The 121,896-nt window shown below is 43.4% G+C and overlaps 1 protein-coding gene and 2 non-coding genes across 3 annotated transcripts; all 3 read right to left on the bottom strand.

Annotated features, from left to right (window-relative positions):
• Positions 1–230: 230 nt before the first annotated feature.
• Positions 231–102,826, bottom strand: SGPP2 (sphingosine-1-phosphate phosphatase 2). Its single transcript, XM_038749129.1, has 4 exons — positions 102,674–102,826; positions 44,106–44,285; positions 35,253–35,342; positions 231–855 (listed from the first exon to the last, which is right to left on the bottom strand). Exons 1-4 carry the CDS (start codon positions 102,764–102,766, stop codon positions 310–312), a joined length of 909 nt encoding a protein of 302 aa, XP_038605057.1. The 5' UTR covers positions 102,767–102,826; the 3' UTR covers positions 231–309.
• Positions 21,683–21,820, bottom strand: LOC119934368. Its single transcript, XR_005452920.1, has one exon. It is a non-coding gene; the product is annotated as a small nucleolar RNA SNORA7 (small nucleolar RNA).
• Positions 89,624–89,761, bottom strand: LOC119935738. The gene has a single exon (XR_005453426.1). It is a non-coding gene; the product is annotated as a small nucleolar RNA SNORA7 (small nucleolar RNA).
• Positions 102,827–121,896: the final 19,070 nt, after the last annotated feature.

The raw sequence follows: 121,896 nt of genomic DNA, 5'->3' as shown, positions 1-121,896 counted from the left end.
CTCACAGTTTCAATCCCCATTTTCCAGAGGAGGTCACCGAGGCCCAGAGAAGTGAAGTGACTTGCCCAAGTTGACACAGCAGACAGGTGGCAGTGGCAGGATTAGATCCCAGCTCCTTCTCACTCCCAGGCCCGTGTGCTATCCACTACGCCACGCTGCTTCTCTCCCTTAACTCCTTAATGACACAAATCTTAGATACCAAAAGGGAAAGGGCACAAGTCATAGAAGGGTTTTTATTTTCAAGCTTTTTTCCATCTCTGACCAATTTCATCCCCGTCTCTCCTGAGCTGCCTTTAAAGCGTGTCTTTTTCAAAGTAATCCCAGGAGCCGATGGAGTATCGGAACGAACGTCGTCGCGCAAAGGCCGACCGAAGTGTACGTCACAAACTTGTAGGGCACCTCGATTTCCAGTCTCCTCCTGGCTTCTTTGTTCCCGGTCGCCACCCGGAACCACGAGTAGAGGACTTGCAGCGAGAGGCTGCGGACAAGCTGACGAACCAGAAGAACCGTCACGATCCCCACCGTGAATCTGGTCAGTCCCAAGAGGAGCAGGTCCCCGGTGATGGGCGGGATTGTCCGGAGAACGTGCTGGGTGGGCTCCGACGCCAGCTTGAAAAAGTGATTTATCCATAAGCCTAGAGTCCCTCCAGCTCCCGCCGCCAGAATGGTAGTTGTGTCTGCTCTGGTCGGGCTGTAGGATTCAGATGCCGGGTAGTTATAGCATAAGAAGAAAGGCACGACCAGGACAAATATTGGGAAGAGCAGATTGGCTGAATGAAAGTGATCAATCAGGTTCCACGCAGGGTAGGTGACGGCAATTAACAGCCCGGTGATCAGAGCTCCGCAGACCACGTCCTGCCAAAATGAGAAAATAAATAGAATCAAAAAGTATACATACAGGATTTTTATTTAGATGGCTTAATGTTAGTCTCATCTCCCCCGGCTCATAGCTCCATGGGGATAATAATAATAACAATAATAATAATAATGATGATGATGATAGTGATAGCATTTATAAAGCACTTACTATGTGCAAAACACTGTTCTAAGCACTGGGGAGGTTACAAGCTGTGTGACATTGGGCAAGTCACTTAACTTCTCTATGCCTCAGTTACCGCATCTGTAAAATGGGGATTAAGACTGTGAGCCCCCGGTGGGACAACCTGATCACCTTGTATCCCCCCAGCACTTAGAACAGTGCTTTGCACATAGTAAGTGCTTAATAAATGCCATCATTATTATTATTATTATCAGGCTGTCCCACAAGGGGCTCACAGTCTTCCCCATTTTACAGATGAGGTAACTGAGGCACAGAGAAGTTAAGTGACTTGCCCAAAGTCAAACAGCTGACAATTGGTGGAGCTGGGATTTGAACCCATGACCTCTGGCTTCAAAGCCAGTGCTCTTTCCACTGAGCCACACAAAAGATTTGCAAAAACACCAATTATGGTATTAAGCACTTTACTACGTGGCCAGGACTGTACAAAGGACTTGGGTAGACCAATCGAACAATAGATCAGTGGTATTTATCATCATCATCATCAATCGTATTTATTGAGCGCTTACTGTGTGCAGAGCACTGTACTAAGCACTTGGGAAGTACAAGTTGGCAACATATAGAGACAGTCCCTACCCAACAGTGGGCTCACAGTCTAAAAAGTGGGCTCACTGACTGTGGGCAGGGCACTGTACTAAGTGCTTGGGAAAATTCAAGACAACAGAGTTGATAGAAATGTTCCCTGCCCACAGGAAGCTAGAGGGGGAGACAGACATTAGGATAAATAACAGGGATGTTCATAAATGCTGTGGGCCTGAGGGTGACATGACTATCAGGTGCTTAAAGGGTTCAGACTCAAGTGCATAGGCAACACAGAAGGCAGAGGGATACGGGGAAATGAGGGCTTAGTTGGGGAAGGCCTTCTGGAGGAGATGTGATTTTAATAAGGCTTCGAAGGTGGGGAGAATGGCGGTCGGTCATATATGAAAGGGAAGGAAATTCCAGGCCAGAAGTAATAATAATAATTATGATGATGATGGCATTTATTAAGTGCTTACTATGTGCAAGGCACTGTTCTAAGCACTGGGGAGGTTACAAGGTGATCAGGTTGTCCCACTGGGGGCTCACAGTCTTATCCACATTTTACAGATGAGGTAACTGAGGCCCAGAGAAGTTAAGTGACTTGCCCAAAGTCGCACAGCTGACAATTGGCAGAGCCAGGATTTGAACCCATGATCTCTGACTCCAAAGCCCGTGCTCTTCCCACTGAGCCACGCTGCTTCCTGGACAAGGGGTTGGCAGTGATTCAGTTGACGGTGATGTTCTGTGAGTAAGTTAGTGTTAAAGGAGTGAAGCCGGAGGGTTGTTTTGAAGAAGGATATCATCGTGGGCAGGGAATGTTTGTTATTTTGTTATAGCGTACTCTCCCAAGTGCTTAGTACAGTGCTCTGCACATGGTAAGTGCTCAATAAATGCGATTGCTTGATTGATTGATATCGACTAGGTTAGGTAGGAGGGGGCGAGCTGACTGAACGCCTTAAAGGTGATGGAAAGGAGTTTCTGTTTAATGCAGAGTTGGATGGACAACTAATGGAGGAAAAGGAGGATTTTAGCAATGCTGTGAAGAAAGAGCTGACAGGATTTGGAGACCGATTGAATGTGTGGGTTGAAGGAGAGAGATGAGTCAAAGATAATGCCAAGATTGTGAATTTGTGATACAGGAAGGATGGTTATGTTGTCTACAGCGAGGGAAAAGTCAGGGGAGGACAGGGTTTGGGTTTGAAGATGAGGCATTCCGTTTTGGACATGTTAAGTCTGCGGTGTCAGTGGGACATCCAATTAGAGATTTCCTGAAAGGAGGTGGGCAGGGAATGTGTTTGTTGTTATATTGTACTCTCCCAAGCACTTAGAACAGTGCTCTGCCCAGTGATTCAATTGTATTTATCAAGAGTTTACTGTGTGCAGAGCACTGTACTACATTAAGCACTGAATAAATGCAATTGAATGAATGAATGAATGACAAAATATAAAACTGCAGGGAAGGAGTTGGCAGTGATTCAGTTGACGGAGATGTTCTGTGAGTGTTAGTGTTAAAGGAGTGAAGCCGGAGGGTTGTTTTGAAGAAGGATATCATCGTGGGCAGGGAATGTTTGTTATTTTGTTTTATCGTCCTCTCCCAAGTGCTTAGTACAGTGCTCTGCACATGGTAAGTGCTCAATAAATGTGACTGCTTGATTGATATCGACGAGGTTAGGTAGGAGGCTAGGACTAGAGCGGTAGATTATTATTATTATTATTATTATTATTATTACATTTGACAAGCACTGTTCTAAATGCTGGAGTATGTATAAGATAGTCAGGTTGGACTCAGTCCTTGTCCACATGGGCCTCACAGTCTAAGTAGGAAGGAGAACAGGTTTGAAAACCCCATTTTACAGGTGAGGAAACTGATGCACAGAGAAGTTAAGTGATCTGCCCAAGGTTACACAGCAGGCAACTGGCAGATCTGGGATTCAAACCTGGGTCTTTTGATTCCCAGGTCTGGGCTCTATCCATCAGGCCACACCGCTCCTCTATGACTGGGAATCATCCCATAGAGAGGATTAGATACAAGATAAGCAGGTCGGGCACAGTTCCTGTCCCACTTGGGGCTCTGTATCTTAAAGATGACACGCCAGTGAATGGCTAATAATCCTGATCATTTATTCAATCGTATTTATTGAGCGCTTAGGAAGACTGTGAAACTAGTGATTTTATTTGACACTGCAGAGAACTAGAAACTTGAAATTTATGTTTCGTTTTGAAACTCAAAATTACTGCAAAGCTCAGAGTCAGGTAAAGGTCAAATGTTGACGCTCTGCTGAAGGTGAAAGAGGTGCAGTAATTCACAGACAACTCCTCTGAAGACATATGTACCCATGGCGCTTGGCTTCCTAAAGTTCCTGGGGAAAGTTCACTGTCCTGTTCATAATACTGTTAATAATATGTATTTATTTATTTATTTTACTTGTACATATCTATTCTATTTTATTTATTTTATTTTGTTAATATGTTTTGTTTTGTTCTCTGTCTCCCCCTTCTAGACTGTGAGCCCACTGTTGGGTAGGGACTGTCTCTACATGTTGCCAACTTGTACCTCCCAAGCACTTAGTACAGTGCTGTGCACACAGTAAGTGCTCAATAAATATGATTGATTTGATTGATTGTGGTGTCACTATGGGTCGGAAACTTGACTTGAAGGCATAAGACAGAGAGGACAAGCATCGTTCTTTCCTCCTTTCGCTCCTCTGAGCCTACCCACCCCACCCCCCAACACACAATGTTATTTTTGCTAAATTTTACTTCTTTATTTTACTTGTTCACTTCTTGCAAAATTTTTTCTTCCTTGGTTTTGAGAAACAGCATGGCTTAGTGGAAAGAGCACGGGCCCAGAAGCCAGAGGACCTGGGTTCTAATTCTGACTCTGCCACTTGTCTGTTGTTTGACCTTGGGAAAAGTCACTTCACTTCTCTGTATCTCAGTTTCCTAATCTGTAAAATGGGAATTAAATCCTACTCCCTGCTATTTAGACTGTGAGCCCCAGCCCGCTGTTGGGTAGGGACCGTCTCTATATGTTGCCAACTTGTACTTCCCAAGCGCTTAGTACAGTGCTCTGCACACAGTAAGCGCTCAATAAATATGATTGAATGAATGAATGTGGGACAGGCATGGAGTCCAACCTAATTATCTGGTATCCACCCTGGTGCTTAGTACAACAGTTGGCACACAGTAAGCACTTAACAAATACTATTATTATTATTATTTGCATTCTTTTTCATGAGTTCAATTTTTAAAATAGTCCCTTCTCCAAAACTGTGTTGGGGTGTAAGTACAAATCAAAAAACATGTCAAAAGAGCTGAGCAAAGAAAAATTACATCAGATTTAGAAAGCCTGGAATATGCTGAGACATGTTCCCAGTGATATCAAAATATCAGATATAACAAAAATAAAAATATGCAGCCTCTCACAGTCCCTATATCCTAGTAACCTTGGCATTGTCCTCATTCATTCAATCGTATTTATTGAGCACTTACTGTGTGCAGAGCACTGTACTAAGCACTTGGGAAGTACAAGTTGGCAACATATAGAGACGGTCCCTACCCAATAGTGGGCTCACAGTCTAGAAGGGGGAGACAGACAACAAAACAAAACATATTAACAAAATGAAATAAATAGAATAGTAAATATGTACAAGTAAAATAAATAGAGTAATAAATATGTACAAACATATATACAGGTGCTGTGGGGAGGGGAAGGAGGTAAGGCGGGGTGGATGGGGAGGGGGAGGAGGAGGAAAGGAAGGAGGGGGCTCAGTCTGAGAAGACCTCCTTGAGAAGCAGCATGGCTCAGTGGAAAGAGCCCGGGCTTTGGAGTCAAAGGTCATGGGTTCAAATCCTGATTCCGCCACTTGTCAGCTGTGTGACTTTGGGCAAGTCATTTAACTTCTCTGTGCCTCAGTTACCTCATCTGTAAAATGTTGATTAAGACTGTGAGCCCCCCGTGGGACAACCTGATCACCTTGTAACCTCCCCAGCGCTTAGAACAGTGCTTTGCACATAGTAAGCGCTTAATAAATGCCATTATTATTATTATTATTATTATTATTATTATTATTATTATTATTCCACCCACATATTCAATGTCACCAAATCTTGTCAGCTTGACCTTCACAACATTGCTAAAATCCTCTCCATCCAGAGTGCTACTACTTTGATAATAATACTAATGATAGTATTTATTGAGCACTTACTATGTGTCAAGCACTGTTCTATCCCCCTTAACTGCTGCATCAGCCTCCTCACTAACCTCCCTGCCTCCTCTCTCTCCCGACTCCAGTCATATTTCAGTCCGCTGCACAGATCATTTATAAATGATGTAAGTTTATCCTACATAAATTACATACAATTTTGATTTAAAAAAATTCAATCCATGTCTCCCCACTCCTCAAGAACCTCCAGCAGTTGACCATCCACCTCAGCATCAAACAGAAATTTCTTACTGTCGGCTTTAAAGCTCTCAGCTAGCTTGTCCCCTCCTATTTTACCTCATTGATCTCCTGCATGGTTTGCTCCTCTAGCACCAACTTGGTCACTGTACCCCAAACTCATCTACCTCAACGCCGACCCCTTCCCCACATCTTCCCTTTGGCCTGGAATTCTGTCCCCCTTCATATACACCAGACCACCACCCTCTCCATCTTCGAAGCATTATTAAGGTCACATCTTTGTGTGTGACTTTGGGCAAGTCACTTCACTTCTCTGGGCCTCAGTTACCTCACCTGTAAAATGGGGATTAAGACTGTGAGCCCCACGTGGGACAACCTGATCACCTTGTATCCCCCCAGTGCTTAGAACAGTGCTTTGCGCATAGTAAACGCTTAATAAATGCCATTATTATCATTATTATCTTCTCCAAGAGGCCTTCCCTGATTAAGCTCTCTTTTGTTGGGGTCCCTTTCCCTTCTGTGCTGTCTATGTACGTGGATCTGTGACCTTTGGGCATTTGATATTCGCCCCACGGCCCTTATATACATATACGCCTGTCCCGCCATTGACCCCCGGCCCACGTCATCCCCCGGGCCTGGAATGCCCTCCCTCTGCCCATCAGCCAAGCTAGCTCTCTTCCTCCCTTCAAGGCCCTAATGAGAGCTCACCTCCTCCAGGAGGCCTTCCCAGACTGAGCCCCCTCCTTCCTCTCCCCTTCGTCCCCCTCTCCATCCCCCCCATCTTACCTCCTTCCCTTCCCCACAGCACCTGTATATATGTATATATGTTTGTACATATTTATTACTCTATTAATTAATTTATTTATTTTACTTGTACATATCTATTCTATTTATTTTATTTTGTTAGTATGTTTGGTTTTGTTCTCTGTCTCCCCCTTTTAGACTGTGAGCCCACTGTTGGGTAGGGACTGTCTCTATATGTTGCCAATTTGTACTTCCCAAGCGCTTAGTACAGTGCTCTGCACATAGTAAGCGCTCAATAAATACGATTGATGATGATGATGATGATCTACAAATTATAGATCATAAATTATTTATTTATATCATGGGAGCACCAGTGGTCTAGGCCTGCACTAGCCACCGTTTCTTCTGAGCTGTTTTGTCCCCAGGCCTCCTTGACTGTCTCTTAACCATGTTGTTTAAGTAAACAAGAGTAACTCTGGTGACTAAACTCTGGTCTCCAGGCGTGGTAGACTCCCAAAGGATGGAACGTGATGGGCCTTTTAGACCCAGACTCCATTTTGTCTTGCCAAGCTGCCATTTACTCAGAGTGGGCATATCACATAGCCTCTCCTCCTTTGTTTCCCCTGTCCAGATACCTGCCTTATCGGGCAGCTTGGTATGCCAAGGTCTTGAGACAGGATGGAAATGCCCCTCCCTTAGCAAGATCAAGAACTCTGGTCGGCTTATCGGTGGCATTTGCCCACTGGACTCTATAACGAGGAGCACCAGGCAGGGCCGAGTAATCAGCCGAGTAGAAATTGACTGCTGTTTGTCTTGAGGTATATAATGATAATAATAATAATAATAATAATAATACTGGCATTTATTAAGCGCTTACTATGTGCAAAGCACTGTTCTAAGCACTGGGGAGGTTACAAGGTGATCAGGTTGTCCCACATGGGGCTCACAGTCTCAATCCCCATTTTACAGATGAGGTAACTGAGGCACAGAGAAGTTAAGTGACTTGCCCAAAGTCACACAGCTGACAATTGGCGGAATGGGGGCTTGAACCTATGACCTCTGACTCCAAAACCCGTGCTCTTCTCCACTGAGCCACGCTGCTTCTCTAAGCAGCTCTAAGCTTCTCTAAGAGGTAACTGAGGCACAGAGAAGTTAGGTTAAGAGAAGCAGCGCGGCTCAGTGGAAAAGAGCACGGGCTTTGGAGTCAGAGGTCATGGGTTCAAATCCCGGCTCCGCCAATTGTCAGCTGTGCGACTTTAGGCAAGTCACTTCACTTCTCTGGGCCTCAGTTACCTCATCTGGAATATGGGGATTAAGACTGTGAGCCCCACGTGGGACAATCTGATCACCTTGTAACCTCCCCAGTGCTTAGAACAGTGCTTTGCACGTAGTAAGCGCTTAATAAATGCCATCATTATTATTATTAGCTTGCCCAACGTCACACAGCTGACAACTGGTGGAGCTGAGATTTGAACCCATGACCTCTGACTCCAAAGCCCGTACTCCTTCCATTGAGCCATGCTGCTTCGCACATCGATTGCATATGAAGCTAGGATGCTGTAGTCAGACAGTCGATTATATTTATTGAGTGCTTACTGTGTGCAGAGCTATATACTAAGCACTTGGGAGAGTACAACAGAACAATAAACAGACACATTCTCTGCCCACAACAAGCTTACAGTCTGTACCAACTGTATATTAAGAAATTCTGTATTCCTTGAAGTTGAGCTGGCCTTGACTAGTAGAGGAAACTCTACCCGTCAATCACCATTCCCTACTAGTGCTAGAAGAAGCGCTCGTAGTAATGAACTCATCTCTGACATACCCGCTCAAACACACAATGCAGAGTCTGTGAAGTTTTCTTCGACAATCAATCAATCGTATTTATTGAGAGCTTACTGTGTGCAGAGCACTGTACTAAGCGCTTGGGAAGTACAAGTTGGCAACATATAGAGGCAGTCCCCACCCAAGAGTGGGCTCACAGTCTAAAAGACAACATTAGTGTCTGTCTCCTCCTCTAGGCTGTAATCACATTGTGGGCAGGAAACATGTCTGCAAACTCTGTTGTATTACACTCAATACAAAGCAGTGTGGCTCAGTGGAAAGAGCCCGGGCTTTGGAGTTAGAGGTCAGGGGTTCAAATCCCGGCTCCGCCAACTGTCAGCTGTGTCACTTTGGGCAAGTCAGTTAACTTCTCTGTGCCTCAGTTACCTCATCTGTAAAATGGGGATGAAGACTGTGAGCCCCCGTGGGACAATCTGATTACCTTGTATCCCCCCAGTGCTTAGAACAGTGCTTTGCACATAGTAAGTGCTTAATAAATACCATTATTATTATTATTATACTCTCCCAAGTGCTTAGTACAGTGATTTGCACACAGTAAGAGCTCAATAAATAACACTGATGATGTTGATAGTTAAAAAAAAAATAGGACCCTACAAGATTTTTTCTTTTCTTATGGTACTTGTTAAATGCTTACTTTGTACCAGAGGCAGAATTGCCTAGTAGATAGAGCATGGAACTGGGAGTCAGAAGGTCCTGGGTTCCAATCCCGGCTCCTCCACTGGACTGCAGTGTGACCTTGGGCAAGTCACTTCGCTTCTCTGTGCCTCAGTTCCCTCATCTGTAAAATGGGGATTAAGATTGTGAGTCCTAGGTGGGACAGGACCCAGTTATCTTGTACCTGCCCCAGTGCTTAGAACAGTGCTTTGCACACAGTAAGCACTTAACAAATACCACAATTATTATTATTATTATTACCAAGCACTGTACTAAGCTCTGGGGTCGATACAAGCTAATCAGGATGGACACAGTCCATGTCCCACATGGGGCTCAGAGACTTAATCTCCATTTTACAGAAGAGGTAACTGAGGCCCAGAGAAGTGAAGCGACTTGCCCCAGGTTACACAGCAGACAAGTAGCAGATTTGGGATTAGAAGCCAGGTCCTTCTGACTCCCAAGCCGGAGCTCAACCCACTTGGCCATGCTGCGTCTCTATTTCAGCATGATTAACACAGGTGTTATTCTCTGAGGGTGCCTAGATTTCAGTGAGTCCTTCCCAAAATTCAAGGATCCATCCCATTGAATGCCATTAGGGGTATTAGTCCATTTTTTTTAAAAAAATAGGGCATTAAGTCCTTTTAAAAAAAAAGTCAGCATTTTCATTTAATTCATTCAACTGTATTTATTGAGCACTTACTGTATGCAGAACAATGTTCTAAGCCCTTGAGAGAGTACAATATAACAATAAACAGACACATTCCCTGCCCACAGTGAGCTGACAGTCGCTCCCCCGCCCCGTAGACTGAGCTCCCTTTTTCGTCTCCTGCTCCCCATCCCCCTGCCGTACCTCCTTCCCCTCCCCACAGCATTTGCATATATGTGTACAGATTTATCACTCTATTTTACTTGTACATATTTACTATTCTATTTATTTTGTTAATGATGTGCATATAGCTATAATTCTATTTGTTCTGACGATTTTGACACCTGTCTCCGTGTTTTGTTTTGTTCTGTCTCCCCCTTCTAGACTATGAGCCCGTGGTTGGGTACGGGCCGTCTCTATATGTTGCCGACTTGTACTTCCAAAGCGTTTAGTACAGTGCTCTGCACACAGTAAGCGCTCAATAAATATGATTGAATGAATGAAGACAGACATAACTCTGCCAATGGGAAGGGTGATATGGTGAAGACTATTTGGCACACTTCTCCCCTCCTCAGGTAAGGCATCTGTGTGTTGGCGGGGGTGGAGGGGATGGAGAAGCAGAGGGGAGAAAGAGGGGAAGGAGGCCAGGAAAGGAAGATTGAGGAGGGGAAGTTGCCCAGTGAAGGACCCTCTGCAAGATGGGCCTTGTGGAGTTTGGTACGGAGGAGGCACGTGCTTAGTACAGTGCTCTGCACACAGTAAGCGCTCAATAAATACAATTGAATGAATCCTCAGTCACTCAGTCAATTGTATTTATTGAGCATTTATTGGGTACAGTGCACTGTACTAAGCTCTTGGGAGAGTACAATACAATAAACAGACATATTCCCTGCCCATAACAAGCTTAGAATCTAGAGGGGGAGACAGACATTAATTTAACAAAAATACAAAATAACAGGTACATAAATGCTGTGGGGCTGGGAGGGAGGATGAATAAAGAGAGCAAGTCAGGGTGACACAGAAGGGAGCGGGAGAAAAGGAAAGGAGGGTTTAGTCAGGGAAAGCCTCTTGGTGGAGATGTGCCTTCAGTAAGGCTTTGAAGCCAGGGAGAGTCATGGGTTTGGGCACCAGAGCCCCTGAATCTATTAATCCATCAATGGTATATATTGAGCAAGTATGAGCCAAGCACTGTACTAAGCAGGTGGGAGTACAAGAGAATTAGTAGGCATTAATCCCGGCCCTCGGGAAGCATAGACTCTAGCCAGAGAGAACCTTCAGTCATCATGATGTGAATGGCAGAACACAGCAGAGAACGCTTTTCACCCCCTTCCCACTTTTTCCCCCAGGAAATCCAGTATTGTGATTCGGCCTGAAAAACAAGTGCTGAACAGGAAATCCTGGAAGATCTATGATCACCAAATTCTTTCCCAGCGAGTGCAGACATGTAAATATTTAAATCGGCCCAGGCCAAGCTGCATTTCCATCCCCATTTCATTGTTCTAATTCAAAAGGCATTATTACCATTTAGGTTCCAACTGAAGGTTCAATATTTACAATCACAGATTAAATTTTCTCTGATGGGGTCAGACTTCCCTTACTTAGAAAGTAAGAGAAACCAAACCAAAAATATCCCATTTTTCCCTGATAGACTCTATTGCCTTCTGGAAATCTTGGTCTTTATTATTCATTCTACCGGGATGACAAATGGAACCTAAGGGGCTGAGAATACAAGGATGCCAAAGAAATTGAAGTTTCCAAGTGTCCCCAAAGTTTTGGTGAGTGAATACATCTGTAGCCTCTAAATGAATATTTGTATTCCAGCTGAACAGAATTTCGGGGATTGAGCCATAATCCTCTTTCTAAACTATTAAATTTTGGCCAGTGCATATTTCCATTTGTGGATATACAGATTTACATTCTACCCCGATCATCTTCACTGGAGTATGCTATTGTGCCTAACAGACGGTTAGCTAGCTAGAGAGGGCAGAGTGAGAAGACCTATTCATTCAATTGTTAAGAAAGAATGCATTCAGATTGTTGAACTATTTATACCAAGGACTCCACAATTCTTGCATCCCTCAGTTTCCAGATCCCCTGCTGAGAATGTGAAGGGTCTTATCTGCCCTTGGCTGCCTCCTCAGAGTCAGCTGACACCAACTGTTTTACTTCATGCACAGTCCGCCTTTGTGGTGCTTTTCAGGTATTTACATTTTTACTCTCCCAGCATAATGCTGGGGAAGATTTTGATGATTATAGATTTCTGAGGATGCCCTATTGAGCACTTATTTCACAGGCTGTTAAAAGACATTCCATTTCTGTTTATTATTTCAATGAAAACTGATAGCTGTTAAATGAAAAAAACCCAAAACAAAACAAAAAGAAATCCAAAACTCTAATCCCGTAACTAACTATTGGGAGCACTATTAAGAGTGGGTGGACATTCGGAAATGCCCGGTCAGAAAATGTAATCCGAAAGAACGTAAGAGTTTGCCTTCAGGGGTTTGACTTGAGAAAATAATTATCAAGGTTGTCAACACAAACTGCTACCAATCTGAAAATCTTGTATCCACCCCAGCGCTTGGTATGGTGCTTGGCATACAGTAAGTGCTTAAATACCACGATTATCATTATTTATTAATCTAAGATTTAAATTGGAAGTGATAAAAAAGACTAAGAAAATGTCACCACGGTTTTGTATTGATTTTGTGGGGCATATTTTACAAACAATATACTGTGAAATATTTTAGAATAGAAGCAGTACAGCCTAGTGGATAAAGCACGGGCCTGGGAATCAGGAGGACTTGGGTTCTAATCGCGGCTCTGCCAACTGTTTGTTGTGTGACCTTGGGCAAGTCACTCAACTTCTCTGTGCCTCAGTTTCTTCAACTGTAAAATGGGGACACCTGTTCTCCCTCCTACTTAAACTGTGAGCCCCATGCGGGACAGAGGCTGTGTCTGACCTAATTAACTTGTACGTACCCCAGGCCTTAGAATAGTGTCTGACACATGGTAAGCGCTTAATAAACACCATAGGAGGCCTTCCCAGACTGAGCCCCCTCCTTCCTCTCCCCCTCCTCTCCCTCTCCATCCCCCCTACCTTACCTCCTTCCCTTCCCACAGCACCTGTATATATGTATATAGGTTTGTACGTATTTATTACTCGATTTATTTTACTTGTACATATTTATTCTATTTACTTTATTCTGTTAATATGTTTGGTTTTGTTCTCTGTCTCCCCCTTCTAGACTGTGAGCCCACTGTTGGGTAGGGACCGTCTCTATATGTTGCCAAATTGTACTTCCCAAGCGCTTAGTACAGTGCTCTGCACACAATAAGAGCTCAATAAATATGATCGAATGAATGAATGAATGAATAAAAAAGTGCCATCTGCATTGAGGTTACTGAGGACTCAGAGTATGTAGACTTAGGCCTCAAGCAGAAATTATATTGACTTTTTGAGCACCAAAGTGGTGATCAACTTTTAATAAGCATATCTGGCCAAGATTACTTCAGTCTGAACTCAGATCACATGGACTTTTTAATCATTAAACAATAAAACTGCAATAGTAGCACCTAATATGTTGAGAGCAGCGTATTAGTCACTTGAGAGAATACAATAAAAGTTAAAAACACAGTCCTTGCCCTAAGCAGCCTGGGCCATGAGAAAGAGCACAGACCTGGGCGGTAAGGGACCTGGGTTCTAATTCTAGTTCCACCTCTTGCCTGCTGTAGGGTAAATCACTTGGCTTCCCCATTTCTGTTTCCTCATAGGTAAAATAGGGACCAGATACCTGTCCTTTTCAATCAATCAATCAATCAATCGTATTTATTGAGCGCTTACTGTGTGTAGAGCACTGTATTAAGCGCTTGGGAAGTACAAGTTTTCCTGCTTAGACCGTGAGAGCTCCATGTGGGACAGGGACTGTGTCCGATCAGATTATCTCATATCTACCCCAGCGCTTGGTACAGTGCTCGGTACATGGTAAGTGCTTAATAAGTACCACGATTATTATTTTTAATTATCTTCATTATATAAAAAACAATTATCTTGAATGGTTATAGCATTCCGCTTTGTTCCGACCCGTGGAAAGATCGACCATTTTTACTTCAATATTAAAAAAAAAAATAGACTTTTAAAGTTACCATCAAAGCTTTGTCAGTTAGGGGCTGCTAAGTTCCATGATGTTGCCTACTGTTTCCTTCATTAGACTCTAAACTCCTTGGAATGGTTACTTCATCTTTTTCTTTGTACGTTCCTCAACCTTAGTTCGATGCTCTGCGTGGAGCAGGCCCTCAATTCTGTTGATTCTGACACTAGCACAGGACAAAATTTTGTGTTTTAATATTTTCAACTTACAATGATGCCAGAAGATGCTCACATAACTTTAAGGAAAGCAATCGTCTTGTTTTCTGCTCTAGTGCGTACTGTCAAACATTATTTCCCAAAAAGCACTAAAACAACTGTTTTCTTGACTAGGTTGCACTGGAATGACACTGAGACAAGCAAGTCTAAACAGCAGGTTTTCATGAAACAAAGTTTTTCCCCACCCATGATTTTCATTAATACCAACAGGTCGTAACTTTATTTAATCTTCGTGCTTGTCAAGTCAATAGGATTATGTCTTCAGATCAAATAAGCTGTCAGGTAGGTTATAGACATCATCTTTAACAAAAGGAGCTACAAGTTTGACAAGTTCAGAGAAAAGACTCTACAAATGCAAAAAATAATAATAATACTCAATCTTTTAACAAGTTCTGTTGTTGGGTAATTCCAAGCCATTGAAGTTCATCCTGACTGTTACTGGAGTGCTTAGGCAAGTCTTTCTGGGTTGAAATAGTTTAAGAGAACATAAGGACAGCTTACATTTTTTAAAATTATTATTATTATTATTAGTAGTAGTAGTACAAATGTGGTCAATAATCCTGGGATGAGAGAGAGAGATGGAGGCGAACTGGGGAGGGGTAAAAAAACGAGCTTTATGAGAGCTTTAGAGATTTTTGATAAAGCAGGATTATTGGACATCTATATTCAAGATTGTCCCTAATTTTGTTATCTTGTCTCACCCTTCTGGAAAGGTTGGAATGGGGTACATACAATTGTACTGTTTTTCACTAATTCATTCATTCAAATGTATTTATTGAGGACTTACTGTGTGCAGAGCATTGTACTAAGCACTTGGGAAAGTACAATACTGAAGTAACACATGACCCATCTCCCTCTAGGCATGGAGGGCAGGGAAGACAACCTGTAGTTTGAATCCTTTGCTCTCAAACCTGTTATACAGCTGATTGGCATTTAAATGAGAAGTAGATCAGTTTTGATCTTCCGCAAGGTTAAAGTCGCATCTCCTCTAATAAATCTCCCCTAATTAATCAGAAGCCAGATTCTTATCAACCCTTCACCGTCTCTTGCACTTGTGTATTTGCTTATAGACATTTGGAACTTGTGTGTGCTTAAATAAATATAATATTTGAGCATATAATATAATAAATGACATAAAATATACATATATATAAATCTACATAGATACATTGAATACTTCTATGTCTGTCACCCCTATCATCCTCATTGATCTATCAATGGTATTTAGTATTTACTGTGTGCAGAGCACTGTACTAAACTTTTGGGAGAGTGCAATATGATACATTGAATACTTCTGTCACCCCTATCATCATCGATCTATCAATCGTATTTATTTAGTATTTACTGTGTGCAGAGCACTGTACTAAACTTTTGGGAGAGTACAATATAACAGTAAAGAGACACATTCCCTGCCCACAGTGAGCTTACACTCTATGGGGCAAGGGGGCGGAGGGCAATTAGGTGCTCAATAAATACAATTCCTTGTACTACTACTACTAATAATAATGGCATTTATTAAGCGCTTACTATGTGCAAAGCACTGTTCTAAGCGCTGGGGAAGTTACCAAGTGATCAGGTTGTCCCACAGGGGGCTCACAGCCTTAATCCCCATTTTACAGATGAGATAACTGAGGCATGGAGAAGTTACGTGACTTGCCCAAAGTCACACAGCTGACAATTGGCGGAGCTGGAATTTGAACTCATGAACTCTGACTCCAAAGCCCGGGCTCTTTCCACTGAGCCACACTACTACTACTTAAAGATGTGCACCCGTCATTAAAATCTCAGAGTTGCCATAGGAGAAAGGGAAAAAAATATTAAGTTGTTAAACTGCAGTACAGCTATGGATACCTAGAGAGGCTTTCATGCTTGGATAACACTTCCCTTTTTAAATTGTACTTTGAGGCCAATTAATTTAATATTTGAAAGAAACCTGTGTTTCCCAAGTTTTCCATTTTTGATGAGAAAATTCTGTAGATTTGAATCTAGAAGCTCCAAACTCAAGTAGAAAAGTTGTGCAGTCGTTCATCAAAAATCATGCCACAGAAACCAAGTGTTCTGCTGATTTCTCCGGGCTCGCCACCCAATCAAAACTTTTCTCCAGTCCTGTGCCTCTGCTGTTTTTTTTCCAACTATAAATATTAACATTTCAAAAGTGTTCTTACTTTGCTGCTGGAGTCAGAGCCTCCTTCCATCTGCACGACTGAAGAATCCCCACTGAATGAGGGATTCTCCATCTCTGACACATTTGAGCTTCATGAATCCCTTCCCCAGGTTGGGGCTGGGCCAGAAGTGGGGGAGAAATTCATGGCATAGTGGACAGAGCACAGGACTGGGAGTCAGAAGGTCCTGGGTTCTAATCCCGGTTCCACCACTTGTCTGCTGGGTGACCTTGGGCAAATCACTTCACTTCTCTGGGCCTCAGTTACCGCCTCTGGAAAATGGGGATTGAGAGCGGGGGCCCCATGTGGGACAGGCACTGTGTCCAACCCAATTTGCTTATATCCACCCCAGCGCTTAGTACAGTGCCTGGCACACAGTAAGCACTTAACAAATACAATTATTATTATTATTATTATTATTATGTGTCATCAGCCTCATCTCTCCTTCTTAGTGCTGGGGGCCTGAGGCTTGGCCCTTTCCCTCCCAGAGCCAGGGGGAAGAGGAGGAGAGTATATTTCACCTCCTCCAGGAGGCCTTCCCAGACTGAGCCCCCTCCTTCCTCTCCCCCTCACCCCCCTGCCTTACCTCCTTCCCCTCCCCACAGCACCTGTATATATGTATATATGTTTGTACGTATTTATTACTCTATTTATTTTACTTGTACATATTTATTCTATTTATTTTATTTTGTTAATATGTTTTGTTTTGTTGTCTGTCTCCCCCTTCTAAGGGTAGGGACCGTCTCTATATATAGACTGTCTCTATATACTTCCCAAGCGCTTAGTACAGTGCTCTGCACACAGTAAGCACTCAATAAATACGATCGAATGAATGAATGAATGAATATATGTGCTGGACCAATGTTAGAATAACAATAATAATAATGTTAATTGTGGTATTTGTTAAGCGCTTACTACGCCAAGCACTGTACTAAGTGCTGGGGTGGTTATAAGCAAATTGGGTTGGACACAGTCTCTGTCTACTTAGCGTTCACAGTTTTAATCAATCAATCAATCAGTCATATTTATTGAGCGCTTACTGTGTGCAGAGCACTGTATTAAGCACTTGGGAAGTACAAGTTGGCAACATATAGAGACAGTCCCTACCCAACAGTGGGCTCACAGTCTAGAAGGGGGAGACAGAGAACAAAACAAAACATATTAACAAAATAAAATAAATAGAATAGATATGTACAAGTAAAATAAATAAATAAATAGAGTAATAAATATGTACAGACATATATACATATATACAGGTGCTGTGGGGAAGGGAAGGAGGTAAGACGGGGGGAATGGAGAGGGGGGCGAGGGGGAGAGGAAGGAGGGGGCTCAGTCTGGGAAGGCCTCCTGGAGGAGGTGAGCTCTCAGTAGGGCCTTGAAGGGAGGAAGACAGCTAGCTTGGCGGATGTTGGGAGGGAGGTAATTCCAGGCCAGGGGGATGACATGGGCCGGGGGTCGACGGTGGGACAGGCCAGAACGAGGCACGGTGAGGAGATTAGCGGCAGAGGAGCAGAGGGTGCGGGGTGGGCTGTAGAAGGAGAGAAGGGAGGTGAGGTAGGAGTGGGCGAGGGGATGGACAGCCTTGAAGCCCAGGGTGAGGAGTTTCTGCCTGATGCGCAGATTGATTGGTAGCCACTGGAGATTTTTGAGGAGGGGAGTAACATGCCCAGAGCGTTTCTGGACAAAGACAATCCGGGCAGCGGCATGAAGTATGGATTGAAGTGGGGAGAGACACGAGGATGGGAGATTGGAGAGGAGGCTGATGCAGTAGTCCAGATGGGATAGGATGAGAGCTTGAATGAGCAGGGTAGCGGTTTGGATGGAGAGAAAAGGGCAGATCTCATTTTATAGATGCGGTTATCACAGAGAAGTCAAGTGACTTGCCCAAGGCCACACAGCAGACAAGTGGTAGAGCTGGGATGAGAACTCATGACCTTCTGATTCCCAGGCTTATGCTCTATGCCATACTGATATCAAACTGAGTGTAGCCTAATGGAAAGAGCACAGGCCAGGAGGTCAGAGGACCAGGGTTCGAATCCCAGTTCTGCCAATTGCTTTCTGTTTGACTAGCGTGGCTCAGTGGTAAGAGCACAGGTTTGGGAGTCAGAAGTCATGGGTTCTAATCCCAGCTCCACCACATGTCTACTGTGTGACCTCGGGCAAGTCACTTAACTTCTCTGAGCCTCAGTTACCACATCTGTAAAATGTGGATGAAGACTGTGAGCCTCACGTGGGACAACCTGATCACCCCAACGCTTAGAACAGTGCTTTGCATATAGTAAGCACTTAACAAATGCCATTATTATTATTATTATTATTTTAGGCAAGTCATTTAACTTCTCTGTGCCTCAATTCTCCTGTTCTCCTTCCTACTTAAACTGTAAGCTTGTTGTGGGCAGAGACTCCTTAGTACAGTGCTAAATGCTTAGTACAGTGCTCTGCACACACTAAGTGCTCAATAAATAAAATTGAATGAATGAATGTGTCTGTTTATTGTCCTATTGTACTCTCCCAAGTGCTTAACACAGTGCTCTGCACACAGTAAATGCTCAATAAATATGATTGACTGACTGACTACTTAGAGAGTGAACCCCATAAGGGATAGGGATTGTGTCCAACCTAATTAACTTGTACCTATCCTAGGACTTGGCACAGCGTTTGACACATAGTAAGTGCTTAACAAATATCATAAAAATCCCCACCTCTGAGGCAGGTTCAGGCCCTGCCTTTATGAAGATATATACTTGAACACACACGTATGTAAATTAAAGGCACACTACTAATTTCCACAACTTTCAGGGTTGCAACTGGAGAGTTTCCAGTATTCTACCAGTCTTGACTTCAGGAGGGAGAGTCCAGGAGAGGCCTACCCTCTCCATTCCTAGCTTGGCCAGTGGCTAACAAGTGGAACGTAATCTGCTACAAGTCAATATTCACCTATGCTGGGCAGCAGCGGCATGGAAGAGAATCGAGGGCAGAGACACAGGTTTACTGCATGACAGCAGGCAATGGTAAACCACTTCCATATTTTCATCAAGAAAACTCTATGGGTACACTACCAGAACGATTGCAGATGGAGACGGGGCATTCTGGGAGAGAGGTGTCCATAGCATCGCTATAGGTCGGACACAACTCAACAGCATAAGACAAAAACAACTAATTTCCAAACCCAAATGGAACATTACTCTTCAGATGGTCCTATCATAGTGCAGATTCAATTTCAACCTCAGACATTTCGTTTGGCACCATCGATTTTACCAAGGAACATGTTTTTCTACCAATTCTGGTTGAAGGTCATCAACCAGTTCAGCTTGTTTCCTCGGTCAGCCAAACAATAATATTTATTGAATAATTACTGTGTGTTGAGGACTGTACTGACAGCTTGAGAGGGTCCAATACAATTAGTTGCCAAGATCACAGCCCTCAGGGACCTACCAGTCTAAAGCGAGTGGGAGAAGGCGGGGAGGGAGATACTAAAATATTCAATCAGTCAATAGTATTTGACTACTTCCTGAGTGCAGAGTCTGTACGACTAAGTGCTTGGGAAAGTACAATACAATAGAATTGGTGGACACGATCCTTGTCCACAAGTCTTGTCCACAGTCTTTTAGACTGTGAGCCCACTGTTGGGTAGGGACTGTCTCTATATGTTGCCAACTTGTACTTCCCAAGTGCTTAGTACAGTGCTCTGCACACAGTAAGCGCTCAATAAATATGATTGATTGATTGAACTTACAGTCTACAGGGGGAGACAGACATAACAATCAATTATGGATGGGGAAATAGTAGAGGATAAAATAAATGATAGATAAGAGGAAGAAGGAGAAGGGGATATGTACGTGAGTTAGCGCTTAAAGAATAGGGTAGGTATGATATGTACAGAGCCTTACAGGGGTTATAATACTTAAGTGACACAGAAGTGGCAGTTGTTGGGCTGTAAGCCGGGAACTGACTTGCAGCTAAGAATTACATTTTTTCTGATGTCAATATTCCAAAATCTCCCTCTTAAGCAACATCAGAATCCAGAATCAGATACTAGAAAGAATTTACTAATTTAGTGTAGAGGGAAAACTAGGGGGTTAAGATGATGCAATTTGTGGGAATGTGTACACACACACTCACACACACCTCCCCTTCCCTCCCAACAAATGCATAGGCAATGCAGAATCATTTTCAAATGGGAATTACATCCTACTGTAACAGACTGTGAGTCCCAGGTGGGACAGGGATTGTGTCCAGCTTGATTATTTTGCATGTACTCCAGTGCTTGGCACATAATTGGAACTTCTTCTTCTTATTATTATTATTATTATTAGTAGTAGTAGCAGTATATTCAGTCTAGGGAATCTGCTCAATTTAATTAATATGGCATTTATTAGGCATAAATAGAGCATACTAAATGCCAAAATACTATGCCAATTGCTGAAATAAATACATGATAATCAGATTTAACCCTGTCCCTGTCCCGCCTATTCAAATGTGGGTCTTTTCCTCATTGAGAAACAGCCTGGTCTAGTGGATACAGCACTGGCCTGGAAGTCTGAAGTACCTGAGTTCTAATCCCGGCTCCGCCACTTGTCGGCTGTGTGACCTTGGGCAAGTCAACTTAACTCCTCTGTGCCTCAGTTCCCTCATCTGTAAGGTGGGGAGTAGGACAGTGAGCCCCATGTGCGACATGGACCGTGTCCACCCTGAGTTATTTATGCCTGCCCCAGCACATAGTAACCACTTAAATACCATAAAAATATTCCAAAACCTGGAATTCAAATTCACTTCCTTTGAGTCAGTCAATCAATCAGTAACTAGAATTTACTGCTTGCAAAGTTTTGTCCCGAGGGCTGTTACTCCCCAGTATTTCCTAGATATAGCTGCTCCACAGAACTCCCTTTCCTATCAGCTTTTTCATCAGGTTTCGGGCAATGCCCATCTTCTGCAAGCAATATGCACCAAACCTCATGGGGAGAAGGGGGAAGTGCCAGAAACTGAGATAATCCTTTACATTTAAAGACTGATATGATTCCTAGATTCCCAACTATTATTTTAATAGGCCAGATACTCCACCAATTGTCTTATGCCGTCAAGTCATTTCCAGCCCATAGTGACTTCACGGACACATCTCTCCTAGGATGCCCCGCTCTCCATCTGCAATCATTCTGGTAGTGGATCCAGAGAGTTTTCTTGATAAAAATACGGAAGCGGTTTATCACTGTCTCCTTCCACACAGTAAACTTGAGTTTCTGCCCTCTACTCTCCCACGCCACTGCTGCCCAGCACGGGTGAGTTTTGACTTGTAGCAGATTGCCTTCCACTCGCTAGTCACTGGCCAAGCTAGGAATGGAATGGGTAGGCCTCTGCTTGACTCTCCTTCCCATAGCAAAGACTTGTAGAGTACTGGAAACTCTCCAGGTTTGACCCTGAGAGGGGACCGCACCAATACAACACCTATTTCTACTAAAGGTGATGGAAGGAGCCCTTTTGGGATCTCCTCCCATACTATCATTTTATGAATGTAAATTAAGGACTTTCAAAACCCAGAATCAACTAGCGTAAGTGCATAACGTGCTGCTTCCTTGCAATATACCTCTTCGGACTCTTCCTTCCTGCTCTCTCTTCTGGCTCCTCCGCAGGTAGTTCTGGATTCCCTCCCACTCCACCGGGATCCCAGACAATTTGTCCTTCGGGAAGTGTTGACTGATATCCCTTCACTCTTGAGGAAGGCGCAGTGAAGAGGAGACTCACTTCCTATGCTTTGTCATCAAGGATAAAGTGAATTCTACAGAAGTTTCCCCCATGGACTAGGCTCCCCTGGGAAACATCTGCAGGAGAAATTCCAAGAAGCAACTTCAGTGCTTCACAAGTGACTCAGGAATCCCCATTCCTCCTTCTCACCCCTTGATTTCACCACTAGTGGGGCCTAGTGGAAAGAGCCCAGGCCTGGGAGCCGGATGACCTGGGTTCTAATCCTTCTTCCTCCACTTGCCTGCTGTGTGACCTTAGTCAAGTCATTTCACTTCTCTTCAATCCTTGTTCTCCCTCCTACTTAGACTGTGAGCCCCATGTGGGACAGGGACTGCGTCCAACCTGATAAACTCATATGAACCCCAGCGATTAGAACAGTGCTTGACATAGAGTAAGCACTTAATAAATACCATAAAACAAAAATAAATAAATGAAAATAAACCATCAGAGGACGACAGAGCACAGGTCGCCACATCTCGGGGGACGAGGGGTTATAGGCCCTGTCTACTCTGCTCCTCCACAATCCCTTCCTGAACAATCAATCAGTAGTATTTACTGAGCACTTACCAGTGCAGAGCACCGTACTAAGTGCTTGAGAGAATACAACAGAGTTGGTAGTCAAATTCCCTAATGATAAACAGAATACAACAAAACTTCTGACAAATTCCAGGTGAGAAAAAACGCTTGAAGTTTATGCCCAGCTTTGACCCAACTGCTTAGGTCTGCTTTGTTGACACTTTTAAGCACTTAGTACGGTGCTCTGCACACAGTAAGTGCTCAATAAATACGATTGATTGATTTGGAAAGTAAAAATGTCTAAAATTTTCATTAGAAAATAAAGTTGAAAAATCTGAGAGGTGAAACTGAATGGCAATGGGTAGCGAGTAATGTCTTCTAAGTCACTGACTCTGGTCTGTAGCTTTACCGCCTGCTACTATGGGCAAAATGAACATAGCATTCAGCACTTAGAACAGTGCTTGGCACATAGTAAGCACTTAACAAGTACCATAACTATTATTATAATCCAGCCTCTCCAGCTGGATGTACCAAATACATTCTGAATAAGTGTAACACAAAAAGGGCAGGGGGAAAAAAAGGAAAACTATATAAGGCTTCAATTCACTTGGTAAATACCAAGATGAAATATTGTTAATAAATAAATGATGTTCGAAATGCAAATTAGAAGACACTGAAAATACCTGACGTATAAGCACTTGACTATAACCATAGCTTTTTCATTATTAGGAAAAACAGAAAGCTGAAATCTTCCCTTTTTTCTAAGATCAATTTTAAACTGATTCTCCATCTCTTTTTACCACTGTTTACAAAGAAATCTAAAATTGGATATGAACTGGACTTTTTTTTTCTTTTAGAAGACCGTAATCAAATGGACCCTTCTCAGGGTCGCACCTGAAGAGTTTCCAGTATTTTACCAGTCTCGACTATGGGAAGAAAAGTCAAGCAGAGGCATTTACATTCCATCCCTAGCTTGGGCAGTGGCTAGCCAGTGGAAGGCATCCTGCTATAAGTCAAAAGACACCTGTGTTGGGCAACAACAGCACGGGAGAGAGACAGGGGCGGAGACTCAGGTTTACTGAGGTGAAAAAGGCAACAGTAAACAAGTTCTGTATTTATACCAAGAAAACTCTATGGATACACTACCAGAACGATTGCAGATGGAGACGGGGCGTTCTGGGAGAGACGTGTCCGTGATGTCGCTATGGGTCGGAGATGATTTGGCATAAGGCAAGACAAGAATCAAATGGAAATGGCAATGAGATGACACATCTTTAGTTTTACTTAACTTTTGTATTTGCATTTTGTATTTGGGATTCGATCTCCCACAGGAAAGGGATATATTTGGCCTTCAGTAGGCAGCACTGACTACCATAAAAAGTATTTGACAAAAAGTTGGGGAAGGAGAACTGGATTCAATTTCAACTAATAGGAGAAGCAGCATAGCCTAGAGGATAGGCCCGGGAGTGAGAAGGACCTGGGTTCCAGTCCAGGCTCTGCCACTTGCCTGCTCTTTGACCTTGGGCAAGTCACTTTACTTCTCTGGGCCTCGGTTACCTCATCTGTAAAATGGAGATTAAGACTGTGAGCCCCATGAGTGACAGGGATCGTGTCCAACCCGATCACCTTGTATCTACCCCAAAGCTTAGAACAGGGCCTGGACCATAGTAAGCACTTAACACATACTATTTAAATAAAAAATTAAAAAGAAACTGCTTGGCACAGACCAGTTTGGCCTTGCCAGGCCTCTGATTCCTCATAATAATAATAATAGTAACGATGGAATTTGTTAAGTGCTTACTATGTGTGAAGCACCGTTCTAAGCACTGGGGAGGTTACAAGGTGATCAGGTTGTCCCATGGGGGACTCACAGTCTTAATCCCCATTTTACAGATGAGGTAACTGAGGCACAGAGAAGTTAAGTGACTTGCCCAAAGTCACACAGCTGACAGTTGCCAGAGCTGGGATTTGAACCCATGACCTCTGACTCCAAAGCTTCATCAGAGATAAAACCATAAAGCCATTAATGTGAGTGAAATGGCTTGATGCATTCCAAAACAAGGGGTCCATTTAACTATAAGATTAAGCATTATTCAGAAGGCAGATGGATGGGAAAGAAGAGAAGGTCAGTAATCCAGGGCATTGGCTTTGGTGGGCTATTTACTGCATGATGGGCTACTTAAGGCATTTATTGTTGCTGAGAGCTCAAAGTCACAGAAGGGATCTGATTAAAATATACTGCCACTACCAGGATAGGAGATGATATATGCAATAGATGGTAAATATCCAAATCACTAAAATTCTCACTCGGTAGAAAATCTAAGGGCTGCCTGAAATACCTATATCCAGAGGTCCACTGTGGTGAGTTGGGTTGTTGAGTAACTTACTTCCTTTTAGTATCTAGATGAAATACCTGGGAAAGCGAGCAAGAAAGGTAGAGAGAATGGACAGTGGGAAGGAAGTAGGGGAGGGGAGAGCTTAACTGATAAAGAACTTCCCCTTAATATCCAGGTAAAATCTCTGGGTCAGTGAGGAAGGTAGGAAAGGAGAAAGAACAGTGGGAAGGAAGGAGGGAAGAGCTTCATTGATAAAGTACTTCTCCATTATTCATTCAATTCATTCAATCATATTTATTGAGCGCTTACTATGTACAGAGCACTGCATTAAATGCTTGGTAAGTACAAGTTGGCAACATATAGAGACAGTCCCTACGCAACAACAGGCTCACAGTCTAGAAGACTGTGAAACCATTAGGTTTATATTTCTGCTTTCAAACATGCTCATGTGTCCCCTGTCCTAAAAAAAATTCCTCCCTTGACCCCACAGCTTCCTCCGGTTATTGCTCCATCTCTCTCTTACCATTCCTCTCCAAACTCCTTGAGTGAGTCGTCTATACTCACTGTTTGAAGTTCCTCTCCTCCAATTCTCTCCTGGACCCCCTCCAATCTGGCTTCCATCCTCTTCACTCCACAGGAACTTCCCCCTCAAAGGTCACAAATGAGCTTCTTCTTGCCAGATCCAACAGCCTCCATCCTAATCCTTCTCAACCTCTCAGCCTCCTTGGACGCTGTCGACCAGCCCGTGCTCCTGAAAATATTATCCAACCTTAGCTTCACTGACACTGTCCTCTACTGGTTCTTCTCCTATCTCTCTGGCCACTCATTCTCAGTCTCTTTCACATGCTCCTCCTCTGCTTCCCATCCCCTAACTGTGGGAGTCCCTCAAAACTCAGTTTTGGGTCCCCTTTTATTCCCCATCTACACTCACTCCCTTGGGGAACTCAATTGCTCCCATGACTTCAACTACACCTCCGTGTAGATGACTGATTCCCAAACCTACATTTCTAGCCCTTCTCTCTCTTCCTCTCTGCACTCTTGCATTTCCTCCTCCCTTCAAAGACATCTCTTCTTGGATGTCCTGCTTACACCTCAAACTTAACCTGTCCAAAACAGAACTCCTTATCTTCCCACCCAAAACCTGTTCTCCCCTTGATTTTCCCACCATGACAGAGCGCCACCATCGTTCTTGTGTTTCAAGCCCATAACCTTGGTGATATCCTTGACTCCTCTCTCTCATTCAACCCACACATTCAATCTATCTCTAAATCCTGTCAGTTCAGCCTTCACAACATCGCTGAAATCCATCTTTTCCAATCCATCCAAATTGCTACCACTTAAATCCAAGCAATTATTCTATCCCACTTTGATCAGCCTCCTTGCTGATCTCCCTGACTCTTGCCTCTCCCCACTCTAGGCCATATGTCACTCTGCTGCCCAGATCATTTTTCTACAAAAATGTTTACTCCATGTTTCTCCACAGCCTCAAGAGCCTCCAGGGGCTGCCCGTCTGCCTCTGCATCCAACAGACACTCCTTACCATAGACTTTAAAGCACACAATCACCTTGCCCTCTCCTACCTCACTTTGTTGCTCTCCTATTACAACCCAGCCCACACGCTTTGCTTCTCTAATGCCTATTTACTCACTGTATGTCAATCTCATCTATCTCACAGCTGACCTCTGACTTAAATCATGCCTTTGGCCTGGGACAACTTCCCTCTTCATATCATACAATCACTCTACCCACTTCTAAAGCATTATTGAAGGCACATCTTCTCCGAGAGGCCTTCCCTAAGTCCTCTTTTCCCATTCCCTTCTGCATCACCCTGATTTTCTCCCTTTATTCACTCCTCCCTCAGCCTCACAGCATTTATGTACATATCCTTATTTATTTATATTAATGTTTGTCTCCCCCTCTAAACTATGAGTTTGTTGTCGGCAGGGAATGTATCTTCCAATTCTGTTACACTGTACTTTCCCAAGTGCTTAGTATATAATAATGACATTTATGACATTTATTAAGCGCTTCCTATGTGATAAGCGCTGGGGGAGATACAGGTTGTCCCACACGGGGCTCACGGTCTTAATTCTCAATTTACAGATGATGTAACTGAGGCCCAGAGAAGTGAAGTGACTTGCCCAAAGTCACACAGCTGACAAGTGGCAGAGCCGGGATTTGAACCCATGACCTCTGACTCCAAAGCCCATGCTCTTTCCACTGAGCCACGCTGCTTCTCTGGTGCTCTGCACATAGTAAGTGCTTAATAAAAACAATTGATTGATTGACTGATTACCAACTCTGTTCGATTGTACTCTTGCAAGTGCTGAATAGTGTTCCACACACCCTGAGCACTCAATACGACTTATTGATCAGTTGACCGATTGCTTAGGTGAATCAGAATTGACCCATGGGACTATTTGCAGGTGTGGCTGGGAGGGTGACCATAGGCAAATGATACTGGTGGTAGTTGCTCTTTCTCTCTCTCTCCCTGGCTATCACTGCCTTACTCTCCTCTCCAAAACTCTTCAAAGGGCCTGAAAACAAGGAGAAAAGGAGCTGTCCACAAATTAGACCTCTGCGGCTCAAAATGGGATCTCTATTAGGGGAAGCTGTCTTCTGCTTCTACTGAAGAGTAGGAGTGCAGAATAGGGTTGTTCACCGCTTTCCAGTACCCGAGGAAGCAAATGAACTCAGCTGGTGATTTACGCTGTGAAACAGCATTAACTTCTTTTTGTTAATCCACATAGGAGTAGGGCAAAAGTTGGAACATTAAACAATCTGAGGGGAAAATGTACACTGCCACCCTCTTTCCACCCTCACAACGTTAGCCAAGAGATTGATGTAGGGGATTTTAAACGTCTAGGAAAGGACAACAAAAACGTTACACTCTTTCGACCAAAGAATTCCGTACAGATGGCAGATATTTTGGCATCTGAAAAGCTATTTCAATGTTCTCCAATTCCAACCAAAACGAAAGCAAAGCTTATAAAAAAAGCAAGTGATTAATCTAAATAACTGTATAATTATCTACAGACGCAATAAAAATTTTTTGTGGTCGTCATAAAACATCAGGACAACTTTTCAACCAATTCAAGATTTAAACAACAGGGTGAATTATTCACTAAATTAATAAAATCTAGCAGAAAAACAAAAGTGCTGCCCTATTTTAATGTTGATACCGTAGGATATTTTTTTGCAAAGTATTCATAAATTACTAGAGGTCCTGCACCCAGTGATCTACTTAAATAATAATGATCTTATTGCTAACTTTTAGGGGGTGGGTAGGAAGAGTAAGCGCATAAAAAATGGAAGGAAGGAACATAATAAAAACTAGGAAAGAACCACTTAAAAATGTTGACTTGTGCCCTTTTTCCACTGTGGATAAACCAAGACTCAGTTGCTTCTGTCCACTGCAGCCTAAATCCTATCCATTAGCGACTAGTCAGGGGCCTCAGTTGTCTTTCCCCAGGCTGTCTGCTGGCACAGAACGTCTATTGTTTTAAAATCAGGAAGGAAGGTAGAGTCATGGGGAGAAAAATCCATTAGTGCAGTGGATTAGAAAATTCCTGCCTGCTGTCAGTCCCTCAAGGGTTAAAGAAGAAAGGGCCCTCCCTAATGTGTCCTTGGAGGACTGTGGTCAATTGTGGAGGTTCTAAACTTTCACCTTCCTCGGGATCTCTCAAAAAAGAAACCTTGGGGCATTTTGCCGGGTGCTCACCCCTCTAGGATTAGGGGTGAGGATGGGAAAGGGTCAGGGCCACAGCCACTGCAGTGAGCAGAGGGGAGGTGGAACAGTATTCGCAGGTTGCCTCCTTGGGAGTGAGTAATAAGAATAATAATATTTAAGGTATTTGGTAAGCACTTACTATGTGCCAAGCGCTGCTGTAAGTGCTGGGACAGATACAAGGTAATCTGGTTGTCCCACGTGGGACTCACAGTCTTAATCCCCATTTTAGAGATGAGGTAACTGAGGCACAGAGATGTTAAGTGGTTTGCCCAAGGTTACACAGCAGTGAAGTGGTGTAGAGGGGAGCCAGCTAGGAACCCACACCCCAGATTGACACCCCTGGATGGAGTGAGCAGGGAGGAACAGGCCGAGAACCCAACCCCTGCCCCAGCAGCTGGGGGGAGAGCGGCAGGAAACAGGACAGGGGGGCTGCACCTGACTGTGGGGAGTAGCAGAATGGAGAGGGAGTATACTGCTGAAGCAGCCTGGCTTAGTGGAAAGAGCACAGGCTTGGGAGTCAGAGGTTGTGGGTTCTAATCCCGACTCAGCCACTTGTCAGCTGTGTGACTTTGGGCAAGTCACTTGACTTCTCTGTGCCCCAGTTACCTCACCTGTAAAATGGGGATGAAGACTGTGAGCCCCACGTGGGACAACCTGATAACCTTGTATCTACCCCAGTGCTTAGAACTGTGTTCTGCACATAATAAGCTCGGCACATAACAAATGCTATCATTATTACTATTATTACTGAGACGAAGGTGCAGAAAGAAAGGGACCGAGGCTTCTCAAGGGCAGAGTCCATGGCTTCTATACTCCCTGAAGCGCTTCTGGCAATGTCTGCTGTTGACTGGAGCAAAGAACTTCTAGCCAGTCGGCTCCAGCTCCCAGGTGTGTTGAGGGGAAGGCGGCATTGGGCTCAAATCGGAGTGTCCCATTCTGGTCTGGTCCCCTCTGGCCGCCGAGCACCTCGCTGGGCCCAGGAGCTGGATTTGGGCTCCCTCCTGGCAGCTGGCCATGCCTGTGGCAGCTCTTGCCCATGGAGTCAGGAATGCGGGGAGCACAGGCCCAAGGTGGCCACTCCTCACCCTCGGCTTCAAGGCTGTCCATCACCTCGCCCCCTCCTACCTCACCTCCCTTCTCTCCTTCTCCAGCCCAGCCCGCACCCTCCGCTCCTCTGCTGCTAATCTCCTCACCGTGCCTCGTTCTCGCCTGTCCCACTGTCGACCCCCAGCCCACGTCCTCCCCCGGCCTGGAATGCCCTCCCTCCCCACATCTGCCAAGCTAGCTCTCTTCCTCCCTTCAAGGCCCTACTGAGAGCTCACCTCCTCAGGCCTTCCCAGACTGAGCCACCTCCTTCCTCCTCCCCCTCTCCATTCCCCCGGCCTTACCTCCTTCCCTTCCCCACAGCACCTGTATATATGTTTGTACGTATTTATTACTCTATTTATTTATTTATTTTACTTGTACATATCTATTCTATTTATTTTATTTTGTTAATATGGTTTTTTTTGTTCTCTTTCTCCCCCTTCTAGACTGTGAGCCCACTGTTGGGTAGAGACCGGCTCTATATGTTGCCAACTTGTACTTCCCAAGTGCTTAGTACAGTGCTCTGCACACAGTAAGTGCTCAATAAATACAATTGATTGATTGATTAATCAACCATGCCCACGGCCAGCTCGGAGGCTGAAGGGAGCCCGGGGGCGACAGGGGGGCATAGGCGGCCACTCTTCCACAGTTCTTCCATCATGTCGTCCTCTCCCCTTGTCCCATCCACAGCCCCTCAAGAATCCCACCAACGGGATTCAGTGGAGCGAATCCCGCTCCCACTGTCTACTGTCCCCAACCCTCCTCCCCGATTCAAAATAGAGCAAGGTGAGGAATTGGGATGTGCACCCTCACATACAAATGCTACACATATGTTAAATTAGTCCTGTGGCAGCCATATAGCACACTTTGGGAAAGTGGGGATTTTGCAGTCTTGGGCAATCGGGTGGGGGTTGAGGGAGAAGGAATGAAGCCTAGATTTGTGCGGTCTTCCCCATGTCTCCTGGATACAGCCCTGGCATGCAACAAGTGTTTAATATTATTTTAAAATGTAATGCTATTTATCTAGATTTATAAAGGGAAATATCGGTTAGGAGTTACTTAATTCACCTAGAACTCAGTAGAATAAAACCGCTCATAAAACCGCTGTTTCGTTTTGTTTTGCTGTCTGTTTTGTTTTGCTGTCTGTCTCCCCCTTCTAGACTGTGAGCCCGTTGTTGGGTAGGGACCATCTCTATATGTTGCCAACTTGTTCTTCCCAAGTGCTTAGTACAGTGCTCTGCACACAGTAAGCGCTCAATAAATACGATTGAATGAATAATAACAGATCATGGACATGGCCCAGTCATCCTCCCTGAAACACCCCTTCACTGAGCACAGGCCAGCATTCATTGCCCAGGCTTCAGCTTTCCATGTGGGATAGTGAACAGGAGTTCTGTGTTTCGGTACAGCCGACTTCTCACCCACAAAGAGCATCGGGATTGTCCTCTCTGAGACGCAAGGAGAATGGACCCACCAGTAAGCTGTGAGCAGGAAAAGTTGGACCTTTGTGTCTCGGAGTAATAATAATTGTAATTGTGGTATTTGTTAAGCGCTTACTGTGTTCCAGGCACTGAGCTGGGGTCTTGTCTTATGCTGTGGAGTTGTCTCCGACCCGTAGAGATTCCACGGACACATCTCTCCCAGAACACCCCACTCTCCATCTACAATTGTTCTGGTAATGTATGGCTACAAGCAAATTGGGTTGGACACAATCCCTGTCCCAGGTGGGGCTCAGTCTCAATCCCCATTTTAGAGATGGGGTAACAGAAGCCCAGAGAAGTGAAGTGACCTATCCATGGTCACACAGCAGATAAGTGGCAGAGACGGGATTAGAACCCGTGATCTTCAGATGCCCAGCCCAGTGCTCTATCCACTATCATCATCATCATCAATCATATTTATTGAGCGCTTACTGTGTGCAGAGCACTGTACTAAGCGCTTGGGAAGTACAAGTTGGCAACATATAGAGACAGTCCCTACCCAACAGTGGGCTCACAGTCTAAAAGAATCTATGCCACGCTGCTTCTGGCACGGGCTCACTCTCCTTTGACTGACAGTGGTTTTCCCTGGGCACTAGAACCCAGCATAGGTTGGCTCTCAGAAACACAGGTCACAAGTGGGCCAATCCACCCGATCCCACTTCCAACCTACCTATTCCAGCTGAGAGTGGTAGGTAAGGGAGGAGAAAAGCACTTGGGTGAGTCTTGGCGCAGTCGGGGACTTCAAGTCTCCGGACAGCACCACATATGAGCCACCCTACCCCCTTCCCCACAAACATGGCACTACTTTCTGGTACAAGTCGGTCGCCCTGGGCCTCAGCCTGAGCACAACCCAAATCTAGCCAAGCCGGGCTGCGTAGGGGCCTACAGGGCTCATTTCCAGTTCTCACTCGGCACCTTCCTCAGCTCACAGACATCATGATGATACAGGGCATCGTGAAGTGATCTGCCCGCACAAGGTATTCACATGTATCAACACTGTCAGTGTTAAGTGATAAAAATCTTACAGGGCAGGATCATGTTAGCATAACAGGTTTGGCACAGCAGCCAGTTTGGTGTCATATAAATAAGGGAGAATTTATCTGAAAAATCTTTGGGTAGCGATGAAGGACTTCCCACAGTATTTATTCTTTAGCTCTCCAGAATGAAATGAAAGATCATAAATGGACACAAGTGATAATGATAAAAATAATATTAATGATAATAATAACTGTGGTGTTTGTTAAGTGCTTGCTATGTGTCAGGCACTGTACTAAGCATGGGGATGGATGCAAGCAAGTCAGATTGGACAGAGTCCCTGTCCCACCTGGGGCTCACAGTCTTAATCTCCAGGTGAGGGGACTGAGGCACAGAGAGGTTAAGTGACTTGCCCAGGGTCACACAGCAAACAAGTAGCAGAGTCAGGATTAGAGCCCAGGTCCTTTCGACTCCAACAAGGCCAGGCTGCTTCTCTATGAAATTCTACCTAATTTGTAGTGCCCATTATAAACTGCCTCTAAGATTTACCCTTGGCCACTCTAGATACAGGACAGTAGCATCCAACTTGTACTTCCCAAGCGCTTAGTAAGGTGCTCTGCACACAGTAAGCGCTCAATAAATACGATTGAATGAATGAATAAATATGTTTATGCCAGATTTCATCAGGTAACGTCACCTAATTCCATGCTTAAACTCAATATGGCCACTTGAAGGTCACCTCTTCCTTTCTAATAGCAGGAGTGTAACAAAACCCCTCTTGTCTTATCTACTCTTCTAAGCTGTGTCTCCCCATCTAGACTCTCAGCTCGTTGTGGACAGGGAACATGACTGCCAACTCTATTGTGTTGTACTCTCCCAAGCACTTAGTACAGTGCTCTGCACTCAGTAAGTACTCAATAAATACCATTGAAACTGTGAACACGTCTTTCCTGTGGTTTGGCCAAGTGGACCCCCCCCCCCCCCGCCCCCATCCTTATCCCAGACGAGGAGTGAGAGGAGGGAGGTCTGTGATAATATTCATTCACTCAATCATATTTATTGAGCGCTTACTGTGTGCAGAGCACTGTACTAAGCGCTTGGGAAGTACAAGTCAACAACATATAGAGACGGTAAATCAATCAATCAATCAATCGTACTTACTGAGCACTTACTGTGTGCAGAGCACTGTACTAAGCGCTTGGGAAGTACAAGTTGGCAACATATAGAGACAGTCCCTACCCAACAACGGGCTCACAGTCCAGAATACCATTATTATTATTATTTAGACTTTTAGACTGTGAGCCCACTGTTGGGTAGGGACTGTCTCTATATGTTGCCAATTTGTACTTCCCAAGCGCTTAGAACAGTGCTCTGCACATAGTAAGTGCTCAATAAATACGATTGATGATGATTGATGATTATTACCACTATTATTACTATTATTGTATTTGTCAAGTGCTTACCCCATGTCTAGCACTGTTCTAAGCGCTGGGGTAGATTCAAGTTGTTCAAGTTCATCATCATCATCACCAATTGTATTTATTGAGCGCTTACTGTGTGCAGAGCACTGTACTAAGTGCTTGGGAAGTACAAGTTGGCAAAATATAGAGACAGCCCCTACCCAACAGTGGGCTCACAGTCTAGAAGGGGGAGACAGAGAACAAAACCAAACATATTAACAAACTAAAATAGTTTTTATTTATTAAAATAGAATAAAATAATAGTCTGGGTTGGACCCAGACCCTGCTACATGGGATTTATAGTTAAATAGCCTCCAGTCTAGAAGGGGGAGACAGAGAACAAAATCAAACATATTAACAAAATAAAATAAATAGTTTTTATTTATTAAAATAGAATAAAATAATAGTCTGGGTTGGACCCAGACCCTGCTACATGGGATTTATAGTTAAATAGCCTCCAAGCAGTGTGGCCTAATGAATAGAACATGGGCCGGAGAGTTAGAAGGGCCTTGGTTCTAATTCCTGCTCTGCCACTTGCCCTCTGTGTGACCTTGGGCAAGCCACTTCACTTCTCTGTGGCTCAATTCCTTCATCTGTTAAATGGGGATTAGAACTGGGAGCCCCATGTGGGCCATGGACTGCGTCCAACCTGATTAGCTTGTATCGATCCCAGGGCTTAGTACAGTTCCTGGCACAGAGTAAGCACTTAACAAATGCCATAAAAAAATTAAGAGGGATGACAAAATTTGTCCTCCCTGAGACCAACACTCATATCTGTGAGCCCACTGTTGGGTAGGGATTGTCTCTATATGTCACCAACTTGTACTTCCCAAGTGCTTAGTACAGTGCTCTGCACACAGTAAGCGCTCAATAAATATGATTGATTGATCGATTGATCTGTGTTCTCTGGATCGGTGGGTTGGAGGAGACCTCTTGAGCTCAGAGGTGCTCTCAGGCCTGCAAGTGTCATGGCTGGCAGTGCTCCCATGGAAGTGCCACAAAGTGGCTTTTACAGGTATGGTAAGAAGTTCCAGCAGACGCCACTCTTTTTATTTTACATCTTATAAATCAGGTGCTAAGTGTTCTCTCTTAATTGCCACATCTGAAGCTCCCAAGACCCAGAAGCCACCTGCTCTGCCCTTGAGGATATGGCTCGTTCCTACGCTTTCCAGCTCTGCCACTTGCCTGCTGTGCGACGTTGGGCAAGTCGCTTCACTTCTCTGTGCCTCAGTTCCCTCATCTGTAAAATGGGGGATCAAGACGGTGAGCCTCGTGTGGGACGTTGTGGGCAGAGAATGTGTCTGTTTATTCCGCTGTAGTGTACACAGTGCACACAGTAAGCTCTCAATAAATACGATTGAATGAATGACAGAATGAATGACAGAATTTGTGAAAGATGGCAAATCATCATCATCATCATCAATCGTATTTATTGAGTGCTTACTATGTGCAGAGCACTGTACTAAGCACTTGGGAAGTACAAATTGGCAACATATAAGGTATAATCCTTATAATATAAGGTATAATCCTTACCAGGACCGTATGCATTCCAGTATAAAGTCGGCTGAGAGATACCAGCGTAGAAAACAAGACTGCTGCCATTACTCCCACCTCAAAGGGGTACTGCGGAGGAAAAAGAAGAAGAAAATGAACATAACATGGCATTCTATGCTTTCGATTCTATATTGCTTCCATTCATTAGTGGCTGGACCCAGTGGGAGGGAAGGTCCCCAAATCCCCAGGCCTTTTTTTTCCTGCCACCAATGTTGGAAACGATCATTCATTCATTCAATCGTATTTATTGAGTGCTTACTGTGTGCAGAGCACTGTACTAAGTGCTTGGGAAGTACAAGTTGGCAATATATAGAGATGGTCACAGCAGTGGGCTCACATTCTAGATCAAATGGTAGGGAGGGGAAGGACTGTGGGGCTGGGGGATAGAGGTCATACTGAGAGCTCACCTCCTCCAGGAGGCCTTCCCAGACTGAGCCCCCTCCTTCCTCTCTCCCTCTTACAGTGCTCTGCACACAGTAAGCGCTCAATAAATATGACTGAGTGAATGAATGAATGAACAATAATTCCCCCTCCTCCCCCTCACCTCCTTCCCCTCCCCACAGCACCTGTATATATGTATATATGTTTGTACGCATTTATTTATTTATTTTATTTGTACATATTTATTCTATTTATTTTATTTTGTTAATATGTTTTGTCTTGTTGTCTGTCTCCCCCTTCTAGACTGTGAGCCCGCTGTTGGGTAGGGACCGTCTCTATATGTTGCCAACTTGGACTTCCCAAGTGCTGAGTCCAGTGCTCTGCACACAGTAAGCGCCCAATAAATACGATTCAATGAATGAATAAATGAACAAGGAATGAACTTGTTTTCCACCAGTGGGCAAAATAGGGCAGACAAGAGAATGAGCTCCATGGCCCAAGACCCTCCAGTCGCTACGGTGGTCGAGGTTTTGGGAAACAAACGTAATTTCCACTTCCACTGTTACTGGAAACGTTTCTAGACCGTGAGCCCACTGTTGGGTAGGGACTGTCTCTATATGTTGTCAACTTGCACTTCCCAAGCGCTTAGTACATTGCTCTGCACACAGTAAGCGCTCAATAAATACGATTGATTGATTGATTGATTATGGGGTGAACGTGGGGTCGGATGGCAATGGCTACATGGCCAATAGTAGCTTCCTGGAATTTTATGATGCGTATGTGTGTGCACACACACACACACACAGACACACACACACAAACACACACACACAACATTGTTATGTGGCATCTTGGGGAATGGTGGGGTTGGGAAAGCCAACTGCAGCTTCCTGGAATTTTATGACGCGTATGTGCGTGCATACACACACAGACAGACAGACAGACACACACACACACACACACACACACACACACACACAACGTTGTTATGTGGCATCTTGGGGAATGGTGGGGTTGGGAAAGCCAACAGTAGCTTCCTGGAATTTTATGATGCGTATGTGCGTGCATACACACACACACACACACACACACACACACACACAACGTTGTTATGTGGCATCTTGGGGAATGGTGGTGTTGGGAAAGCCAACAGTAGCTTCCTGGAATTTTATGATGTGTATGTGCGTGCATACACACACACACACACACACACACACACACAACGTTGTTATGTGGCATCTTGGGGAATGGTGGGGATGGGAAAGCCAACAGCAGCTTCCTGGAATTTTATGATGCGTATGAGCGAGCAGACACACACAGACACACACAGACACACACACACACACACACACACAAAACGTTGTTATGGGGCATCTTGGGGAATGGTGGTGTTGGGAAAGCCAACAGTAGCTTCCTGGAATTTTATGGCGTGTATGTGCGTGCATACACACAGACAGACAGACAGACAGACACACACACACACACACACACACACACACACACACACACACAACAACGTTGTTGTGTGGCATCTTGGGGAATCTTTGGGCTAGCTGAGGAGCCGGGCTGCCCAGCAGGGGGCACCGCCGAATCAGCCAAAAAGGGCCCAGAAAAAACTCTTAACCAGAAGCTCGGAAAGTCTACAAAAGCAGAGAGGCCTTCCTTCTGCTGAGCGGATTAGGACATCACCCGTAGCAGGCACTCACCACTTCCCCGGGGTGAACCGAAGCCGTTTGCTAATTACAACGGCAGACCGTTTATGCAAATACCCCCGGGAACTGGCAACCTCCGGCGGGGCTCGGGCAGGGAATTGTGTCTGTCTGTTGTTCCCTGAGCTTGGTCCAGTGCTTTGTACGCAGTAAGCGTTCAGTAAATACGATTGGAAGGATTGAATGAATTCCTTTAGGACCAAACGGGGAAGGGGTTTCTAGTTTTCTGGGTTGTAAGATGCGAGATGACACAAGTACACACGTATATATACACACACACCCGAATTGCAGCATCTATCAATTAATAGTATGTTCAGTCGATACTTCACACTGCTGCCCAGATCATCTTTGTCCAGAAACGCTCTGGGCATGTTACTCCCCTCCTCAAAAATCTCCAGTGGCTTCCAGTCAACCTACGCATCAAGCAAAAACTCCTCACTCTCGGCTTCAAGGCTGTCCATCACCTCGCCCCCTCCTACCTCACCTCCCTTCTCTTCTTCTCCAGCCCAACCCACACCCTCCGCTCCTCTGCTGCTAACCTCCTCACTGTGCCTCATTCTCCCCTGTCCCACCATCGACCCCCAGCCCACCTCATCCCCCGGGCCTGGAATGCCCTCCCTCTGCCCATCCGCCAAGCTAGCTCTCTTCCTCCTTTCAAGGCCCTGCTGAGAGCTCACCTCCTCCAGGAGGTCTTCCCAGACTGAGCCCCTTCCTTCCTCTCCCCCTCATCCCCCTCTCCATCCCCCCATCTTACCTCCTTCCCTTCCCCACAGCACCTGTATATATGTATATATGTTTGTACATATTTCTCTATTTATTTATTTATTTATTTTACTTGTACATATCTATCCTATTTATTTTATTTGGTTAGTATGTTTGGTTTTGTTCTCTGTCCTCCAGGAGGCCTTCCCAGACTGAGCCCCCTTTTTCCTCTCCTCCTCCCCCACCACCCTACCTCCTTCCCCTCCCCACTGCACCTGTATATTTTTGTATAGATTTATTACTCTATTTATTTTACTTGTACATATTTACTATTCTATTTATTTTGTTAATAATGTGCATCTAGCTTTACTTCTATTTATTCTAATGACTTGACACCTGTCCAAATGTTTTGTACTGTTGTCTGTCTCCCCCTTCTAGACTGTGAGCCCATTATTGGGTAGGGACCATCTCTATATGTTGCCAACTTGTACTTCCAAAGTGCTTAGTACAGTGCTCTGCACACAGTAAGCGCTCAATAAATATGATTGAATGAATGGATGGATGAATGAATGAATACTGTGTGCAGAGCACTGTCCCAAGCACTTAGGCCAATATAGTTATGCTATTGCCCCATATCTCGAGTGGCCAAGGGTAGAACTCAAGAACACCAGAAACAGAAACACATGTGATGTCCCATATGTTATGCCAAGCATGTGGTACATGGTGATGTTATCGTGGCAGTTGGGGAATATGCCAAATTTGCCTGAAACTAAAGCATTTGTTTGATGGGATTCCTACTCCTCCTACCCCTGCTACTTGATCCAGAGCTAGCGAATTTCCCTCCCAGAGCTGTGTGAACATATTCATGCCTTCCAAGCTACAGAACTTGGTGACAGGATGTCGCTGAGGAGGGAGGATGGGTGCTGAAGAGAAATGTCAGTTACAAAGTCATCTGATATTATAACTACATCAGACAGGGGATTAGATTGTAAGCTCGTTGTGGGCAGAGAACATGTCTGCTAAGTCTCCTGTACTGTAATAATAATAATGATAATATTTGTTAAGCGCTTACTATGTGCCGAGCACTGTTCTAAGTGCTGGGGTAGATCCAAGGTAATCAGGTTGTCCCATGTGGGGCTCACAGTCTTAATCCCCATTTTACAGATGAGGTAACTGAGGCACAGAGAAGTGAAGTGACTTGCCCAAAGTCAGACAGTTGATAAGTGGCATAGCCGGGATTAGAACCCACAACCTCTGACTCTCAAGCCCAGGCTCTTTCCACTAAGCCATGCTGCATACTCTTCCAAGCGCTTACTACAGTGCTCTGCACATAGTAAGCACTCAAGAAACACCACTGATTGATTGATTAGGACAGGCCAGATGGAAGCTGGATGAATGCCCCCCTTATGAAAGAGATCAATGCTAAATACTTATACTTGGAGCTCCCTGTGGGACAGGGACTGTGTCCAACTTGATTAAATTGTATCTAACCCAGTGCTTAGAACAGTATTTGACACATAGTATTTAGTATAGTGCTCTGCACACAGTAAGTGCTCAATAAATGCAATTGACTGACATAGTAAGCATTTAAGTACAATAACACGGGTTTGGGAGTCAGAGGACATGGGTTCTAATCCTGGCCCTGCCACTTGTCTGCTGTGTGACCTTAGGCATGTCACTTCACTTCTCCATGCCCGTTACCTCATCTGTAAAATGGGGATTAAGACTGTGAGTCCCACGCAGGACAACCTGATTACCTTGTATCTACCCCAGTGCTTAGAAAAGTGCTTGGCACATAGTAAGCACTAAACAAATACTATAATAATAATAACAGTGACAACAATAATAATAATAATAAGTACCAGGTTGGGAGCTGCAAGTAGAGCCCGAAAACTTCAGTGCAAATGGACATAAAGAGGGATTCATTCGTCCATTCATTCAATCGTATTTATTGAGCGCTGTGTGTAGAGCACTGTACTAAGCATTTGGAAAGCACAATACAGCAATAGAGAGAGACAATCCCTGCCCACAACGGGCTCACAGTCTAGAGTTCCATTATTATTATTATTAAATGCCATTATTAGAGTGATCAGAGGGATCAAAGCAATCACAATCTACTCCTCTGAGGTGGTTTCCATAGTGTAGTGGTTATCACGTTCACCTCACACGCAAAAGGTCCCCGGTTCGAAACCGGGCAGAAACAAGTCCAATTTTCCCCTTTTAGACTGTGAGCCCACTGTTGGGTAGGGACTGTCTCTATATGTTGCCAATTTGTACTTCCCAAGCGCTTAGTACAGTGCTCTGCACACAGTAAGCGCTCAATAAATACGATTGATGATGATGATGATTATTTTGAGATTCTTTATAAAAGGAGTCGTCTTGTATCAAATAACTCAGTTCCACTTCAACTAAGAGTTGGAGTCTGCAACACTTGAGGGAGAGGTCCACCTATGTCCTCATTCTCAAATCTTCCCTCTCCCTCTGACTTCCAGCCTTGGAGCTAGGAAACAGTTAAGTAGGGAAGAGAATAGGAAAGGTGCTAATATTTAGCAACTCACTACCTCTCCCTGGACCAGGCTAGCAGTCTTTGTCTTACTCCATTGAGTCGCTTCTGACCCAAAGCGACACCACGGACACATCTCTTCCAGAACGTCCCGCTCTCCATCTGCAATCGTTCTGGTAGTGGATCCAGAGAGTTTTCTTGGTAAAAATACGGAAGTAAACTCAAGTCTCCCCCTCGACTCTCTCCCATGCTGCTGCTACCCAGCACGGGTGAGTTTTGACTTGTAGCAAATTGTCTTCCACTTGCTAGCCACTGGCCAAGCCAGGAATGGAAAGGATAGGCCTCTGCTTGACTCTCTCTCCCATAGCCAAGACGGGTAGAGTATTGGAAACTCTCCAGTGTGACCCTGAGAGTGGAAAACTAGCAGTAGGAAGCCTAAATTTGATATGGGAACATACTTGGGTCTTCTTCTTGAAAGACTGAATGCGGTTCTATACATAATTGACATTAGAAGATAAACGTTATCTGAGCAAGGAGTCTAATAGCTATTCTGGGCACTATTGTATTCTTAAAATAGGGCTGCCTTACATCATTCATTTCTAAATGCAATCCGTTTTAAACCATTCATTTCGAGATTCCCCCCCCTTTTAGACTCCCCCTTTTAGACTGTGAGCCCACTGTTGGGTAGGGACTGTCTCTATATGTTGCCAATTTGTACTTCCCAAGCGCTTAGTACAGTGCTCTGCACATAGTAAGCGCTCAATAAATACGATTGATGATGATGATGATGATGATGAGATTTAGTGTAGGTCCTGGAATGCCCTCAAATTTAGGGAATAGCACAGGATTATAACAGAGATTATATAATTCAGAGGTGCTAATGATGATGATGATGGTATTTGTTAAGCGCTTACTATGTGCTAGGCAATGTTCTAAGCGCTGGAATAGATATATGATAAATCGGGCTGGACACAGTCCCTATCCCACATAGGGCTCACAGCCTTAATCCCCATTTTACGGATGAGGGAACCAAGGCACAGAGAAGTTAAGCGACTTGTCCAAGGTTATACAGCAGACAAGTGGTGGATCTGGGATTAGAACCCATGACCTTCTGAGTCCCAGGCCCAGGATCTATCCACTAGGCCATGCTGCTTCTAATGGTCCCACCTCTTTAAGAGGTCCTGAACGTTAGACAAATATTCTTTCGAAGAGAAGACTTTCAGCGGGGCTTTGTTTTGTCCTTCCCAATATCCTTCCCAAGTCCACAGAGGGGACTTGAAAAATTCAAGTGTGCCAGAAGAAGAGCTGAGATGGAAAAGTCCTTCTGCCACTCCACAGCTGTTCAAAGCCTTACAACTCTCATGTACGGCTTTCAGGGAAGCAACATGGTCTAGTGGAAAGAAAACAGGCTTGGGAGTCAGAGGACCTGGATTCTAAACCCAACTCCATCACTTGTTTTCTGTGTGACCTTGAACTAGTCACTTAACTTATCTTTGCCTCAGTTACCCCATCTGTGAATTGGTGATTAAGACTGTGAGCCTCATGTGGGACAGGGACTGTGTCCAACCTGATTACCTTGTATCTACCCCAGTGTTTAGAACAGTGCTTGGCACATAGAGGGCATTAAACAAATACCATAATTACTATTCTTCTTCTTACTATTATTATTATTATGTGGGGACCATCAATTTTATAGAATTTGAGTTTCCGTTCCTGCACCAGCAACAAGATTACAATCAGGTGATAATAATAAAAATAATAGTAATGGTATTAGTTAAGTGCTTATTATATGCCAGGCACTGTTCTAAGCACCGAGGTAGATACAAGATAATCAGGTCCCACACGGGGCTCACAGGTATGAGGGAGAAGAGGTACAGAGTTCTCATTTTACAGTTGCAGTAACTGAGACACAGAGAAGTTAAGTGACTGCCCCAAGGTCACACAATCGGTATGTGGAAGAGCGGGGATTACAAACCAGTTCCTTCTTATCCCCAGGCCTATGCTCCTCATATTTCCATGAGTTTATATTTATATTATATTCATAAAAACATCCAAAACAGAGCTGTACAACAAAAGCACTGCCCATGAGCATTATGATTAAAATATAGGAGGCTGGCGACCCAGGCCAGGAGAGACATGAGGCCCCTGAGGGGGCAGGGACTACATCTGATACCCACTTGTATATTCTCTCCCAGCGCTTAGTACAGCACTCCGCACTGCAGTAAGTACTTAATAAGTACTATTACTCCAAGTGCTGAAGAAGGTGAAAGACAGAACCCAATATTTGGTTCAACCAACATTCAAACCCCTTTACTGTCATTAGATCTCACTGCAAGTGACTCAAACATCCTCAGTGACTCTGCTACAGTGTAGTAATAATAATAATAATAATAATTTATCTCCCCCTTTTAGACTGTGAGCCCACTGTTGGGTAGGGACTGTCTCTATATGTTGCCAATTTGTACTTCCCAAGCGCTTAGTACAGTACTCTGCACACAGTAAGCACTCAATAAATATGATTGATGATGATGATGATGATAATAATAGTATTTGATAGGAGCTTACTATGTGCCAAGCACTGTTCCTGGGGTAGATCCAAGGTAATCAGGTTCTCCCATGTGGGGCTCACAGTCTAAATCTCCATTTTACAGATGAGGTAACTGAGGCACAGAGAAGTGAAGTGACTTGCCCAAAGTCACAAAGCTGACAAGTTAGCAGAGCCGGGATTAGAACCACGACCTCCCAAGCTCGTGCTCTTTCCAATAAGCCACACTGCTTCCCTAAGCTCCTTGTGGGTGGAGAATTCATTCATTCTTTCAGTCGTATTTATTGAGCGCTTACTGTGTGCAGAGCACTGTCCTAAGCGCTTGAGAAGTACAAGTTGGCAACATATAGAGAAGGTCCCTACCCAACAACGGGCTCACAGTCTAGAAGGGGGAGACAGACAACAAAACAAAACATGTGGACAGGTGTCAAGTCATCAGAATAAATAGAAATAAAGCTAGATGCACACCATTAACAAAATATATAGAATAGTAAATATGTACAATTATGAGAAGCAGCGTGGCTCAATGGAAAGAGCCCGGGCTCTGGAGTCAGAGGTTATGGGTTCAAATCCCAGCTCCGCCAACTGTCAGCTGTGTGACTTTGGGCAAGTCACTTAACATCTCTAGGCCTCAGTTTCCTCAACTGTAAAATGGGGATTAAGACTGTGAGCCCCCCGAGGGACAACCTGATCACCTTGTAACCTTCCCAGTGCTTAGAACAGTGCTTTGCACATAGTAAGCGCTTAATAAAAATGTTATTATTATTATTATTATTACAAGTAAAATAGAGTCATTTCATTACTCTGTACCCTCTAAGCACTTAATACAGTGTGCATAATTCCAAGTGCATACTCAAAAAATGTTTCTACTACAACTATTGAAGGGAATAAGAGGAAAATCTTGAACAAAAGTAATCATTCCAACTTCGACCTCCCACCAATTCCCTAGTTGGGGTTGGGGATGAGGGAGTGTCCAGAGGGTGTCTTCTTACCTTGTATCGGTTCATAGTGGAAATGAGTAATGTGAAAGATAAGGCTGTTGCAGCCATAGTATGAGTAGATGGCATTCCATACTCAGAAATTACTCTCTTTTCTAGCTGCACGACCGGCGGAGAGAAGGGACGAGGCCACTTCAGGATATCCTTAGAGATCTGGCCGATATACATAACCACCTGCAAAAATAAAACATTGAAATAAAGTGAAATAAAATGAATACACCTTCTGATCAAAGGTTTTTATCGCCTTTGCCTCTATAGCAGGGAGAGAAAAGGAGGGAGAGTGGAAGAAAGAGTGAGAGAGGGAGAGAAATCAATCATACTGATTGAGTGCTTACCGTGTGCAGAGCACTGTACTGAGCACATGGAAGAGTACAATACAACAGAATTGGTGGACTTGTTCCCTGCCCACCATGAAGAAGTGAGAAAAAAAGTGTGTGTGTGAGAGAGAGAGAGAGAATATTCTCCCTGCCAACTTCTCACCCATGCCCTAACTCTGGCCTGGAAAGCTCTCCCTCTTCATGTCTGACAGACAATTACTCTCCCCACTTTCAAAATCTTATTGAAGATATATCTCTTTCAAGAGGCCTTTCCTAAACCCTCATTTCCTCTTCTCTTAGCCCCTTCCACATCGCCCTGATCTTCTTCTTTTGTCCACCCCTCCCTTAGCTCCACAGCGCTTATGTACATATATGTAATTTATTCATTTATATCAGTATCTGCCTCCCCTCTAGACTGTAAGCCCGTTGTGGGCAGGGTATGTGTCTACCAATTCTGTTGTACGCTTATATTGTACTTTCCTAAGTATTTAGTACGGTGTTCTGCACGAAGCAAGTGCTCAATAAATACAACGGATTGATTGATTAGAGTTGGCTTATATGACTTGTCTTCCATCTACTTCATTGCTCCTGATCATTTGCAGATCAGGAGAGAGGTATTCTGCCGCCAATTTGAAACCACAATTCCATGTACAGTTTTGAAATAGTTGCTCTAGTTCCAATCCTTACAGAAGCGTAGCTCCAACTTTCTGTTCCACAGAATATAAAATATTTGTGTTTTCCCTGAGGAAAGACAGGGAGGAAGGAAATAATGATTGGGGCTCTGAATAATAAAACTGTCCCCCTGTTATGATTTAGCAAACGATATTTTTGACTCCCTGAAATTTAATGGGATAGGGACTGTGTCCAATCTGCATATGCTGTATCTCCCTCAGTATGTACTACAGTATTCAACACATATTATCCGTGTTCTTTTCTGTGAAAGGCAAGAGAGAACTAAGGATAGCATTTTTACAACTGCCGTTTCCTCTATTCAGGTACTTTTACAAATCTATGAAATGAGAGTGACTGGAGCAGTTGCTCAAATCAATTAATCAATCAATGGTATTTATTGAGCCCTTTCTATATGCACGGCACTGTACTATAAGCACTTGGGAGAGTACGAAACAGAGTTGGTAGACATGCTCCCCACCCAGAAGGCGCTTACAGTGCCCATTCGTTCAATCGTATTTATTGAGCGCTTACTGTGTGCAGAGCACTGTACTAAGCGCTTGGGAAGTACAGGTCGGCAACATATAGAGACAGTCCCTTCCCAACTATGGGCTCAAAGTCTAGAAGGGAGCCCAGAGGGGGAGACAGGCGTTAAAATAAATTACAGCTACATACATAAATCTTGTGGGGCTGAGGGTGGGGTGAATATCATGTGCTTCCCTCAGAGAGGGAAGAATTCTGTTTACTTCTATTCCTTTAGGGTTGAAGTAGGTGTTCCTTAGCAGTGCTTGGCACATAGTAAGCGCTTTACAAATACCATAATAAAAATAGGTATCATTTTCTGGAAAGGTTTCATTTTCTAGACTGGAAGCTCATTGTGGGCAGGGAACGTGTCTGCCAATTCTGTTGTACTGTACTCTCGAGTGCTTAGTACAGTGCTGTACACATAGTAAGTGCTCAATAAATACTGTTGATGATAATAGGCCCTTAACAGGCACTTACTTCTCTTAGGTTATTTCCATTGGCTTTTCCTCTTCAAAACCATTTTTGGTCTTATTGCAGGGTGTACTGTTTTCGCAAACTACCCGCAACTGGTATTTTGAAATCAGCCTGGTCAGTCCCTAATTCTTGAGGATGTTCTGTGCATTTAGTGGCCTGAACCATTTAACCTATTTAATCCCCCATGAGCTTAGGGAATGCTTCCAGGTCCCAGAGAGGCTGCATAACAAGCACCACATGTTCCTTGGAAGTTTACATTGGGGTTATAAAACCACATCACCCTTGACTATGTACAGCAGGAGATGCCTTGGAGAGTACAAAACCTCAGTGAAAATTCTACAGCGTTCCACAGCGACAGTTCTCCCAGGTCATTGAAGCTTTCCCATGTACTTTCTTTATGTCCACCACCGCTTCTGAGTAGCATACAGCAATTTTTTCAAATGATAATCCTACCTTCTCCCAGAAACCAGAAGGGAAAAATCAGGTATAATCTACTATTGTCAGAGTTGACACAATTACAGATTTCATTAGTATATTACTAGCCATCCCCCCCATCTTACCTCCTTCCCTTCCCCACAGCACCTGTATATATGTATATATGTTTGTACATATTTATTACTCTATTTATTTATTTATCTTACTTGTACATACCTGTTCTATTTATTTTATTTTGTTAGTATGTTTGGTTTTGTTCTCTGTCTCCCCCTTCTAGACTGTGAGCCCGCTGTTGGGTAGGGACTGTCTCTATGTGTTGCCGACTTGTACTTCCCAAGCGCTTAGTACAGTGCTCTGCACACAGTAAGCGCTCAATAAATAAGATTGATTGATTGATTGATAGTATTATGATTATTACATTTGTTAAGCACGTCCTATGTGCCAAGTTCATTCATTCATTCAATCGTATTTATTGAGCGCTTACTGTGTGCAGAGCACTGTACTAAGCGCTTGGGAAGTACAAGTTGGCAACATAACGGTTCCTACCCAACAGCGGGCTCACAGTCTAGAAGGGGGAGACAGACAATAAAACAAAACATATTAACAAAATAAAATAAATAAAATAAATATGTACAAGTAAAATAGAGTAATAAATACATACAAACATATATACATATATACAGGTGCTGTGAGGAGGGGAAGGAGGTAAGGCGGGGGAGATGGGGAGGGGGAGGAGGGGGAATTATTGTTCATGCATTCACTCAGTCATATTTATTGAGTGTTTACTGTGTGCAGAGCACTGTACTAAGCGCTTGGGAAGTACAAGTTGGCAACATATAGAGATGGCTCCTACCCAACAGCGGGCTCACAGTCTAGAAGGGGGAGACAGACAACAAAACAAAACATATTAACAAAATAAAATAAATAGGATAAATCTGTACAAGTAAACTAAATAGAGTAATAAAGACGTACAAACATATATACATATATACAGGTGCTGTGGGGAGGGGAAGGATGTAAGGCGGGGGAGATGGGGAGGGGGAGGAGGGGGAATTATTGTTCATTCATTCACTCAGTCATATTTATTAAGCACTTACTGTGTGTAGAGCATGGTACTAAGTGTTTGGCTGGGAGAGATACCAGCTAATCAGGTTGGGCACATTCCTTGTCCCACATGGGGCTCAGAGTCTAAGTAGGAGGGAGAAGCAGCACGGCCTAGTGGAAAGAGCACGAGCCTAGAAGTCAGAGGACCTGGGTTCTAAATACAGCTCTGCCAATTGCTTGCTGTGTGACCTTGGTCAAGTCACTTAACTTCTCAGTGTGTCCGTTTCCTCCACTGTAAAATGAGTATTAAATATCTGTTCTCCCTCCTATACTGAGAAGTAGCGTGGCTCAGTGGAAAGAGCATGGGCTTTGGAGTCAGAGGTCATGGGTTCAAATCCCAGCTCCGCCACTTGTCAGCTGTGTGACTGGGCAAGTCACTTAACTTCCTGTGCCTCGGTTACCTCATCTATAAAATGGGGATGATGACTGTGAGCCTCACGTGGTACAACCTGATCACCTTGTAACCTCCCCAGCGCTTAGAACAGTGCTTTGCACATAGTAAGTGCTTAATAAATGCCATCATTATTACTGTGAGCCCCATCCGGGACAGGGATTGTGTCCAACCTAATTAACTTGTATCTACCGCAGTTCTTACAGCAGTGCTTGACACATGGCAAGCACTTAACAAATACCATCAAAAAGCAGGTATTGTAGCCCCATTTTGCAGTTGAGGAAACTGAGGCACAGAGAAGTTAAGTGACTTGCCCAAGGTCACATTCAGAGCAGGCAAGTGACAGAGCAAAGATTAGAACCCAGGCCCTCTGTGAAAGAATAGCTTGGAAAAAGAATTTTTCGCTGTGATGGAAGTGTTAGTATTGATATTTAACACATGGAACTCAGAACCAACAGGAAAAAATTGAACTATCCTTGGTGCTCTCCTATTACAGCTCAGTTGCACACTTCACTTCACACAATTTGCGCTTCTAACACCCACCTATTTACTGTTTCTCAATCTCATCTGTCTCGCCGTCAACTCCTTACGCACACCCTCTTTCCTGCATGGAATTCCTTCTCCCTTGGTATCCCCATTCCCCCAGCCTTACCTCCTTCCCCTCCCCACAGCTCCTGTATATATTATGTATATATGTTTGTACATATTTATTACTCTATTTATTTATTTGTACATGTTTATTCTATTTATTTTATTTTGTTAATATGTTTTGTTTTGTTGTCTGTCTCCCCCTTCTAGACTGTGAGCCCACTGTTGGGTAGGGACCATCTCTATATGTTGCCAACTTGTACTTCCCAAGCGCTTAGTACAGTGCTCTGCACACAGTAAGTGCTCAGTAAATACGATTGAATGAATGAATGAATGAATGAATGACAGACGACCACTTTCGCCATCTTCAAAGCCCTCCTAAAGTCATATCTCCTCTAGGAAACCTTCCCTGATAAATCTCTCATCTCCCAACCCCATTTTCCCTCCCTTCTTTGTCAACACTACACATTAGCCCATATCATACATAAGTCCAAAGCTTGTGAGAAGCAGTGTGGCTAAGTGGAAAAAATATTGTCCTGGGTGGGATTCAGAGGTTGTGGGTTCTAACCCCAGATCCACCATTTACCTGCTGTGTGACCATGGGGAAGTTAATTCACTTCTCTGGGCCTTAGTTCCCTCATCAGCAAAATGGGGAGTCAATGCCTGTTCTCCCTCCCATTTAGACTGTTAGTCCATGTGGAACCTGATTTCTTGTAACTACCCTAGTACGATGTTTTACACATATTAAATGCTTAACAAATACAACAATTATTATTACCCAGTAAACACTTCAGAATTCAGCCCACCTTCTCCTCCACAGCATTTATGCATGTAACCTTATACCCTGTTGCTTCTGCAATTTATTTTAACGTCTGTGTCCCCAGCTACAGTGTAAACTCAGAGGGCGGAGATCATTCATTCATTCAATCATATTTATTGAGCGTTTACTGTGTGCAGAGCACTGTACTAAGCACTTGGAAAGTACAATTCGGTAACATACAGAGACGGTCCCTACCCAACAACGGGCTCACAGTCTAGAAGGACTGATTGATGGCCTAGTCTTCATGGGACTCTTCTCCCCCCTTGAGATTAAGTCCAGTCTGTCTCCAATGAAGAAGAATACTGCAACAATTATTATTGCTAGTGAAATGATAAGGGACTTGGGAAATTTAAGGTGCTCAGTGTGTGATTAGCGACTATAAAGGTCACAATACTGGAGGCCTTGTGAAACACTGTCATTGTCATCAATGGAATTAGGTCACTGCCCCTCTGAGCAATGAGCCTAGAATAGAAAGCAAACTAAGTGATGAGAGGTTACAGAAAGGGCAAGGCTTCTTTGAGAAGGGTCTTAAGACTCTGACAAATACACTCTTATTGGAGAATACCAGAAGCTTTGACACCTCCAAGTACTGACTTCGAAAAAATGAAGCAAACAGGTTACTTGAAAATAGTTCTATCTTCCCTAAAGCGGTAAGTTTTATCCTGTCTGTCTAAGACCAGGCAATGACAGTGTTTTAAATGTAACCTGGGCCCCATTCTAAATCTGGAAGAGGCAAAAGAATGGCTCCCAGTTAAGAATCAGAAGCCCGTTCTGAGCCTGGCAGCATGTTATAATGGCCAAACTATTTCCAGATGATTTAACATTTGAGCTTGTCAAAACATTGAGACCCTGTGGGACTTTGATCATGAAGATACCTGGAACACCCTGAGCCAAGGGCTCCTCATGGCGTTGCTGCTTGCTTGGAGCCCTGGTTAATGGAAAAGATAATAATAGTAATGGTATTTATTAAGCGCTTAACAATAACAATAATAATGACATTTATTAAGCACTTACTATGTGCAAAGCACTGCTCTAAGTGCTGGGGAACTTGTACTTCCCAAGCTCTTAGTACAGTGCTCTGCACACAGTAAGCGCTCAATAAATACAATTGATTGATTGGGGAGGTTACAAGGTGATCAGGTTGCCCCACGGGGGGCTCACAGTTTGAATCCCCATTTTACATTTTCACCAACAGCTCCATTCCCCCTCCTTCTTCTTTCTTTCTTTTTGGTATTTGTTAAGCGCTTACTATGTGCCTGGCACTGAACTAAGCATGGGGGTGGATGCAAGCAAATCGGGTTGGACACGGTCCCTATCCCACTTGGGGCTCACAGTCTCAATCCCTCCATTTTACAGATGAGGTAACTAAGGCACAGAGAAGGCAAGTGACTTACCCAAGGTCACACAGTGGACAATTCAATTCAATTCAATCGTATTTATTGAGCGCTTACTGTGTGCTTAGCACTGTACTAAGTGTTGGGAAGTACAAGTTGGCAACATATAGAGACGGTCCCTGCCCAATAGTGGGCTCACAGTCTAGAAGACTGTGACAAGTGGCGGAGTCGGGATTAGAACCTGTGACCTCCTGATTCCCATGCTGGTGATCTATCCATTACGCCATGCTGCTTCTTGTGATTCCCACTTCATCATCTTCCCCCTGTATTCCCACCTCCCCCGCCCCAGAGCCCCACATTCCTGCCACCGCTCCCTCAGTGGCCACCTTCCTCATGCTACTATGTACTGATCGATCATTTCCTTTCCCTGTCCAGCAGCCAACAGAACGAGCAGTTTGGCCTAGTGGGAAAGAACACAGGCCTGGGGGGTCAGAGGACCTGGGTTCTACCCCCGGCTCTGACATTTGTCTGCTGTGTGATCTTAATCAATCAATCAATCAATCAATTGTATTTATTGAGTGCTTACTGTGTGCAGAGCACTGTACTAAGCGCTTGGGAAGTACAAGTTGGCAGCATAACTTGCCTTAACGGATAACAGATCTTAACTAATCTGTGCCTTAGTTTCTTCATCTGTAAAATATCAGTCAGTCAATGGCATTTATTGAATTCTTTCTGTGTACAGAACATTCATTCAGTCGTACTTATTGAGTGCTTACTGTGTGCAGAGCACTGTACTAAGAACACTGTACTAAGTGCGGAGAAGCAGCATGGCTCAGTGGAAAGAGCACTGGCTTTGGAGTCAGAGGTCATGGGTTCAAATCCCCGCTCCGCCAACTGTCAGCTGTGTGACTTTGGGCAAGTCACTGAACTTCTCTGTGCCTCAGTTACCTCATCTGTAAAATGGGGATTAAAATTGTGTGAGCCCACTGTGGGGCAACCTGATCACCTTGTAACCTCCCCAGCGCTTAGAACAGTGCTTGGCACATAGTAAGCGCTTAACAAATACCAACATTATTATTATTGTTATTAAGTGCTGGGGAGATGATGATGATGATGATGGCATTTGTTAAGCGCTTACTATGTGCAGAGCACTGTTCTAAGTGCTGGGGGGGATACAAGGTGATCAAGGTGTCCCACGTGGGGCTCACAGTCTTCATCCCCATTTTACAGATAGGGGAACTGAGGCTCTGAGAAGTTAAGTGACTTGCCCAAGGTTACACAGCGGAATGCTACAATAAACAGACACATTCCCTGCCCACAATGAGCTTAAAGTCCCTGTTCTCCCTCCCCCTTAGACTGTCAGCTCCTTGTGGGGACAGGGATGGTGTCCAACCTGAAGATATTGTATCTACCCCAGTGCTTAGTACAATGCCTGGCACATAGTGAGCACTTAACAGACATCATTAAAAGAAAAAAAATCAATCTAGTGGAGAAGATCAACACTCAAATCATTTACAGATAGGATACGTCATTCAATCGTATTTACTGAGCATTTACTGTGTGCAGAGCACTGTTCTCAATAGTGTATCAATTAATGGTATTTACTGAGAGATTACTGTTTTAAGCAGTTGGGCAAGCACAATAATAATTATATAGTAATTGTGGTATTTGTTAAGCAGTACTATGGATCAAGCCCTGCTGTTCTAAGGGCTGGGGTAGATACAAGATAATTGGGATGGACACAATCCCTGTTCCACAAAGGGCTCACAGTCTCAATCCCCCTTTTACAGATGACGGAACTGAGTCCCAGAGAAGTGAAGTGACTTGCCCAAAGTTACACAGCAGACAAGTGGCAGAGTCACATTTGAACCCAGGTCCTTCTGATTCCCAGGCCCGTCCTCTATCCACTAGGCCAGGTTGATGTGTACACAAATGGTAAAGGCAGTTAGGAGTGCCACAGTGCTTCAGTGGTCCAGAAATACTGAAGTGGCAGTTGCAGGGATGTAGCCTGGGGACTAAGCAATTCATTCAGTCGTATTTATTGAGCGCTTACTGTGCACAGAGCACTGTAGTAAGCACTTGGGAGAGCCCAACATCACAAAAAACAGACCCAATCCCTGCCCACAACGAGTTAATGGTCTAAAGAGGGGGAGACAGACATTAATATTGATACAGTGCCTGGCACACAGTAAGCACTTAAATACTATTAAAAAATCAGGGAAGGTTCCTTGGAGATGTGATTTTTAGAAGCAATTTGAAGATGGGGAGAACCCTGGTCGGTCAGATTTAAAGTGGGAGTGTGGGCTCAGTGGAAAGAGCATGGGCTTTGGAGTCAGAGGTCATGGGTTCAAATCCCGGCTCTGCCAATTGTCAGCTGTGTCAGACTTTGGGCAAGTCACTTAACTTCTCTGTGCCTCAGTTGCCTCATCTGTAAAATGGGGATGAAGACTGTGAGCCCCGCAAGGGACAACCTGATCACCTTGTAACCTCCCCAGCACTTGGAACAGTGCTTTACACCTAGTAAGTGCTTAATAAATGCCATCATTATAGTTCCAGACAGGGAACAATCAATCAATTGGACAGAGCAGTGGGGCATAGCAGGAGCAGAGGTAGGATGAATGTGGGTTCGCTATTCCCTTGCATGAATCCAGTGTCTGATACATAGTAAGTGCTTAACAACCACCATAATCATCGTCATTGTCAGTGTGCCAGTGTTTGCTACCTGGATATGTTATTTTTCCTTTGTAGTTTTGGGGGGCTACCCAGTAGAAGCAGCGTGGCTTAGTGTAAAGAGCCCGGGCTTGGGAGTCAGAGGTCATGGGTTCTAATCCCAGGTCCACCACTTGTCAGTTGTGTGACTTTGGGCAAGTCACTCAACTTCTCTGTGCCTCAGTTACCTCACCTGTAAAACAGTGATTAAAACGGTGAGCCCCCCATGGGGCAACCTGATCACCTTGTATCATTCCCAGTGCTTGGAACAATGCTCAGCACATAGTAAGTCCTTAACAAATACCATCATTATTATTATCATTTCTTGTGTCCTGTAGACAGGGCCGTTCCATCTCCAAGTTTTGCATTTTTATTTTTGGTACCTATTTGGTTCCTTGATGAACTCCCCTTGCAGTAGTTTAACGTTGGTATTCAGCAATATTTCCAGGTCCCTTTGCATTCCTCTGTCCCCTCGAGGTACTCTAATCAGAAAGATCAACACTATCAAACTATCAGTGTTAAACAGCTGGAAATATTTTTAGATCACTGTAAAAGCTCTGGGTGGGCCCCAAAGCACCCAGGCACAGAACTTCTTTTACCATAAGGAACTTCAGGGGATCATTTCCACCACATCACTGTAAAACATTTGCAATCATTATGGGACGAACTAAGCAGAACGACCTAACGGACAAGTCACAGGTAGCTTATTGAATCACCAAATCACGACCATGATGGCCAGACATTTAACAGTTTTATGAATTCTCCTTTTCATCTTTTCTCTAGATCCCAGCATATGACCAAGTATTCTTCAATATGACAATGAGTCAGAGGGAGCTTGTCTGCAGGCAAATCCTGACCAAAAGGAATGTAGCTGGATAGATAGAGATTCAATACTGACATTCCTGGTCCGAAGGTATGAATGATGAAGATAAACAGTGCTTATAACTCCAGTCAGCATCATTCACCTTGGCAGTGAAGCTAAGAGCAATAATATAGTATGAACAGAAAATCTATTTTCCAGCACTGTCCTTTTACCTCTTCCAAAAACGATTTCTTCCTTTCTTCAGGGCATCTCCATTTGGATAATCCACTTGCATTTTAAATTCAATGGGTCCCAAATTAGACTTCTCATCTTCTGTCCCAGATCATCATCATTATCAATCGTATTTATTGAGCGCTTACTGTGTGCAGAGCACTGTACTAAGCACTTGGGAAGTACAAGTTGGCAACATATAGAGACAGTCCCTACCCAACAGTGGGCTCACAGTCTAAAAGGGGTAGACAGAGAACAAAACCAAACATACTAACAAAATAAAATAAATAGAATAGATATGTACAAGTAAAATAAATAGAGTAATAAATATGTACAAGCATATATACATATATACAGTTGCTGTGGGGAAGGGAAGGAGGTAAGATGGGGGGATGGAGGGGGGGACGAGGGGGAGAGGAAGGAAGGAGCTCAGTCTGGGAAGGCCTCCTGGAGGAGGTGAGCTCTCAGTAGGGCCTTGAAGGGAGGAAGAGAGCTAGCTTGGTGGATGGGCAGAGGGAGGGCATTCCAGGCCAAGGGGATATCATGGGCCGGGGGTCGATGGCGGGACAGGAGAGAACGAGGTACGGTGAGGAGATTAGCGGCAGAGGAGCGGAGGGTGCGGGCTGGGCTGGAGAAGGAGAGAAGGGAGGTGAGGTAGGAGGGGGCGAGGGGATGGACAGCCTTGAAGCCCAGGGTGAGGAGTTTCTGCCTGATGCGCAGATTGATTGGTAGCCACTGGAGATTTTTGAGGAGGGGAGTAACATGCCCAGAGCGTTTCTGGACAAAGACAATCTGGGCAGCGGCATGAAGTACGGATTGAAGTGGGGAGAGACACGAGGATGGGAGATCAGAGAGAAGGCTGATGCAGTAGTCCAGACGGGATAGGATGAGAGCTTGAATGAGTAGGGTAGCGGTATGGATGGAGAGGAAAGGGCGGATTTTGGCAATGTTGTGGAGCTGAAACCAGCAGGTTTTGGTGACGGCTTGGATGTGAGGGATCTTCTACCCTTCTACCCAGATCTTATACCCTTCCTAATTTTCCCATTACAGTTATCGACACCGCCATATTCTCTGCCTTTCCTCCACGCTTGCATTTTGGTGTCATTTTTGACTCTGCTCAGTCAAGTGACACTACTGAGTGATTCTGGTGTACACTTCACTACACAAAGTGCTGAGGAGAGAACAACAAATGTTTAAGGCAGAGACTCTGCCATTAAAGAGTTTACAATCTAACAGGGATTACTGGTTTTTTTTAATGGTGTTGGTTATGCACTTACTAGGTGCCAGCCACTTTGTTAGGTGCAGGGGTAGATACAAGATAATCAGGTGAGACATAGCCCTTGTACCACATGGGGCTAACAGTCTTAATCTCCATTTTACAAATGAGGTAACAAACATGGAGAAATTAAGCAATTTGCCCAAGATCACACATCAGACAAGATTGGGAGTCAGGATTAGAACCCAGGTCCAGTGATTCCCAGGCCTATGCTCTTTCCACTAGGCCATGCTGCTTCTCAGATTTCCCATATTTACCTCACCTCTACATTCTGCCGGTTCTTCATGTATACTTTCTGTCCATTCATTCATTGTCGTATTTATTGGCGCTTACTGTGTGCAGAGCACTGCACTAAGTGCTCGACTACCAATACAGCTATTCCCCAATACAACTTGAATGGACATTAAAATTAAATAGCTCTCTCTTAAAAAAAGGGTGATAGAAGAGCTTAATAACGGGCATTGTGTGCTTTAAAAAAATCGTGATTATTTAGGCTATGAATTCCAACAATAACCCCTTTCCTTGCAAATGTGCTTATCACACCCTTCTTTAAAAAATTAAACATCTGGAGATCACAGTTCAGTGAACATGAGAGTAGCCCGGTCAAGTTGAAGGAATATGGGCCTGGGAGCCAGAGGGTCTGAGTTTGAATCCCAGCTCTGCCATTTTTCTGCTGTGATGCCTTGGTTCATTTCATTCATTCATTCATTCATTCATTCATTCATTCATTCATTCATTCACTTCATATCAATGTGCCTTAATTTCCTCAGCCATAAAATGCGTATTTGATACCCGTTCTCTCTCCATCTTAGACTGTGACCCTCATGTGAGGCAGGAACTATGTTTATCTTAATTTTCCTGTATCTACTCCGGCACTTAATATGGTGGTTGACAGAGAGTAAGCTCCAAACAAATACCACAATTATTATTATTACTATTTTCTTATCGGGTTCGTAACAATAAATAATAAATGTTCCCAGGAATGGTTGGAGGACAAACACTTGTTGCTCCCAAAAGGTAAATACATATTGGTCTATATTTTAGATAAAACACCTATAATATTTATTTTTATTAATATCAAAATATATATTTGATTAATTCTTGATAATAATAATAATTATTATGGCATTTGTTAAGCGCTTACTATGTACAAAGCACTGTTCTAAGAGCTGGGGGGGATACAAGGTGATCAGGTTGTCCCACGTGGGGCTCACAGTATTAATCTCCATTTTACAGATGAGAGAACTGAGACTCAGAGAAGTTAAGTGACTTCTCCAAGGTCACACAGCAGACATGTGGTGGAGTCGGAATTTGAACCCATGACCTCTGACTCCCAAGCCTGTGCTCTTTCCACTGAGCCATGCTGTTTGATTATTTCAATACCTTTTATTGAATTATTGAAATAATTTATATTTAATTAGTGTGTTTGTATGTGTTGTGTGTTGTAATATGTTTGTACATATTTATTACTCTATTTATTTATTTATTTTTCTTGTACATATCTATTCTATTTATTTTGCTAATATGTTTGGTTTTGTTCTCTGTCTCCCCCTTCTAGACTGTGAGCCCACTGTTGGGTAGGGTCCGCCTCTATATATTGCCAACTTGTACTTTCCAAGCGCTTTAGTACAATGCTCTGCACACAGTAAGTGCTCAATAAATACGATTGATTGATTGACAACATGATTACCTTGTATCTCCCCCAGCGCTTAGAACAGTGCTTGGCACATAGTAAGTGCTTAACAAATACCAAAGTTATTATTATTATTATTTAAGTATTATTTCTTTAAATACATGGAAATATCTTTATTATCCTTTTAATGATTAGGTATTAACTGAAACAAAAATATGGAGATAGGGTTGATCAAAGGTGTCCAGAATTTTTGAGTGCCATTGGTTAGATTCTTCTAACAGTTTGTAGTTTACCTGCCTCCACCCTTTATTCTCTTCACTCTTTCTTATATGTAACTGCATCAGTCAAGCCAGCAGTGGTGCTCACTGAGTGCCCAGTGAGGGAAGAAAATGGAATTAGGACTGGGGAGAGGAGTGGAAAGAGCATGGGCTCGGGAGTCAGAGGTCATGGGTTCTAATATCGGCTTTGCCACATAGCTGTGTAACTTTGGACTTAGCTTCTCTGTGCCTCAGTTACCTCAAAATGGGGATGAAGACTGTGAGCCCCACGTGGGACAATCTGATCACCTTATATCCTCCCCAGCGCTTAGAACAGTGCTTTGCACATAGTAAGCACTTAACAAATGCCATCATTCTTATTAAAATGGGGATTAAGAGTGTGAGCCCGACGTGGGACAACCTGATTACCTTGTATCTACTCCAGCGCTTAGAACTGTGCTTGGCACATAGTAAGCGCTTAACAAATGCCATTATTATTATTATTATTATTATTATTATTATTATTATTATTATTACTACAACAAAAGCAACTGCATATTCCCTGCCCTCAAGGAGCTTACAATGGAGATAATTATCTCTCTAAGCTGTCAATCAAATGCCAGCTCCATTCTTCAAAAACCTCCAATTAGCTACTCATTGCCTCCTGGCTACCTTAAACGTTTCTGACCATTGGCCTCAAGGCTTTCCCTCCTCTTACCTCTCTGTTCCCTTCTCTGACTATCTCTCAGTACATGCCCTTCACTCTCCTCCCTGCAGTCCACTTCTTACAACATGGTTGTATTTAAAGAAATAATACTTAAATAGTAATAATAATAACATCATCATCTCCAGCTCCCCTAAGCCACTGCTTCATTCCTGGCTGGTTTGATTTGTCCAAGGAATACAGTTACTGCTGCCACCACCATTCTTTTCGGAGAGGAACCTCCAGGCCTACTGGAGAAGCAGCGTGGCTCAGTGGAAAGAGCAGGGGCTTGGGAGTCAGAGGTCATGGGTTCAAATCCCAACTCCACCAATTGTCAGCTGTGTGACTTTGGGCAAGTCACTTCACTTCTCTGGGTTCGCAGTTACCTCATCTGTAAAATGGGGAATAAGACTGTGAGCCCCACGTGGGACAACCTGATCACCTTGTATCCTCCCCAGCGCTTAGAACAGTGCTTTGCACATTATTATATACCATTATTATTATTATTACTATTATTATTACTGGAAGCCAGAGTAATAATAATAATGTTAACAACAATAGTGGCATTGGCTAAGCACTTGTTATATACCATTCATTCATTCATTCAAGCATATTTATTGAGCGCTTACTGTGTGCAGAGCACTGTACTAAGCACTTGGGAAGTACAATTCGGCAACATATAGAGACGGTCCCTACCCAACAATAGGCTCACAGTCTAGAAGGGGGAGAAAGACAACAAAACAAAACAGATAGACAGGTGTCAAAATTGTCAGAACAAATAAAATTAAAGCTATATGCACATCATTAACAAAATAATTAGAATAGTAAATATGTACAAGTAAAATAAATAGAGTAATAAATCTATACAAATATATACAAGTGCTGTGGGGAGGGGAAGAAGGTAGGGCGGTGGGGATGGGGAGGAGGAGGAGGGGGAGAGGAAGGAGGGGGCTCAATGTGGGAAGGCAACCTGGAGAAGGTGAGCTCTCAGTAGGGCTTTGAAGGGAGGAAGAGAGCTAGCTTGGCTGTTCTGTGGAGGGAGGGCATTCCAGGCCAGGTGAAGGATGTGGGCCAGGGGTTGACGGTGGGACAGGCGAGAACGAGGTACAGTGAGGAGGTTAGCAGCAGAGGAGTGGAGGGTGCGGGCTGGACTGTAGAAAGAGAGAAGGGAGGTGAGGTAGGAGGGGGCAAGGTGATGGACAGCCTTGAAGCCGAGAGTGAGGAGTTTTTGCTGGATGCGTAGGTTGACTGGCAGCCACTGGAGATTTTTGAGAAGGGGAGTAACATGCCCAGAGTGTTTCTGTACAACGATGATCCGGGCAGCAGCATGAAGTATAGGCTGAAGTGAGGAGAGACAGGAGGATGGGAGATCGGAGAGGAGACTGATGCAGTAATCCAGTCTCGATAAAATGAGAGACTGAACCAGCAAGGTAGCAGTTTGGATGGAGGGGAAAGGGCGAATCTTGGCGATGTTGCAGAGGTGAGACCGGCAGGTTTTGGTGGATTGGATGTAAGGGATGAATGAGAGAGCGGAGTCCAGGATGACACCAAGGTTGCTGGCCTGTGAGACGGGAAGGATGGTAGTGCCATCTACAGTGATGGGAAATCAGGGAGAGGACAGGGTTTGGGAGGGAAGATAAGTTCAGTCTCGGACATATTGAGTTTTAGAAGGCGGGCAGACATCCAGATGGAGATGTCCTGAAGGCAGGAGGAGACATGAGCCTGAAAGGAGGGAGAGAGAGCAGGGGCAGAAATGTAGATTTGGGTGTCATCAGCATAGAGATGGTAGTTGAAGCTGTGGGAGCGAATGAGTTCTCCAAGGGAGTGAGTGTAGATAGAGAACAGAAGAGGACCAAGAACTGACCCTTGAGGAACCCCTACAGTCAGGGGATGGGAGGGGGAGGAGGAGCCCTCAAAGGAGACTGAGAATGAACAGCTGGAGAGATGAGAGGAGAACCAGGAGAGGACGGAGTCTGTGAAGCCAAGGTAGGATAGCGTGTTGAGGAGAAGGGGGTGGTCCACAGTGTCGAAGGCAGCTGAGAAGTTGAGGAGGATTAGGATAGAGTAGGAGCCACTGGATTTGGCAAGAAGGAGATCTCTGACCTCCCAACCTCCTGCCTCTCCTCACTTCAGTCCATACTTCACTTTGCTGCCCAGATTATCTTTCTACAGAAACGTTTAGGGCATGTCACACCCCTCCTCAAATATCTCCAGTCTTTGCCTATCCACCTCCATATCAAACAAAATCTCCTCACTCTTGGCTTTAAAGCTCTCCATCACCTTGCCCCCCCCCTTTTTTTTTTTTTACCTCACCACCCTTCTCTCCTACATCCCAGCCTGCACACTCCACTCCTCTGGTGCTAACCTTCTCACTGTACCTCAGTCTCGCCTGTCCCGCCGTCGACCCCTGGCCCATGTCTTACCTCTGGCCTGGAACATCCTTCCTCCTCATATTTGCCAATCACTTTTCTCCCCTTCAAACCCCTACTGAAGGCACACCTCCTCCAAGAGGCCTTCCCAGGCTAAGCCCTGCTTTTCCTGAGCACCCCCACGTTGCCATGACTCGCTCCCTTTGCCCTTCCCCCTTCTCCCCGCCCCATAGCTCTTATGCATCTATGTGTACATCTATAATTTTATTTATTTATATTGATGCCTGTTACTTATATTGATGTCTGTCATTTATTCAGTCAATCATATTTATTGAGCGCTTACTGTGTGCAGAGCACTGTACTAAGCACTGGGGAAGTACAAGTTGGCATCATATAGAGACGGTCCCTAATGTAATGGAATGAATGGCTGATCAGTGTCCCGGACAAGCAAACAGTAACTCTCCAGGGTTTGTGAAAAGCAAAATAATAATAATAATCATGACAGTGTTTGTTAAGCACTTACTAAAGGCCAGGCATTGTACTAAGCACTGGGGTGGATACCAGCAAGTCTCAATCCCCATTTTACAGATGAGGGAACTGAGACACAGAAAAGTGAAGTGACTTGCCCAACCTGACACAACAGACAAGTAGTGGAGCCGGAATTAGAACCCATGACCTCCTGGGTCCGAGGTCCATGGTCTAGCCACTAGGCCATGATACTTCTCACTAGATCATAGCCGCCCCCACCCCGAGACTGTAAGCTCGTTGTGGGCAGGGAATGTGTCTTTTTATTGTTGTACTATACTCTAAGTGCTTAGTACAGTGCTCTGCAAAAAAGTAAGCACTCAATAAATATTATTGAATAAATAAGAACTGCCTCCCATGCTAGGTCAACAAGGGCAGAGACAAAGGAGAAAAGAAGGTGGGATACAAAAATTGGAGCTTAAGTTCCTCTGCCTTCCTGCCTTTTAATAATAATAATAATGATGGTATTTGTTAAGTGCTTACTAGGTGCAAAGCACTGTTCTAAGCACTGAGGGCATACAAGGTGATCACGTTGTCCTAAGTGGGGCTCACAGTCTTAATCCCCATTTTACAGATGAGGTAACTGAGGCACAGAGAAGTTACGTGGCTTGCCCAAGGTCACACAGCTGACAAGTGGCGGAGGCGGGATTCAAACCATGACCTCTGACTCTCAAGCCCATGCTCTTTCCACTGAGCCATGCTGCTTCCCTTTTAATCAATCAATCAATCATATTTATTGAATGCTTACTGTGTGCAGAGCACTGTACTAAGTGCTTGGGAAGTACAAGATGGCAACATATAGAGACAGTCCCTACCCAACAGTGGGCTCACAGTCTAAATGGCGGAGACAGAGAACAAAACCAAACATACTAACAAAATAAAATAAATAGAATAGATATGTACAAGTAAAATAAATAAATAAATAGAGTAATAAATATGTACAGACATATATACATATATACAGGTGCTGCGGGGAAGGGAAGGAGGTAAGGTTTTAGCCTTACAGCTCTCACTCAGACCTTCAAGCGACTTAGTCCTTGAACACAGTGACAATTTTTCCTAATCTCTCTGAAGGAACTAGCTACTTTTCTATTCTATCACCGCACCCTTTCGCTATCTTTGCCATGTCTAAAAAAATACAGCTTTCTCTGTTTTTTCAAGAGCCATCTCCAGTTCCTGAAAGTTAATAATTCACTGAGACAAGATGAAATTCTAGAGGCTATCTATAGAGTCAGTAGGCTCTGTCAATACTCCTGGAGAATTCATCTGCTCTGACTGCCTGATTTTAAATGTGGGCTTTGCCTACTAAAGCAATTAGTTCCTTGTGTAGCCTGGCACCGGTAATTCTATAACCAGGGACATATCTGCTTTTCCTCCTCCTGCTTTATATCATGTGATTTTGTAATTACGCTTCTTTTTTTTTTCCGACGGCTGTTTTTCTATCAGTACAGCATTGGGCTTCAAAGGCAGTGACATTAAGGGCATTTTAGTCATAGTGACATTAAGATGGTAAAGTCAAAATAAGGAGGATCAACGAATTATATGGGGATATAACCTAATCACTTAGTTCAATGACTTGCAAGGCAAAGAGCACAAAGACTGTTTTCCCCTTTAAGACTCTGGCCTGGCTATGGACAGACAGGTCATGGGCGTGCTAGGGAAACAGAGACTCTTTGCTTGTCGCCACAAAAATCCCTATCCCCGTCCTTGTAAATCCATTGTTAATTCAGAAAAGTTTTGTTGCTACCACAAGGACTTCCTGATTAATCTGAATTGTAATTATTTTATGCCAGTTTGTCCAACTCTTATTGATTAACATAATCCTGGGTGGTCCTTCGCAGGGTGATACCCAAGATGATCACCCAGGCAACTGTCAATAATAATAATAATAATAATGGCATTTGTTAAGTGCTTACCATGTGCCAGACACTGTTCTAAGCACTGGGGTACACACAAAATAATCAGATTGGACACAATCCCAATCCCTCGTGGGGAATCACAGCCCTAATCCCCATTTTACAGATGAGAGCGCTGAGGCCCAGAGAAGTGAAGTGACCAGACCGAGGTCACACAGCAGACAAGTGGCGGAGCCAGGATTAGAACACATGACCTTCTAACTCCCAGGCCTGTGCTCTACCCAATATGTCATGCTGCTTCTAGGGTGACAGGGAAGAAGCAGCATGGCTTAATGGAAAGAGAAAAGACCTAAGAGTCAGAGGAGTACTAATCCTGGCTCTGCCCTTTGTCTTTGACATTGGGCAAATCACTCATGTTCTCTGTGCCTCAGTTACCTCATCTGTAAAATGGGGATTAAGACCGTGAGCCCCATGCTAGACATGGACTGTGTCCCACCTGATTAATTTATATCTACCCCAGCTCTTATTGCAGTGCCCAGCACAGAGTAAGTGCTTAACAAATACCAGAAGAAGGAGGAGGAGGAGGAAGTGAAGGAGGAGAAGAAAGAAGGAAGAAGAAGGAAGAAGAAAGAAGGAAGAAGAAAAGAGAAAGAAGAAAGAAGAAAGAAGAAGGAAGGAAGAAGAAGGAAGGAAGAAGGAAGAAGAAAGAAGAAGGAAGGAAGAAGAAAGAAGAAGGAAGGAAGAAAGAAGAAAGAAGAAGGAAGGACGAAAGAAGAAAGAAGAAGAAGAAAATAATCAGTGACCAGGTCCGGAAGCTTTTAAATGTTTCAAGCTCTTCCATGTTATGAATTTTTAGATTACGATCACGGATATGTTTTGAAAGGTGGCAGACTAAGTTGGAAGGAGACTGGGGTGGTTCTGAACAGTGGAATTAATTTTAAATGAACTTCTCAGTAACTGGGTATGGACTTGGGTGGTTAAATCACAGATAATTTATTGGTTCTACTTTTTAAAATGAGGATAAAATTAGGTCTTAATCTTTAGTAATTAAGCATTTTTCTACCTATTCCCTTGAATTACACTCTCCCAAGTACTTAGTACAGTGCTCTGTACCTGTAAATAAATACGATTGATTGAGGGTGTGGAGGGGAAAGGAGGAGGCAGCAAGCAGGAGAAATAGCTGAGCTAAACAGAGTCCTGAAGGCAGAGATACAAACTGGAATTTGGGGAGAGATTAACAATTCAAAAACAACCTGGAAGTAGAAGGAGAGGAAAATTGGGTACAGTGCTCTCAAATGCTGCTACTGACGATGATTCAAGTCTCCCAAATTCAAACTCAGATATAAGGAGACGTCCCCCTAGATCTCTTCCCCAAAGGAATAGAAATACTAAAATAGGCACAAATTGATTGGCATGGAATATATCTAATCCAGATTTGATATAAAGGAACTAGGCCTTCCTAGATGGACTGGGTGGGAAGGCATCAAGAGGCAGAATGTTGGAAGCAAGCCCAGCTAAAGGATTCATTTTTGGCAGCAAGATAAACACTGGAAACTTGATCTGAGACATTAAGTCTGAGAACTTGATGATTCAGGGAGCAGGGAAGACAGGGCTGATCTGAAGGGTATCTGTTGAGTGACCTTAGGCGCTTGGGCCTCAGTTTCTCATCTTTAAAGTGGGGATTTACTACCCATTTTTCCTCCCATTTAGACTTTGAGACCTGGGTGGAATAGGGACTGTGTCTAATCTGATTCTGTTGTATCTACCTCAGTGCTTTGTACAATGCTTGGTACATAGTAAGAGCATAGCTATTATTACAATTGATAATAATAAGATAATAATAATAATTATTATTATTAATAATAGGAGGACAGGGCTGTTGACTAGCCTAACACAGCCACAGTGGGAGCCACTAAGATGATACACCAAGGAAGTTGCACCCACAACCAAAAATTTATCAAATTTTCAGGACTGCAAATAAAACTAAAATCTTCTAAGAGATGACAGGGATAAACTGCAGAAAGAGAGGAGTAGAGCAAAGGGAGCGAGTTGGAGCAATGGGGAGGGGATTAAGATTGTGAGCCCCATGTGGGACAGGGACTATGTCCAAACTGATTAACTTGTATCTACCCCAGTGCTTAGAACAGTGCTTGGCACATAGTAAACGCTGACCAAGTACCAGAATTATTATTATTATATCAGTTCCATTTTCTCAAGTAACTAACTCAGCTAAGTGACAACATTTGAGACCATATCTACAGGGCTCGTATCAGACATTTCACTCGCCCGAGACAGGAAAAAAATTCATCACACCTTTATGACATCATTAAGTCATGCTGATGATGCAAATGGCAATCCGTATTTTGCACAGTTACACTGCAGGTGTGTGGCAGCAAATGATTAGAGTTGCAATGCTGTTGATGACGATGATGACGGCATCTGTTAAGCGCTTACTATGTGCCAAGCACTGTTCTAAGCGCTGGGGTAGATGCAAAGTAATCAGGTTGTCCCACGTGGGGCTCACAGTCTTAATCCCCATTTTACAGGTGAGGGAACTGAGGCACAGAGAAGTGAAGTGTCACACAGCTGACAAGTGGTGGAGCCAGGATTAGAACCCATGACTTCTGACTCCCAAGTCCTTGCTCTTTCCACTAAGCCACGCTGCTTCAACCTCCACCCTTGGTTCACAGCCGGTGAATTCCTCCCTGGAGTTCTCCGTCCCCTCAGGCACTGCTTCCGCCACGTGGAGTGGCCTAGTAGAAAGAGCAGGGGGCCCGGGGTCAGGAGACGTGGCTCTGCCAAATGGCTCACTGTGTGACCCTGAGCAAGTCACTTAAACTCCTGAGCCTCAGTTTCCTCATCTGCAAAATGGGAATAAGGTAGATTGTGAGGGACAAGGACTGTGTCCAATCCCATGCCCAGCACTTAAGACGTGCAAGTGCTCAGTACAGTGCTCTGCACAAATTAAGCGCTCAATAAATACGATTGAATGAATGCATGAATGAATAAATGTGATTGAATGAATGAATAATACAAGCCACTATTCATTCATTCATTCAATCACATTTATTGGGTGCTTATTGTCTGTACTATTATTACAGCTGCCACTTTCCCTCACCATTCTCTGAGGCAATTTCCTCACAGATTCTGTCTGAAGCCGGTCCTCTTCATCCTAGCATCTTTCAAATGCTGGAGCTTGAGGACTTCCTGGAAGCTTGGTTCAAGATCGGGGGTCACTTGAGGCTAAACAAGTTGCAGACTATTTATTCGATTAGTTTCCCTCCAACTGGAAGCTGCTGGCCCAATACATCATCACAGGAAAAAAAGATTGGAAAATGATGCTAGGGAAAGGAAGCGGCCTCATATAATTTCCTCTTAATGCCAGAGGATGCAACTTGATCGAATACCATAAGGTCACATCTCCTCCAAGAGGCCTTCCCCAATTAAGCCCTCTTTTCCCTAGTTCGCTCCCCCTTCTGCATCATCTGTGCACTTGGATCTGTGGCCCTTGGACAGTTGATATTTGCCCCAACCCCACAGCACTCACGTACATAATCTTAAATTATACATTGTAAATGAATTATTTATTCATATTAAAGTTTGTCTCCCCCTCTAAACAGTAAGCTTGTTAAGGGCAGGGAACTTGTCTGCTAATTCCATTGTACCGTATTCTCCCAAGTACTTAGTATAGTGCTGCAATAATAATAATTATGGTATTTGTTAAGTGCTTACTACGTGCCAAGCACTATTCGAAACACTGGGGTAGATGCAAGGTAATCAGGTTGTCCCACCTGGGGCTCACAGTCTTCATCCCCATTTTACAGATGAGGTAACTGAGGCACAGAGAAGTTAAGTGACTTGTCCAAAGCCACACAGCAGACAAGTGGTGGAGCAGGGATTAGAACCCACGTCCTCTGACTCTCTGACTCTCAAGTCCATGCTTTTTCCACTAAACCACGCTTCTTCTACACATAGTAAGCAGTCAATAAATACCACTGATTGATCTCAAAGTGATGAATTTTGCTGCCTATTGATATAAAAAGGATTTTCTACAGACCTTCTTGGTAGAGCTGGAAATACTGAAGGAAGCCCTCCAACTCCAGCATACGCCAGAACAAGGACACTAAGGACTACTCCATGCCCTGGCAACAAATGATTAGAAATTAATGCTCTAGCTGAAACCTTGCAAATGCAGATAAACCCCAAATCTTTGGTTTGATTCCACTGAGTCTCTTGGCAATGGCTCAGAAAAACGACCCATAAAAGAGTGGAAGAACTACTTTATGAGGAGGGGGTCTGTCATCCTCTGGTCTCCCATCAACATAAATTATCAGTTAAGTTGCTTATAAAGAAATGGTAATCTTAAGAGATACACATGAACAAGAAGTCAGTGAAGCAACTGATATTATTATGAAGCCATAATTACTGAGTGGAGGGAGGGAAGCATTGAGATAGCACATGATGGTGGAGGCTTTGCAACTGCCTGGAGAGAGATGAACTGAATAAGGGTGTGCAGACTATAATCTAAACCATTTCCTGGGAACAAGCCTCATGACAATCCATTCCATATTTACCCATAATCCACTGACTGAGTTGGCAGCAACTACCATTTTAATATAATCACTCATCCTCTCCCGCCTGTATTACTGCAGCAGTCTCCTTGGTGACCTCCTAATCTCCTGTCTCTCCCCACTCCAGTCCATACTTCACTCTGCTGCCCGAATCATTTTTGTGCAAAAACATTTTGGTCACATCAGCCCAGTCCTCAACTCCAGTGGTTGCCCATTTACTTCCATATCAAAAACAAACTCCTCTCCATTGGCTTTAAAGCACTCCACCACCTTGCCCCCTTCTACCTCACCTCGCTTCTCTCCTTTTACAACCCAACTGGCACACTTCACTCCTCACTTGCTTTTATTTATCCCTTTGCTCTTCCCCTTTCCCAACCCCAAAGCACCTAGGTATATATCTGTGATTTTATTTACTTGTATTGATGTCTGTCTCCCCCCACCCCAAACTGTGAGTTCATTGAGGGCAGGGAATGTCACTGTTTATTGTTATAGTATACATTCCCAAGTGCTTAGTACAGTGCTCTGCATACAGTAAGCACTCAAAAAATGATTGAATGGATGAATGAATAGCTGTATCCCAGACCCAGCGGGGTCCCAGTTCCAGCTTTTATATCACCAAAGAAAATTTAAAAAGTATTCAAAGAAAATGTTTCCCCCCACCTCCGACACACAAATACTAGGCTCAGAGGCAGCTGCAAGAGTTTCTTTCAAAGACATTCCAAGACTTCGATCTTTCTTCTTTAGCACTACTGTATATCTGCTGTAGTTGTGAGGAAGAATTTCTAAGCAATGCAAAACAGTAGCTTGGACTATTAGAAAGAGTACCATTTATAAATCTCCCTTATGGAAAACTGCCCTTTGGTAGCATGATGTAAAAACAAAATAAAGCAAAACAAAAATCTGTTTTAGTTTTATAGGGCCCTGTCAGATTCCAAGTGGCTTTAGAGCCACAACAAAGCATTTTTCTCAAAAGTGTCTATTGCACGAAGAAATGTCTTCACCATTTGAACACCCGCTCTGATTTATTTAGGTCCACCACCAGTCACTGAAGAATCGGCTGCCAAACTGAAAGAAGCATCTGAGTTCTCTGAAAATTAAACATTCTAATGCTCACAGTTTTAATGCCTCTGAGAAAAAGAGTTCTTCTAGAGAACACATTTATTATCTCTCCACTGGGCAAACACAGTTGATGCTTTTCTGGTATACAAAGGAAAAAGTTTTCAAATTCAGCTCCAAAGAATGTCCAGCTTAAAATTCTAGTCCCCAAACCAGTTGGGCTTAATTGCCTAAATAATACCCTGGAATAGAAATCACTAGAGGCAGCACCTCTGGACAATTATTTTGGTTTCTATTTTGGACCCTTATCTAAATAAATGGCTAGAAGGTTCTATATTGTTTATAATGAAACAGATCATAGTATTAGCAGTACACTAAAACAAGGCTTATTTTACCATTAGGTGCAGAAATCCTGATACGGTGAGAGGTTTTATATCTCCCCAATGAACCCAACAAATAATCACTAAGCCTACATTCTCCCCCTTCCCTTTCTATTTTTCAATTACATGAGCCTTTCAGTTACTTCACCATTGCTGTTGCAGTTCATTTTTCACAGAATCAGGTAAAACAAAAAAACCCAGCAGATTTCTTTTTAATATGGGCTAATTTTAAAGTAGAGATATTCTTCAGCCAAACTTTCAGAACTTCTCTAGAATGTCTTGGGATTTGCAAAATCTTTTCAAGTTGAACAGGACTTTTTTTTTTCCCTCTTTGAGGCCATGTGTACATCAAAAGAAATTTGATTTGAAAAGAAAAACAAAGACATCTTTTTCTAATTAAACTTAAGTCTGGCCTATGGAAACAATGAATACTTATAAAAAATAAACTCCGATAGGTGAGTTAGTGCCTTTTCTGCTCTTCCGGAGGATAATCTCACCTGACTATTAACCACTGCCCTTAGGAGTAATGAAGGGCCTGGCAAAGCACTTTGGAAAATAAATATGATAATAATAATAGTAGTTTTTGTTAAATGCTTAACTTTGTGCCAAGCACTGAACTAAGTTCCGGATAAGTAAAAGTCAATCATATTGGACACAGTCATTCATTCATTCAATCGTATTTATTGAGGGCTTACTGTGTGCAGAGCACTGTACTAAGCACTTGGGAAGTACAAGTGGGCAACATACAGAAATGGTCCCTACCCAACAACGGGCTCACAGTCTAGAAGGGGGAGGTAGACAACAAAGCAAAACATGTGGACAGGTGTTGTCAGAATAAATAGAATTAAAGCTAGATGCACATCATTAACAAAATAAATAGAACAGTAACATCATGGATATTTATTGAGCACTTACTGTGCACAGAGCACTGTACTAGGCACTTGGGAGAGTATAACACATCAGAGTTGGTAATAATAATAATAATGGCATTTGTTAAGTGCTTACTATGTGCATAGCACTGTTCTAAGCACTGGGGGGGCATACAAGGTCATGAGGTTGTCCCACGTGGGGCTCACAGTCTTAATCCCTATTTTACAGATGAGGTAACTGAGGCACAGAGATGTTAAGCGACTAGCCCAAAGTCACACAGCTGAGAGTTGGCAGAGCCGGAATTTGAACCCATGACCTCTGACTCCAAAACCCATGCTCTAGAGTCAGAGCATTATAATAATAATAATAATTATTATTATTATAATTATAATTATAATATAATATAATAATAATAATAATTATTATTATTATTATTTTGGTATTTGTTAAGCGCTTACTATGTACCAAGCACTGTTCTAAGTGCTGGGAAACACCAGCTTCCAGTCCCTGTCTCTAATGGGGCCACAGTCTAAGTGGGAGAGGGAACAGACATCAAATCTCCATTTACAGATGATTCATTCATTCAATTGTATTTATTGAGTGCTTACTGTGTGCAGAGCACTGTACTAAGCGCTTATGAAATTGAGGCACAGAAAAATTAAGTGACTTGCTCAAGGTCACCTAGCAGGCAACTATTAGAGCCAGGATTAGAACAGAGGACCTCTGACTCCCAGCCCCCTGCTCTTTCCCCTAGGCCATGCTGTTTCTTTTTCTAGACATTTGTTAAGCATTTAATTCATCCATTCAGTCGTATTTTTTGAACTCTTACTGTCTGCAGAGCACTGTACTAAGCACTTGGAAAGTAGAATTAAGCAACAAAGAGAGACAATCCCTGCCCACAATTCATTCATTCTTTCATTCAATCATATTTATTGAGCATTTACTGTGTGCAGAGCACTGTAATAAGCACTTGGGAAGTACAAATCGACAACATATATAGACGGTCCCTACCCAACAACGGGCTCACAGTCTAGAAGAGGGGAGACAGACAAAGCAAAAAAGCAAGTAGATAGGTGTCAATACCATCAGAATAAATAGAATTATAGCTATATACACATCATTAATAAAATATAGTAAATATGTACAAATAAAATAGAGTAATAAATTTGTACAAATATATACAAGTGCTGTGGGGAGGGGAAGAGAGTTGGGCAGTGGGAGGGAGGGGGGCGATGGGGAGAGGAGGAGGAGAGGAAAAAAGGGGGGGCTCAGTCAGGGAAGGCCTCCTGGAGGAGGTGAGCTCTCAGTAGGGCTTTGAAGGGAGGAAGAGAGCTAGTTTGGCGGACAGTGGGCTCAGTCTAGAAGGGGAGAGATAGACATCAAAACAAGTAAATAGGCATCAATAGTATCAAGATAAATGAATAGAATTAGATATATCTAATATCTAATATAATAATATATTATATAACATAATATAATAATTGATGTAATAATATCATATATAATATAATATATATCCACCTGTCTACATGTTTTGTTTCACCTGTCTACATGTTTTGTTTTGCTGTCTGCCTCCCCCTTCTAGACAGTGAGCCCGTTATTGGGTAGAGACCGTTTCTATATGTTGCCGACTTGTACTTCCCAAGCTCTTAGTACGGCGCTCTGCACACAGTAAGCACTCAATAAATATGACTGACTGAATGAATGAATATATATGCACATCAGAACAAGTAAAACAGGCTTTAATATAAAGAAATAGAATTATAGATATGTACATATATACACAAGTGCTTTGGGACATGGTGGGGGTAGAGCAAAGGAAGAGAGTTGGGGAAAGATGGGAGAGAAGGGGGAGCTGAGGAAAAAGGGGAAAGCACTTAATCACTTAAGCACTTACTCCATGCCAGGCACTGCGCTAAGCACTGGGGTAGAGACAAGCTCTACCCCAGTGATTGGATTGGACAAAGAACATGTCAATCAATCAATCAATGCTATTTATTGAGCACTTACTATTTGCAGAGCACTGTACTAAGTGCTTGGGAGAATACACTTCAACAGAATTAACGGACACATTCCCCGCCCATAACATCCCACACGAGGCTCACAGTCTTAATCCCCATTATACAGATGAGGTAACTGAGGCACAGAGAAGTAACGTGATTTACCCAAGGTCACGCAGCAGAAAAGTGGAGAAGCTGGGATTAGAACCCAAGTCCTCTAACTCCCTGCTGTCTCCCTGCAGGAAATGGAAGGGCTTAGGTGAATATGGGCTGAAAACAAACTGGAAAGGTACAATCGATTATGCTGGAGGGAATCATCATCATCATCAATCGTATTTATTGAGCGCTTACTATGTGCAGAGCACTGTACTAAGCGCTTGGGAAGTACAAGTTGGCAACATATAGAGACAGTTCCTATGTGGCATTGCTTCAAACGTGAAGCCCTGCAGGGAAGGCTTCAGTATAGCACTGGAAACTTTTTTTTTTTAACGATATTTGTTAAGCGCTTGCTACATGCCAGGCACTGTGCTAAGCGCTGGGGTAGGTATAACCTCATGAGATTCTCCAGCAGCTCAGGCCCCACTTGCTCCCTTCAATGGGAAATTTGCAAACACCAACCAGGCCCTCCTTTTTTCTTATTTCTGGCTTCACGCCCTCTCCTCCTCTCCCTAGACAACAATACTAATCATGAAAAGAATAACTGTGGTCTTTGTTAAGTGCTCACTATATGCCATGCACTGTACTAAATGCTGGGGTGGATACAAGCTAATCGGGTTGGACACGGTTCCTATCCCGCACGGGGAAATGTTGACGGCTGGAAGAAATCTGGTTGCGAGCAAGCAGTCACTTGTAGGAATTTACAGTGGATGTTCGTTTTTCAGTGGTGACGGGTGTGTTTTCAATAGTATCTGCCTTAAACTTGGCAGTGTGGTCTAGTGGAAAGAGCGCATGCCTAAGAGTCAGGAGAGTTGGGTTCTAGTGACTCTGACTGCCACTTGACTGCTATGCAATCTTGGGCAAATCACAACCTCTCTGTGTCTAAGTTTTCTCATCTGTAAAACGGAGATCTTACCTGCTGTCCCTTGCTCTTAGACTGTGGGCCCTGTGCGGGATAAGGACTGTGCCTAATCTGATTGTCCTCTATCAAGTCCAGTGCTTATGGTAGTGTTTGGCACCTAGTCAGCATTTAATAGAGAATCAGCATGGCCTAGTGGATAGAGCACAGGCCTGAGAGTCAGAGGACCTGGGTTCTAATCCCATCTCTGTCACTTGGTCATTTATTCATTCAATCGTATTTAGTGAGCTCTTACTGTGTGCAGAGCACTTGGGAGTGTACAATTTAACAATTAACAGTCACATTCCCTGCCCACAACTGGGTTATAGGCTAGAGTGGGGGAGACAGACATCAGTACAAATAAATAAAATTGCAGATATGCACATAAGTGCTGAGGGGCTGGGAGGGGAGAAGAGCAAAGGGAGCAAGTCAGGGCGATGCAGAAGGAACTGGGAGATGAGGAAAAGTGAAGTTTAGTCTGGGACGGTCTCTTGGAGGGGATGTGCCTTCAATAAGGCTGTGAAGGGGGGAGAAGAGTCATTGTCTGTTGGATTAGAAGAGGGAGGGCGTTCCAGGCCAGAGGCAGGACGTGGGCCAGGGGTTGGCAGCAAGACAGGAGAGAGCAAGGCACAGTGAGAAGGTTATCACTAGAGGAGCGTAAGTGTGTGGGCTGGATTGTAGAAGGAGAGAAGTGAGGTGAGTTTTGAGGGGGCAAGGTGGAGGAATGCTTTAAATAATAATAATAATAATGATGGCATTTTTGAAGCGCTTACTATGTGCAAAGCACTGTTCTAAGCACTGGGGAGATTACAAGGTGATCAGGTTGTCCCACAGGGGGCTCACAGTCTTCATCCCCATTTTACAGATGAGGTAACTGAGGCACAAAGAAGTTAAAAGTGACTTGCCCAAAGTCACACAGCTGACAACTGGCAGAGCCGGGATTTGAACCCATGAACTCTGACTCCAAAGCCCGTGCTCTTTCCAATGAGCCACGCTGCTTCTCTGAGCCACTCTGCTTCTCTAAAGCCAGAGGAGAGGAATTTTTGTTTGATGCAGAGGTGGATGGGCAACCACTGGAGTTTTTTGAGGAGCGGGGTAACATGTCCTGAACGTTTTTGTAGAAAAATGATCTGGGCAGCAGAGCAAAGTATGGACTGAAATGGGGAGAGACAGGAGGCTGAGAGGTCAGCAAAAAGGCTGATGCAGTCATCTAGGCGGGATAAGATGAGTGATTATTTTAACGTGGTAGCAGTTTGGATGGAGAGGAAAAGGGTGGATTTTAGGTTTGTTATGAAGGTTAGGTGACCTTGGGCAAGTCATTTCTCTTTCCTGTGCTTCAGTTACCTCATCTGTAAAATTGAGATTAATATTGTCAGCCCCTGTAAACTCACTGTGGGCAGGGAATGTGTCCATTTCCTATGGTATTGTCCTCTCCCAAGCACTTAGTACAGTGCTCTGCACACAGTAAATACTCAATAAATACCACCGAATGAATAAATATGGGACATGGACTGTGTCCAACCTGATTAGCTTGTACAGCACTTAATACAGTGTCTGGCACATAGTAAGCGTTTAACAACCATTAAAACCATTAAGCATTTAGCACACTGTTCTGCACTCAGTAACCGCTCAAAATACAATTGAATTGAAAGAATAAAAATATTACTATCATTATACTTCAATATTGTGCTGTTCTGCACGGTACATTGGAAATTTTTCATGGGTATGGGGAGAGAAAAGAGATAAATGTCAAACTGTAACCTTGTTCTGGGCAGGGAATATGTCTGTTGATTGTTATATTGCACTCTTCCGAGCTTAGTACAGTGCTTTACACACATTAAGCGTTCAATAAATATGACTGACTGACTGACTGAATGAATGTAGGTCTGTTTGAATGGTCCAATCCGCTTGATAAATTCTATGCTTCCATGATTGAGGATACAAGCTACCTGGAAGCTAGAATCAAAATGTGCTCCCCAGTAATTGGGGACACTCTTTTACCTCAACTGATGAAGATCTATAGTTCTATTTATTTATAATGATGCTACTGGTGCCTGTTTACATGTTTTGATGTCTGTCTCCCCTCTTCTAGACTGTGAGCCCGTCGTGGGCAGGGACTGTCTCTATTTGTTGCTGAACTGTACTTTCTAAGCGCTTAGTGCAGTGCTCTGCACACAGAAAGTGTTCAATAAATACGATTGAATGAATGAATGAAAGAACAACATCAAAAGTTTGAAACAGAAACCCAGGAAGTACTGTAGGTTTATCACTGAGCTCTTGCGGCACCTGACACAGGAAGACAGCCTTTGTGGGACAAGGGTTATGTATGATATGATTGCATCTATTCTGGTGCTTAGAACAGTGCTTGACACATAGTAAGCACTTAAATACAGCAACAATAATAATAATAATTATAAAAGACATGCAAATTTTGGTGATGGTGTTTATTTAGTGCCTCCTAAGGGCTAAGCATTGGGAAAGATAGTGCTTCTTGAGAAGCAGCGTGGCTCAGTGGAAAAGAGCACAGGCTTGGGAGTCAGAGGTCATGGGTTCAAATCCCGGCTCTGCCAATTGTCAGCTGTGTGACATTGGATAAGTCACTTAACTTCTCTGTGCCTCAGTTCCCTCATCTGTAAAATGGGGATGAAGACTGTGAGCCCCCCTTGGGACAACCTGATCACCTTGTAACCTCCCCCCAGAGCTTTGCACATAGTAAGTGCTTAATAAATAATAATAATAATAATGGCATTTATTAAGCACTTACTATGTGCAAAGCACTGTTCTAAGCACTGGGGAGGTTACAAGGTGATCAGGTTGTCCCACCTGATAAATGCCATCATCATTATTATTATTATTATTATTATTATTATTATTATTATTATTACAAGATAATCACCCCAGAGCTCCATCCCAGAGGGTCCAAGAAGGATGGAGAACAGATATTTCATATCTACTTTAGGGATGAGAAAACTGAAGCATGGAGAAGTAAAGTGACTTGCTCAAGGTCAAAGGAGGGTCACAGAGCCAGGATAGGAAGCCTTGTCTCCTGACTCCCAGTTTTTTCCACTAGGTCACACTACCTCTCCAGATGATTACTAATTGCATCACAGACTCAGTGCAATTCTATCAATACAATTCTACAGGCCGACAATAGTTCTAAAAACGTAGCCCACACAAGCAAAGAGTTCAATGATATGCAATGTAATGCTGACCCCAGATTCTGCTACCTAAGCTGGACATTAATCATCATCATCATCATCATCAATCGTATTTATTGAGCACTTACTATGTGCAGAGCACTGTACTAAGCGCTTGGGAAGTACAAATTGGCAACATATAGAGACAGTCCCTACCCAACAGTGGGCTCACAGTCTAAAAGGGGGAGACAGAGAACAAAACCAAACGTACTAACAAAATAAAATAAATAATTGTAATTATTTACTAATTGTAAATGAGAAGCAGCAAGGCATGGTGGATAGAGCATGGGCCCAAAAGGTTATGGGTTAGAAGCTTGGCTCTGCCGCTTGTCTGCTATGTGACCTTGGGCAGGTCACTTCAGTTCTCTGGGCCTCAGTTACCTCACCTGCAAAATGGGGATTGAGACCGTGAGCCCCATGTGAGACAGGGATTGTGTCCATCCTGATTTGCTTGTAACCATCCCAGCACTTAGTACAATGTCTTGCATATAGTAAGTGCTTAACAAATACCAGCATTATTACGTTAACACTATGTTATTATATTAAATTATTGTATAATATATTATTATATTATTAACAAATACCAGTATGTTAACATCATAATACATTATTATTAACAAATAACAGTATGTTAACATTATAATATATTATTATTAATGAATACCAGTATGTTAACATTATAATACATTATTATTAATGAATACCAGTATGTTAACATTATAACATATTATTATTAATGAATACCAGTATGTTAACATTATAATATATTATTATTAACGAATACCAGTATGTTAACATTATAATGTATTATTATTAACGAATACCAGTATGTTAACATTATAATATATTAGTATATTAAATTATTGCACAATATATTATTATATTTTTATTAATAAATACTAAAATTATTATTATGTCATTATTATTATGCTGGAATTTGTTAAACACTTACTATGTGCCAAGCACTGTTCTAAGCACTGGGGGAGATAAAAGGTTATCAGTGGTCCCTTGTGAGGCTCACAGTCTTAATCCCCATTTTACAGATGAGGGAACTGAGGCACAGAGAAGTTAAGTGACTCGCCCAAAGTCACACAGCTGACAAATGGCAGAGCCAGAATGATAACCCACGACCTCTGACTCCCAAGGCCATGCTCTTTCCACTAAGCCATGCTATGGAAAGAAAAGATTTAGAGAACAAATCTTTATCCAGGAAACCTTCCATAATTAATTCCTTCCCAGACTGAGCCCCCTCCTTCCTCTTCCCCTCCTCCCCCTCCCCATCCCCCCAGCTTTACCTCCTCCCCCTCCCCACAGCACCTGTATATATGTATATATGTTTGTACGTACTTATTACCCTATTTATTTATTTTATTTGTACATATTTATTCTATTTATTTTATTTTGTTAATATGTTTTTTTTTGTTGTCTGTCTCCCCCTTCTAGACTGTGAGCCCACTGTTGGGTAGGGACCGTCTCTATATGTTGCCAACTTGTACTTCCCAAGTGCTTAGTACAGTGCTCTGCACACAGTAATCAATCAATCAATCGTATTTATTGAGCGCTTACTGTGTGCAGAGCACTGTACTAAGCGCTTGGGAAGTACAAGTTGGCAACATATAGAGACAGTCCCTACCCAACAGTGGGCTCACAGTCTAAAAGACAGTAAGCGCTCAATAAATACGATTGAATGAATGAATGAATGAATGAATTCCCAACCCACCCCAGGTCTAATCAACCCAAAGCTCCAAATAGCACTTTAGTACTTAAGCTCACCCTTAGCTCCTCTCTCTCTTTAGCACACACACACACACACACACACACACACACACACACACACACACACACCACACACACACACACACACCCTGGGCATTACCAATGCATTATTTTCCCACCAAGTGAGGTTCTTCAAGAACACAACTACTACATCATAGGGGCACTGAATGAGGATCAACTGACTTACTGTAAGCTCGCTGTGTGCAGGGAATGTGTCTGTTTATTGTATTGTACTCTCCCAAGCACTTAGTAGAGTGCTCTGCACATAGTAAGTGCTCAATAAATACTACTGAATGAATGAATGAGTGAATAAACCCATCCTGAAATATATTTAACCTCCAAGACCTTGGCACATAAAAACCGTTCAGAGCTCAACCAGCTTGAAAATGAAATATTTTTTTCTTTCATATACAAGCACGTCAGAAAGTAAATAAAGTCATGAGTGGAAGAGAGGGGATTTTTTACTGGCTGGGTATATTGAGATAATACCCAATGTAAAGACTTGGCAGAGAAGGAGGGAGGAAATGGGGGAAGAATCTGTGTTTACAGGTTTCCAGTAATCATAAAAAGGAATCGTTTTTCAGCTAATGACAGTAGTAATTCTAGATACCCAAATTGATCCATTCACCTATCCTTCCAATTATAAACCTAGAAAAAAAAAAAACAAACCTAAACAACTGAACCTTTTCTTTTGCATTTCAAAAAGCCAAACACGCATACAACAAATCCCCTTGAAATCCTCACTTTCTATTTAACTAGGACCAAATTATAGATTCTGCCTGTCACCAAGGGAGAGTAGCTAATGCCCAGATATATTCAGTTCAGGTTTTATCTTCAGGGGGTTGCCATTTGGCCATTGTTTGACATTTTTAAAGGTTGTTAATCCCAAACAAAAACTAAATAAAAAGGGAATTCTTTTGAAGTAAAAGGTGCAGTAGATTAAACAGAGGATTAAGAGATAATCATATTTCAAGTCATCACCCCCAGGCACTAAAGTTGATCTCAGTGTAAGGGTCCCTTGAATTATAGGGCTTGGTATAAATATTTTGAATTTCTTCTTTTCTTTTAGACTCAAATCAACCATAGTACTTAAAGGTAACTTCAAGTATGACTATATTATCCATCCTTCGTTTACAAAGATGATGCTACTGACATTGAAATCCACCCACTAGGGTTTTTTACAGTATTTTTTTTTGCCCACATGACGTGCCCAACACTGTTCTAAGTGCTGGGATAGGTACAAGATAATTAGGTTAGGCGCAGTCCCTGTCCGGCATGGTGCTCACAGTCTAAGTAGGAGGGAGAAGAGGGGAGAACAATTTTCCCATTGAGGAAACTGAGGCACAGAGAAGTTAGGTGACATGCCCAGGTTCACGAAGCAGACACATGACAGGGGCAGGACTAGAACCCAGGTCTTTCAGACTCCCAAGCCTGTGCGCTATCCATTAGGCCACGCTGCTTCTCGTCCTTAGTGAAGCAGGGTGTGGTGGGCAGTGTAGCTGCGGCAGAAGGACCGGGGCTACGTCAGAAGTGATTCGCGGGGCGTCAGGAATGAGGCGACGTCACGGTGGGACAGGCCTCACTCCAATCAATCATATTTATTGAGCACTTACTCCTCACTCTCGTCTTCAAGGCTGTCCATCACCTCGCCCCCACTCCAACCTCACCTCCCTTCTCTCCTTCTCCAGCCCAGCCAGCACCCTCCGCTCCCCTGCCGTTAACCTCCTCACTGGGCCTCCTTCTCGTCTGTCCTGCCATCGACCCTCGGCCCATGTCCTCCCCCTGGCCTGGAATGCCCTTATTCATTCAATCGCATTTATTGAGCACTTACTGTGTACAGAGCACTGTACTAAGCGCTTGGGAAGTACAAGTTGGCAACATATAGAGACGGTCCGTACCCAACAGCGGGCTCACAGTCTAGAAGGGGGAGACAGACAACAAAACAAAACATATTAACAAAATAAAATAAATAGAATAAATATGCATAAGTAAAATAGAGTAATAGATATGTACAAACATATATACATATATACAGGTGCTGTAGGGAGGGGAAGGAGGTAAGGTGAGGGGGAGAGGGAGGATGGGGAGAGGAAGGAGGGTCACTCCCCTCCTTCCCAAATCTGCAAGACCACAAGTCTTCCAATCTTTAAAGCCCTTCTAAAACCCACCTCTTTCAGGAAGGCTTCCCTGGATCTCTAGTCATGTCAAACAACCACCCTTAGCACTAGTATAACCCTCCACACATCTGCCAAGCTAGCTCTCTTCCTCCCTTCAAAGCCCTACTGAGAGCTCACCTCCTCCAGGAGGCCTTCCCACACTGAGCCCCCTTTTTTCCTCTCCTACTCCCCATCCCCCCCGCCCTACCTCCTTCCCCTCCCCACTGCACCTGTATATATGTTTGTACAGATTTATTGCTCTATTTATTTTACTTGTACATATTTACTATTCTATTTATTTTATTGATGATGTGTATATAGCTATAATTCTATTTATTCTGATGGTACTGACACCTGTCTCCTTGTTTTGTTTTGTTGTCTGTCTCCCCCTTCTAGACTGTGAGCTCGTTGTTGGGTAGGGACCGTCTTTATATGTTCCCAACTTGTACTTCCCAAGCGCTTAGTACAGCGCTCTGCACACAGTAAGCGCTCAATAAATACGATTGAATGAATGAATGAATGAATGCAGGACATTGTACTAAGAGCTGGGAAGAGTACAATGCAATGGTGATAGACCCTTTCTCTGCCCACAATGAAAATTCACACAATGGCATTGGTTTAACACTTACTACGTGCCAAGCACTGTTCTAAGCACTGGAGAAGATAATAATAATAAGCACTGGGGAAGATAATAATAATAATAATAATAATTTCTGCAAAGGCAGAAATTATTTCTATTTCTAGGACTCTCTCAATGGAGCCGCTGGTCTCTGGCCTAACAGAATAATGCCATCTGGAGTAGGGAGGGTGCATCATTTTTCATTGTCCCCCTCTCCATCCCCCTCATCTTACCTCCTTCCCTTCCCCACAGCACCTGTATATATGTATATATGTTTGTACATATTTATTACTCTATTTTTTATTTTACTTGTACATATCTGTTCTATTTATTTTATTTTGTTAGTATGTTTGGTTTTGTTCTCTGTCTCCCCCTTTTAGACTGTGAGCCCACTGTTGGGTAGGGACTGTCTCTATATGTTGCCAACTTGTACTTCCCAAGCGCTTAGTACAGTGCTCTGCACACAGTAAGCGCTCAATAAATACGATTGACTGATTGATTGATTTTTCCACATCTCAGAGCTGGCAGTAATAATAATGATAATAGTGGTATTTGTTAAGCATTTACTATGTGCCAGACACTGTACTAAGCGCTGGGGTGGATACAAGCAAATCGGGTTGGACACAGTCCCTGTCCCATGTGGAGCTCTCAGTCTCAATTCCCATTTTACAGATGAGGTAACTGAGGCACAGAGAAGTGAAGTGACTTGCCCAAAGTCATGCAGCAGACAAGTGGAGGAGCAGGGATTAGAACCCATGACCTTCTGACGCCCAGACTGTGCTCTATCCACTATGCAAATTTCTGAAGCCATGTCCACTATGCAAGCATGTGGTACGGCCAAATGGACGGCGTGCCTCCGACAATCCAGCCCATATCGTGTACCGGGAAACATAGCTTCTTCCCGCTGATGGTGGCACATTTGCACTTCATGGAGCCTCTCTCTGTTTTCAAGATGACTTGGTGCGTGGTCAGTTGCTAATGGCAAAGCATCCACCCAAGGAGAACGCTCCTCTCCTGATAATAATAATGATGGTATTTGTTAAGCGCTTACTATGTGCAAAGCACTGTTCTAAGCGCTTTGGGGGGGAATACAAGGTGATCAGGTTGTCCCACGTAGGGCTCACAGTCTTAGTCCCCATTTTCCAGATGAGGTAACCAAGGCACAGAGAAGTGAAGTGACTTGCCCAAAGTCACACAGCTAACAAATGGTGGAGCCAGGATTAGAACCCATGACCTCTGACTCCCAAGCCCATGCTCTTTCCACTGAGCCACGCTGCTTCCAGACTGATCTGCCCTTTTTTCTTCCGTTCTAAGCAGTGTGGCCTAGTAGAAAGATCACGGGTCTGGGAATCAGAGGACCTGGCTTCTAATTCGGACTCTGCCACATGTCTGTTGCGTGATCTTGGGCAAGTCACTTCACTTCTCTGTGCCTTGGTTACCTCATCTGGAAAATGGGGATTAAGACTCTGAGCCCCATGTGGGACAACCTGATTACCTTGTATCTCCCCCAGTGCTAAGAACAGTGCTTGGCACATAGTAAGTGTTAGACAAATGCCATTATTATTATTACTACTATTATTATTATCTTCCCCAGTGCTTAGAATAGTGCTTGGCACATAGTGTTAAACAAATGCCATTATTATTATTACTATTATTATTATTATCTTCCCCAGTGCTTAGAACAGTGCTTTGCACATAGTAAGTGCTTAACAAATACTGCAATTATTATTATTACATTTTTTGAAGCTGTTTCCCCTGTGTCGATAACCATTTTTCTGCCCTTTCTGCATGTGCTTGCCCCTTGCAGTTGACCATAATCATCCATTCTCCTTATGTCTGGACTCTAAGCTTGTTGTGGGCAGGTAACATGTCTGCCAATTCCATTGTATTGTATTCTCCCAAGCGCTTAGTACAGGGCACTGCACACAGTAAGTGTTCAAACACCATCAATTGATTGAATGGTGGATGGATTTCCCAATCACCCAGCAAAGAGAAAAGGTGGGCCTCAGTACTGATAACCTGAACCTTCCAGGACCTTGGTGTCATTAACACCATTCTCCTCAAAAACCTCCAGTGGCTACCAATCAATCTGCGCATCAGGCAGAAACTCCTCACCCTGGGCTTCAAGGCTGTCCATCCCCTCGCCCCCTCCTACCTCCCCTCCCTTCTCTCCTGCTCCAGCCCAGCCTGCACCCTCCACTCCTCCACCGCTGATCTCCTCACTGTACCTCGCTCTCGCCTGTCCCGCCATCGACCCCCAGCCCACGTCATCCCCCGGGCCTGGAATGCCCTCCCTCTGCCCAACCACCAAGCTAGCTCTCTTCCTCCCTTCAAGGCCCTGCTGAGAGCTCACCTCCTCCAGGAGGCCTTCCCAGACTGAGCCCCTTCCTTCCTCTCCCCCTCGTCCCCCTCTTCATCCCCCCCACCTTACCTCCTTCCCTTCCCCACAGCACCTGTATATATGTATATATGTTTGTACATATTTATTACTCTATGTATTTATTTATTTATTTATTTTATTTGTACATATCTATTCTATTTATTTTATTTTGTTAGTATGTTTGGTTTTGTTCTCTGTCTCCCCCTTTTAGACTGTGAGCCCACTGTTGGGTAGGGACTGTCTCTATATGTTGCCAATTTGTACTTCCCAAGCGCTTAGTACAGTGCTCTGCACATAGTAAGCGCTCAATAAATACGATTGATGATGATGATGATTAACCAGAGAAACAGCGTGGCTCAGTGGAAAAGAGCCCGGGCTTTGGAGTCGGAGGTTATGGGTTCAAATCCTGCCTCGGCCAATTGTCAGCTGAGTGAATTTGGGCAAGTCACTTCACTTCTCTGGGCCTCAGTTGCCTCATCTGTAAAATGGGGATGAAGACTGTGAGCCCCCCATGGGACAACCTGATCACCTTGTAACCTCCCCAGCGCTTAGAACAGTGCTTTGCACAAAGTAAGCGCTTAATAAATGCCATTATTATTATTATTACTTCACCCTGCCAGTGAGGCAGACAGTGGCTCAAAGATGAGGTTGAAGCAACCCAGCCCCACACTTCATTCCTCTAATGCCAACCTTCTCACTCTACCTCCATCTCTTCAATCTTGCCCCCAATCTCCTGTGCACATCCTGCAATGCCCTCCATCTTCATCTCCAACAATGACTCTCCCCCTCTTCAAAGTCTTATTGAAAGCATGTCTCCTCCAAGAGCCCTTCCCTAAGCCCTCCTTTCCTTTTCTTCCACTCACTTCTGCATCACCCTTTGTTCCCTGAATTCATCCTCTCTCCCAGCCCCAGTGCACTTACGATCATATGTGTAATTTTATTTATTTCTATTAATGTTTGTCTCCCCCTCTAGACTGTAAGCTCATTGTGGGCAAGGAATATGTCTGTTACATTATTATACCGTACTCTCCCCAGTGCTTAATACAGTGCTCTGCACACAGTAAGCAATCCATAAATATAATTGGCTGATTGACTCACCACAGCTTTATAGATTTCGACTTGGCAAAAATCTTCTAATTGTTTCTCATTTTCCACTGTCCTGACTCCATCTCCTCATTTATTCTGTACCCTGGCTCAGAGTACCAAAGACAGAGAGATCATGGTTCTTCCCAACATTCAAAGCCCTCCTAGAAGCCCATCTTCAACAAGCTTTCTCCCACTGACTGAGCAACAGCCATGTAAATACCTATGCCGTGAAAGGACTTCTTAACTTATTTATACCCACCCAACACTCTCAGCTAACTATATCCATTCATATGTACATTTGATGACTTATTTTGACTACTCTTGTAAATATTTTGATGTCTGTCTCCCCACTAGCGTTCAAGCTTCTTGTGGACAGAGATGGAGACAACGCTTTATTCGGTACTCTCAAGGGTCTAGTACAGGCCTTAGTTCATTCATTCTTTCATTCATTCAATCGTATTTATTGAGTGCTTACTGTGTGCAGAGCACTGTACTAAGCGCTTGGGAAGTACAAGTTGGCAACATATGGAGACGGTCCCTACCCAACAACAGGCTCACAGTTCCAAGTGTGTACTCAAATACTACTACTATTACATCACGCCTTATGGTTGCCAAACGTCACCACTTTGTTTCTGTTTTCTACTTCTTTATTCATTACTTTACTTGTACATATTTACTATTCTATTTATTTTATTAATGATGTGCATACAGCTATAATTCTATTTATTCTGATGGTATTGACACCTGCCTACATGTTTTGTGTTGTTGTCTGTCTCCCCCTTCTAGACTGTGAGCCCGTTGCGGGGTAGGAACCGTCTCTATATGTTGCCGACTTGTACTTCCCAAGCGCTTAGTACAGTGCTCTGCACACAGTAAGCGCTCAATAAATACGATTGAATTAATTAATTAATTACTGGATAGCATATTATCATCAACTAAGTGCTTAGTACGGTGCTCACCGCAGAGTCAGGGGTCAAAAAATATGATTGATTGATTGGTCAGCTGCGGCAGCTTTTATGGAGCATCGATCATGCAACTTCCTTCACCCCCACATCGCAGTTCTCGGGGGTCTTCGTCTTCTACCAGACCACCACAGTGCCTCCTCAGGAAGGCCCCTTTCTCCCCCGAGTCCTCCTCATATCACCGATGAACAGCCAACCCAATCTGGCCTGCACCATCCTGGCAGGGCAGAGAAAAGCAGATGTAGCCTAGCACTGTCTCCACAAACCTTCGGGAACGCTGACGGCTACTGATTAAGCACTCGATCACCTTGCCCCCTCCTACCTCACCGTACTTTTCTCCTACTACAACCTTGTCTACATGCTTTGCTCCTCTAATGCTCACCTTCTCACTGTACCTCAATCCCGTCTATCTCACAACCAACCTCTTGCCCACATCCTGCCTCTTTCCTGAAACACCCTCCCTCCTCATATCCGACAATGACTCCCCCCACCTTCAAAGCCTTATTGAAGGCACATCTTCTCCAAGAGGCCTTCCCTGACTAAACGCTCATTTCCTTTTCTCCCACTACCTTCTGTGTTACCCTGATTTGCTCCCTTTGTTCACACCCCGCCCCAGACCCCACAGCACTTCTGTATATATCCTTAATTCATTTATATTAACATATGCCTCCCCCTCTAGACTGAAAGCTCGTTGTGGACAGGGAATGTGTCTGTTATATTGTTGAGAAGCAGCATGGCGTAGTGCATAGACTACAGGCCTGGGAATTAGAAGGTCATGGGTTCTAATCGTGGCTCTGCCACTTGTCTGCTGTGTGACCTTGGGCAAGTTGCTTCAATTCTCTGGGCCTCAGTTACCTCATCTGTAAAATGGGGATTGAGATTGTGAGCCCCACGTGGGAAAGGGACTGTGTCCAAACTGATTTTCTCGTGTCTACCCCAGCACATAGTACAGTGCCCTGTACATAATAAGTGCTTAACAAAATTTTTAAGTGCTTAGTATAGTGCTCTGAACACAGTAAGCGCTCAATAAATGATTGAATGAATGAATGAATATGTCGTACTCGCCCAAGTAAGCACTCAATAAATTGATTGTGTCTACCCCAGCACTTAGTACATAATAAGTGCTTAACAAATTTTTAAAGTGCTTAGTACAGTGCTTTGAACACAGTAAGCGCTCAATAAATATGATTGAATGAATGAATATGTCATACTTGCCCAAGTAAGCACTCAATAAATTGATTGATTAATTGGAAAGCTGTTCCTGACTGCCCCAAAGACTTTGGTTGAAGAAGCTTACAGTCCATTAGGGTAGGGAGGGTTTCCTGGGGGGTTTGTATTTTGCATTTTTTTGCTATTTGTTAAGTGCTTACTATGTGCCAGGCACTATACTCTTTGCTGGGGTAGGTACAATTTAATCAGGCCAGACACCATCTCAGCAGCATGGCTCAGTGGAAAGAGCATGGGATTGGGAGTCAGAGGTCATGGGATTGAATCCGGGGTCTGCCACGTGTCAGCTGTGTGACCTTGGGCAAGCCACTTAACTTCTCTGTGCCTCAGTTACCTAACCTGTAAAATGGGGATTAAGACCGTGAGCCCCAAGTGGGACAACCTGATCACCTTGTTTCCCCTCCAGAGCTTAGAATAGTGCTTTGCACATCATAAGCGCTTAACAAATACCACCATTATTATTAATCTCCATCTTACAGATGAGGTAACAGGCACGGAGAAGTGATGTGACTTTCCCAAATGTCACACAGTAGACAAGTGGGAGAGCTGGGATTAGAACCCAGGTCCTTTTGACTCAATCAATAAATCAGTCAGTCGCAGTTGAGGTCTTCCAGTGTGCAGAGCATTGTATTAAGCACTTGGGAGAGTGCAATATAACAGAATTGGAAGAAACACTCCCTGCCCACAACAAGCTTATAATCTCCCAGGCTTATGTTCTATCCACTAGGCCACGCTGCTTCTCCTTGGAAGCATACAGTTACCCTAGCTTCTAGATCCTTCCAGGTCAAGAAGCAATGTGACCAAGTGAATCGAGTACAGACCGAGGACAAAGGAGGACCTGAGATCTAATCCCAGCTCCTCCACTTGTCTGCTGTGTGACCTTGGGCAAGTCATTCCACTTCCCTGTGCTTCAGTTACCTCATCTGTAAAATGGAGATTTTACATTTTTACATTTAGAAAATCTCCTCCTCCCCATCCCCCCCACCCTACCTCCTTCCCCTCCCCACAGCACCTGTATATATGTTTGTACAGATTTATCACTCTATTTATTTTACTTGTACATATTTACTATTCTATTTATTTTGTTAATGATGTGCACTTAGCTTTATTTCTATTTGTTCTGACGACTTGACACCTGTCTACATGTTTTGTTTTGTTGTCTGTCTCCCCCTTCTAGACTGTGAGCCCATTGTGGGGGAGGGACCAACTCTACATGTTGCCAACTTGTACTTCCCAAGCTCTTAGTACAGTGCTCTGCACACAGTAAGCGCTCAATAAATATGATCGAATAAGATTAAGACGGTGAGCCCCATGAGGGACAGGGACGGTGTCCAACCTGATTACCTTCTATTTGTCCCAGAGCCTGAACGATGCCTGGCACATAGTAAGTGCTTACAAAAACTACTGCAAAAAAAAAAAAAGGTCAAGCAGAGCAAAGGTAAAGTATAGGTTGAACAGGACTGTAGCTCTCCCACCGCTCACTCTGATCCGACACTGATGAGGAAGGGTCAGACTGCTTTGCCCATCCAAGGTCCAACTGTTTGATGACCTTCTCAGAGCAACCCAATTCACTTAGCAATTGCAAGAGCCCAGATCCGTTGATGGGGATCAGATGTTTTTATATGGTCTATACCGATAGTACAGACATCTTTGTGCGGCTACCAGAACACTTTCCGCATCCGTTGTGCTGCACAGGTCACGTCTGCTCGGCTGTCGTTTGGTCTGAAGCCACATGTGATGACATTATGTAGCTACCTTCTGAAGCAGGCAGATGGTAGACTCAGCCTACGTCTGACAAAACAGGGCTCTGGTTCAACAACCTGCCCACCCAAAACCAAAGGTTTCACCGAAACCCACATTTTAACCTACAAGCACGGGGAATTTCCTTTGCTCCTGCATCTGTGTCAAGCACTTAAAACAGTGCCGAGAGCTTAGAACCGTGCTCTGCACATAGTAAGTGTTCAAAAAATATCACTGATTGATTGATTGATTGATCTGGCTAACAATATCTTGCAAGCTAAGTCATCTTTCTTTCAATTTCAAGGGTCCATCAAAAACCAAGAAACGAATGAAATAAAGTAGGAGAGGTAAACATAGGGAGTGGGAATAGGGGAACAACAGCTGAATGGCACTTAGATTTTCCTCTTCACGGTAATGGACAGAAATTTCCTGACAAAAATGATTATTCATGTTCACATAGCAAGTACATAGGCCTTTCACACATTCATCACTTTAAGCCTGTGTCTGGTTTTGAAATCCAAACCTCTTAAGGTAATTTGGTAATAAAATACACTGTCATCTCTTGATTATCTATGGTAGTGGAAGACAGGCATGGCATGAATTATTATAACAATGGACAATCCAAAAATTTCATATTACCCATTAATTTTCAACTACCTCCCCTTCCAAACCCATCTCTATGGATACGAAATATATAGCGCTTAGTAGAGTGCTCTGCACACAGTAAGCACTCAATAAATACTATTGATTGATTGATTCATTGTCTTATGCTGTTGTCGTATATATATATATATATATATATATATACCTACATACAGATAGATATAATATGTATCTATCTATACACATTTATATATATATATATACAGATAGATATATATATATACCTACATACAGATAGATATAATATGTATCTATCTATACACATTTATATATATATATATATATATATATACAGATAGATATAATACGTATCTATCTATCTATACATATATATATATATATATGTGTGTGTGTGTGTGTGTGTGTGTGTATCTCAGATTTGGTGGGGGTTGAGTTAAACCCTTCTCTTTTACCTTCAGCTCACCTGATATGGTCTTTGTCTTTGTTATGTTGCCAATTTGTACTTCCCAAGCACTTAGTAGAGTGCTCTGCACACAGTAAGCACTCAATAAATACTATTGATTGATTGATTGATTGTCTTATGCTGTTGAGTCGTCTCAGACCCGCAGTCACTCCATGGACACATCTCTCCCAGAGGGCCCTACCTCCATCTGCAATAGTTCTGGTAGTGTACCCATAGTGTTTTCTTGGTAAAAATATGGAAGTGGCTTACCATTGCCTCCTTCTTCACAGTAGTTTTGAGTCTTCGCCCTTGACTCTCTCCCACGCCGGGGCTGCCCAGCACATGTGAGTTTTGACTTGTAGCAGATGGCCTTCCACTCGCTAGCCACTGCCCCAGCTAGAAATGGAATGGGTAGGCCTCTGCTTGAGTCTCCTTCCCGTAGTCAAGACTGGTAGAGTACTGGAAACTCTCCAGGTGCCATCCTGAAGGGGCCTGATTTGGTAGGGCTGCTAATAAAATCAAGCAGCCAGAAGGAGGTGGTATCAAGGGCTAGCCATCTCTCAAGTGATAGAAGTAATGGTATTTACTCCAAGTGGGGAGAGAAAATAAAAACAACAACCTGTGTCTGCCGATTCTTTTGTACTGTACATTCCCAAGTGCTTAGCTCAGTGCTCTGCACACAGTACACGCTCAATAAACACCAATGATGGATTTAAAGAGGACGTCCTGCTTGGGCTGTAAACCCCATGTGGGACAGGGACTGTGTGACACCTGATTATCTTGTATCTGCCCCAGCACTTAGTACAGTGCTTGTCACTCAGCACCTAAGAAATTCCAAAACTATTGAAACTGGCAAATCAAAATATAAAATCAAGTTAAGAAACATTTGCCTCCATTGATGGGGTGACAAGCTAAAGAAGTAAAGGAATATAATAATAATAACATAAATTATTAATATTATTATTATGAATTATTATTATTATTAGAGAAGCAGCGTGGCTCAGTGGCAAGAGCCCAGGCTTGGGAGTCAGAGGTCATGGGTTCAAATCCTGGCTCCGCTGCTTGTCAGCTGTGTGAGTTTGGGCAAATCACTTCACTTCTCTGAGCCTCAGTTACCTTATCTGTAAAATGGGGATTAAGACTCTGAACCTCCCGTGGGACAACCTGATCACCTTGTAACTTCCCCAGTGCTTAGAACAGTGCTTTGCATATAGTAAGCACTTAATAGATGCCATTATTATTATTGTTATTAATATTATGCTTTTGACCCCCAGGGCTGTGCTCTATCCACTATTCCATGCTGCTTCTCTGAATATCCTGGCCAGCACAAAATTAAAATTTTTTATTCAGCACTTAAAAAAGCTTTTGGCTCCATACATACGCCTGGGGCAGACAGACTGAATTTTGGACAAAGAGGGAATCCTACCCAGAGAGGACACTCTAAGGAAAGCCAGACAATGTCTTTCACCATCAAGCAAAGAGGCCCACCAAAGCCTAAAACATCGGGGAGAATCTGGAGCTACTATCAGAGCCCCTACTGCTGAGGAAGTGGCCTCCACAGTCAAAACCAACTTCAGTAACCGATTGAAGCAGCGTGGTCTAGTAGATAGAGCACAGACCTGGGTTCTAATCCCGGCTCTGCCACTTGTCTTCTGTGTGACTTTGGGCAAGAGACTTCTCTGGGCCTCAGTTTCCTCATCTGTGAAATGGGGATTAAGACTGTGAGCCCTACCTGGAACGTGGACCGTGCCCAACTTGATTAGCTTTTATCTACCTCAGTGTTTAATACAGTGCCTGGCACATATATACACTTAAATACCATTAAAAAAAAGTAACCAACACCAGTATGGGGCTTAATAAATGCTACTGAGTTTTGCTACTGAGCTTTGCGGATCTCTATTACTTGACAGATAACAATTGGCATATTTTTGTTTGTCAAAACCCTACACATGCACCCTTATTCACTCAGTTGTTTGCCCTAAAGATGGGGATAACCTGAATAGATCCTTGGGCTGCTTTGGGAAAATTTACTGCCCAATCAGTTCTGGGGCATTTCCTCCCTCCCCGGTCCCTCAGAATTTTTCCTACTGATTAAAGCTCCATCCCACTAAATGTGCTACATCGAAACCTCAAAAGAATTAAAAAATCTACTCACCCACCTTGACACCCTCCTCCTTTTCCAACCTTGACCCTCTTCCTACCCATTTTTAAAGTTGTCAGTATCCAACACAGTTTTTACATAATAATAATGGTATTTATTAAGTGCTTACTATGTGCAAAGCACTGTTCTAAGTGCTGGGGAGGTTACAAGGTGATCAGGTTGTCCCACAGGGGACTCACAGTTTTAATCCCCATTTTACAGATGAGGTAACTGAGGCCCAGAGAAGTTAAGTGACTTGTCCAAAGTCACACAGCTGACAATTGGTGGGGCTGGGATTTGAACCCATGACCTCTGACTCCAAAGCTCATACTCTTTCCATAGAGCCACGCTGCTCCTCTACATGACATTGGAATGCTGAAAACTTCTGAAAATAAACCCTACTAGTCATCTTCTAAGTTATTTTCTTTATGATGATACCGTGCTAGTGAAGGAGGTAAAAGGTAAAAGGCACTACTTCCCTTCAAGGCCCTACTGAGAGTTCACCTCCTCCAGGAAGCCTTCCCAGACTGAACCCCCTCCTTCCTCTCCCCCTCCTCTCCCTCTCCATCCCCCCCGCCTTACCTCCTTCCCCTCCCCACAGCACCTGTATATATGCACATATGTTTGTATGTATTTATTACTCTATTTATTTTATTTGTACATATTTATTCTATTTATTTTATTTTGTTAATATGTTTTGTTTTGTTCTCTGTCTCCCCCCTTCTAGACTGTGAACCCACTGTTGGGTAGGGACCATCTCTATATATGTTGCCAACTTGTACTTCCCAAGCGCTTAGTACAGTGCTTTGCACACAGTAAGTGCTCAATAAATACGATTGAATGAATGAATGAATGAAAGTAGCGGAAGGGAGCGAGGACTTGCTTTTGACCTAAAGGAGAAAGAAACCTGAAGGAAACAAAAGTATTGAAAGCACTCCAGAAAGGTTAACAGTAGTAGTTACAGTATTTATTAAGCACTTCTAGAGTGTAAATTAATTATGGGCAGGGAATCTGTCTTACCAATTATGTGGTATTGCACTCTCCCAGGCGCTTAGTCAGTGCTCTGATTACTGTATCAGCCTTGATGATCGTATCAGCCTCCTTGCTGACCTCCCTGCCTCCTGTCTCTCCCCACACAAGTCTATACTCCACTCTGCTGCCTGGATTATTTTCCTTCAAAATCACTCGGACCATGCTTCCCCACCCTTCAGAAACTCCACCTCTGCCTCGAATAAAAACTCCTTACCATTGGCTTTAAAGCACTCAATCACCTTGCCCCCTCCTACCTCACTCTCCTACTACAACCCAGCCTGCATGCTTCATTCCTCTAATACTAACCTTCTCACTGTACCTCAATCTCATCTATCTCGCCACTAATCTCTTGCCCTCTTCCCTCCTCTGGCCTGGAACACCCTCCCTCCTCATATCAGACAGATAACTGCTCTCCCCAACTTCAAAGCCTAATTGAAGGCACATCTTCTCCAAGAAGCCTTCCCTGGTTGAGCCTCCTCTCCTCTTCTCCCATTTCTTTCTGTCACCCCGACTTGCTCTCTTCATGCATCCTCCCTCCCACCCTGACATATACGTTTATATCTGTTATTTGTTTATTATGTATATTAATGTCTGTCTCCCCCTCTAGACTGTGAGCTTCTTGAGGACAGGGAATGTTTCCATTATTGTATTATACTCTCCCAAGTGCTTTGCACAGTGCTTTGCACACAATAAGCCCTCAATATATACAACTGAATGAATGCTCTGCACACAGTAAGCACTCAATAAATACCACTGATTAGGCACTTACTGTATGCAGAGGGCTGTACTAAGTGCTGGGGAAGAGTAAACAGATGGGAATTAGACAAGGAAGGGCTCTAAATTGGAAAGGAACACCTATTGGTACAGGTTAGGGAAGGATATACAAGTAGCAATGTCACAGAGACAGAGAGAAATATGAAACTGAAGAAAGATGTGCGAGCACCACAGATAGAGATCTGAGAAGATGGCAACTGAAACCAAATAAGCAGATGAACTCTTCAAGTCTAGTGTGAGAGAAGCAGAATGCCCTAAATAGAGTCTTAGGGATAGCATCGTTTCTTCTAGCATTTTCTGGTTCCTAATTTACAGGGCTGTGCACTAAGTAATGAAGATTCCTAAAAGCATGGCATCCAGCACATTATTTGAAATCAAAGTTATAGTATTATTATAATTATTATTAAATCATAAATATTAAAATTTCATCTTTCTTCCTAATTCTTCCTCCATCAACTTTCAGCAAAATAGATGGGGAATTTTTTTGTCTTACTATGGAATTATGACAGGAATGAGTTTTACAGATATAGATTGTGTCCAGAAACTTGTATTTAAAATTTTATACTTAGAAAATTCATTGCAACTTTTCCCTTAACATTAAGAGACATAAAATCAGACAGGTTTGGCATCTTTGGAGAGATTTAAAGACAGAAAGAATAACTGTGGTATTTGTTAAGTGCTTACTATATGCCAGGCACTATGCTAAGCACTGGAATGAACACAAGCAAATTGGGTTGGATGCAATCCCTGCCCTATATGGGGCTGACAGTCTTAATCCCGATTTTACAGATGAGGCAACCGAGGCCCAGAGAAGTGAGGTGATTTTCCCAAGGCCACCCAGCAGACAAGTAGCAGAGCGGGGATTAGAACCCATGACCTTCCGACCCCCAGGCCCGTGCTCTATCCAATATGCCATGCTGCTTCTCCTTATCAAGAGGGCAATTTGATAGAGGTAAATTCAAGTCTCTAGACTGTAAACTTGTTGTCAGCAGGGGAGGTATCTGCCAATTCTGTTGAACTGTACTCTCCAGAGAGCTTAGTCTTGTGCTCTGCACATAGTAAGAATTTAATAAATACCATTGATGATGACGAAGGCAGTGACTTGAGGGATCAACGATCATAAATGCAAAATGGGAAGAGATTTTAAAGCAGAAAATATTTGAGGGCAGAGTCATTGTGAGCTATAGGGCCTGATAGAACAGTGGAGAGCAGGGGAGAAGGAATTTATGCCCGGTGCATTTCTAGGACAACATGTCCAGAATACCATCTATCCTGGAATCAAGGTCCTGGACTAAGTGATCTCTAAAAGACGCTTCCAGATCTAAGTCAAACCCTGGATTTTTCCTCCCTGTCTCAGAACGATCATCCGATTGCAGAAGAAAGACCCATTTGATGTGGTCGTTATATAAATCTGGAAGCGTTGCCCATCCTAATCTCTCTTCCTGGGGCTCTACTTAGGCTTAATAATCAATCAATCTGATTTATTGAGCGCTTACTGTGTGCAGAGCACTGTACTAAGCGCTTGGGAAGTACAAGTTGGCAACATATAGAGACAGTCCCTACCCAACAGTGAGCTCACAGTCTAAAAGGGGGAGACAGAGAACATGGCCAAACATACTAACAAAATAAAATAAATAGAATAGATATATACCAGTAAAATAAATAAATAAATAAATAAATAGAGTAATAAATATGTACAAACATATATACATATATACAGGTGCTGTGGGGAAGGGAAGGAGGTAAGATGGGGGGATGGAGAGCGGGACGAGGCGGAGAGGAAGGAAGAGGCTCAGTCTGGGAGCTTTAATAGCTTGTGCTCTGGAATCAGAAGTGTTATTTCAACTGCTCATTGCATACATCGTTTTCCACCATCCCAGTGAAACTCCCCCCCTCCATGGCATACTCTCTCCTCCTCCCTCCCTCCCTCTCGAGACACTCAACATCACATATTCCCCTTGGCTGAGCATATGCTCCTTGAGGCACTCAGAGTGCTCTTACAAAGCTCAGAAAAGCCCAGGTCAGGTTACCAACACAGCCCAAGGGATTTTCCAGGATCAGTCTTGCTGACAGCACCGAAGGTTAAAACCCCACTTGCAACTATAAATATTTGCCCTTAACACTGAAAGCTTGTCTTTGAAAGACTCACAAAGAAAGGTTTTCTCACTGGGAAAACCAGGGTGGGAAAGCGGGACCACTATTCTCCACACAAAGGAGGAAGGGAAGCAGCGTGGCCTAGTGGAAAAAGCGTGGCCCTGAGCATCAGAGGACCGAGGTTCTAATCCTCACTCCGCCAATTGTTTGCTGTGTGAACTTGGACGAGTCACCAAATTTCTCTGTACCTCAGTTTCAAAGTAAAATGGGGATTAAATCCTACTCCCTCCTACTTGGGCTGTGGGACAGGGACTGTGTCCAACCTGATTAACTTGTATCTGCCCCAGCGCTTAGAACAGGGTCTGGCACCTAGGAAGCACTTAACAAATACCATAAAAAATAGGGTTGTAGCCTCCACCTCTGCCAACATGCTGCCTCTGAGCACCTCCTGCCTCACACAGACCTGCATCTCCTTTTCTGGAGTCACCCAGACTGAGTCCCTTCCTTCCTCTCCCCCTCACCCCCCTCTCCATCCCCCCCCATCTTACCTCCTTCCCTTCCCCACGGCAACTGTATATATGTATATATGTTTGTACATATTTATTACTCTATTTATTTATTTATTTATTTATTTATTTTACTTGTACATATCTATTCTATTTATTTTGTTTTGTTGGTATGTTTGGTTTTGTTCTCTGTCTCCCCCTTTTAGACTGTGAGCCCACTGTTGGGTAGGGACTGTCTCTATGTGTTGCCAATTTGTATTTCCCAAGCGCTTAGTACAGTGCTCTGCACATAGTAAGCGCTCAATAAATACGATTGATGATGATGATGATGATGATCAAAATCTCAAGGGATTGGCGAGGCCTTCAGTCCTACATCCATTCTCGGCCTGACTGGTCCCCAGAGGGTTCATTAGGACCTCAATGAGGAGGGCGGCTTGACCCTCCCTACATTCTGCAGTTTCAGCAGTGGCTGAGAGGTGCTCCCAGTAAGATCACTGTGGGAAGGGAATGTGTCTGTTGTATTGTCATATTGTATTCATTCATTCATTCAATGGTATTTATTGAGCGCTTATGGTGTGCAGAGCACTGTTCTGGGCACTTGGAAAGTACAATACAGGAATAAAGAGAGACAATTCCTGCTCATAACGGGCTCACAGTCTGGTGGGGGGAGACAGACATCAATACAAATAAAGGCATCAATATAAATAAACAGAACTACAGATATATACATATATACATAAGTGTTGTGGGGAGGGGAGAAGGGGGAAGAGCAAAGGGAGCGAGTCATGGTGACGCAGAAGGGAGGGGGAGCTGAGGAAGAGTGGAGCTTAGTGTGGGAAGGCCTCTTGGAGGAGGTGAGCCTTCAGAAGGGGTTTGAAGGGCAGGGTGGAGTCATTGTCTGGAGGATTTGAGGAGGGAAGACATTCCAGGCTAGAGGTAGGATGTGGGCCAGGAGTCAGCGGTAAGACAGGTGAGATCGAGGCACAGTGAGAAGGTTAGCACTAGAGGAGCGTAGTGTGTGGGTTGGAATGTAGAAGGAGAGTAGGGAGGTGAGATACGAGGGGACAAGGTGATGGAGAGCTTTAAAGCCAATAGTGAGGAGTTTTTGTTTGATGCAGAGATGAATAGGCAACCACGGGAGATTTTTGAGGAGGGGGTTGACATGCCCTGAATGTTTCTGTAGAAAGATAATCCAGGCAGCAGAGTGAAATACAGACTGAAGTGGGGAGAGGCAGGAGGTTGGGAGGTCAGAAAGGAGGCTGATGCAGTAATCCAGTAGGGATAGAATGAGTGATTGTACCTATGTGGTAGTGGTTTGGATGGAGAGGAAAGGGCAGAACTTGGCGATGTTGTGAAGGTGAGACTGACAGGATTTGATAACAGACTGGATATGTGGGTTGAATGAGAGAGTGGAGTTAAGGATGACACCAAGGTTACGGGCTTGTGAGATGGGAAGCATGGTTGTGCCGTCTATAGTGACAAGAAAGTTCGGGAAAGGACAGGGTTTGGGAGGGAAGATAAGGAGCTCTGTCTTGGGCATGTTGAGTTTGAGGTGGCAGGAGGACATACAAGTAGAGGTGTCCTGAAGGCAGGAGGAGATGTGAGCCTGGAGGCGGGGGGAGCGACATTTAGTACAGAGTTATGCCGATACAGTAAGCACTCAATAAATACAATTGACTGACTGAAAGAAAATGGACGCACCAGATTTTGGTTGTGAAAATATGAAAACCAACTTCACAGGCTTCGAGGGAAGGTTACAAGCAAGGTCCTCCATTTCAGGAAATGGAACAAGGCAATGAAATAACAGACAAACCCACATTACTTGATAATATGCCGTCAGTTTCCCCATGGCCTATATTTTGGCCGTGTGTTTGGGATAGAGAGCTGTTAGGAAACTGAGGAAAGTGCTAAGTCATTCAAGGCACGTGTATTGACATGGGAGTTTTCCTTAACATGGAATTCCCCGAGAACAGAGGTTGGCACATTCTCAATGAATCCCATGTAATCCACCACTCCCATTACAGGAGATTGATTGTACCAATGCTACATGAAGTACTTAAGATGAGACTTCTGGTGATAATAATGACAATAATAATAATATTTGTTAAACACTTAGTATGTCTCAAGCACTGTTTAAGTGCTGGGGGAGATACAAGATAATTAGGGCAGACACAGTCCCTGTCCCACAGAGTGTTCTCAGTCTAAGTAGGAATAACAAGTAACTGAACCCTCATTTTACAGGTGAGGTAACAATCGTATTTATTGAGAGCTTACTGTGTGCACAGCACTGCACTAAGCACTTGGGTGAGGACGATGCAGAATAGGCACCGAGAAGTGAACTGACTTGCCCAAGATCACATAGCAGGCATGTGATAGAAGCAGGATTAGAACCCAGGTCCTGTGACCTGATCAGACCCTGATGGAGAGATTGCATCCATGTGTCAACGGGAGCATCTGAAAATTGGGCAGGGAATGTCACTGTTTATTGTTGAATTGTACTTCCCTTAGTGCTTAGTAGAGTGCTCTGCACACAGTAAGCGCTCAAGAAATACCATCAAAGGAATGAATGAATGAAATCCTACCTTTTGTGATTGGAGGCTCCCAGGGCAGGACCCATTTCTCATCTCTTGGAATGGAGATGCTCCCCATTGGATGGCGGCAAGATTGGCTTCCCTTTCTTGGAAGCCACATCCTGATTTCCCAGGGAGAGTTTGGGGTAGGTGGTACCCCCTGAGGTGCTATTTCTCCTGCTTTGATAGTCTCTGGGGTGGCCAAAATGGAACTGCAAGGAAAGCAGTGATTCCCTTATACTGAAAATCTCTGAATATAATGATCCAGCTGCCCCGATGAAACTAGCTAAAATGAGACTACTTGCATTACAAAAGGTATGTGTGTTGTGGTCACAAATTTGCCTAATTTTGCACATCCTTGCAAAATGCACAGAAATTCCTACCACAACTACTGCCTCTTGAAACCTCCAGAAACTTTTTATTCCCTGCTCCCTTTCTGAGACCTCGCTAGAAAGTCTTGCTTGGGGTGAGCCAAATTGCAAACACAATTTGCAATTTGTGTTTGCAATTTGCAAAATTTGCAAAAAATTTGCAATTTGCAAAAAAATTTATTCACACTGACCAAATAATTACTTTGAACATACTCCTTTTTCTTGAGTGCATTTCCTTCTTTTCTCCATGCTAAGTTACAATAATAATAATAATAATAATAATGACATTTATTAAGCACTTACTATGTACAAAGCACTGTTCTAAGCGCTGGGGAGGTTACAAGGTGATCAGGTTGTTGCACAGGGGGCTCACAGTCTTCATCTCCATTTTGCAGATGAGGTAACTGAGGCACAGATAAGTTAAGTGACTTGCCCAAAGTCACACAGCTGAGAATTGGCGGAGCCGGGATTTGAACTGATTGACTAGGGATTTGAACTGATCGCCTAGTTCTCACTAGAAAGTCTTGCTTGGGGTGAGCCAAACTGCAAACACAATTTGCAATTTGTGTTTGCAATTTGCAAAAAAAATTATTCACACTGACCAAATAATGACATTGAACATACTCCTTTTTCTTGAGTGCATTTCCTTCATTTATCCATGCTAAGTTATAATAATAATAATAATAATGACATTTATTAAGCACTTACTATGTGCAAAGCACTGTTCTAAGCACTGGGGAGGTTACAAGGTGATCAGGTTGTCGCACAGGGGGCTCACAGTCTTAATTGGCATTTTACAGATGAGGTAACTGAGGCACAGATAAGTTAAATGACTTGCCCAAAGTCACACAGCTGACAATTGGCGGAGCCAGGATTTGAACCCCTGACCTCTGACTCCAAAGCCCGTGCTCTTTCTAGAGTAATATCCAGGACATAACAGATGTTCAATAAAAAATAGTTTTCCCTGCTTTCTCATTTCCCCACCAACTCAAACAGTAGTATTTATTAAGCATTTACTCTGTGCAGAACCCTGTACTAAGTGCTTGGGAGGGTATAAGAGTTAGTAGACGAGACTCTTGTCCACCAGGAGCTTATGGTCTAAGCAGATAAATATAAACACATGATTAATATTTGAGGGGTAGTTGAATGAAAGTGGGTATTGAGTGTAGAACATGTTAGTAAATCCATTCTGTATTCACAACTTTCAAATAGTTTGAGTCATAGTGAATAGATTTCCTTGTCGCTTAAAAGCATAAAACCTATCCAGCCTTTCTATAATGAGGATGGGCATGCATCCAAATGTGAAGCTCACATCAACACTGTCTTTGCTGCAGATACTTACAGTGCTCTTATTTTTGTAATAGGGAAAGCATTTAGGGGCAAAAATTTGAAGATCCAGATGACTTTTAATTTGATCCTTAGTGTTAGGCAATTCGCATTCTCTGACTCCCACTCCCATAACCAAAACACTGTGAGATGGATAGATCACAAAATGAAATACATCCATCTGTTTCCTAACAGAGGTGCAACAAACTAATGCAGATAATTTGGGCGTGGACACAATTAGCCTTAACTTTTGAGTCGACATTAGTCTTCTTCCACTGAAGTAGAAATCCTACCTGACATGCTCTATGATCAAACTAGAAAAGTTTGGCAGTAAGTTAAATCCATGCCTCAAAGAACTGCCTCTATTCCTTTCAGTTAAGTAGTCAACTTGGTTCATATTATCCAGATTCTTCATATTTCAAAGTATTTCAGTAATCTTTTCCCTTCTGCTGGTTACTACTCATCCTTTGAGGTAGTTTATAAATTGGGCTCCTATATCAAGAGGAAACATAGGGGATGGGGAAACAATGGACATAACTGAAAAGAAGTAGATTTCAGTACCTTGAGTGCTACCCCTATATTTCTGTATTTACATTCAAGGATATCCGTGCAGGTCAAGTTCAATTCGGAAATATCAACCAATCGTATGTATTGAGCGCTTACTGTGTGCAGAGCACTGTACTATATCTTCAGTACAAGAGAGATACTAACGCCACATATCATCCTGAGTTCCAGAATAATATGAAGTCCTACTCTTGTACTTTGAGACTATTATTGCCTCTGCATATTAAAATGCCCACCCTACTTTTTCCAGTTCACCTTCCCCAAGTCCCTCAGAAAATTACTGTGCAACATAGCTTCATTCCTACTGACATTTATTAGGAAAGGATAATGCTTTGTACTTTTCTTTCTTAACCACTAATGATAATAGCAATAATGAAGATCCTTATGAAGCCCTTACTATGTGCTAAGCACCATGCTAAGCTCTGGAGTAGAAATAGGAACCAGATTGGACTCAATCCATGTCCCACACATGGAGCACAGTCTAAGCAGGGAGGGAAAAAAGGTATTTTAGCCCCATTTCACAGAGGAGGAAACTGAGGTCCTGGTAGAGTAAGTCAGTTAATCAGTCAGTGGCATTTATTGAGCACTCACTATGTGCAGAGCACTGAACTACATGCTTAGGAAAGCTCGATACAGCAAAATTGGTAAATGCCCTGGCCCACAAGGAGCTTACAAGCTAAAGGAGATGTTTTGAAGTGTACAACTGAACTTGCCCAAGTGGCAGAGCTGGGGCTAGTATCCAGGTCTCCTGTCTCTCAGTTCTGTGCCTCCTACCAAGGACCTAATTATTCTTCCACGAGTGGAAAAACGCGACATTCAATTTTCCATATAGTCTTATCTGGTACACTGGATAAATAAGACCCCTAGTGAATGGTAACGGATCACCATCCTTCATCTTTGCCATTCCCCGCTTCATTTTTTGAAAAAAAAAAAAAGCCTGAAATCCACATTCCTTCTAATGTTTATGGCCACCCAGTGACCCAGAAAGACGATTGAGTGCCAATGCAGAGAATACATTTGAGACCTTGCCCTCAGAGATCTTACAGTCCAGTGGGAGATACAGATATTAATTTACAGACAGGTGGAAAGAGAAAAGAGGGGATGGGAAAATAAGTTAGTGCTTAATAGGGCGTGTAAAATCTGTACCTTTAAGTGTTTGGGGAAGTTGTGAATTCAAGAAGGCCTCATTTGATACTTAAGGGATAGTTGAGAGACTTCCTAGTGCTTTGTTTCCTCTGTATGTGCCACCAGTTCCCTTCCCACCTTTCTACTTTTAGCTAGTGAGTCCCCCGAGGTGGAGGGACCATGTCTTTTTCCCATCTGTGTATTCTTTCCCAGTGCTCTGCACACAGTAAGCACTCATCCATTCAGTCAGTCATATTTATTGAGTGCTTACTGTGTGCAGAGCACTGTACTAAGTACTTGGAAAGTACAATTCAGCAACAGAGAATCCCTGCCCACAACGGGCTCACAGTCTAGAAGGGGAAAATGAGAGTGTTCATTAGGGTTGTTACTATTTTTACATTTCATTTTCTGTCGCTTCCATTCTCTCACTCTCATAAAATGAGAGGAATAAGTTGCTTAGAAACCAAATTTAAATATGACGGATCCAAAATTGAATTTTTGAGCTTTTTCCCCTTCCCCCAAGTTTATTTCTTCTCAGAAAATCAGACATCAAATCCCACTCCTACACAGTAGGTGATCACAAGGATCAGTGTACTGACAAATACAATTCATTCATTCATTCAATCAATCGTATTTACTGAGTGCTTACTATATGCAGAGCACTGTACTAAGCACTTAGAAAGTACAAATCGGCAACATATACAGATGGTCTCTACTCAACAATGGGCTCACAGTCTAGAAGGGGGAGACAGACAACAAAACAAAACAAGTAGACAGGTGTCAATACCATCAGAATAAATAGAATTATAGCTATATACATATCATTAATAGACTAGAGTAATAAATACATACAAATATACACAATAACCACTGTTCACTGTAACAAAAATAGTAGTACTTACCACCCATACAACTATCAACCGTCTGGATAAATATGGATCAATATTCCAGTGAGTGAATGGAAGAAATGTGATGTAAAATATTTCTTGACCCATAGCAGCCGAAAACTTGAAGAGGTAGTAGTAAAAGTAATTCTTCACGATGTACTTTTGAGTGTGTACCTAAAAAATGAAAGTCTTTGTGAGTTCATGGAAATAGCTGTTTCATGGAAAGTCAGCAATACCTTTTAATAGCATTTTCTAAAGTTCATTATCCGCTCTATTGCCATAGTAATGTGTTTCATGATGATGATGATGATGGCATTTGTTAAGCACTTACTCTGTGCAAAGCACTGTTCTAAGCGCTGGGGGGAAACAAGGTGATTAAGTTGTCCCACGTGGGGCTCACAGTCTTAATCCCCATTTTACAGATGAGGTAACTGAGGCTCAGAGAAGTTAAGTGACTTGCCCAAGGTCACACAACAGACATGTGGCAGAGCCAGGATTCGAACCCATGACCTCTGACTCCAAAGCCCGCGCTCTTTCCACTGAGCCACGCTGCTTCTCTAAAAGTGCAAAAAGCTTCTCTGCTTCATAAAAAGTTATTAATCCTCATTGATTGGCATTTCATTATTGCAGCATTATTCTCATCTTATTACACAGATTAGGATTTAGTAATTTAGCTTTATAATAGAAGAAGTGTGTCAGAGGAATTAAGTACGATGACAATCCAACTGGAACAGTCCTACTGAAGCCAGAATTCCTACTCTGATAGTTAAGTGGAATATTCATTCATTCAATCATAAGGAACTGTACTAAGCACTCGCGAAAGTACAATACAACCGTAAACAGTGACAATCCCTGCCCACAACGAGCTCCTAGTCTGGGCCGGGGGAGACAGGCACCACTATAAATAAAGAAAATGACAGATATATACATAAATGCTTTAGGGCTGAGAGCAGGAAAGAACAAAGGGAGCAAGTCAGGGTGATGCAGAAGGGCTTGGTAGACGAAGAAAAGTGGGGCTTAGTCTTAGTTAGATGTGTCTTCAGTAAGGTTGTGAAGAGGGGGGTGAGTAACTGTCAGATTTGAGGAGGAAGGGCGTTCCAAGCAAGAGGCAGTACGTGGGCCGGGGTCGGCTTACTGTGTGCAGAGCACTGTGAAAGAATACACAGATAGGAATGAGACATGGTCCCTCCACTTCGGGGGACCCACTAACTAAAAATAAAAAGGTGGAGAGGGAACTGGCGGCCCATACATCTGGACAGAGGAAACAAAGCACTAGGAAGTCTCTCAACTGTCCCTTGAGTATCAACTGAGCCCTTCTTGAATTGACAACTTCCCGAAGCACTTACGTACAGATTACCCCATCACTTCAGAATAGTGCCTGGCGCACAGTAAATGCTTAAAAAACATAAAAAAGAATAGCAAAATGGTGCAAGCGCATTGTGCACAACCTTCCTGGAATTGATAGAGATTTTCAGTCATTTCTCACATTCTCCTTTCCATTTTAGTCATCAATCAATCAATCGTATTTATTGAGCGCTTACAGTGTGCAGAGCACTGTACTAAGCGCTTGGGAAGTACAAGTTGGCAATATATAGAGACAGTCTCTACCCGACAGTGGGCTCACAGTCTAGACCAATAGCCCAATAGCTATTGAGCACTGGTTCATGTCTCAGAGACAGAAAAACAAGGGAGGCACTAAAGTAAAGGAAAGCAAAGGAGAAAATGGCATTTGGCCTATTTCATTCATTCATTCATTCAATCATATTTATTGAGTGCTTACTGTGTGCAGAGTGCTATACCAGGTGCTTGGAAAGTACAATTCGGCAACAGATAGAGACAGTCCCTACCCAACAACGGGCTCACAGTCTAGGAGGGGGAGACAGACAACAAAACTAAACAAGTAGACAGGTGTCAATAGCATCAGAATAAATAGAATTATAGATATATACACATCATTAATAAAATAGAGTAATGAATATGTACAAATATACACAAGTGCTGTGGGGAGGGGAAGGGGGTAGGGCACAGGGAGGGAGTGGGGGCGATGGGGAGGGGAGGAAGAGCAGAGGAAAAAGCGGGGATCAGTCTGGGAAGGTACCCTGGAGGAGGTGAGCTCTCAGCAGGGTTTTGAAGGGAGGAAGAGAGCTAGTTTGGCGGATGTGTGGAGGCAGGGCATTCCAGGCCAGGGGGAGGACATAGGCCAGGGGTCGATGGGGGCAGGCGAGAATGAGGTACATTGAGGAGGTTAGTGGCAGAGAAGCAAAGTGTGTGGGCTGGGATGTAGAAGGAGAGAAGGGAGGTGAGGTATGAGGGGGCAAGGTGATGGAGAGCTTTGAAGCCAATAGTGAGGAGTTTTTGCTTCATGCGAAGGTTGATAGGCAACCGCTGGAGATTTTTGAGGAAGGGAGTGACATGCCCAGAGCGTTTCCATACAAAGATAATCTGGGCAGCAGATTGAAGTATAGACTGAAGTGGGGAGAGACAGGAGGATGGGAGATCGAAAAGGAGGCTGATGCAGTAATCCAGTCGGGATAGGATGAGAGACCGAACGAACAAGACAGTGGTTTGGATGGAGAAGAAAGGGCAGATCTTGGCTATTGAAGAAGGGCATACAGCTGCTAAAGCTAATCCACTCTCTATGCCTCGCTCTTATATCCCCTGAACCGACTGCTTCCCATGATTTTTATTATTATTAATAATAATAATAAGGGTGGTATTTGTTAAGCGGTTACGCTGTACCAGGCACTATACTAAGTACTGGGGTAGATACAAGCAAATTGGGCTGGAACAGTCCCGGTCCCACATGGAGCTCACAGCCTTAATCCCCATTTTACAGGTGAGGTAACTGAGGCACAGAGAAGAGAAGTGACTTCATTCATTCATTCATTCAATCATATTTATTGAGCGCTTACTGTGTGCAGAGCTCTGTACTAAGCGCTTGGGAAGTACAAGTTGGCAACATATAGAGATGGTCCCTCCCCAACAGAGGGCTCACAGTCTAGAAGGGGGAGACAGACAACAAAACAAAATATATTAACAAAGTAAAATAAATAGAATAGTAAATATGTACTTGACCAAGGTGTCAAAGCAGACAAGTAGCAGAGCCAGGATTAGAACCCACATCCTTCTGACTTCCACCCAACTCTATCCACTAGGCCATGTTGCTTGTCTGTCTGTTTTTCCCCAGTCTGGCCTTCCCCTCCCTCCCTCCCTTTTTCAATCCAAAAAGACATTGATGTCCCCATCGTCAAAGACTTTCTGAAATCCCATCTCCTGCAAGAGGCCTTCCCTGATTAATTTCCACTCTCCCCCAGGCTTTGTAGTATTAATATCCCTTCAAAGCCCTACTGAAGGCTCATCTCCTCCAGGAGGCCTTCCCAGACTAAGCTCCCTTTTCCTCTGCTCCTCTTCCCCTCCCCATCTCCCCAACTCGCTCTTTTTGCTCTACCCCCGTCCTCCCAACACTTGTGTATATATGTACATATTTATAATTCCATTTATTTATATTAATGATGTGGATATAGCTCTAATTCTATTTATTTATATTGATGCTACTGATGCCTGTTTACTTGTTTTGATGTCTGTCTTCCCCTTCTAGACTGTGAGCCCATTGTGGGCAGGGACTGTTTCTGTTGCTGAATTGTACTTTCCAAGTGCTTAGTAATAATAATAATGATGGTATTTGTTAAGCACTTACTATGTCCAAAGCACTGTTCTAAGAGCTGGGGAGGTTACAAGGTGATCAGGTTGTCACAATTTTAATCCCCGTTTTACAGGTGAGGTAACTGAGGCACGGAGAAGTGAAGTGACTTGCCCAAAGTCACACAGCTGACAGTTGGCGGAGCCGGAATTTGAACCCATGACCTTTGACTCCAAAGCCCGGGATCTTTCCCCTGAGCCACACTGCTTCTCTAGTACAGTGCTCGGCACACAGTAAGTGGTCAATAAATATGACTGACTGAATGAATGAGCGCTTACTGTGTGCACAGCACTGTGATAGAATACACAGATGGGAAAGAGACACGGTCCCTCCACCTCGGGGGGCTCACTAGCTAAAAGTAGAAAGGTGGGAAGGGAACTGGTGGTACATACATCATCATCATCATCATCAATCTTATTTATTGAGCGCTTACTGTGTGCAGAGCACTGTACTAAGCGCTTGGGAAGTACAAGTTGGACAGAGGAAACAAAGCACTAGGAACTTGGAACTTAACTGCCCCTTAAATACCAAATGAGCCCTTCTTGAATTCACAACTTCCCCAAACACTTAAATGTACAGATTTTACACGCCCTATTACTTAAGCACTAACTTATTTTCCCATCCCCTTTTTTCTCTTTCCACCTGTCTGTAAATTACTTTAATATCTGTATCTCCCACCGGACTATAAGATCTCTGAGGGCAAGGCCTCAAATGTACTCTCCGCGTTGGCACTCGATAAATATTATTGATTTGGAAAAAACTTTCCTTCCCTCACTGCTCCAGTTGCTGCCCATTCATGGCTATCCTTGCAATAAAATATGTTCCAGTCTGATTAAGTCCTGAACAACCTACCGCCAAAGGGCTCTGACAAAGCATCTGAAATGGTTATTGGAAATCTGCCCAAGATTCATTTTCAGGGCAGGAGCAGTGGGACCAGTCACGCTCCCTGCTTGGGCTTGAGTTCAGCCACCTTGAGAAGGAGAGGTTTTGAGCAATCAGTCCAAACGGGTAGGCGCGTCACCCAAAATGACGGCAAAGCACGAAGCAGACGTTCCATAAATACGCTGGATGGTGCTGAACCATAAAAAATTCAGGACGAACGCATAAACTCTCAATCGCCTTACTCTGTACTCATTCTTAACCGTTTCTTGTTTAGTGGAGAACAGCCCCAAGTGCCCCTCTTTTATTTGGGGTGAGGGTTTGCGTGCATGGCAGAGTATCTAGACGGGGAGGAATCTGGGAGGTGTATGGGGGGAGGCAGGCAAGCCCCCCACATTCTCAGATCTTCAGATTGTATTTTCAAAGATTTAACCAAGTGAAGCCTTTGCAGTTCTCTAAGTCGCTATCTTCGGCCTCAATCTGCACAACAGCTATGTGAATCTCACGGACCTGGTTTTACTGTAATTTTCAATCCCACTGACATTTAAAACAAGGCAATGGAATGGAATGCCTGAAAAAATGTCACGGAAATGTTGGTGTTGCTTCTTAAGAGTAGCTCAGGATACACTTCATTTCTTAGCCAGGTTGATGAAATGGATTTGCGATGCTTTCAATTGCTCTCCCGGCTCCTCCGGTAAGGAGGTTGGGTGTGAACATACTGGGGTTGGCGCTGGGAACAGGAGTAGCCCCCTACACAGAATACCTCCCTGTCCCTGGATGCTACATGCTGTGTAAGTTCCTTATGGGAGTACTGTGGGCAGGGAATGTGTCTGTTTATCCTTCTATGGCAATAATAATAAATAATAATGATAGCACTTATTAAGCACTTACTATGTACAAAGCACTGTTCTAAGCTCTGGGGAGGTTACAAGGTGATCACAGTTACGGGGGGCTCACAGTCTTAATTCCCATTTTACAGATGAGGTAACTGAGGCCCAGAGAAGTTAGGTGACTTGCCCAAAGTCACACAGCTGGCAATTGGCAGAGCCGGGATCTGAACCCACGACTTCTTGACTCCAAAGCCCGTGCTCTTTCCACTGAGCCACACTGCTTCTCTAAGTCCTCTCCTAAGCGCTTAGTACAGTGCACTGTGCACAGTAAGTGCTCAATAAATACAATTGAATGAATGAATGAATTCTGGACAAAATAATAATAATAGTAATAATAATGATGGTATTTGTTAAGCACTTACTATGTGCCAAGCACTGTTCTAAGCACTGGGATAGATACAAGGTAATTAGGTTGTCCCACGTTGGGCTCACAGTCTTAATCCCATTTTACAGATGAGGTGACTGAGGCACAGAGAAGTTAAGTGACTTGCCCAGAGTCACACAGCCAGGATAGAAGCTATGACCTCTGACTCCCAAACCCGTGCTCTTTCTACTAAGCCACGCTCGCTTCTTGGCTGCAGCCCTAGGTGAGACTGCCTCCCTTTAATTCATTCATTCATTCATTCATTCATTCAATCGTATTTATTGAGCTCTTACTGTGTGCAGAGCACTGTACTAAGCGCTTGGAAAGTTGGCTTTCTTGCCATGCTCAAGGCCAGAGGGGTCCCCCATTCTCAGCCAGGGTCAGGTCATGGGGGGTGGGGGGAGAGGGAGTCATGAACCAGCTTGAGCTATATTCCCGACTTGTATTTCCCAAGCGCTTAGTACAGTGCTCTGCACACAGTAAGTGCTCAATAAATACGATTGAATGAATGAATGAATAAAAAAATACGATTGAATGAATGAATTCACTGCGGTTCCAGCTTGTCAATAGTCTTCATCTCGCTCTCTCCACCTCCAAAACCTTCTTAAGTTCTGAAGCAGCTCATTGTGGGCGGGGAACACTTGTCTGTTGCACTGTACTCTCCCTAGCACGTAGTACAATGCTCTGCACACAGTAAGCGCTTAAAGAATACCACTGATTGACTGATAAGATCACACCCCCTCCATGAGGCCTTCCCCAATTAAGCCCTCTTTTCTCTGGTTCCCTCTCCTTTCTGTGTCTATGCACTTGGATCCGTGACCTTTGGACATTTGATATGTGCCCCAGTCATCACCACAACACTTGGGTACATGTCATTAAATTACATATCGTACACAACGTATTTATTCATATTCATAGAGAAGCAGCATGGCCTAGGGGGTAGAGCATGGTCCTGGGAGTGAGAAGAACCTGGGTTCTAATCCCAGCTTCACCACTTGTCTACTGTGTGACCTTGGCAAGTCACTTAACTTCTCTGTGCTTCAGTTACCTCTCTGTCCTCTAGACTGTAAGGTTGTTGTGGGCAGGGAATGTCTGTTATAGTGCTTCGTACAGTGCTCTGCCCACAGTAAATGCTCAATAAATACGATTGTCTGACTGCAACAATGTGGGTAAAGACCGTGGGACATGGGCTGTGATCAACCTGATTAGCTCACATCTACCCTAGTGCTTAGTACAGTGACTGCACATAGTAAAAAACCAAAAAAAATTATAAAAAAACAGGTCCTTTGAGTCCCAGGCCCCTGCTCTTTCTACTAGGCTACATTTCTTCTCATTAGCTCCTACTGCTTCAGCTATCATTTCTATGCAGATGACTCCCAAATCTACTTCCCCAGATCTCTCTCTCCTTCTCTGCAATCTCACGTTTCATCCTGCCTCTACGACTTCTTTATTTGGATGCCCTGCCGAAATTCAAACTTAAAATGTCCAAAACAGAAGTCTTCATTTTCCCAATCAATCCTGCCCTCCACGACTTTCCCATCACTGTAGATAACACTACCAGGCTCCCTGTCTCACAAGCCTATGAACCTTGACATTATCCTTAACTCATCTCTCTCATTTAGTCTGCATATTTACTGTCACCAAATCCTGTTGGATCTATCTTCTAAAATCTGCCCTTTCCTTGCCATTCAAACTGCTATAATGCTACCATCCTCCTGTCTCTCCCCAGTTCAGTCTATACTTCACACTGCTGCCCGGATCATCTTTGTGCAGAAACGTTCTGGGCATGTTACTCCCCTCCTCAAAAATCTCCAGTGGCTACCAGTCAACCTACACATCAGGCAAAAACTCCTCATTCTCGGCTTCAAGGCTGTCCATCACCTCGCCCCCTCCTACCTCACCTCCCTTCTCTCCTTCTCCAGCCCAGCCCTCACCCTCCGCTCCTCTGCCACTAATCTGCTCACCGGGCCTCGTTCTCACCTGTCCCACCGTCGACCCCCAGCCCACGTCCTCCCCCCTGGCCTGGAATGCCCTCCCTCCGCACATCCGCCAAGCTAGCTCTCTTCCTCCCTTCAAAGCCCTACTGAGAGCTCACCTCCTCCAGGAGGCCTTCCCAGACTGACCCCCCTCCTTCCTCTCCCTCTCCTCCTCCTCCCCATCCCCCCGCCTTACCTCCTTCCCCTCCCCACAGCACCTGTATATATGTTTGTACAGATTTATTACTCTATTTTACTTGTACATATTTACTATTCTATTTTGTTAATGATGTGCATCTAGCTTTACTTCTATTTATTCTGATGACTTGACACCTGTCCACATGTTTTGTTTTGTTGTCTGTCTCCTCCTTCTGGATTGTGAGCCCGTTGTTGGGTAGGGACCATCTCTATACGTTGCCAACTTGTACTTCCCAAGCGCTTAGTACAGTGCTCTGCACACAGTAAGCACTCCATAAATATGATTGAATGAATGATCCGAGCTCGTATCACAGCCCGCCTTGACTACTGCCTCAGCCTCCTCGCTGACCTCCCTGCCTCCTGTCTCTCCCTACTCTGGTCCACACTTCACTCTGCTGCCAGGATCATTTTCCTTAAAAAAAAAAAAAAATTCAGTCCACATCTCTCCACTTGTCAAGAACCACCAATGGTTGCCAATGGTAGTGCCAAAACCACCAATGGTTAGGGAAGCAGAATGGCTAAGTGGAAAGAGCCCGGGCTTTGGAGTCAGAGGTCATGGGTTCAAATCCCAGCTCTGCCAAATGTCAGCTGTGTGACTTTGGGCAAGTCACTTAACTTCTCTGTGCCTCAGTTATCTCACCTGTAAAATACAGATTAAGACTGTGAGCCCCCCGTGGGACAACCTGATCACCTTGTTACCTCCCCAGCGCTTAGAACAGTTCTTTGCACATAGTAAGCATTTAATAAATGCCATTATAATAATAATAACTATTATTGTTATTATTATTATCCACCTACACATCAAACTTCACTCTGCTTCCAGGATCATTTTCCTTAAAAAAAAAAAATTCAGTCCACATCTCTCCACTTGTCAAGAACCAGCAATGGCTGTCCATCCACCTCCACATCAAACAGAAACTCCTTACATCAGATTTAAGTGATGTAAACTGCACCAAGCACTTGGGAAGTACAAGTTGGCAACATATTGTTGCCTGTCTCCCCCCTTCACGACTGTGAGCCCGTTGTTGGGTAGGGACCGTCTCTATATGTTACTGACTTGGACTTCACAAGCGCTTGGTACAGTGCTCTGCAAGCAGCGTAGCTCAGTGGAAAGAGCCCGGGCTTTGGAGTCAGAGGTCATGGGTTCGAATCCCGGCTCCGCCAATTGTCAGCTGTGTGACTTTGGGCAAGTCACTTCACTTCTCTGGGCCTCAGTTTCCTCATCTGTAAAATGGGGATTAAGATTGTGAGGCCCTCCGTGGGACAACCTGATCACCTTGTAACCTCCCCAGCGCTTAGAACAGTGCTTTGCACATATTAAGTGCTTAATAAATGCCATAATAATAATAATAATAATAATAATTTAAAGCACTCAATCAACTCAATCAACCTCGCTGATTTCCTACTATAACCCAGCCGACACACTTCACTCCTCTAATAATAATGATAGCATTTATTAAGCACTTACTATGTGCAAAGCACTGTTATAAGTGCTGGGGAGGTTAAGAGGGTGATCAGGTTGTCCCATGGCAGGCTCACAGTCTTCACCCCCATTTTATAGATGAGGTAACTGAGGCCCAGAGAAGTTAAATGACTTGCCCAAAGTCACACAGCTGAGACGTGGTGGAGCCGGGATTTGAACCCATGACCTCTGACTCCAAAGCCCGGGCTCTTTCCACTGAGCCATGCTGAAAGACAACTTACTCACTATACCTGGATGTCGCTTATCTCACCTCTGATTGATTCTCGTATCTACATCTTCCCTCTTTCCTGGGACTTCCTTCTCTTCAAATACAACAGGCCACTACTCTCCTCATTTTCAAAGCCTTATTAAAATCACACTTTCTCCAAGAAGCCTTCCCTGACAAAGCCCTCATCTCCCTACTCTCTCTCCCTTCTGAGTTGCCTGCACACTTGGACTTATACCAAACTACTTGATATTCGCCCCACCCTCAGGCCTACAGCACTTATGTACGTAACTGTAATTTATTTTCATGTCCGTCTCCTCCTCTAAACTGACAATCCTTGTGGGCAGAAAACGTGTCCATCAACTCTGTTGCATTGGACTTTCCCAAGCACTTATTACAGCACTCTGCACAAAGTCAGCACTTAATAAATACTATTGATTGATTGATTTTAAACTCTGTGGCTTTCCTCTCACCTCTATGCCTGTCTCCCCTGCTAAATTGTATTTTTTAGGGCAGAGAGCTTGTCTACTAACTCTACTGTACTCTTCAAAGTGCTTAGCCTAGTGTTCCACAAATAGTACGTGCTCAATGAGTACTATTAACTAAGCACAGCTTATTAAAGGGTCCCTTTGAGCTCTATGATGCCATGAAAACTTTATTTAGCAAGGAGAACTACATCATATCAAAACTATTACTTAGATTTCAACATGATTTGCTGTTGCCTAAATTGGGATTTCAGTCCACTCTTACCAGGTGGGGAAAAATGTTTAGGGAATATTGACTTTCAATCTATAAGACAAATAAATGATGATTACTCAGGAAACTCAAGTAGATTGACAGTGTCCCTTCAAGGAGGAAACAGAATCAATAAAAATGTGCAAAGGTTTCCTCTTTCATCTTCAAGTCCTGGTGGAATTACAATTTAGGTCACCTAATTGATGTCTGCTCAGTGTTTGAGGTGATTAAAATTTCAGGATGGCTAGACTCAAGGTCATTAAATTAGAAGGACAAGAGTACTCTATATAACAAGGAAATTGCTGAGAATTGCACTCTAATCACTTCCCATTTGCTTAGTTAGCATCTGTCATGATTCTTCCTCTAGGTCCAAATGTCACTGAAGTCTCCAGTGCATAAAACAAGACTTTGCTCTTAGTTTATTTTTTCCTAATACAACCATTTTCTCCCCCAATTGGAAACCTTGCCCCTCCACTTCCTCAATAGCTGCCATCTTATTTTTTGCTTTCCCATTAGCTGGATGTCATACCTTATCAGAAAAACAGAATTGTTGCACTCTACATTATGTCTCCTCTTTTTTTTTCCAAAAATGTTCTGACAGTGATCAATATCAGCAGCAATGCCAAACCTTGATCTATTAAATATGTCTGGCATCATTATGGGGAAGACATTTTCTATTTGTAAAATGACCCTCTTTACATATTTCTTTGAGGCCAAATGTGTAAAGCTTTCTTAGGAAACGAGACTGAGACTGTCTGTCTCAAAGATGCTGGATTGTTGCCATTATCAGGGAGCCTAGAAATGTTGTCTCTCTTCCATAAAGATATCTTCTACAGAATATAACTAAAACATCAAGAACAACAAAAAACCCCAGAAATGTTCAAGTTTTTTTTAAGAAGTTGTGGAAGAAGCCAGCTGTCCTTCAAGTTCATGAAAAGTCTTAAGAACTTAACTATTCTTTAAAACATTTTGGATTCGCTAAAACCTAAAACACATTGTAACAAACATTCTTGCATTTATTGTTAAACCCTTGTATACTGCAAGGGAATTTTAGTTCAGATGTTTTTGATTCATTTATATCAACTTATCAAAATGACATTTTGGAAGAGCTATATGATGTCAAGGCAGCCTTATGAACATTTGTGTGTTAACTTGGAGCCAAGAAGCCTTTTGCCAGTGGAAAACAAAATTCAAAACACAAAGTGAGAGCTCAGTTTGGGAATATCCTCTCTCTCTCCCCCCACAAGAATATTCCTTCATTCAATCATATTTATTAAGTGCTTGTTGTGTGCAGAGTGCTGTACTAAGCACATGGGAAAGAACAATACAACAATAAACAGTGACAATTCCTGCCCACAACGAGCTTGCAGTCTAGAAATATATAAAAGTATTCATTCATTCATTCAATCATATTTATTGAGTGCTTAGTGTGTGCAGAGCACTGCACTAAGCGCTTGGGAAGTACAAGTCGGCAACATATAGAGACAGTCCCTGGGTCATTTATGTAAAGGTGTTCCTTTTCTGGAGATTTATTCCATAGTTTTAATCAAAGGGGCTCAAAAACAAATCCTAAACTTTACAAATGGAAGGCCATAGTAAGTCAATCAATCAAATTAATTGAAAGATTACTGCATGCAGAGCACCATACTGAGCCTTGGGAGAATACTACAGTGTCAGTAGATACAAAACCTACCTCAAGGATCTTAAAATCTAGTGGGGGAGACAGATACTAAAAGAAATTACAGATAGGGCAAGCAGCAGATTACAAGGAATTTCTTTGCGGGCAGGTATTGTGTCTTATTTTTATCGTACTCTCCCAAATGCCTAGTAGTAATAATAATAATAATAATAAATAATAATAATAATAATAATAATGGCATTTGTTAAGCACTAACTGTGCAAAGCACTGTTCTAAGTGCTGGGGGGGATACAAGGTAATGAGGTTGTCCCACATAGGGCTCACAGTCTTAATCCCCATTTTCCAGATGAGGTAACTGAGGCCCAGAGAAGTCAAGTGACTTGCCCAAAGTCACACGGCAGACAAGTGGTGGAGCCGGGACTAGAACCCATGACCTCTGACTCCCAAGCCCGTGCTCTCTCCTCTGAGCCACGCTGCTTCTCTATTAAACATATTAAACATATCATTAAACAACGCTGCTTCTCTATTAAATCAATCAATCAATCAATCGCATTTATTGAGTGCTTACTGTGTGCAGAGCACTGTACTAAGCGCTTGGGAAGTACAAGTTGGCAACAACTTAAACATATTATTAAACAAAGGTGGTATTTGAGTAAGCTCTTCTGTAAATGTGAATTGAAATTTTGAGCTTTTTTGGTCATACCAAAAAAGATTATCAACCATTTTGGCTTTGCATATCAAGTGAAAAATGTGTTGCTTAGTGAATACAGCACAAGCCCGGGAGTCAGAAGGTCCTAGGTTCCAATTCCAGTTCCGCCACTTGTCTGCTGTGTGACCCTGGGCAAGTCACTTATCTTCTCTGTGCTTAGTACACACTAGATGCTCAAAAAATGATATTGATTCATTAAAACCAAGACAATGTCAACTAATATTCCCAAATGCTCACCAAGTTTTATAATGAAACTTTATTTTATCCACTCCTGCACGGGGCTTCCCAGATTTATTTTCTTTTATATTCATATCCCAAACACAGCCCAGTAAAGGTTCTATTGGGACTCTACCTTATTTTTCTCTTAAACATTTGTGCCCCATCAGTGGGATATTTGCTATATTACCAGTTACAGAAATCACTCTGGGAAAAATGTACCATCTTTAAACATTTCAACATCCATCAGGGACCTCGTTCATTCCACTTAGTGATCGTTATCACCTTTGACAGTCCTTCTCCCTCCAAAATCTGCTCTGCTTCCATAGCCTTTCATTTTGTGATGGACCAGGGCAGGAGTAGATTGGCTGAAAGCACCACTACTTTTATTACTATTATAATGCCATCATTATTTTTATTATCATTATTATATTATATATAATATATAATTATTTATTATAATATATTATATATATTATAATATTAATAATAATATATTAGTAGTAGTAGTAGTAATAAAACCCCAGCTCTTAGAACAATGCTTGGCACATAGTAAATGCTTAACAAATGCCATTATTATTATTATTACTACTAATAATACTACTAATATTATTACTACTACTACTACTAAATATTACTAATAATAATAATAACGGCATTTGTTAAGCATTCACTATGTGCCAAGCATTGTTCTAAGCGCTGGGGTACAGAGAAGGTAATCAGGTTGTCCCACGTGAGGTTCACAGACTAAATTCCCATTTTACAGGCAAGGGAACTGAGGTACAGAGTTTGATCACCTAGTCAATGCACTATTTTGAGCAATTTTCATTCATTCAATTGTATTTATTAAGCACTTACTGTGTGCAGAGCACTGTACCAAGCGCTTGGAAAATACAATTTGGCAACAAATAGAGACAATCCCTACCCAACAATGGGTTCACAGTCTAGAAGGGGGGAAAGAGGCAACAAAACAAAACAAGTAGATGGGCATCAATGGCATCAATATAAATAAATAGAATTATAAATACATACACATTATTAATAAAATAAATAGAAGAATAAACATGTACATATATACACAAGTGCTGTGGGGCGGGGAGGAGGGACAGGGAGGGAGTCGGGGCGATGGGGAGGGGAGAAGGATCAGAAGAAAAGGGGGGATCAGTCTGGGAAGGCCTCCTGGAGGTGGTGAGCTTTCAGGAAGGCTTCGAAGGGGGGAAGAGAGTTAGTTTGGCAGATGTGAGGAGGGAGGGCATTCCAGGTCAGAAGTAGGATGTGGGTCAGGGGTCGACAGCGGGACAGGAGAGAATGAGGCAAGGTGAGGAGCAGTCACAAAGTACAGCAAAAGAACAAGGCCAATTGCTTACCCACAAGGACCTGGTCCTCTAATGTTACAGCCAGGGGTCTCATGTGAGCCCACTGTTGGGTAGGGACTGTCTCTATATGTTGCCAACTTGTACTTCCCAAGCGCTTAGTACAGTGCTCTGCACACAGTAAGCGCTCAGTAAATACGATTGATGGATGATGGATTGATGGACTACTGCATCAGCCTTCTCTCTGATCTCCCATCCTCGTGTCTCTCTCCACTTCAATCCATACTTCATGCTGCTGCCCGGATTATCTTTGTCCAGAAACGCTCTGGACATATTACTCCCCTCCTCAAAAACCTCCAATGGCTACCGATCAATCTGCGCATCAAGCAGAAACTCCTCACCCTGGGCTTCAAGGCTCTCCATCACCTCGCCCCCTCCTACCTCACCTCCCTTCTCTCCTTCTCCAGCCCAGCCCGCACCCTCCGCTCCTCCACCGCTGATCTCCTCACCGTACCTCGTTCTCGCCTGTCCCGCCATCGACCCCCGGCCCACGTCATCCCCCGGGCCTGGAATGCCCTCCCTCTGCCCATCCGCCAAGCTAGCTCTCTTCCTCCCTTCAAGGCCCTGCTGAGAGTTCACCTCCTCCAGGAGGCCTTCCCAGACAGAGCCCCTTCCTTCCTCTCCCCCTCGTCCCCCTCTCCATCCCCCCATCTTACCCCCCTCCCTTCCCCACAGCACCTGTATATATGTATATATGTTTGTACATATTTTTTTTTACTCTATTTATTTATTTATTTAATTTATTTGTACATATCTATTCTATTTATTTTATTTTGTTAGTATGTTTGGTCTCTGTCTCCCCCTTTTAGACTGTGAGCCCACTGTTGGGTAGGGACTGTCTCTACATGTTGCCAATCTGTACTTCCCAAGCGCTTAGTACAGTGCTCTGCACATAGTAAGCGCTCAATAAATACGATTGATGATGATGATGATGATGATGATGGATGGGAGTTAGGGGGAGAGGGGATCTGCATCTTGTAGATCATACTGGTTGGGGTGCAGAGCACTCTTTGCAATGTACAGGCCTCTCCTTCTCATGTTTCCCTTCTCCTCAAGTCTGAATCTGTCTCCCCTATTAGATCTTTTTTTTTCCACACTGACTGGCTAGTTCCTCATTTGGGATTCATTCTTTTTGATTAGACTAACTCTTCTCTGGACTCGTAATAGCCTCAGGACCATAATTTCCATGATCTCAACGGATTACATTCTCACATTCAGTCTTCAAATGTCAAACTGAAGAAACAGAGGATGAACAGAACAGGAAGAAGCAGGTACTTGGCCTAGAAAACAACAAAACACTCTCTCCTTAGGCAGTACCAAGCATCCGCAATCAAATCCTTCAGAGAAAATTTCCAGTCATGTAAAATAGAGTCAAAGCCAGACAATACTAGAGACTTAGAAGACCTAGGCGCTCCCTTTGAGAGGTCAGAAAAGAGTTCTTTCAAAATGTTCACTTTTAGTCCTTTTGTAATAATAATAATAATAATAATAATTATGGTATTTGTTAAGTGCTTACTATTTGCCAAGCACTGTTCTAAGCGCTAGGGTAAATACAAGGTAATCAGGTTGTCTCACGTGGGGCTCACAGTCTTAATCCCCATTTTACAGATGAGGTAATTGAGGCACAGAGAAGTTAAGTGACTTGCTCAAAGTCACACAGCTGACAGTTGGCAGAGCTAGGATTTGAACCCATGACCTCTGACTCCACAGCCCGGGCTCTTTCCATTGAGCCACACTGCTTTGATCCTCAATGGAGTACATTTTGGGAGTAAACTTGCAAGCTATTGAAATGACTTGCCCAAAGTCACACAGCTGATAAGCGGCAGAGGCGGGATTAGAACCCATGACCTTTGACTCTCAAGGCCGTGCTCTTTCCAAGCCATGCTGCTTCTTGCTGCTTCTTTTGTAATGATTTAGTCCTTTACTGACTTGTATGAGTAAAGAGCAAAAACAGATAAAATAAAACACAGAGTCCCAAATTTTGTTTGAGGAAAAACAGCCAAGCTAACAATCTCTTCAAAAGACACCAAGTCTCTGCCAACCAGTCATTGCCGGACTATTCTAACCTGCCCATACTCATTCATTCATTTAATCGTATTTATTGAGCGCTTACCATGTGCAAAGCACTGTACTAAGATCCTGGGAGAGTACAATACAATAAAAAAATGGACCCAATCCCTGCCCACAACCAGCTTACTGGACACAGTCTCTGTCCCACAAGGGGCTTACAGTCTCAATCCCCATTTTAAAGTTGCAGACACTGAGGCCCAGAGAAACAATTTGCCCAAGATCACCCAGCAGACGAGCTGCAGAGTCAGAATTAGAACCCAGGTCCTTCTGATTCCCGGGCCTGAGCTCTACCCCCTAGGCCAGGGGGAGTAGAGAAGACAGGGTGCAGGGGGAGCCTGGGCATTCCCCCCAGCCCATACTCCCCATTTTTCATTAGGAATACACCCATGAAGCCTCATGAACTCATCAATGGAAATGCATGAAACTTGGTCTTGGTTTTTGGATCTGACTTTTACCATGTTGGATCAGAGGAAATAACTCATTTAGTTGGAAACCACTTGAACAAAAATTGAGGAAGTGAAGCACAGGGTGGCAGCATGGTCTTCAAGGCTAGTGGGTGATATACCATGGAAAAACTCAGAAGCTGGGAGTTCCTATTCAGCTTTGCCACTTGAAGTCTGTGTGAACTCAAGTAAGCAAGTCACAAACAGAATACTTCAGTCTCCTCACCCACCAAGTGGGATTTAAAAAAGAAAACTATATACTTAAGTAATGCAAAATAAAAGTTATCCATTTCTTTACAAATAACACCATTTAATATTTCCAGAAAGGGACCATTAGGAAAAGAAATGATTTATTTTGATGCTGTAATAATCCCAAAAGCTGGATTTGCAGACTTGAAGAAAAACAGATGGCAAACAACCTGAGACCATGTATTATGCTAAAGAATAGAGGGAAAAAAGGGGGGGGGGGGGGAATTTAAAGCCAGGCTTAGAGGCAGTTTGTGCTAGGATTTAGGGACAGGAGAAGGGGTTACTTTTATTCCCAAAATGAAAATGCTTATGCTTAGGATAAAGTCTACCTTGCTCACAAGGCAGGAGAGCCGAGTTTCAATTCCTGGAATTTCAGGGCGTTAATTGCACCAAAACGAACACTCTAGCTCCTTGAAGTCATTAATAATGGGAGTGTCCAGATTAGAGTAATGACTCCAGCTTAATTTGCTTCATTTGCCGGAAGCCAAAGCATGTGAAAGTGGTAACATTTCTGATGTAGTTGAAAATATTTTCACCCACCACAGTGCAAAGTGAAAAAGCAACAACAACAAATGATTCATTCATTCATTCATTCATTCAATCGTATTTATTGAGCACTTACTGTGTGCAGAGCACTGTACTGAACACTTGGGAAGTACAAGTTGGCAACATATAGAGACAGTCCCTACCCAACAGCGGGCTCACAGTCTAGAATGGCGGGGGGGGGGGGGTGTAGAATACCCATCTTTCTATATTCAATTCTGAGGTGCAACTCATTAAAATATCTCATTGAAAGGACTAATAATCCCAATAACTCCTAAATTTTCAGAGTTTTGGAAAATGAGTTTACCCTCTTAGGGAGAACTGTTTTCACTAATACAGGAATGAGACGGTAAAGAATGGATACCCACTACTTTTAAAAAATAAGGCCTCCAGAGACCGAGGGCCTAAGTCTTACAAAAATGGTATATTTTGTAAATAAGGATAAATTATTCACAAAGGCTCTCATCTTTTCACAAAAAGCATACATAATGCAAAAGAATAAATCTATGTTAGAGAGAACAAAGTGAAGCACTTCATTCTCCTAGCTGTAAATTATGTGTGGGTCTCTCCCGTTAGACTATAAACTTTTTGTGAGAAGGGATCATGTCTCGTACATCTCTTATTCTCTCCCAAATACTTAGTACAACTCTGCGTACACAGTACATCTTCAGTATGTACTACTGATTGATGTGTGTGTACACACGTGTGTGTGGGTGTGTGTGTGTGTGTGATTTCATCCTCTAGAATATAAACTCGTTGTGGGCAGGGAATGTGTCTGTTTATTGTTTTCTTGTACTCTCCCAAGTGCTTAGTACAGTGCTCGGCACACAGTAAGTGCTCAATAAATACGACTGAATGAATTAAATGAATGAATTCATGAGAGAGAGCTGTGCTTCAGACAATAAATGCCATTATTATTATTATTATCATTTAAAGATCGTGTTACAGAGACGTGGGTGAATGTCAAGTCAGATAATCTCTCCTCTTCTGGTCCCTTGTCCCTATGTTTGGAGTGAAGTGGCACCCCAAATAGGGCTGGCTGGATACCAGAGTTACTCATGAAAAGAACAGCTGTCCCTCCTTCCACAAGAGGACCACCTACCATTCTAGGGGATTGTGTGCTGTTTAAATCCTTCTACTGCTTTGGTCTGTTTACACCTGCAGATGAACTTGGAATTATGAGTCAGTCGATACTTATTGAGTGATTACCATGTGCAGAGCACTGTATTAAGCGCTTGGGAGAGTACAATGCATCATGAGAAGTGTGAGACTGATGGTGAGCATACAGGGTACAGTATGCTGTGACCATGGAATCAATCAATCAACCAAATCGTTCAATGAGAAGCAGCAGGGACTAATGGAAAGAGCACAGGCCTGGGAGTCGGATGGACTCACTTCTAATCCTGACTCCGCCACTTCGATGTCGTGACCTTGGGCAACTCGCTTGTCTTCTCCGTGCCTCAGTTATCTCATCTGTATATTGGGGATTAAGACTATGAGCCCCAGGTTCATGGACTGTGGCCAACCCAATTATCCTGTATCTACCCCTGTGTTTAGTACAATGCC

The sequence above is a fragment of the Tachyglossus aculeatus genome, chromosome 1 (assembly GCF_015852505.1).
Source record: "Tachyglossus aculeatus isolate mTacAcu1 chromosome 1, mTacAcu1.pri, whole genome shotgun sequence".
Taxonomy (NCBI): domain Eukaryota; kingdom Metazoa; phylum Chordata; class Mammalia; order Monotremata; family Tachyglossidae; genus Tachyglossus; species Tachyglossus aculeatus.
Note: the sequence above shows the minus strand (reverse complement) of the source record. Positions and strands in the feature narration are given on the sequence as shown.

Excerpts from the sequence above, each read along its gene's own strand:
- SGPP2 (XM_038749129.1), bottom strand. The coding sequence starts at position 102,766 with ATGGGTCAAGAAATATTTTACATCACATTTCTTCCATTCACTCACTGG. Across the intron at positions 35,343-44,105 it reads CCACTATGAACCGATACAAG|TACCCCTTTGAGGTGGGAGT; the intron begins GTAAGAAGACAC and ends TTTCCTCCGCAG. Across the intron at positions 856-35,252 it reads CTGGAATGCATACGGTCCTG|GACGTGGTCTGCGGAGCTCT; the intron begins GTAAGGATTATA and ends TCATTTTGGCAG.